A 144,179-nucleotide genomic window follows, 5' to 3' on the forward strand; every position below is an offset into this window, starting at 1 on the left:
ACAAATTACTTAACCTCTCTTTTTGTTGTTCAGTCATTGTGTCCAACTCTTCATGACCCTTTCTGGAGTTTTCTTGTCAAAGGTACTGGATTGGTTCACCATTTCCTTCTCTAGCTCATTTTATAGATGGGGAAACTAAAGTAAACAGGGTTGAGTAACTTTCCTAGGGTCATACAGCTAGTGTGTCCGAGGCTTGATTTGAAATCAGGTCTTCCTGACTCAAAGCCCAGTGCTCTACACAGTGCTCCACCTTTCTCACCTACTTTCTCTAAGACCCAGTATTCTTTTTTGTAAAATAAGGATAAAAATGTCTTTTGCATCCATTCCACAGTGCTGTCTTGGGAAACAAGTGAGATAATATTTGTGAAGCCCTTTTAAAAACTTTGAGTCCCACAGAAATGTCAACTAATTTTGATTTTCTCTTTGCCTATAGTCAGTTTGGAGTTTTCCATATGATCACCCGCTCCTAGAAGTCAGAAGAACATATTATACACAATAAAAACCACCTGAACCTAGGGGCGTCACTTCACCCCCTTTTATGCGCACTGAGATATAACTCAAGTGGCCCCAATGGATAGAGGACTGGGCCTGGAGTCAGCATGACCTGAGTTAAAATCTCTTTTCAGATATTTACTAGCTGTGTGACCTTGGGCAAGCCATTTAACTTCGGTTTGCCACAGTTTCCTCAATTATAAAATGGGGATAGTAATAACACCTACCTCCTAGGGATTTTGTGAGGATCAAGTGGGACAATATTTATAAAGTGCTTGGTATGGTACCTGGCACATAGTAGATACTATAAAAATGCCAGCTATTATTATTATTGTATAACTTGGGATCGTTAACATATCATAGAATCTTAAGTTGTGAGAGTCAAAATAGACCCTAGAAAAAAGAACCTACAATGGAATAGCTGGAAATGACCTTAGAGAGTATATATATATATATATATATATATATATATATATATATATATATATATATATATATATATGTTTTTTTATAAATAATTAAGTTTAGACTTGAAGGGCAGGTTCGTGGCACAGTGCATAGAGAGCAGGGCCTGGAGTCAGGAAGACTCACCTTTCTGAGTTCAAATCTGGCCTCAGATACTTGCTAGTTGTGTGAAACTGGGCAAGTCACTTAACCTTGTTTGCCTCAGTTTCCTCATCTGAAAAATGAGCTGGAGAAGGAAATGGTGAACTACTCCAGTATCTTTGCCAAGAAAATCCTGAATGGAGCCAAGAAAAATCAAACATGACTGAAACAACTTAACAGCAGCAAATTGAGACCTACACAAGTGGAGTAATTTAACCAATGCTGTTTAGTTAGGAGGTGGCAGATTTAGGAAAAGATGCAGATCTTCTGTCTCTAAGTCCAGTGTTCTGTTTCCCCACCAGTAACATTCGAAGAACTTTAAAGCTTTTGTATGTTAGTACTATTACTTCTGAGAGGCAATATAGTAGAGTGTCCTCAGAGTCAGGAAGACAGAAATTTGACTCTTTCTCCTGAGGCCTCATATTTGCATGAACCTGACTAAAGCACTTAACTTTTCAGTGTTGAAAAAGGGAGTTTCCTCACTATGAATTCCCTATACCAATGAAATTAGAGATCTCTTCCCTACTCCCTGGGAGGAGAAAACTCATCATTTATGTTGATCATTTCACATGTTACATTTAGGAAGAAATTTCTGAGTACTTTTAATGGGACCAAGCTGTTTACTTCAACAAAACTTCAATATTCTAGTGATGATAATTGATTGTTAATCATGTAATATGACAATTTCAGGAGACTAAAAATTGCAGATGATGGGAAAATTTAAAGAAATGTATAGAAACGACTAAAACTGAAGAATAGCTCTAATATGATTTTAGAAAAGAATATATTTTTCAAATGGAAGCAAAAATGCCTGAAAAAAAGCACATTAAAATGACATCAACCACAGGATAAGAAAAATGAAGGATTGTCTGATAACATAACAAAATATCTGATAAACATATTGAAAGGTTTGAAGAAAGAAATTGAATTAGTAAAAAATCACAGAAAGAAATAAGGGAGCTAGATGCTGCTAAAGAATTTCAAGGCAAGTTGGTAATGAAACTCAGCAGTTTGGTACTATGCATTGAAATAAATTCATTGTGTTTAAATGAAAAGTATTTTATTGGAACAAAAAATGGTAGAAAGAACAGTAGAAGCTCAAAAACAAACCCTAACCCAACATGAAAAATACTAGGAAATAATGCAACCAAAATTGATGAAAATGTTAATAGTTTATGGTAGAAAAATTTAAGAATCTTTAAGGTTTGGTAAAACTGTTAAGTAGAAAATAATCTTCCTACTATATTCCATGTAATTTTATAAATAAATTTCTTAAATGTATTGAAGACTAGGAGTGGACTGCAAATAACCAAAATTCATAGGATACCAACAAAGGAAAAGATGACATAGGCATATTATTTTTAAACTTTGAAACTACAATGACAAAGCAATGATCATACGAAAATATCCAGAGACAAAATATTATATATAAAAATACCTATTTGAATTTCATGAATGTTTTATACAAGAATGAGATACAAGAAAATAAATAAGGTTATTGTATGTGTGTGTATATATATAAATCTCCTTCTACATTTATGTATGGATATGGATATGTACCTATACACACACATATACATAGAGAGAGAGAGAGAAATGGGGGGGGGAGAGGGAGAGAGAGAGGGAGGGGTGGGAAATAGCAAACCACTTCAGTATCTTTGTCAAGAAAACCCCAAATGTGGTCATGAAGAGTCAGACATGACTGAAATGACTGATACAATATAAACAATATAAAAAGTTAAGAAACAAAGTACTCAACCCAGAAAGTTATTTTTCTCAGATATATTTCTCAAAAAAGTAAAAAATTATTTCCAACAAATAGTGAATATTTAAATAGCAAAATAATTTTAGACAATTCAATAAGGAAAAGATCCATTCTAAATGTAGCTTAAGACTTGAAAAACCACTAAGACTAGAGGTAATTTCTTTAAATGTCTGATAGGCTGGAGAGACCAAAGCCAAAGCCTGGTACTGACATCTAAATCTAAAAGATTTAAAGAATAGAAACTTTACATCTATAATTAACTAAGGGTTATCTTGAAGTAATCAACATGGGGTATGGAACAAACATAAAAAAGCATTTTTCAGGTATTGAACTTTAGAAATGTATTGTCTATAGCTATAAGCTTTCCAAAAATATACTTTTTTCTTTCTTGATCATAATATGAATTTGAGGACCTTGTAAAGATTTTGATTATTTAGTTTTTCAAAAGCATCTATCAAAATGTTGACAGATTCAATGAAGTTTGAGTGAGATGTTTTTATATAAAATGAATTTACTATGTTTTTTATTATTTTGGTGACTAAGTATCCATAGCTAAGATGTATTACCTCACTCAAAATTTAGAAATAATACTAATTTTTTGAAATTTAATTAATTTTTTAAAAACTTAAAATTTTTTATTTTTTAATTAAATTTTTAAAATCAGCAAATAATCCACCTTCTCTCCATCTTATTCCCCTCCCTCAATTAAGAATAAAAGAAAAACAAAATAACTAGGCTTCCAGTCAAAAATATCATACCCAGAGAAGCTAAACATAATTCTGAATGGAAAAAAAAATGGACAATTGATCAACCATCAGACTTCCAGGACTTCGTTAAAAAAAAGAGCAAAAAAAAACCCCAAAAACAAAACCCTGAGCTCAGTAGAAGATTTGACATACAAGAGGCAAGAGAAATATAAGGTACATATCAATGACCAGTTACAAGGGACTGAGTGAGAATAAACTGTTTATCTTTTATGTATGTAAAATGTAAAACCTATGTCTAATGTTGTTATTAGTAATTAGGTAGCTTATAAGAAAGATTGAGGTAGACCTGAGTATGATATGACTTCAAAAAGTAAAACCCTTCAAGAATAGCTAAAATAGTATCTTATCCAAATGAGATGCAAGAAGAAGAACCAATCCAGAGGAATTTGATGGGAGAGGGAGGTTGTTAGTTCTGGAAACCTACTTTCATTGGGAGTGGGTTTAAGAGGGGAATATATATATATATACATCTGGAAGAGTATAAAAGTCTTCTAATTTTAGAAAGAAATAAAACTCTAAGGGGATAGGGAGGAGGGAGAGGATAAAGGAGGGATCTTTAGAGGGAAGGGTAAGAGAATAGGTTAAAAGATGGATATAGAAGAGTGTTTAGATTTAGGGAAATGAGAAGATAAGGGAGGGAGCTTTAGAAGGGAGGGGGAGGGAATATGTCAAAGGGGTGTACAAAAGGATGTTTAGATTTAGGGGAATGGGAGGATAAGGGAGGGATTGCTGGAGTGGGGGTAGGTTAAGTAATAGGAGGACAAGGTAGCAGGTAGAAGTAAAGTAGAGGAGTTAGGAGAGATAGGACAAAAGAGATACGCAGAAACATAAAAACAAGAATAGGAGTAGAATCTTTTAGGGAAAGTATATGTTTATATATGTGCTTGTTTATACTTGTATGTATATACAATACATACAGATATGCATACACATACATATATGTGTGCATACACACACAAACACACACACACACACATATATATATATATGTGTGTGTGTGTATATATATATATATATATATATATATATATATATATATCCACCCTCAATTGTAGTCTTGGGGTGGCAGGTAGGAGGGCGGAAGGCGGAAAAAAGAACAAAATAAAAAATGTACAGCGGAGAACAAAAGAAAACCCACAAGGAAGTAAAGAAAAGGTGGACAGCTTTCAATATAATGTACAGTATTTCATATATAGGCTTTCTTGAAATAAAAAGTTATAGCTATATGTTCTGAATCCTCTCCTGTGTAGTGCTGTGCACATGTTTTTTATTTCTTAATTTATATTTAAGTTTAATATTTAAGTTTATAATATTTCTTTTTCTTATGTATTTAAGTTTTTGTATATTTCTATAAAATGAAAAAATAAGATTATACTGTTTTGCTGGGTAAGTTTTTCTTTGCAAGCCTATATCTTTTGAATTCTGTAGATTTTATTCAAAGCTTTCCAATTTGTTGTAATAGTGGCTGCTAAATCCTGGTTAATCCTGACTACGTTTCTTCAGTACCTGAATTCTTTTTTTCTGGCTGTTTGTAGTGTTTTTTTATTGATGTAGAAAGCTCTAGATTTTGGCTATCATGTTTCTAGGAGATCCTTTTAGGGTTTCTTTTTCAGGTAAATGGCAGATTCTTTCTATTTCTGCTTTTCCTTCTAGTCCTAAGAGATCTGGGCAGTTTTATTTTAAGATTTCTTAAAATATGATCCTTAGATTTTTTTTTTGGTCACGGCTTTCAGGTGGTCCAATGATTCTTAATTTTTTTCTCCTCTATCTGTTTTCCAGGGAAGTTGCTTTTTCTTTGAGCTACTTCACATTTTCTTCCTTTTTTATATCTTCTTCCTTTGAAATAATACTTATTGTTGCTTCATGGAGTTATTGGCTTCTATTTGGTCCAATTTTACCAGAGTTTTCAGATTGGTCAAGATATAGTGTTGCTTGTGCCTAGCTTGATAATTCCCTGGCTGTTTTTCTTCTACAATGGGGTAATCTTTGACTGCTCTGTCTTCCTTTGGAGACTTGGCATTCAGTTTCCAGCTTGGGTTGGTAAGGCTTCTCTCTGTGACTTTTTCTTTCTGATTACCCCATCACAATTCAGACTAGTGACTTTTCTAGATCTGTTGGAAGGAGTTTTGGGGAGAGCTTGTTGTACTTTTCTCTGCTACTCCAATAATAACAATTTTAAGATGTTTAAATTTAAAGGTCAACAATTTCAAGTGAATATAACTATTCTCAAGATTTCAATGTAAAAAGAAGCAATTTTTTTTTGGAAATCAGATTATATTATTGTTACAAAATGAAATATCAGGAAATATGACAAATAATGATGTTTTAAATTTGACTTTACAAATTTGCAGTCAAATACTACAAACATTGCTATGATATACATCATCTATTTCATGAATATATACTAACTGATGGTGAGAGTGGCAGACTGAATTGTTGAGGAATGACGTAAGATATTCCAGATTTGACTTCATTTGTGCATACCGTATTAAATCATTGATGTGCTATATTCAGTGGTAGATGGGAAAAAATTAAGCTGTTAGCTTTATATTTGTTGAATTGAATTTGGATAGTTGAACTTTGTATTGGAAAAAGTGAATATATTTATGTAGGAATTGTATTAAAAATAGACAGTAATTTTGGTCATTGCTTTTTACTACCTTCAGAAATGGTCTTACCACTCCCACCCCTGGGGTGGGGTGAGCCAGTATGGAAAATATTGCCTTTATATGATCAGAAGCATTATTTGTGATGAATAAGAATTAGAAGATTTCTCAATAAAATCAGTGACAAAGTAAGGCTACCCTTTAACTCCTCTATGACCTGAGGTAGTGTTATGTATTACAATAGGATATATAGAAAATACATTTTGGGAACAAGCAAAATCACTTCTCTTTACAGACAATAGTCTAGTTTATTAAGAGGGTCCCAAAGAATTAATTATAAATTAATTGAGACAGATCATAGTTTCAACAAAATAGCAGGGGACTGATGCAGAATGAAGTTAGCAGATATAGAACAATCTATACAATGACAACATTATAAAAAGGAACAACTTTAAAGACTTAGAACTCTGATCTATGTGATGACAAATTGCAATCTCAGACAACCAAAGGTGGAACATTGTACCTACCTTTTGCCAGAGAGATGATAGAATTAAAATACAGAATGAGACACATTTTTTTCAACATGGCCAGTGTGAGAATTTGTTTTACTTGACTGCTTATTTAATACAAGAGTTTTTTTCTTTTCCTTTTATGGTTCAATTTGGGGGAGGAAGGAAGTGAGAGGAAGCAAAAACATTTAATTGAAAAAAATGAAATTAAGTCTAAAATTAAAAAAGAAACAATAGTAGATGTGACCATCCCCTCCTACAATTTATGATAGGGAAAGAAACTAGGCATAGTCATTCTGATGTATACTCTGAATCTCAGGAGACAGATTTCAGAGTTCAGAGAAGTGATAGGTAGCATCTCATAGACTAAAATTGTACAAAAAGTCAGTGCATAGTGGATGGGAAGCTAAAGAGTTGCTGAAGCCACAGAAGGAAATAATTCTTATGAGGAGGAAAAATAAGAAAATAGAAATTGTCTAAAGAGATGATTGTAGATGCCCAGAAAACTCATCAACCACCTTTGATTTCAAAAAGATATTATTATATTAATGATAAATATATGTATATGTAGGTGTTTGTATTATATGTGTATATATGCAGCAAATGGAAGCAAGAGAAAGTAAAAGAGGATTGATAGAAAAGCATGGTGTAGCCCTGGAAGAATCACGTCAGGAGTGCTAAAGCTCAGAACTGGCTTAGATTAGAGTCAAAGAGAATCTAAGGATGACGTGGTTTTTGTTTGCTTGCTTAATCTATATTGGGGAAAGGGGAAAGAAGCAAAAGGAATGGGAACACTGCTCAAGGTGAATGGGATGATGATGATGATAATAATAGGGGCCATTTATATAGCACTTAAAGTCAGCAACATATTTTATCTCATTTGGTCCTCACACCCCGTGAAGTAGCTGCACAAAATGGAGTCAGAGTTGATCTCTTCCAATTTCATTTCTTTTTTTTTCCAGCAAAGAGAAAGACTTTTCCAGTGGAAAAGACAGAATAAGATGGTTTATATGGATTTGATAACGTCATACATAAATAAATAAAGATAAAGTAAAGATAAATAAAAGTATAGTAAGCAACAACTTGGAGGCAGCTAGGTGACAGTGGAAAAAGCACTGGGCTGGGAACCTATAAGACTCATCTTCTACATTCAAATCTGGCTTCAGATACGAGCTATGTGACCCTGTGCAAGTCACTTAATCTCTATTTCTCTCAGTTTCCTTATCTGTAAAATGAGTTGGAGAAATGACAAACTACTTTGGTATCTTTGCCAAGAAAACCCCAAATCAGGTCATGAAGTCTGTCACTATCAAAATAACTGAAGAACTACAAACAACAAACAAGAATTTGCCTGCCCTTGATGAAATCAAAACATCTGGCCTAAATGAACTATAGCTGTAGTTGCTAAAAGGTTATCTGCACATAGTTGCTGAAGCAATGTTGCTGCAATTTAAGAGATCACAGAAAATGGCTCTGTGGGAGTGTAGTGGATATAGCCCTGGCCTTGGAGTCAGAAAACCTGAATTTGAATCTGGCCTCAAATACTTACTAACTGTATTAGCCCAGGCAAGTCCTGTAAGCTTTCTCAGAATAGTTTCCTCATCTGTAAAATGGTTATAATAATAACACCTACCATACAGGGTTATTGCCAGGATAAAATTGAGAAGATTTGTAAATGCTTTGCAAACTTTAAGGTGCTACCAAAATGGTAGTTAGTATCTTATCATTATACAAGAATGTTGCAGAAGGGTAAATGTTGTCCTCACTTTCAAAAGAAAAGGAAGAGAATATTGTGTATAAAATATGGCTGAGTGAATTTGACTTCAGCTTCTGGAAGATTCCCTGACATACCATTAAAGGGATAGTTGGAGTAGTTAGATAGTACAGTGGAAGGTGGTGTAGTGGACAGAGTGCCAGGCCTGGAGGCAGGAACATTCATTTTCCTGAGTTCACATCTGTCCTTAGACACCGACTAGCTGTGTGATCCTGGGTAAGTCATTTATCCCTATTTACCTCAGTTTCCTCATTTGTAAAATGAGTTGGAGAAGGAAATGGCAAACCAGTATTTTTGCCAAGAAAACCCTATATAGGGTCATGAAGAGTTGGACACAACTGAAAACGACTGAACAACAGCAAACATCTCAAATAGGAAATAACAATCACAAATAGGCAGCATGACTTCGGCAAGCCCTCAAACAAGAATAGCTTTCTTTAGATAGATGAATTCATTGATCAGAGAATGCTACAGATTAGCTATCAATAAAACAATTGACAAGCATTTATTATGTGCTTCTCATATTCCTAGGCATTAGGACTAAAAGTAAAAAAGTTGGGATAGCCCCTTCCCTTTGGGGTCACATCAAACGATTTTAGAGGAGAATCAAAGGCTGTACTTTTGACAACATAATAAAGGGTAAAATCAACAGCCTAATACAGAATAGAGGACAAAATAGGTAATTTTGGTTATAAAAAATTAAAAATCATTTCCATTAACAAACTCAATATGAAGAGAAGCTGTTGAAGGGGAATCATTTTTTGCATCAAGAATCTCATCACATTTTGATATTTAATATATATGTATATGTGCGTATGCATGGAAATGACATAATTATATCAGATCAAGAGCCATTAACTAATAGATAAATGATCAAAATATATCAACAGCTCTCAAAAGAAGAAATGTAAAATACCAATGACCATGGGAAATTATCATACCATAAAAACAATAATATATATCAGAAATTTGGAGAAATATGGAAAGATTTGGACAGATGGGTGTAAATGATCAAGCTAAAAGGGACCTTAAAGGCTCTCTAGTCATTTTACAGAGGATGAAACTGAAACTGAGTTCAAAAAAGTCAGAGACCTGCCCAACGTCACATAGGTAATGACGATCAAAGGTAGGGTTTGAAAATGGTTTTTCTGACTCTAGAGTCACTGCACTTTTGTAGAAGTTGCAGAAAAAGTAGAGCCAGGAAAAGAATATGGAAAGTGACCACAATGATGCAAATTGAAAATAATGCTAAAAGACATTAGAACACAGATTAAATGAAATATCGGTTCCAGAGGAAGAATAATGACATATACTTTATTGTTCTTGGTAGACACCCTCACTGGGTGCTTTCTCTTAACATCTGGAAGTTCATTCTCTTTTCCTAGAGTCTTCATATAGCTTCCCTTGGGTGAAGCATCTCTGCAGGATGGGCTGCTCAGCTGGGTTTCTAGGACCTGATCCTTTCTTTATTTCATATCCAGCCTTCTTCCCTGTTCTGAAGGATCACACTCCTTGAAGTTGTTATCTCCTTCACAAGACTATCTCACTATATCCACATCTGTCTTTAGTGTATGTGTCTCTGCTACTAACTAGATGCAATGCATTTTTTTTCTACTGGTCCAGTACCTTTAATAACATTTCCAGTGGAGGTCATTGGGAGGGAAGAGAAAGTCCCCTTCACATCCATTGCTGGCTTCTCACAAAAGTGAAAGGCTTTGACTCCCCAATGTGCTCCAGAACCCAGAATTCACTACAGGAAGAATTGATTCTTTTATTTATGGGCCCAGATGGAACAACTGATGATTTCATGCAATTACAATGTATTTCTTGTGTTGTATTTGTTTGCATTCAACCAATGGGCAAGGCTGTATAATTCTCTCTAATCAAATACTTATTTGCCCTTTGCTGTAAGTCATAGGAAAATTCCTTAATATATAACTTTACATTTTGTGATTAGATTCTGTACAATGTGATCACATTTGAGATAAAGAGGGAAACCCTTTCCCACTGGCCATTACATTTTCTCAGCAGCCTGCTTACATTTTAAATGCTTAATTTGCATTCTTCACTTTGGTACAACGTAAAGAGAACTGGCTCTGAAATCAGAGGACCTGTTGTCAAATCCCATCTCTGATGAGTAGCTATGTGATTCAGCAGACATTGTGATCCTGAGGCAATGTCCCTGGGCCTCAGGGTTCTTATCTTTAAAAAGTGGGGTTTGGACTAAATGGCTTCCAAAATCCCTTCCAGCTATAGTATAATGCCATGAATTTTTAACATTCTATTCCCTAAATCATGCTAGCCATTTGTAAGGTTTGAAATTCTTCTCCCTCTTGTTGAATAAAAAAGAAAATAAAAACATGTTGTTTCCAGATCAACTGACTAGACTTAGGATTCAAAGAAGTTTAAAGCCAGAAGAAGAGGACTTAAATAATACATGATCCAACTTCCTCATTTGCAGCAGTGGAAACCAAAGGCCGCAGAACTGGAATTGCCTAAAGGGCAGCTACATGGAGCAGTGGTTGGAGGACTGGGCCTGGAGTCAGAAAGACTCATCTTTGTCAGTCAATACATCCTTTGACACCTACTAGCTGTGTGGCCCTGGGCAAGTCACTTAACCCAATTTCCTCATGTGTAAAATGAGGTGGAGAAGGAAATGGCAGATCACTCCAGTATCTCTGCCAAGAAAAGCTCAAATGGGGTCACAAAGAGTCAGACATGACTGAAATGAATGAACAATAATAACAACAAAAGTCATACAGCTGAGGCTAGATTTCAAATTCACTAACTCAATGGTCAGAAACTAGGTAGATACTATTGATTTTGTAAGTTGCCTAGTGACTAACAGCTGAATTATTCTAGCATGGACATATTTTAGGAATGAAATAAGGATTTATTTTCATTGTAAATTACAAATTCCAACTCCCAAGTTCCAACTGTAATGCGTATTTTGAATCACATTATCCCAAGTGGAGGGTAGGACGCCTATCTGGGGAGTAGTTGCATACACTAATTCAACATGCCCTGTACATATGTTGCTTAGAGGAGGGAACATTAAATATTATATAACACACCAAGTATAGTCTCCCTTTCAGGTTTAATCTTAACCAAAAAACAAAACAAAACAAAAACCTGATTTTGATGATCTTGTCAGGGATGCTTGATTTCTGCTGCTACTGCTTTTATTTTCTGCAATTAAAGAAGGAAAATGTAAAAAAAAAAAATGAAGGCTCCGAATCCTCATCATGGATTGTCTCCAAACAAAATGAACCCAAATTAGCTCATATGTAATTATAAAGGATGACTTATTTTTCATCCTTTATGATTATGCACAAGTTTTTTATGCTAATTTCAACTTGAAAATGAATTTTCTCCTTAAGGCTTTCTGAGCTGAACACAAGTTCCTCACTTGCAAAATGATTGGGTTAAGCTCAATGATCTTAAATGTTCCATCTAGCTTTGACCTATTCTGACTAAAACTGAAACAAGGATGCAAGCAACTGAAAGTCTTTCCACATCATACTCATATGCATTTCCATATCTACTTCATGTCCATGTGACTTCACTTACCTGAAATGGAGTTCTCTCTTCTCCCCCACCCTCATTTATGGAGGCCCAATTCCGCTTCCTGTATGCCATCCCCCCGACCTTCCATTGGCCTTTTTTTTGCAGCATGCCTTATATCCTACTTATTTATGTGGATATTGTAAACTCCAACTAGATCCAAGTTCACTGATGTCAGGGCTAGGTTATTTTTAGTTATACGTTTCCTGTGCATCACATTGTACTTCACATGTAGAAGGCATTTTAGAACAGCTTGTTGAATTCAATTGGATCGTTCACTTCTCGTTGTAATCTGCACATTGCCTTTAATAAGGGAAATGTACTAACAAAATAATAAACATTTGTTGAATGCATTTATTACTTTTCCCCCAATCTCTCCCCTTTTGAACTCTTCAGTCTCATAAAAATATCTAATCAGTTGCCAGATACTTTCATTTGTAACTCAATATCTCTTATTATTCTCCCTGTCTTCACCCATACAACCACAATTCTAGTTCAGGCCCTCATCACTTCTTGGATTTTGTCAACTGCATACACTTGTGCAAAGGTCTGGAGGTGGTGATGGAGTGCTATGTAGTCTAGAAGGCTTCAAAGCACTATTTTGATGCAACCTGAGGTTCAAAGTCCATTTCCTTGAGCATCTCCCTAATACTCCTTGTCTATGTGAAGGGTAGAGTTGGTGAGAGATTGGGAGAAAAGAGATCCTGGGCTTTTGGCTTCCAGCTTTGAAAGGGAAGACACCATGATTCTAGATTCTCTTAAGGTCCCTGAAGGGGGTGAATGACTGCAAAGAATCTGATATATAAAGTGGCTCTCTTCAACTCTGCCCTCCTGCATGTGGGGAACATTTAATAATCAATCTCCACCAATAAGGAGAGTCCTATGCAAATGGACTTTGAGATGAGGGTTTCATTAACATTTAAATAGAATTTGCAGTAGATGTTGGAATATAAGCCCAAAGTACATTTTTTATGCCCATGTTTTCAGGATCATGGAAACTTTGAATTTCACCATCTTGGGTCTAAGCAGACGTGGCAACAATACAAACAAAAACATTTTTCAGATAAATACAAGATCAGCTTCCCAGCTTGACACTGTGGAATACAAATTAGTGAAGTGTTTCTTAGAAAAGAGCTCAACCTGAAATGTAGTTTATTGGTTTCTATTTCCCTGTCATGGGAAAAAAGAAGCAAGAGCAAATGATATAAGAACCAATAGGACTTATTTTAAGGAATGATAAAACTTTGGAATATGTCTCATTATAACCCAGGCAAAAATATGGTTGTTCTTGGTCTATTCTCTTGGCAGTAGCAGAAACACAAACTATTAGAGCTAGAAAGGACCTCTGAGGCCTACCATTTCAGAAAAAGAAGTGGAAAAAGTCAGTTTTTATATGTTTTAGGACTGTTAAGAAAATATTTTAAAGGCTCATGACCCAGGATGCCTAGTTTGGGTCATATTAGGTGTCTGTAGAGTTAAATTAACTTGTCCATCATCACACAACTAAATAACAGAGTCACTATTCAATCCCATATCATCTGATTTCAGGCCCAACACTACATCATGCTACATTGATGCAAGATGCAGGGAGACATATGACATAGGTTCTTACTCTAAAAATGCTTAAATTTTTGTAGAGAAGAGTAAGATGTGTGCCCTACTGGAAATGTAGATCTGAATTCTATTGAAGTTCCAAGTCCAAGTTCCAACATCTAGTAGATAAATGACTGAGGGGTAGCTCTTGGAGCTCTCTCAGAATCTGTTTTCTCTTCTTTAAAATGGTGATGGTAATACTTTCATTATCTGTCTCACGTGGTTGTTGTGAAGAAAGTAATCTAACCCATAGAGTACAGTAAGTATGAGTTGTTATTATTATTAATACACGTCAGCTAGGTGGTGCAGGGGATAGACTGCTGAGCCTAGAATCCAAAAGACTCATCTTTGAGAGTTCAAATCTGGTTTCAGATACTTATTAGCTATGTGACCCTGGGCAAGTCACTTAACTATGTTTGCCTCAGTTTCCTCATTTATAAAATGAGCTGGAGAAGGAAATGGTGAACCACTTTAGTATCTTTGCCAAGAAAACTCCAAATGGGGTTACAAAGAGTTGGACATGACTGAAAATGACTGAAGGACAACAACAAAAATTATTGTTGTTATAGCATAAAAATACTACTTATGAGAGAAGTACATAGTACTATGAGACTTCAGTAAAAAAGAGATCTCTCATAGCAAAGGAGAGTTCTCAGCTGAGGGAAGAAGGGAAGATTGCAAGGAAGAATTGATAATTAATTTGGTTCTTGAAAGATTTTTTACCAGAAGAGATTGAGTGACAAGGCATTCCAGTAAAACATTCAAGGTGCCTGTGAAGGCACAAAAGCAGGGAAATCTGAGCTGTCTTTTTATCTGGAAAATAGGATACTTAGTTGGTAGCAGTATGAAATAAGATTGGAAATGTTGTGGAAGACCTTGAATGCCCTGAGACCAAATCTGGATTTTATTTGATAGAAAATGAATATCAGTTGAAAGTTTTTGGAATAGGTTGGTGATGTGTTCAGGTTTGTGTATTCTTGAGACTTAGTCAGAGGTATTTGATGCATTTAAACTAAATCCTCTTGGATGAAGATCAACAGAAGCTACTCAAAATGAATCTCTTTCTTTTCTATTGTAAGGTAAAGTACAAACAAGTAAAAATATATCATTATATTTTATGCTTCTTACTTGAATACCACATTACTTCAGTGAAATTATGATCTCACTGATATAGGCTTTTCTTCATCACTCATGCAGCTCATAACCAATCCATGCTTTCTCGTCTGTGCAATTCCCTCTGCTATTCTCTGGTTCTCTTAATATTTCTTGAATAATAGTGGAGCACTCACTGCTGTTGCTCCTTTGTAATCACTATATGACTAGCCCACCTCCTTTTGTGGTTATTCATATGCTTAATGATGTATTATGCATCACTCCTTGCACACTGTTCATTGTTAATATGCTTCAACCTACGCGTACCCACCATGCATCTTTTCATTACCTCCTGGGTCACTCAGAATTGTGATTCCTCACAGATTGTGATGCTTCATGAGCCACAGGCATATTCTACATCTGGCATAATATTGGTCTAGACATATGCCACTGAACTCTTGATTACCAGGTTAGAGAGAGGATATTTTGAATGATAAACATACTTCATTTGGAGTGAACCTAGCTCAACTAGGAACCTCTCAGGTCAGTTACAGTTAGCAAAAAAAATAGACAAAGACATTCAATTTAAAAGTATAACACTCAGTCATGTCTAAAATAATTACTAAAGGAAGAGGAAAAGACTTAAGATATACTCTCTGGAGATTAGACATGAGTTCATAGAGGAGAAAATGTTCTCCATTGAGATTCATGTAAAGGTTTGGTGAGGGCATGACAAGCGCTCTTTGTGTGATAGGACCCGAGGTTGAGAAGCCCCACAGATTCCATATCTGGATTTCTGCTCTTAGCATCTGTTGCTTGACATCATGTCAGGCAAAATCAAGGTTCTTTTCTCTCTAAACTCTCCTCACGCTCCCCACAAATGCTAATAGGCAGTCTTCCTCCCCTTTGCTTTGCTACCATGACCACTTCTTGAGTTTTCCCTTTCTTTTCACACAATTACCCGCCCCCCCCCCCCCCAGGCACAGTCTAAAAGGTATCAATATCTTGTTCATCTTACCATCATGCTCATTTCTTGGGGTCTATGCATTCATGAGAATTGTAATTACCAATCAACTGGACCAATCAACATGTGCTTTGGCATATCACACTGGGAAGCATAGATTTGTTCTCATGCTATCCCTGTTATCTTGGCATTGAAAAGATGAGTTTTTGCATCAGGGAGCATATTAGGATAATTGGAAATGCTGAACAATTCTGTACATGAGATTTAGCCTATTCTTTTTAACGTGTATTGTAAAATGTATTTTTACCATCATCCTTGTACTGCAACTGAGACTGCTGCTGAAAATGCATGCTACCTGAATATGTACATTGACCAACTAGATCGCAATCTCCTTGAAGGCAGGAGTCTACAAAGGAAGGTTTCAGCTTGCCTTTCATCTCCCAGATATCTAGTACAATTCTGAGCACACATTAAGCAGCCAATTAATATTTTTGATTGATAGATTGAAATTAAACAGCAATGGGAAGAAGTAGAATAAAATGAATCAGGCAAGGAAAGTCTTTCCAAATGGTTGTTGTGAAATAATGTAGTCTTTCTATTTGTCAGGCTACTTACTAACCTAGTATTAAACCCTGGGGGAAATAAAAATGTTAATTAAGGATTAGGCTTCAATGAAGGGACAAATGAGTGTTTTTGTATGATCTCAACACTTCTTTATAATTCTAAAATTTTGAGCTTAGCAAGAGTATTTAGATTGGCCAGCATTCACTTTTAAAAGCAAAAGCTAATTAAAACTGAACTAATGTCCGGGAAATTATTAATTTAGAAAGTGTTTTTAAAATGTGCTTTTACCCTTATGACTTCTTTTTCTTTCAATCTCTGTTTTGCTGGTATTTTCAGGAGCTAGAATGATAGAATTCCCTGAGTGAACATGAAAAACTGTGATGATTTTTAAAGATTTCAGATCATGTTTGTTTTATCTTCTTCTATGATTCAGATAATAGATAACAATGAAAAACCATGAAGAGGTAAAAAGTATGGAGCTTATTTATGTCTATAAGTCCTCAAAGTATCCTTCCATTGTTTACCATTCTATGAGGTGAAATGGAAAACAACAAATAAAACGTCCAACCTCAATGTTTAACCAGGCATCTGTTTGTATTTGTTAAGGTTCATGCTAATTTGGAAAACATCTGGCCTCTGGCAAAACCACCAGTTACAAGAAGATCCTACTGTAATATAATGCATATATCTCTGCAGAATTGTTTTGGCTTCTACGTGCAAACACTAACCACAATAACCTTTTACTCATCCAATTTTTAACATGAGAACTTGGCAAACAGAATAAATGGGACAGTGACTATAAATCTCACTTGGCCCACAAGAACTATCCAATTTCTAGTGTGTGGCAAACCCCACGTTTTAAAATTAATAACTATGGCAGTTGATAAGCTTTTTCCTAATTCAGTCCATCCAAAATCAAGCCATTTTATGGTCAAATGGTGGTGGGGGGGGGGGTGAAGACAAATAATTGTTTTGAAGATCAATTCACAACAAAGGTTTGAAAATTTTTTTGAAGGCCTGCTTAGGGATTGGTGTTTCATACATCTAGGATAAAATAAGCCAGAGAGGTAAGGTGTGTCTTTAAACTCTTAACTTTTATTCTTTGCCTTTCTTTCCTCCCTTCAGGAATCCAGGGACATCTTGACTAATTCCTCTCCTCATCAAAGATTGTTCTATAGGATTATGGATATACAAGATGAATAGCATTCTAAGGCCCAATACAGAGGCAGGGGAGCATGAGGAGGAACACTTTCCAATATAAATTATTTTATAACCATAGACATTTTTAATGCCAGAAAATCCCACTCCATGACCTTTAGTCATTTATTTTCTTATAAGTCAAATCACAGGTGTTAAAGATCTGAATCCCCTCTGGGTCACAGGACCAGAAATTTTCAAATCTTGCCTAAGGTAGAAAATGTCATGTCTTCTGCATTGCCCTCCTTAAAGCTTATTTATACTTCAATGTGAATTCAATTCTCTCTGTTAATCTATCTCTCTCATGACCTTGCATACAGGCATTCATTCATAAATTCAACTAATATGCTCATCACAACTATATGTAGACACTGCATATACTTATTTAAATATGTATATATTTAAATACCTATAAATGGATATATATACAACCCTTCCATATACAGATACACACATGCATCCATATACACATTTGCATGTACACATGTATATTATATGTATAGATACATACATGTGTACACATACATATATGTGTGTAGGCATTTATACATACATGTATATATGTGTGTATGTGTATATATATATGTGTGTGTGTATATATATATATGTATATATATATATATACACACATAATCATAGCTACCTGTTCTATCTCTTGTTTCCATTTCTCTCTGCCCACTCAATAATTTTCAACCTAATTCGGGTCCCATGTCCTCTCATTTGGACTTTTGCAAGAGCTTCCCAATTGACCTCCCCTTTTTTAGGATCTTCTCACCTTGATCCACCTTCACACAGTTACTGACTTTTGCAAGAGCTCCCCAATTGGCCTCCCCCTTTTTAGGATCTTCTCACCCTGATCCACCTTCACACAGTTACCGAAACCAAAAACTTGTAACTTTATAACGTCAGGGTAGCATCATACTGAATACTAGGGAAGCCCTTTCAGACTGATATTCCTTGATTAAAAGGATTAACACTATCAGGGCTGCAGCAATAACACTTTGCTCCACAGTCATTCATTCTTCTTAGCTCCCAAATCAGAGAGAAGATAGACAATTTGAGCTAGAGATTTGTAGTCATAAGGCTGAGAGTTGAGTGCCTTCTTAGCTATTTTCTACTTGTGTACACAAGTCATTTTCCATTTTGGGACCTCATTCTCCTCATTTCTATAAAGGAGTTTAGAAAAATAGCATGGTATAGTTTGGAGTCATGAAAACTGAGTCTGAATTCCAATTTCGTTACTTTTTAGCTATTTGACCTTATTCAAGTTACAATTGCCATGGACCTTGGTTTCCTTATTGGTAAAGTGAGGGGGTTGTACTAGATGGATTAGATGGTCTCTGAAGTCACTTCCAGCTCTAGACTTGTGATCTCTAAGGGCCTTGCAAAAGTGTGACACAAGATGATCCACTGGAGAAAGAAATGGCAATCCACTCCAGTATTTTTGCCAAGAAAACCCCATGGACAGTATTAAAATGCTAAAAGATAGGACATCAGAAGATAAGCCCCTCAAGTTGGAAGGTGTCTAACATGTTACTAAGGAATGAGGGGATGCAACTACAAATAGCTCCAGAAAGAGTGAGGCAGCTGGGCCAATACCAAAAGGATGCTCTGCTGTGGATGTGTCTGATGTTGAAAGGAAAGTCTGTTGCTGTAAAGATCAATATTGCATAGGAACCTGGGAAGTAAAATCTATGAACCAAGGTAAGCTGGACGTGGTCAAAGAGGAGGTGGAAAGATTAAACATTGATATCTTAGGTGTCAGTGATCTTATATGCATGGGAATGGGTGAATTTAATTCAGGTGATCATTACATATACTACCGTGGGCAAGAATCCCCTAGAAGAATAGCCCTCATAGTCAATAAAAGGGTGAAAAAAGCAGTAATGGAGTATAGTCTCAAAACTGACACAATGATATCTGTCTGAATCCAAGGCAAACTGTTCATTATCACAATAATAGCAGTCTGTGTTCCAACCAGTGATGCCAGAGATGAAAGTTGCTCAGTTCTATGAAAACCTACAACTTCTAGAAATAACTTTGAAAAAAGATGTCACATTCATCATAGGGGATTGAAATGCTAAAGTAGGTAACCAAAAGATAATTGGATGAACAGACAAGTTTGATCTTAGAGTGTAAAATGAAGGAGGGCAGAGAATAATAAAGTTTTGTCAAGATAACTCTCTGGTTATAGCAAACACTCTTTTTCAACAACCCAAAAGGTGACTCTACACATGGACATCACCAGATGGTCAATATAGAAATCAGATTGGTTTTGCACTTTTCAGCCAAAGGTGGAGAAACTCTATTGGTTGTTGTCAGAACAAAACCTGGAGCTGACTGTAGCTCAGATCACGAGCTTCTTATTGCAAAACTTAGACTTACATTGAGGCAGTTAGCGCCTGGAATGAATAACACCTGAGTTAAAATCTGACCTCAGATACTCACTAGGTGTTTCACCCTGGGCAATCAAACAAACTTAATGTCTGTTTGCCTTAATTCAGTGGAGAAGAAAATGGCAAATGACTCCAGTTCTTTGCCAAGAAAACTCTATAAAGGGTCACAAAGAGTCTAAATGACTGAACAAAAAAAATGACAAATTGAAGAAAATAGGGAAATTCATCAGACTGCATAGGTATGACCTAAATAACATCCCTTATGAATATGTAGTAGAAATGATGAAAAAAATTAAGGGATTATATCTGGCAGAAAGAGTGCTTGAAGAACTCTGGATGGAGGTTTGAAATATTGTATAGGAGGCTGCAAAAAAAATCCCAAAGAAAAAGGACAAGAAAGTAAAAATGGCTGAATTATGAAGCTTTACAAATAGGCACGGAAAAAAGGAACGTGAAAGGCAAAGGATAAAGGGAAGGATATGCCTAACTGACGGCAAATTTGAGAGCAATACAAAGAAAAGGAAAATGAGAGAATGGAAAAGACATCTCTTCAGGGAAATTGTGGATTTCAAGGGAACATTTCATGTAAAAACTGTCATGATAAAAGACAAAAAAGGGTAGAAGTAGAAGAGATTAAGAAGAGGTGGTGAGAATGTACAGAAGAACTACACAAGAAAGATCTTAACATCTTCAATAACTATGAAGTTGTGGTTACTGACCTAGAGCCATACATCCTGGAGAATGAAATCAAGTGGGCCTTAGGATACATTGATAACAATAAGGCTAGTGGAGGTAATTAAATTCCAGGTGAACTACTTAAAATCCTAAAAGATGATGCTGTCAAAGTGTTGCACATAATATGACGGCAAACTTGGAAAACTCAGCTGAAGCTACTGAACTGGAAAAGGTTATGTCTCAATCCTAAAGAAGGGCAATGCCAAAGAATGTTCAAACTTTGAACAATTGTGCTTATTTCATACCCCAGCAAGGTTGTGCTTGAGAGTCTGCAACCTAGGCTTTAGCCATATGTGAACCTAGAATTACCAGAAGAGCAGGCTGGTTTTCAAAGAAGCAGAAGAACCAAAGATCAAATTGCCAACATTTGCTGGATTTTGAAAAAAAGCAAGAGAGTTCCAGAGAAAAAATCTACTTCTGATTCATTGACTACACTAAAGCCTTTGATTTTTTTGGATCATAACAAATTGTAGCAAGTTCTCAAAGAGGCAGAAGTACTAGATCATCTTACTTGTTTCCTCTGAAGCCTGTATGCAAGTCAAGAAGCAACAATTAGAACTGGACATGGAAAAACTGATTGCTTCAAGATTGGGAAAGGACTATGACAAGGCCATGTGTTGTCACCTTATTTATTTAAATTATATGCAGAGTATGTCAGGCAAAATGTCAGGTTGGATGAATCAAAAGCTGGAGTTAAGGTTGCAGGGAGAAATATCAACAGTATCAGGTATGTAGAAAATACCACTCTAGTAGCAGAAAGTGAAGAGAATTTAAGAAGGCTCTTGATAAGGGTGAAAGACGACAGTGTAAAAGATGACTTGAAGATTAACATAAAAAAAAACTTAAGATTGTGACATCTTGTCCCATTGCTTCCTGGCAAATAGAGGGAGAAGAAATGGAAGCAGTGTCAGATTATATCTTTTTGGGCTCCAAGATCACTGCAGATGGCAACTACAGCCATGAAATTAAAAGATACTTGATCCTTGGAAGGAAAGCTACAGCAAATCTTGACAGCATACTAAAAAGCAGAGATATGACCTTGCTGATAAAGGTCTATATAGTCAAAGCTCTGGTTTTTCCAGTAGCAGTGCTGATCTTTGCATTACTTCTTCACTAATCTGTTATTCATTTATATGAGACATTCATTTGTTTTCATCAGTATTAAAGCCATTTCTCACTGAGCCCCTAAATCACCCTTTAAAGCAGAGCACATAGACCATTAATTTACAGTCTTTGTAAATGGAACACATTGGAAGGCCCAATGCATGCAACTCACTGGATTCTCAGGGGGCTGATTGATGACCATGTGCTCCATAAAGGTACCCTGTATTTATATCTAATGTGAAGATGCTGTAATGGTAGAGCTGATGTAATTAACTTAATTTTCAGAAGGAAATCCTTTGAGGTTATGGGTCTATACATTTCAACTGGCAGATCTGAATAACTGAAAAATCTCTAACAGAAATAATATCTCCTTCTTCACCCTGTACTTTAAAACAGCAGTGCTTTATTAATACTATGTGGTATTTTTTTCCTATTGTTGTCATGTCTCAATACTATGCTCACTCACCCTACACAAAGTTCACTAAATAGAACAAACTGTGGTATCAGTTGTGCCTGACAATGTGCTCCTTACTCCCCACCCAGTCTTCTACCTTTCCGTCAAGTGTCAAGTGGAGAGAGGTATGTTTTGTCCTCTTTGCCTTAGAATTAACAACTGTTGTTCCATTGTTATGAATTCTGCTCTTCTCTAGTGCTGTTTTCCCCTTATGTTCTTATGGTCATTGTATCTCTTATTCTCTTATTTCGGCTTACTTTCTCTGTCCCAGTTCAGACAGATCTTCCCAAACATCTTCTTTAGTGCCAGCTTCTAAGTTATAGGCCAAGAAAGCCCTGCCATGTGGAAGAAATGTCTAACATGTCAACTCTCAATGATCCAGACTAATGAAGGAGTGTTTGTCAGGCAGATAACCCCAGGCAGGGGTTAATGCAAGCATCATGTCTCTTTGGCTTTCAAATGCAGTCTGTGGTTTGGGAGGGCAGCTGATTTCCTTGCTTGATTACATTTGATTCAGACTAATAGGAAAATGAGTTCACATTCCCTCAGCACATCACCATTGACAACTCCAGGAAACCTAGAAGCATTTTCCTTAATGTAGAGAAGGCAGGCCAAGATTGTACATATTCCATTGATAGTCTACAAGGGGGATAATCTACTTGTGAAGTGAATAATTGAGAATTGACACCATGCCACATAATCTGGTCATCATTTGAGCAATATCCTTTTAAATTATGAAAACAGACTGAGGAGGAGGAGAATTTATGAGGCAAATATTTATAGAGCTTATTGTTTTTGGTTATAACACAATGAATGCATGAAAGAAGATCAGATTTTGGCTACCGTACAGATACAAGGTGGTTCAGTGGAGAGAGCAAGGCGTAGAGTCAGGAAGACCTGAGTTCAAATCTGGCCTTGCATGACCCTGGGCAATGCACTTAACACTTTTTGCCTCTGTTTCCTCATCTGTAAAAGGAGCTGGAGAAGGAAATGGAAAACTCCATTCCAGTGTCTTTACCAAGAAAACCTCAAATAGGGTCAGGAAGAGTCTGACATGACTGAAATGACTGAACAAAATATACAAATTTATGTAAATGGGTTCAAAGAGGGGAAAAATAGGGGAATATTAACTGCATGACTATAAAACAAATTGAGAAAAAAAATTTTCACTTTGAAACATTATTTTGTTGTTACGTTCATATGGGCAAATACAAATATCTATAATCCCCTCACACCTGAAAGGAAATTTCTGAAATTATGTTCTTACACAAGCAAGACAAACAATAAGCAAAAGGGTAAAATCAGACAAAATTATTTTTGTATTTCTTCTGATTTCTATCCCTTCCTTGTTTCCCTTCTCTCCCAATTTCATTACTATTCATTTGCCTCCAGGACCCAGTATCTTCATGTGTAGTTGCTCTATCTCATTCTCTGAAATTACAGTACATCATTCATTAGTCTTGCACAGTGGCCTAGGTACCAATCTTTGTCATGAGGGTTATAACTAGGATAGAGCAACTAAGATCATGGCCCAGATCAACAAAATTTAGAAGGTACTAATAGCAATGGATCTGTTTTAGCAGTGTCAAAACAACAGAGCTTAGCACCTAGTTTGAAAGAATAATTAATTAAAATAGGAACCCACCAGAAATATACTTCTTTTCTCTCAGTGGGTTGGCTTTAGTTGAATGACAGAATGACAGAATCAAAGAAGGTGAGAAAAGAATCCCCACCAAAACATTCTATTAAAATGGCCCTCCATCCTGAAGACCTCTTTGTGGGATCCACCCATCAATCTTTTGAGACAGTCCACTGAACTTTTTTAATAGCTCTAATTTTGACAAGTTTTGTGTAGCTGTGGTGATGGCTCAGGAAAGTACTACGGGTAGAGGGATGAAAAAAGGGTTAAAGGTCATAAGGCAAAGAGAGAGATGGAATGGATATGACCAGATAGAGGCATTTGAGAGTTAATAGGATCACAGATTTAGAGTTGGAAGAAACCTTAGAAGCCATTGTGTCTAGCCACCTCATTTTACATATGAGGAAACTGAGACAAAGGCAGGTTGAATTACTTATCCAGAGTCACAGAGGGAATAGCTGGCTGAAGATTTAAATCCAGATCTTGCTGACTTCAAGTCCAGTTCCCTATCCTCTATGGTATGCTGCCTCCTGCATATAAAAATGGAACAACCGTGGCTCATAGCAAGGTAGCAAAGTCAATGTTTTGACAGTCCCTGTGTGTAGTTGAGATAGGATGGAGCAGTAGATGATAAGAATTGAGTAGAATAAAGAACTGGGAAGTTAAGGCATTTGAGGAAATAACATCTATTTTTAGGTAGCTGGAATGATAGTAAGAGTTGGGGTGCAGAAGGAGACAGTGAGCCAGGCACTGAATTCATTGAGAAATGAGTTTAGTTCTAATCCTGCATTTAGTCCTAATTTCTCATTTTACACATAAAGAAATTGGAACTCAACAAGAGGTCAGATGATTAGCACAAGTTCATACATCTTAGCAGTGACAGGGCTGGGACTTTGGATTCAAACCTGAATTCAAACCTCAAGTCCTTTGAATCTATGTTCAGTACTTTGAAAAAAATTTTAATTGTATTGGGATTTTAACATAACTGAAATGGCTATTCCTGAAGATTTGTGTCTGGTAAGGCAAAGACTTCCTCTTGTGTTTTATCTTAGTGTGTAGTTGATCCTTGGTTCTCAAAGGCTAAAACAAGGTCTGGCAGGACCTTCCACATTGGGAAGGCTTTGAGTAAATGTCAAACAATAAACTATGAGTCTGTTTCTCAGGAACTAGCCTAGCTGAGTCCAGAAAAGCTCGTCATCAGATTAGGATACATATTTTGGGCATAACTCTCAAAGTACATCTACTAAGTAACAGAACTATTGTGGTTGACAGTAATAGAGTGTTCATCCTGATGAAATCACAGACCCTACAAAAGTGCCAAAAAAGTAGAGCCTTTGCCACGTGTCCAAAGAGACAGGCAGTTAATATAAGGAGAAAGAAACACAACTTTTCTAAGGCAAGATTGTAACTGAGTACAAGTCAAGCCCTCTAAGGAAAGAATAACTAGAAGCTGTTCATTTGACAGCTTCTTTTCTGCTTGTTAGATACACAGAACCTAAGCACAAGAGAAAGAGGAAACATATTAGTATTAAATGGGAAAGGACATAAGACCTTATTTACTGAGTCAGGGCACTGGTGAGAGCCATTTTTAATATACTATTTCATCCAGAAAGCAAATAAAAATAAGGATAGACTTATATACTTTTAAATTCATGCCATCCATTCTACAAGCAATAACGGGTATTAGTAACCAAACATTGATTTTCTTCTTTCTCCTTGGTGGGCTAAAGTGGCTCTCCTTTTAAAGAGGATTTATGTTTGGAAATGTGCGAGTGATATAAACTAATATTGATCTAGGTCCTTTGTAAGCTAATATTTAACAACCCATTTTTTTTCTTGAAAAACTTAAATCACAGTCAGCCTTGTATTGACAAAGCAAATCAAGCTTTCCTTCACTAAATGATGGTGACCACAGCAGTAGTTGATCTCAAAGTAATTGCATCCTGGTTTACTGTTTTAAATTAAATGCCAAAGACTGTATCACTGAATCATTAAGAGTGGGGATTTAATCACCCCCAAGTCTAGTAATTTTAAACTCCCTTAGATAATACATACCATGTCTCCTATGTGCAGAGAGATCCAGTTCAACTTCTTAATTTTGTAGAAAAGGAAATAAGGCCCAGAAAGCAGAAGTAGCTTCTCCTGCCAAAGTCACAAAGCAAATCAATGATAGAATCTGGGTCCTTGGACTTCTAACAACCTATTCTTAGTGAAAATAATTCACTCTTATATCCTGAATACTCACTGTTGTTGTAGTTCAGTTGTTCTTCAGTCATGTCTGACACTTTATGACCCCATTTGTGGTTTTCTTGGGAAGGTGTAACAACAGTGTTGCTTGCCACTACTGTGGCTATGTAGGACCAACAACACCAGCACACAAAAGGGCTACTAGCACAGGTTCTTTGATCTGCTTTTCTAAGGAAAGCAACTTTAAGGGGTTTACAGTCTCACTTTAATCAAACATACATATATCATTCACTTAGTTCAGGGGAAAAAGTCAGCACCTTGAACTTCAGGAAAAATAAAAACAGAAATTACAGGCAGAAATTATATAAACAGAGGAAATAAACACAAATCAACAGACAGGGCTTCTAGCTGTCTGACCAAGACATTTCATACATAGTTACCGGAGAGAGAAGCACCAAAATCTAGGTTTTTCAAAGCCATAGGGCTCTTTAATGGCTACCCAGAGTCTCCATACCAACACTCTTCCAATGAGTGAGATCCAAACAAAATGCTAACCTCAGAGTATTTATATACTTCTTCAGGGTCAAAGTGCTTCACACATCTTGTGACCTAACTAGCAAAAGGATGTGGGCCTTCCTACAAACGAGGGCAAGACTCAATCAAAGGCACTTGATTGCCTTAGTGCTGAGAAGCACTCCAAAATAAAAGACAATAAAAGTCCCACTTTGCTTGCCATTACAGAAGGATACTGGAGTGGTCTGCCATTTCCTTCTCCAGCTCATTTTACAGATGAGAAAACTGAGGCAAACAGGATTAAGCAACTTGCCCAGGGTCACATAGCTAGTAAGTGTCTGAGACCAGATTTCAATTGTATCACACTAGCTGCCCCTCCTGAATATGACTATTAAGGTGACAGAAGATCATATTAGTGTGTTTTATGGTTTTCCAACTGAACCATTACTTAGCCATACTTCTTCTATCTTATTATCACAGAATTTGAATTTTTGAACCAAATCAAGAATTTTACATTTACAACTATTTAATGAGAATAAGAATGGTGGACTGATTGACCTTATGGTCAAGAAGACCTGATTCAAGTCCTCTCTCTGACACATACTGACTCTGCAATTTGGGACAAATCATTTAACATCTCAAGTCCCTTAGGCAATTTTCTGAGACTAAAGATGTAAGGCAACCCATGTTCTACATTGGTAGTGAAATCACTTGACCAGGCCTGTTCAATATCATTTTGCTAAAACCAGTATGTCATTGTAGATTATTAAGATATTTTTTTGGATACTGATTTTTTTTCATCCAGTGCCATGTTAACTATCCCTCTAATCTTTATGTGATCAACAAATATATTCATTATGCCAACTCTGTCTTCATCCAAGTTGTTGATAAAAAGTGTAATAATCTAAGACCAAGGATTAATTCCTGATGTGCTTCAATAGAACTTGTCCTCTTAGTTGGTATTGGTGTGCTAATCAGCATCCTTTGTGTGTAGGCATTCAAGTATCCACCCAACATGACTCTATACCATGGGTGAAGAACCTAAAACTTCGATGTCACACGTGGCCTTCTAGGTCCTCAGGTGCAGCCTTTTGACTGAGTCCAAGTTTTATAGAACAAATCCTTTCATTAAGGGGATTTGTTTTGTGAAGTTTGGATTCAGTCAAAGGGCCTCACTTGAGGACCTAGAAGGTCACATGTGGCCTTGAGGCCACAGGTTCCCCACTCCTGCTCTCTACTGTCCACAAAGATTCATTTAATTTCTTAGGGCCTCAGTTTCTTCCTCCATAAAATAAGCTGGACTATTCAACTAAAAAAACACATTTGAGGACCCACTATGTTCAAAGCACTGCCAGAAGTTTTGGGGATACAAAGACAAAATTAAGGCAATCGTTTTTGGGGAGCTTTCATTCTACATGTACGCAGAGAAATTAATAAAAGGTGATTTGAGGAGAGAGAGAAGTCTTTGTGTAGGAAACTTACCTTAGGGAAGATAAAGATCCAAAGAATAGAATTCAGGGGATGTGGAATGGTCTGAGTGATTTAATGGAGGTAGAAGATTAAATGAAACTATAACCAGTAGTTTAATTTGGTTGGCATATGAAGTGCATGAAAATAATCATTCAAAATAAGGTTGGAAAATGGGGCAACTAGGTGGTGCAATGAGTAGAGCACAGGCCCTGGAGTCAGGAGGATCTGAGTTCAAAAGTGAGTCAAACACTTGACACACTTACTAGCTGTGTGACCTTGGGCAAGTCACTTAAGCCCAATTGCCCTGCCTTCCTCCCTCAAAAAAACAAACACAAAAAAATAAGGTTGGAAAAGCAGATTGGAGTCAGAATTGGGGAGGATCTTAAATTAAGGAGTTTATTTTTTCCCCAAAAGGCAATAGGGAATCACTAAAATCTTTTGAACAAGGTAATGGCATGATTAGAACTATGTTTTAGAAAGATTATTTTGGAAACCTTGTAGAGAAATGAATGATTGGAGAGGAGAAATACTGTAGGTGGAGCAACCAAATTATGAGACTTTTATGTATTTTGTGAAAGGAGGGGTTGATAAGTGGAATAATAAGTGGAGAGAAAGGGACAAATGCAAAAAAATTTTTGTGGAAAATCAACAGGGCTCAAAAACTGGTTTTAGATGGCAAAGGAGAAGGAAGAATAGTTAAGCTTGACTGATTACATAGTGAGAGACATAACCAAATGCATTTTTGAAACCTCAGTATGCTCTGTTGAAGATATTACCAGCATAATTCCCAAAGGTAAGCCCAAAAGACCTTTAAGAAACAAATGGCTATGACCAAGAGTCGCTTCATGTAACTATTTTCAGAACATCAGAAAATGAGATATACTGAATGGTATAGTTATACTGGAAATGGTTTCTTTTAAGATGGAAAAGCCATTTCTGGACTGTGTAAAATATCAGTTGTCATAATATGGCATGTGGGCTGAGACTGTTGCAAACTTCAAAAAAATGAGTGAAACAGATGGATGAGCGCCCCAAATTCTTTCACTGTCACCACAGAAAGTATGAAGAAGAAAAGAAAAGGCCAGTTTTGACAAGAGACTAAAACATTTTTATGTTATCTCTGTGTGTGTGTGTGTGTGTGTGTGTGCGCTCACATTAAAGGGGAAACAAAATCAGATCTGTTGAGAATAATGAAGTAGACAAAGATTTTATTCCCTTATTAATGTTGTTGATCTTATCCCTCTTTCTATTTCCTTTCTCTATCCTATATTGATTCTCTTCCCATCTAACAGCACCTTCTCCACCACTTAGAAACATTCTGACATCTGCCTTATACTTTGCTAGACATCTGTGGGATGTGGGTGTGTAATGCTAGGCTATAAACAGTCCTCTCAGGTACACCCAGGGACAAACACAGCCACCCTCAACTCCTCAGTTTTTTACTGCCTCAGTTTTCTACAGGATCATCTCCTTTTGATTTTTTCCCCTCACATGATATCTAGTAGGTATGCTCTGGGATAATTTCAAAATTGCCCAGCTTGAAAAACTCCCTAACAGGCTTAGCAAAACATCCAGAAAAAAATTCCTCTCAATGGTATAATTTCTACCCCTCAATCTGAAACCATGGATTTTAAGCTTAGATAAAAATCACTAAAAATAGCCATTTAATTTATTAGTGTGCCAAATACCAAAAAACATAAAAGTATAGAAGCTTCAATGGGGCTTGTAGCCATAGTCACCTCTGTGTTCTGGAAAACAGGGGAAAGAAAAAGTGCTGACTAGATTTTGCTTTGAGGTATGAATATCACATTTTTGGGTTACTAGCAATAGAGGGGGATGGGACAGTTCATTTAGCCTATTGGTCCAAACAGCTCATCTTGGGTCTTGATGGAAGACCAGGGCAACATCTTGTACCATACTAGTCATAAAGGGATAAGACCAAAATGCCCACTTTAACTTTCCTGTATCAAAAAGAATCTGAATTCAGTATCACTGGAGGGAAGAAATTATCAGTGTCCAAGACTAGCTTTGAGGATTGCAAACAGCCTGTCAGCCCCAAGTGAGAAGGTCCAGTATGAGATCAGGATGATTGTATCTCTATGATTGTAATCAATGAACAGGTAGGGATTGTTTTTTCACTCAGTAGTGACTTATTACTTGTTTGAAGCAATTTCAACTCTCTGGTCTTTACTTTCCTCTACTGTAAAAGGAGGATGTTGGAATAAATGATTTATGGTTCTTTCCAGCTCTAAAGCCACAATCCTAAGTGAGTACAATTAAAATGTAGAACCAAGTATGATAGAGAGTGCCTTGGAGGAGAAAGAAAAAGAATGGGAGGAATACCAGCAGCTATAGCTGAGGAGAGGGTGACAGCAAAAGTTCAGAAGCCAGAAGAGGATTTCTTGCATGGGATGTCCACATCTATATATCTACCTTTGACCTCTTTTCTGAACTTTGAATCCATGCTTTCAACTGCTTACTGGATATCTCCACCTGAGTATTCTGCCCAAACTGAAAATTACACTTCTAAGATTTGGGATCATACATCTAAAGCTGGAAGGGATCCCAGAGGCTATTTGGTCTAGTCCCCTCATTTTACAGATGAGGTACCTGAAACTCTTGAAAAGACTTGCTGAAAGTCACAAATATAGTAAGCATCAGAGCTGGGATTTGAACCTAGGTTCTACAACTCCAGAGGGAATAGTCATTTTCCATTTTACCATATTGATAGTTCATTCTAAACTGTCCTCCAGTTTGCCCTCTCTCTGTTGATTTTGTAATCATCCTCCAAATAATTAAGTCTCAAAAGCTCAGAGCTGTCTCACCTCCTCACTCTCCAGTCTTTTCCATCTCATTCTAATGATCTCCTTATGCTAGAGATGCCTCCTTCATCTTCTCCTCCTCTGATTGATGATTTCCTGCCTGAAAATTCCATTTGAGGAAGAACCAAAACCAGCCATGCTCACTTCTGACTTCTCAGAATCAGTTCCTGATTTTTCCATCCTGTCTACGTGTGGCTGCCTTTATATCTCCACCCTCTTTTCAGCCCTCTTTTGTTCCCCAATTCAGACATAAGCTCCTTGAAGTCAGACATTTTCTTTGCTTTATTTTGAATTCCCAGAATTTAGCACAGTGCCTGGCACATAAGTAAGAGCTTAATCAGTGCTTAATCTAATCTAATCTACTCTTCTTGCTTCCTCACCTCACATGTCATTGCATGTTTCTCTACATTTTTATGCAAGTTGTGGTTGTTGTTAGGTCATTTCAGTCATGTCTAATTATTCAAGACTCTATTTGGGGTTTTCTTGGCAAAGATACTGGGGTGGTTTGCCATTTCCTTCTCCAGCTCATTTTACAGGTGAGGAAACTGAGGCAAATGGGATTAAATGATTTTCACGGGGTCACACAGCTAATAAGTGTCTGAGGCTAGATTTGAACTAAAGAAAATGAATCTTCCTGACTCCAGGTCTAGCATTCTATCTCCTGTACCACCAAGCTACCCCAACTTATCACAGAGCTTTGTAGATATCAGGTATTTAATAAATATTTATTGAAATGAAATTAATAGAATTGTAGGGGGAGAAATGTGTTATTGAATGTAAAATGATTCACAAATTTCTTCTTAGCATTTACCTGACAAAATAAAGTTTCAATGGAGGCTCCAAAACTTCCTATAGATACTTGTCTGTATGGTCTACTACCTGGTCACTGCAGTTTTTTCTTGAACTTATTCTGCCAGGCCCAACAATGGCCATAGTTCAGATTTTATCTATTATTAATATATAATCCATCAAATGAACATTCTCCTTTTGTTAGGAAAACTGAGTCCAGCTACATTGTGAGGGTAGCAATTACATCCTGGACTCTAAGGACCTCTGATCATGGTTCCCTAGCTTTTAATCTTCCTTTGTTTTTGTTTTAAATATATGCTTAATATAGATTTCATTATAATCATAGTAACCAACAATTTACAAAGCCTAATAAACAAAATTAATAATAACATTACCCATCAAAGAAAGTTTTATGTATATGTGTATATATATATATATATATATATACACATATATGTATGTATAACTGGAACAAAAATAACAAAAATGTCTTCTATTCCTTTGTGTCTCTGGTACCATAGAATCATAGCTTTTAGAGTTGGAAGGGACCTTGAGATCATCTCTGTAATCTCTTGCATTTGACAGATGATGAAACAGGTGAAATGATTTCAAATGGCCAAGGACACGCAGTGGTAGAATCTTAAATTTGTCACCAGGGTCCAAATCCAGTGTCTTTCACTATTGTTCTTCATTATTATTACTGATAGCTTTTCACTCAGTTATGCTCTCTTTGGGATGTCTGTGCAATCTGTGTACTTACATTTTCAGGAATATAATTATAACTAGCATTTATATTGCACTTTGTTATTTGCAAAGCACTTTACATATATTATTTCATTTGATCCTTATGAGAGTTTTGTGCCTTAAGTGCTATTGTTATTATAGCAACTAGGTGGCTCAGTGGAAAGAGTCCTGGACTTGGAGTCAGGAAAAACCTTGGTTCAAATTCAGCCTTATATGTTTACTAGCTGTATGACCCTAGACAAGTCACACTTAATCTCTGTCCACCTCAGTTTCCTTGACTGTAAAATGGGGATAATCATAGCACTGCCCTCCCAGGATTTTTTGTGAGGGCAAAATGAGAAAATATTTGAATGATGCTTTGCAAAACCTTAAAGCACTCTATGTCATTTTACTATTATTATTATTGGCTATTATTATAGCCCCATTTTTCAAATGAGGAAACTAATGCTCAGTGAAGGGATTTGCCCAAGGTCATGCAGCTAGGAAAGGATCTGAGGCAGGATTTCAAGTCAGATTTGGCTGACTTCAGCACCAGTGCTCTGTCCATTTCTGTCAACTCACTTGTCCATTAAGTATCGTGAGAGTCGTTGTGTATGTTATGGTTCTGATTCTGCTCTGGTCACCTTGGATCACTTCACATGGATCTTTCCATTTTCTTTGTAGTTTTCAAATTTGTCATTTCTTATAGAGCAATCTCATTACTTTTGTTCAACTCTTCCCTGGTTGTTGGAATAAATGGACTGCTTCCAGTTTGTCATATTTGCTATAATTTTTTTTTGTATGCCAGCTTTACTTTTTAAAGTTTCTTTAGAAAAACTGCATTTTGCTGCCTTTCAACTTTGATGATACTCAGCATCTCTGCCTTTTAAAGTAATAAGCATTTTAAAGTGCCTACTATGGTCAGAGAACTGTGTTACATTATGTTAACTATGTTAGGCATGAAGAGGTCCCTATTCTCAGGGATCTTTGAGGAAGGCTGTAACTAGGAGACCATGTGCTTGGGGTTAATCTAGTTGTAGTATAGTGGGAATAGGAATTTGCCAACTAAACATAAGCTGAGTCCACTTTCTGGCAGAGGGAGTCATAATATGAGGCTGAACAGCATGCCATTTAATTCCCTAATCAAACATTGGTAAAATTACTATCAACACTAACATGGTTACATACAAAATATCCAGCTTATGGGAAGCACAAATATCAACATCTCAAACAAGTAAGATATCTATACATATCTTACTGGGGTGGGCATCCATCTGTATTGTTCCCTCTTTTCCTTCTCAACTCAATTGAATTTGTTTCTGGCAGAAGACAAAGAGAAAGAGGGCCCCAAGAGAGGTTGGGGAGAAGTAAAATGATCAAGCCAGGGAAAGCAGTGGTAGTGGCCTGCAGAAGCACATGCTAAGTTGTTGGTGCCTTGGTGCAAGGTCCTGGGTGCCCTCCCCTAGTCACATTTCTAGCATTTAGACCACAACAGAAACATCTCTAATGCACTTTGTAAACCTGAAAGTGCAATGGACATATGAATTAATTGATATTTATTCACTGCCTGAAGCAAGGATTAAGCTCCTTGAAAGGCTTTCTATCCAGCCTGGGTTCTTGTTAGATTTTCTGTGATCTCAACTTGGCCTATAGCCATATGACAGCGCAGCTGCTCTAAACTCTTAGAGAGCTACACAGACGGACAGTGTTCAATTTGCTACCCAAGGGGCTCAACATTATGGGCAGAGATGCATGATGTGATCTTTATTTTTTTTATCTGGCAGAGTGCAGAACAGGTCTCTTGGGCTGGGGCAAGAGTTGAGTCATTCCAGAGTCATATGCAGGTCTCAACTTTAAGTACCATAGTTAAAGAGAAAAATATTTACACACACTTGGCAAGCCCATTGAAAGTGAAAAACAGAGCCTGGAGAATGTTACCACCGGGATTTCTGCAGAAACCCGGGGACTTAAAGACTATAGGTAAAACAGGGACATATGTCAGTATAGCTGAGCATGTAGAATAAATCCAGCAGAGCTCTGCTTAAATGTTGTCCTTGGAGTTCATGCCATTGGGCTTCATTTGTCATGATGAGTTATAGGTGACAACATGGTTGGGTTTGTCAGGTGGGGAGGGAGAGGGGGACCTGGAACCAAGAAAAGGCTGGGCAGAAGTCCAGGTCTTGTACTGGCAAGTTGAGGGTTGCTGGCAGGTCAGAAATGAGCCAAAGATCTGGAATTCAGGAGGTCAAAGCAGAGGCTAGGGAGTTTGAAGTATCAGTTGTCAGGAATGAATCAAGTGTATGGGAACTGGCAGGTCACAGCAGAGACAGAAAATACTGGGTATTCATAGCCAAGGATAGTGCAAAGGACTAGGAACAGAAGGTCAAGCACAGGGAAGAAAGAGAGCAACCATGTCTTGGTGAAAACAAAGGTCTTGAATCCAAAAGACTAGGTATATCATTGCTGTTCTGAATGGAGGAATGAAACAGATTTTGAGCTGTAATTGACTTGTGAAAGGAGTTTTTTCTTGATATTATGTCTGGAAAGAAAATGTTTTCAAGAGATAAGTGGATTGAAGTTTATCCATACAAAAGAAATATGACTAAAATTGCCTAAGCAACAAGTACAGCAGGTAGGATTATAGTTGAAGTCTATTTGTCATAAGCACATTTTGAGCTTTGGTTACATAACTATGTCTCTTATATGGAGTTTAAAATAAACCATTCTTCTACTACATTCTGGACCTAGAATCAAGAAGACCTGAGTTCAAATGTGACCTTAGACACTTTCTAGCTGTGCTACTCTGGGCAAGTCACTTAACCTCAATCTGCCTCTGTTGTAAAATGAGAAGAGGAAGAATAATAGAAAATACCTCCCAGAGTTGTGAGTATCAAATGAGATAAGATTTGTGATGTACTTAGCACAGTGCCTGGCACATAGGAGGTGTTATATAAATTAAATGTTTATTCCCTCCCTCTATTCCCCTATTTTATCATGAGTATTGCTGTGATGGGGCCCCAGTGAAGTATATATCACTTGGTTTGAAACCTTTTTATTTCCAATAGCTTTTTAGGTATTTGGACCTTAGGCGCTTGGGTGTAAGGGACTGCTGTTATTGCTGCTGCCATTATCGCATTATTACCGCTACTTCACATTTATGTAGTAACTTAAGGTTTGTGAAACACTTTCCTCAAAACAGGCGTGTAAGGGATGCAGTGCATTATCGCTCCCATTCTACATCCGAGGAAAGTGAGACTTGGCAAAAGTGAGTGACTTGCCGGCAATTATAGAGCTAGTAAAGGCTTCTAGCTAGCATATCCCATGAGCTTTGATGGACCTTAGCTATGAGGACAATCTGATCACAGTGGAAAAGTTTCAGTTTAATTCAACCAAAAATTTTTAAGTCTTTCTATGTGCAAGACAACTTGAAAGTCCTTTCTAATTTTAGATTCTCTCAAGCAGAAGTAGGACAAGGTCAAAGGAGTAAAAATTTAGAACTAGGAAGGATCTTGGACTTCATAATTCAACCCTCTAATTTTACAGATGAGGAAAATGATGGTTAAAAAATTTGTCCAAAGTCATACAGCTAGTAAGTGGTAGAGCCAGGATTTGAATCCAGGTTGTAAGACTTGAATTTATTATATTAATTACTCTTACAGATGGATTGTTTTGTTTTTGTGTCTTGTATTTTTAGTACAAGAGAATCCAAGAACTTCTCTGTATAACAAACCCTCATGAGTCCATAGCCCAATATGTATGCAGGGATATTGATTCCAGGAGAGGTATGGTGAATCCTGCCCATTACCATGATGACACTTCAGATCTAGATAGGGCAGGAGACATGAGTGATTGAAATAACATTACCAAAACCTTGAGATATCATGTTGAGTCCCCCTTCAGCATTCCCTATATATTGGTTTTGTAGGCTAACACTGATCGCTCATCCTGAATTCCTCCTCCACTGATCTCTACTCCTTGGATCTTATGGTCTATAGATAACCTAGTTCCAATCTAGTCTGTCTTTTTAGTTTATGCTAACTTTCACGGTCAAGCATGGCACCTGGCCCTTCCCCACTTTTATTGGGTTTTCCCTAATCACTTTTATGTGTCAACCCTGACCTAGTGAAATGAAACAAAACCCTATTGTCTAAACATATCTATTGTATAAGGAAAAAGATAACCCAAAGAAGAAGAATTGGAAAAATTCCAAGAGAGAGATTGTATAAGGAAAAAGATAACCCAAAGAAGAAGAATTGGAAAAATTCCAAGAGAGAGATTTAAAATCTGCAATACAGGAGGATGCATGTAAACTAATGAATTCCATTTGCTGTGATAAATGCAATTTTCAAAATTTGGAGACATTCCATTTTTTATAAGTAACCACATCTAGACTGAGATTGTAATACAGTTCCTTGTTTGCTACTAATTGTTTTGTGAGACCCTTTTTGATAAGTTGTAGTGAAGGAAAATCCTGATGACTTATTGGTCAGGTTTGGGGGAAGAAATGCTCATAGTAGTTGTTATAAACTTTGGATAAGTGTAAAACAGACCTAAGCAATAATGCATTTGATTATTTCATGGACAAATTCTTAAACCTGGTATAAATGTGAATGTGTTTCTCTTTGTGTCCCTGTGAAGCCAGCATAGTTTCCTGAAAAGAACCCTGATTTTGGAATCAGAGGACCTAGATGCAAATCCTCTTGTACTGATTACCTTCTGTGTGACAACCTTTTGTGTCTCAGTTTCTAATCTGTAATAAATAATAATAATAATAAATGACATTTAAATAATGCTTTACAGCTTATACAGTATTTTAAATGCATTATCTCACTTGCTCCTGTGAGGTAGGTGATGATATAATTCCCATTTTAAAACTGAGAAAACTCAGGATCATAGAGATTAAGTGACTTTTCCAGGGACATACAACTATCAAGTGTCTGAAGAAGGATTGGAACCCAGAGTTTTCTGGCTCTGTCATATTTATGATATCATGTCACAAATTATCCCACAAATGGCAAGACTAAACCACATTCTCTAAGGTACCTCTCCTAGCTAAAAATCCTATGATTGTAAATCCAAAGATAAGTTATGAGGACATTTGGAAAGGTCAGAGATTTAGCCTACTGGTTTCTATGACTGAGGATTCTGTACTTTTTTCTGATTACTCCTTCTGTTGCTAAGCACAGGAAAGGCTTCAGAGCATAATCTCACCCAAATGTCTGTGGACTAAGCTGAGGATGACTATTGTCAGTGTCTGCCAACTACTGGTCAATTGATTGGCCAAAGGACTTTCTCATTATTCATCCATTCCTTACAAAGGCAGAAAGACAATGACAGACTTGTCAAGGAACTCTTCTCTGCTTTCCCCAGGGACATGGAAGACCAGACAATCTCTCCTAGGATAAAAACAAAGTGGTCCATCCAAGAAGAAACAGAGAGGTTTACAGTAAAACAAGACATGGGTCTAGCCATGAAACACTGTGTGGCAGAGGTCTGGGAAGAAGAGAAATCACTGTGAGCTTTTCCATTAGCTTTTCTCTCAGACATGACTTTGGGGCTGTCTTCAATAATGATCAATCAGAGCCCAGTGTTGATTCTCATAATTGCTGCTACATCATAGTTTTATCAGGGAATCAATCAATCTACACACATTTATTAATCACCATTAGGTGATTAATATGTCAGACAATGTGATAGGAAATGAAGATACAAAGACAAAGGATGAAGCTATCCCTACTTTCAAGTAGTTTACATTCTACAGTGAAGCTGCCCCATAGTGCCACATATGGCTTCTACATTGTACATAGAATGGTACATTCTTTTGCCATGTCTAAAACTAAATTCATTATATTTTCCCCACAACTTTTCATTATTCTTGACTTCTCTGTTACTCTTAATGGCACTGCCAAACTCTCACTAACCTAAATCCATAAGCTAAGTGTCATGCCTGACTCCTCACTCTATCTCACTCCCCCTCTATATCCACTGAATTGAAAATTTTATTAATTATACCTTCACAATATTTCAAATGTGGTTCATTTTCTCCTCTGACATTGCCACCGCACTGATGCAAATTCTCATCACTTCACCTCCAGACTATTTTAATAATCTTCTGGTTGTTCAGCCTGCTTCAAGTCTCTCCCCACTCCAGTCCATCCTTCACCCAGCTATGAAAGTGATCTTCTGTTTCAACAATCTGGCTAGCAGCTGTTGTGGGGACGAAAGACCAACACAAGCCCAACAACAAGAGTGCTGCCAAAGCCCAGGTTCTTTTGATCTGCTTTAGTAAGAAAAGCAATGTCAATTTAGTAAGGAAAGCTTACTTTAATTCAGCATACAAATAGCATTCACTTAGTTCAGGAGAAAAAACCAGCACTCTGAACTTCAGAGCAAAATACAAACAAATTATAGGCATTGACAGACAGACCAAATATAATTCATAGTTACCAACATCTAAGTGCAGCCTGGGAGCTCATAACAAGGGCTGGCCCAGAGTCACGCACGCCACTACTGCTGTGGGTAAGAGATCTGAAAAAAGGAATGCCAGTCCCTGGTTTTATATCTTTTTAAGGGTCAAGGGTGAGTCACACATTCGACTCACCCATGTGACTTAGAATCATCACAAAGAGGTGACTTAAACCCATGTGGTCTAAAAGCCTCTGATGTCCCAAATATGTCACTCAAACTCACGTGTAAAATAGGTCCTCCCCTGAGGCAAGGAGGTCACCAAGGACTGCCAAATCTAATCAAGGAAACAAAGGCCAAACTCTCCAAGAGCACTTGGTTGAACTGAGTGCTAAGAACCCATTTTGTTTACCAACACATCTTCCTAAAGCATAAGTCTGCTAAGATCATCCCTCTACTCAAGAAGCTCCAGGGGATTACTATTACTTCCTATAAGAAATATGACAATCTTCATAAATTCTTTTAAAGCCCTTTCAAAACATGGCCCTTTCCTAGCTTCTTAGTATTCCTCTAGCATACTATTTTCCATATACTCTATAATCCAGTTACACTGGCCTCCTTGCTCTTCCTTGAATAAGACATTATTTCCTGACTGTTCATTTTGATTGACAGCCTTCCATGCATGGAATGCCTTCCCTACTCATTTCAGTCTTCTGACTTCCCTGACTTCCTTCCTCTTTCAGCTAAAATCCCAACTTGTTTTATTAAATTTATCTTATTCTGAACTTAAGAAATAAAAGAAGCATTTCCACAGTATAGTAGAATATGAAAGGAGAGGGAAAGATGATTGCACATGAAACTGCAAATCCATTATTTACAACTTGCTATTCCTTTTAAATATGTAATAAAGTTAAGTGACTTTTTGATTTTTCCTTTGTTTCTTGCCTCCCCCCACCATACCCTAGAGAAGGCTACAATTAGATGCAAATATGTATATATAATATGTAAAATCATTCTATACATACTTGTATTTATCAGTTTTTTTCTCTAAATGCAGATAGTGTCTTCCTTCATATGTCCTTTGTAGTCAACTTGGGTATTTATAATGGTCAAAATGATTTAGTTGCTCAAAGTTGTTCTTAAAACAATATTGTTACTGTATACAATGTTCTCTTGGTCCTGCTCATTTCACTCTTCATTACTTCCCGCAAATCTATCCATGTATTTTTCTAAAATCTTGAGCTTATCATTTCTTGTAACACAGTAGTATTCCATCACAATCATATACCACAGCTTGTTTAGCCATTCCTCAATTGACAAGCAACCCCACAATTTCTGGTTCTTGGCAACCAAGCTTTGCCAAGAAAGTTGCAATAAATATTTTAGAACATACAGCTTCTTTTCCTTTTTCCTTCATCATCTTGGGAAACAAACTAGTAGTGGTATTTCTGGGTCAAAGATATAGGCAGTTTAATAACTTTTGGGGCATAATGAAAACTTTCTAATCCCCCAAATAAGTGTACCTTTCCTCTGTTGATCATTTCCAATTATATATATAATATACATATACACACATATGTATACATGCATATTATATATATGCATGTGTTTATGTATTATATTATATGCACACAGATAGACAGTGTTATTTCTCCCATTAGAATATGAGTGCCTTGTGAGCAGAGAGTGATTTGTGTCTTTTTGCCTTTCTTTGTATTCTTAGTGCTTAGCACAGTGTCTGGCACATAATGGGTACTTAAATTTTTTTTGTCTTCACTCTTCAGGAATTAGATCCATGATTTAAAATAATTTTAAAATGTAGAAATATAACATGTCACAGTGACTTAAAGTCAGGAACATCTGGACTCAAGTCCTCTTGCCTTTAACACATACTGGTTGTCTGACTTCAGATAGATTACTTAACTTCTTAGGGTCCTAGTCTACTACTCAAAACCATAAATTAAGGAAAAAGTGCTCATTGCTAGAGGAACTTTCCTCATTGGGAGCTCTTTACACTGATACAAGCCTGATTCCTCCTTTCCCAAATTCCAATTTAGAAGATTAATTCCAAAAAGCCTTGCTCTAATGTCTTATGTCATTGGGGTGATCCTCTGTTCTTATAGATTGTGCCAGTGGGGTATAAGAACTTGCAGTTTCTTCCACCCTAGGAAAGCTTCAAAAAGGGTCCTTGTAACAGACTGTGTAAACTTTCCAAGAGCCAATTTAACTAAGTGTGGAGAGACTTATCATCAGTAGGTCTTTTTAATCCAGCATCTGCATAAGTGCCAAAATAATCTTTCTGTGGCCCAGCAGTGATTAGTTTTTTGGCCATAGGTACCCATGAAAGAAATTTTAAAATACAAAATGATCCCTCCTCCCCCCATCAGGCTTGTACAGTCCTCTTATGGTTTTTTAGCTTATCTTTTAAAGTTAAATTAATTTTAATTGTTTTAGTTTTATTGATGCCTTCAGTTTTTATATTACATTTATTTCTTAAAATATCCCTCTCATATTCTCCTACCCAAAGAGCCTTCCCTTGTGCCAAAGATTTTTTCTTTTCTCTTCTCTTTTTTTCTTTTTTAAAAGTTTAGGGACATTAATTTTGACTGTATTTGGCAATATATACAATATTACATACCCATGTTTGAATGAAAAGAGGGAACTATATGTTTTTTTAACCCATTTCTGGGGTGATGCCTAGTCACTTACAATTACATATTATTCAGTTTCTTTTTGTTCTTTCTGATTAAATTGTTGTAGTTATGATGTGTGTTATTTCCCTGGTTCTGCTTACTTGATACTGCAACATTTCATTTAAGTCTTCTTATAGTTCTCTAAATCCACGTATTCATTATTTCCTACAGAGTGATTGATATGTCACTACATTTATACCTCATTAACTTCTGTGACAGTAACAGAATGATGAAAATGGGAGCAAAGGATGCTGACAATTTCTAGATTATTGACCAGCATTAACTTAGATGTTGGCATTCTGCATATAGATATCTGTCCAGTGAACAAACGTGCTTTTATAGGAACTGAATGGTACTAATTTCAATACTCTAACCATTAATGGGATGAGAAAAAGAACATGTAGTCACATAGAAGGATGGTTCATTGGTTCTCCTTAAAAAGACAAACAATAGTGGATAAAATAAGTTTTATCATGTGCCCAGAAGCAACAAGAAACATTATTTCATGGTAAATATTGTCATCTACTGCCATGCTCCTAACAATTACTTGCAAAAGGACTATCATGAAGAAAATTGCAAGCTATGTGCTAATGTTTCTAGCAGAGCAAAGAAGATAGAGGATTTCTACAAAGAACTCAACATCTTCCAAATTAAATCAGAACCTATATTTAATACTTGGTGATTTCAATGCAATGATGGGTTTACAAAGAAAGACAAGAGACAGTCTCTTCTCTCAGGGAGCTCACAGTCTAATAGGGGAGGCAACATAGAAGACAGAGAAGACATTTTCTCAAGTATAGTTATCTGTAAGAAGACAGGGATTGGTCTATCTATCTATCTACTATCTATGTATACACATAATATAACATATGTTATACATGTACAATATAACATTTATTTAAAAAGAAGAGTTAGACAGGCTGAGCACTGAACTCATGTGTTAGATTAGAGCAAAGATAAAAATTAACACCAGGTAGCATTTTGAATAGAGTGCAGGGCCTAGAGTCAGGAAAGATCTGAGTTCAAAGATAACCATAGATACTTAACAGCTGTGTGACCGTGGGCGAGTCATTTAACCCTGTTTGCTTCAGTTTCCTCATCTGTAAAATGAGCTGGAGAAGGAAATGGCAAACCACTCCAGTATTTTTGCCAAGAAATCCCCAAGTGGGGTCACAGAGTTGGACACCACTGAAATGACTGAACTACAACAAAAGTTTGATAAAAGAATTAAAATGAGAAGCTACAGTATGCAATTGTGGAAACTCCAATTTGATCTATTTTTAAAGCTGCCAAAGTAGAAAAATGAGAAAAAGATAAAACAACAGACATGACAAAGACTGACTAGCATTTTGTATGAATGTTTAACTGATTTAAATTAGTCTTCATAACAAGGACTCTAAAGCTTTGAGAAATTAGCTCAGTCAACCAGCACTTTTTCTCCTTGCCAAGCAAAGAGATTTGACAGCCATGGGAATACTAGCTTAGAATGTAAACTAGTTCATAAAATATTGCTGAAGAAGGGGCTAGAAGATTGTAAGTAGTATCACTTCATAAAATAACAAAGAATAGTCAAAGGAAAAAAACAGACTCAATTAAGGGAATAAACATTTATTAAGTGCTTACTATGTGTCAGGAATTGAGCTAAGTGCTTTACAAATATTATTTCATTTGATCCTCTCTATAACCCTATAAGATAGGTGCTATTATACTTTATATTTTACAGTTGAGGAAACTGAGGCCAAGAGAAGTTCAGTGACTTGCCCAGGGTTATACAGGTAGTGAGTGCCTAAGGGCAGATTTGAACTCAAGTCTCCCTAACTCCTGGCCTAGTATTCCATCCACTGTACTACCTGCCTGCCTTTGATAAGAGCTTTTAAAGAAGAAACCGGAAAGTGAAGAATAAAGAGGTTTTCAATTTTTTTAAATAGAAAAGTCTGTCAAGATTTCTATAACACTCTTTTCTCCATCAGTGACAATGGAGCTACCGTATTTGGACTCAGCATCATAGTCTTTATTGTTTAACATTAAGCAGTAGAGATTTCATTAAAGAAAATAAAGTTAGGAAGAGTGACTAGGGTAAACCAAGTAGCCACAGTGGAGGTGTCTGTTGAGGGCAACACTATTTTGAGGATGTTGAAGAATAAATTCTCAATATATAAAGATGGGACTTTCCAAATGCTAAGGGAAAAAATACTGAAAGATATCACTCCCTGAAAAGGAGATCAAGAAAATGTCCCATATGTTAACTTTTATGAGAATAATCTGTATGTTTTCAATGTCATTCTTGAAAGAGATAAGAGAAGGAAGCAGACTTTCATGAATGATATTTTGGTTTTTTTGGCAGGGCAATTGGGGTTAAGTGACTTGCCCAAGGTCGCACAGCTAGTCAAGTGCCTGAGGCCAGACTTGAACTCAGGTCCTCCTGACTCCAGGGCCAGTGCTCTACTCACTGAACCACCTAGCTGCCCGTATGAATGATATTTTGTAGTGGACTCCATCTTTCCAGTAAAAAATTTGGTAGACAGGTGGAAGGAATATAAGGTCTTATTTTGATCCTCATTAGTCATTTATTGTTCTTAAAAACTCCACTTAAATAAAGCAATATGTGACCTTAAAGGTTCTGATTCAATGAGGTATTTCCTATACATATGATAAAATTATACTAGATTCCTTGAAAAATGCAAAAAACACTCAAAACAAACCCAGAGGTAACTTTTTCAACAATTCTGATGACAGATATCAAAAACCTAAAACAGGAAGATGTATGCTTTCCAAAGTTGTTTGCTACCATTACAAAGGATATGCAATGAAGAGTCTACAGAAAAGAATTCTCTACCTTCATATCCTCATGATGCTCCCAATTACAGATCAAAGAATCACAGAATTTCACAATTATAAAGGACATCAGTAACCAAATAGTGCAACCCATATCCCCAAAGGCAACTCTATTACAATATATCAAAGAAGTGAAATTCCAGACCTCAAAGATTATCAATTCTACCTCCCACTTTGTCTTTTTGCAACTTCCATCCATTTCTCCTAATTCTGCCCTCTGAAGCCAAACATAATAAACATAATAACTCTTCCATGTGAAGTTCATAAAATTCATAAAGACTCTCATCATGTTGCCCTAGAATTTTCTCTCATCCAGGAAAACATCCCTACTTCTATCAATCAATCATAATAAGGATATGAACTCAAGAAAGATCCCTTCCAATTTCACTGATCTCCTCTAACCTACTGTCCAGCTTATCAATTTCTTTCCTAAAACATGGTTTCTTGAGCTGAATGCAATGCTTGAGATACAGTATAGAGTATCATTATACTATCTCCTCCTTATTCTGAAAGCTGTACCTCTCTTATTGCAGACCAGCATTGTTGTCGTTGCTGGCCACTGTAATACATTGTTAATTGAGTTTCTAGTCCACTAAAATGCCTAGATATTCTTCAGATACTCTACTGTATGGCCATGCCTTTTCCATTTTGAACTTAATGAATTTAATTTTTGAACCCAAGTGTAAGATCTTACATTTATCACTATTAAATTTCATTTTATTATATTCATTCCATCATTCAGGCCTGTAGAGATATTTTTCAGATCTTGACTTTGAGTCATCCACTGTATTAGTTTTACCATGCAGCTTTGTGTCATCAGCACATTTGTTAAAGGTATTTTCCAAGTTATGGATAAAAAGCAAAGATAGAACAGGACCAAGTGAGGTTCTCTGGAGCATTCCATTTGAGATCACTTTCCAAGCTGACATGCAAAATTTAATAACAGTTCTGATTTCAGCTATTCAACCAGCATTCAATCAACACAATTGTATTATCATCTAGCCCACATACATCTTTTTAACGAAAGTAGCATTAGATATTTTATTTTTAAAAATTTCTTTTTTAAATTAATTTCTTTTTAGTTTTCAACATTCACTTTCACAAGATTTTGAGTTTCAAATTTTCTCCCCATCTCTCTCCTCCCTCCATCCCAAGACACATGCATTCTGATTACCCTTTCCCCCAGTCTGCCCTCCCTTCTCTTATCCTGTTCCGTTCTATTTTCTTGTAGGGCAAGATAGATTTCTATATCCCATTGCCTATGTATCTTATTTTCCAGTTGTATGCAAAAATTTTTTTTAACATGAGTTTTTAGAACTTTGAGTTTCACATTCTCTCCCTTCCTCCCTCCCCACTCACCCTCATTGAGAAGACAAGTAATTTGATATAGATTATACATGTGTAGTCATACAAAACACTTCCATAATAGTCATGTTCTGAAAGACTAACTATATTTCCCTCCATCCTAACCCACTCCGTATTTATTCTATTCTCTCCTTTGACCCTGTCCCTGCTCAAAAGTGTTTGCTTCTGATTACCCCCTCCTCCCTTTTGCCTTTCCTTCTATCATCCTCCCCTCTCTTATCCCCTTGCCACCTACTTTTGTGCAGGATAAGATAGATTTCCAAATCCAATTGAGCATGTATGTTATTCTCTCCTTAAGCCAAATCTGATGAGAGCAAGGCTCAGTCATTCCCTCTCACCTCTCCCTTCTTCCCTTCCACTGTAAAAGCTTTTTCTTGCCTCTTTCATGTGAGATAATTTACCCCATTCTTCTTCTCCCTTTTTCCTTCCAGTACATTCCCCTCCCACCCCTTAATTTTATTTTTAGGTATCATCCCTTCATATTCAACTCACCCCATGTCCTCTGTATCTCTATCTATATATCTATCTATCTATCTATCTATCTATCTATTCCATACAACTACCCTAATACTGAGAAATGTCTCATGAGTTACAAATATCATCTTTCCATGTAAGAATGTAAATAGTTCAACTTTAATAAGTCCCTTATGATTTCTCTTTCCTGTTTGCCTTTTCATGCTCTTCTTGATTCTTGTATTTGAAAGTCATATTTTCTATTTACCTCTGGTCTTTTCATCAAGAAAGCTTGAAAGTCCTCTATTTTTTCCCTGAAGGATTATACTCAGTTTTTCTGAGTAGGTGATTGTTGGTTGTAATCCTAGCTCCTTTGACTTCCAGAATATCATATTCCAAGGCCTCTGATCCTTTAATATAGAAGTTACTATATCTTGTGTTATCCTGATTGTGTTTCCACAATACTTGAATTGTTTCTTTCTGGCTGCTTGCAATATTTTCTCTTTGACCTGGGAACTCTGGAATCTACAATATTCCTAAGAGTTTTCTTTTTGGGATCTCTTTCAGGAGGCAATCGATGGATTCTTTCAATTTCTATTTTACTCTCTGGTTCTAGAATATTAGGGCAGTTTTCCTTGATAATGTCTTGCAAGATTGACATCTGAGCTTCTTTTTTTTGATCATGGCTTTCAGGTAGTCCAATAATTTTTAAATTATCTCTCCTAGATCTATTTTCCAGGTCAGTTGTTTTTCCAATGAGATATTTCACATTGTCTTCTATTTTTTCATCCTTTTGGCTTTGTTTTATAATTTCTTGATTTCTCATAGAGTCATTAGCTTTCATTAACTCCATTCTAATTTTTAAGGAATTATTTTCTTTAATGAGCTTTTGGACCTCCTTTTCTATTTGGCAGATTCTGCTTTCTAAGGCATTCTTCTCCTCATTGGCTTTTTGGACCTCTTTTGCCACTGGGTTAATCTATTTTCTAAGGTGTTATTTTCTTCAGCACTTTTTTGGGTCTTCTTTAGTAAGCTGTTGACTTATTTTCATGATTTTCTTGCATCACTCTCATTTCTCTTCCCAATTTCCCTCTACTTCTTTTAATTGATTTTCAAACTCCTTTTTGAGCTCTTCCATGGTCTGTGACCAATTCATATTTTTCTTGGAGGCTTTGGATGTAGAAGCTTTGACTTTGTTGTCTTCTGGTTATATTTTTAGATCTTCCTTGTCACCAAAGTAAGATTCTATAGTCTGATTTTTTTTCCACTGTTTGCTCATTTTCCTAGCCAATTACTTGACTTTTTAGCTCTTTGTTAGGGTAGGACTCTGCTTCCAGTGCAGAGGAGGTACTGTCTCAAGCTTCAGGGGGTTTGTGCAGCTGTTTTCAGAGCTATTTCTAGGGACATGTAAATTTTCAGTTCTTCTAAGGTTGTATGATGAAAGAAGAGGTGTTTACTCCTCTCCTGGTCTGTGCTCTGGCCTGTGAGTAACTACAAGCACTCTTTTCTGCCTTGGAACTGTGAGGAGGATTCCCTCTTCACCACCACCACAAGCTCCACCAGGCCAGCATTTCTCCTCGCCCTGGGGCTGCCACTGAGGACTCCTAACCAGATTGAAGCACGGGCAAAGCAAGAGAATCTTGACTCAGTGCCAGCAAAGAGATCCTTGCAATCCCTCTCTGATCAGCTGCTTGATCCCCCCACCGTCTATGGGCCAAGAGTTTCAGAAGCAGCCACTGCCACTGCCACCACAGCTGCTCTAGGGCTGAGCTAGACCATTCTCCTCCCTCACCCAGGTCTGACAGACCTTTTCTACTGACCTTCTAAGTTGTCTTTGGCATTTATGGGTTTAGAAGTCTGGAAACCACCACAGCTGCCAGTGATTCACTGCCCTGAGGCCTGCTCCAGGTTTGCTGGGGGGTCCCATCTATGCTCTTCTCTCAGTCTGCTGCAACAGACCTTTCCTGTTGACCTTCCAGGTTGTCTTGGGCTGGAAATTTGTTTCATTCTGTCATTTTGTGGCTTCTTCTACTCTAGAATTTTCTTAAAGTCATTTTTTACAGGTATTTGGAAGGGTTTGGGGGAGAGCTCAAGCAAGTTGCTGCTTTTACTCTGCCATCTTGGCTCCACCCCTAAAAAATTTTCTATCTTCGACCTGAAACAAATCTCACTTTTATGTCAGCACTCTTCTATTGATACCATATGCTTGAAATTCATAGGATATATACTTACCAAGTTATTAAATTCATGACAGGGTAATATAGTGAAGCTTAGTGGACATGAATAGGTTTTGACTTTACCTTGGACTGCATAGGATAAGTGGTAGAAAGGACCTGTTCAGAGAGATGTAAGACCAGAATTAGCTAGTCACATAGTTAGAGCAAGGGAAAATGAAATAAATCTATTTGCTCTATTGTTTGTAATAGAGATATACACACAATGTCAAGGGCTCTAGAGGAGGGTCCTCATGACATTGGATAGACTCCCTTGTGGAGTATTTAAAAGGGTACGTGGAAAAGAATTAAATCAGGTGACAACTTGTAGATGTGTTACCAACACCATCAAAGGCAGTACCTAAATTTATACAATCGCAGATCTATTAAGATAGTCTCTTAAAATTATAAGGATTTAATAAAAAGCAATTATAATAAAATATAATAAATAATAATATTCCAATATTTTAAAACATCTAAGATTTCATAAATGTTGCTATGCCTTTCACCAATAGAGCACAACTCTAACATACCTTAGCAGATGGCTTTAAAGAGTTCATGTTGCTAAAATAATGATAATCTCATAGCAATCAACCTCTGTGATCATCACTGTTTCCCAACTAGGTTGGTCCCCAAATGACTGTCAATAGGTCCTGAAACTTTAAAACTTAAAAAAACTATGTGCCAACTTTCATGCAATGATGGGCTATCAGAAGAGTTTGTGAAGTAATAAATAATAATAAATATAATTAATTCTAAATAAAATTCTCATTTACAATAGCTGACATTTATCAGGATTCTAACCATGAAGAAAGATCAAATAGCCAGAATTTGTTTTTCATCTTGTAACTTTATGTGAAATAGACAAATGAAAAGTGAAAAAGCAAATAAAGGTGGGGTGTAGGGGAGGACAATATTTCTCAGATATGTCATGGGGTTAGGATAGATTCAACCTAATCTTCTGTGTATTTTATATGAAACCTAGCTAATCCTGAAATTCCTTTTTCATCATCTAATAAAAATGAAATTATACTTAGTAGTACTATAATACTGAGTGCCTTTTTCCATTCAATAAATTGTATATTGTATATTGTATATAACTGTTGCTACCCCTCCCTTCCCACCTTCCCTTGCCCAAGTGAACGGCTCCATTTCATCACAAATAAAGATGTTGTAACCATATTTCTAGTTTTGTTATGATGTTCCTATTATAAGATTGGATAACTACCAGTTTGAATTAGTTACTCTTATTCTATCCATAGAGGGAAGAAGCATTAATCATTTGAGGGCAGAAGTCTCTTTTGAAGGCCAAGTTATGAACTAAACCTTACTGGTGCCCATTAGTTTTCTGAGAATATTATGTTTATAATCAGTCAACCAACAAGCATGTATTGCATACCTACTATGCTCCCAGCAATGAAGTGAGAAAACACCTACCCTCCTCTGAAACAAATGTCCCCATTTGTTAGAGAATTAGAAAAGAACTTAGATCATCCTAAGTCAGCTGGTTCAGGGGGGAAAAACTCTCTATAGCATCCCCAGAAAAATGGTCATTCAATTTGACCTGACTCTAAATTTTCCTATGACTGTATGGCCATTCAATACTAATGCTGAATGTGTTTTAATTTGGAACATTAGTAATAAATTTCTCAACCAATTTCAATAAATTGGACACATCTCAGGTGACCTAGTTGCTTGGAACAATTAAAAAATGACCCCAGGAACCAAGAAGATTTCACACCATGAAGTCAAATCTTTACTAAGGTAAAAACCATGAGAGAACTTATTAGTAAGCTGAAGAGGTCAGTTTTACCTTAGGTAATGCATCAAAATGCCTTCCAGGCAGGCTGTTTATCTATGAACACAATCCACATTTTTATTTTACAAGTGACAAAGTACCATAGTTTCATGCTTCTGGGAAAGATATTTAATTGCATTATTAGGCATTCTTTTCAAGGGCTAAAAACATGTTGCAATCTTATTTGAGTTATGGAACCAGAAATTGAGCTTCTAAGGTGTCAATGATTTTTTTTTTCTTACATCCATGTCCAGGACAACTATTTATATTTTGGAAAGGGGGGAAACATTAACCATGAATAGGAATTGATCTGAAATGCATGGGAAATGGAAAACAATAGTTCTTCATCCTCTCTGGATGTTGCAACTGGTTGAAGATTCCTAAGGGAACTCTCTCTGAGGAAACACAGGTATTTCTAAACTTTCATTCCATCCATCATGTGCATAAAACAGTTTAATGTCCCTACCACAAATCAAATTTTGATTCACTTCCTTGATTATGTGGAGGCTAAAATAAATGTATTGCACAATACCACCATAAAAAACAGCTTCTCTCTACCCTGAAGTCCTATTTGTTTGAGGTTTGGAAAGTCAATAAGCCAAAAGATTGCGTAGAGAGCAGTACATTTATAGGTCAGAGCAGTTTCATTTGACTCAGGTTCTTATTCCATCTGTACAGGGCGGTAAATCATTTATTGTTGTTAGCTCTTCACCTTAAGCTTAGCTCTTTTGCCCTTGATTCCAGTTGTATTGTGTAGTTTGGAAAGTTCTGCTTTGCTTAAAGTTATCTCTGCATTAATGCATGAGGCTTAAGATGAGGAAAATTTTCCAAAGAATTAGAGCTGTCCAAGAGGGGATTGGGTTGTTCGGGAGGTTGTGGTTTAGTGAGTGCCTCCTAACCAGAGGGATTCAAGTAGAGGCTGCTTAGCCACATGTCAACAATGGTATAAGCAGAAGATTCTTTCCTTCTCCTTCTCCTTCTCCTTCTCCTTCTCCTTCTCCTTCTCCTTCTCCTTCTCCTTCTCCTTCTCCTTCTCCTTCTCCTTCTCCTACTTCTCCTTCTCCCTCTCCTCCTCCTCCTCTTCTTCCCCCTCCTCTTCTTCTCCTTCTTCTCATAGACCTCTTTGGCCACCTGGTGAAGTGTATTAACCCCTTCTCACAATTTTTTAAAAAATGCATTAACGTTAAATAAGATTACAAAGGAAATAGGTTATATTGAAATAGAGTCATAAAATTAAAAAAAAGCTCAATAGACCCCAGGTTAAGAACTTTTTGTTACAGAGGAGAGAGATGCTGCTGAGGTACTGATTGGACTAGATGACATCTAAGGTCCTTTCCATCCCAGAACTTCTGTGATTTGCAAGTGTTAAGAAATTTGAAAATTTAGTCTCAAAAATAAATTTTGGGAGAACAGTTTGAACATTGCCAATTGTCTGTGATCATGATAGTATCAAACAGCATTGAAGGAATAGAAAGGTAGTAAGTACAAAAGTGGCATTTGGTGACATGTTACCAAACACAGAAAATTGGCAGGCTTATTTAGAGGCCACTCTGTTCATCTTGGAGCACCTTGGAGAAACTAAAAACTACTTGAAGACTGTATGCTACTGAAAAGGAAGGACTGCAAATTTCCATCTTTGTCAATAACTTAAACAAAGATATGCGTTGTCGAATTGTAATGAATGATTCCTAAAGCATCTATCTCTTTCAAAGATGGAAGGATGACATTTATCTTTCTACCCTAATCTGTCAAGTAATCGGGGGAATTGCGTATTTTCTCAAAGGAATCATATGGATCAATGAGACAAAATAACAATAGAGAAAGCAATGGACCTTTCTTAAGATACACTTTAATTCATACAAGAACAGTTTAAGGCTGAAAGTGAAAAATGAAATGGTAGAAAAAGTGGGGATAGGAAATCAGTTAAGTGGACAGAAACCAATTTAAAGTCATATGACATGAGTTTGAATCTAAGCTCTGTTATTTACTACTTTTGTAGTCTGGCATAGTCACTTGATTCACCTAGCCTTCAGTTTGGTCATGTGTAAAAAAAAGATGATTGAATTAGATGACCTCTAAGATCTCTTTCAGTGCTGAATCTGTGATCCATTATTCTACTAAAGTGAAAGTCACAAGACTCTCTGGCACAATGGTTTTAACGTCATAGAAGAAAGAAGATGAATCAGTAATGGTTCTGAGAGAAGGCACCCCCAAACTTCACACACTCAGGTTCCACCAAACTTTATCTTTCATAGTTGACACATGAGATACATGCATCCTCATGCTCTCTTAACAACAGGGCAACTAATGAAGCCAGTCAAGACCCGAAGTTTTTGTTTGTTTGTTTTGGTTTTGGTTTTTTGTAGGAAGTATATTTGCTCAAGCTCATCTCTGACATTAGAGGCAAATAACCAACTGGTCTGACTATGTCTATAGAAGACATTAAAAAAGACAGAATGGGGGGGTTCTTTTGGCAGAAGGAGGGAACAAGTCCAGAACAGAACCAGTATGCTGAAAGTCTATAGAGGGTTAAAAAGAAAAAAAAAACTTGAATCAATCTAAAGTTGATAGGAACTGCTCAAAGAATCCATTTGTAAACATTTAGCTGAACTGATGGAGCTAGGCTTTCTTTATGAAGGACAAAGAGCATCAGACTTGTTTAACTTCCTTCTAGTAAAGGGTTTTGAGTCAAATTGAAGCTCTAAAATAGCAAAACTCCCAAAAAGCCAGCTTTTGAAACATATGAAGTATAAATTCACCTCAGTTTACTGAATTAGCTATGTTTATAACCTGTTGTATAGATTTGCTAAGTCAATGAACACACAGTGCTTGCAGATAGTCCTTTAACTAGAGTACTCTTCCACCTATATGCCATCTTGCCAGTGATGACGCTTTTCTGAAAGTCTTGCTTTGTAATGATATTTTGTTGGGTTTGTTTGATCAATTTCTCTGTTAAGTGAGGAGGCTGGACTAGATGAACTCTAACATTTTTTCTATCTCTTAATATTAGGATTCTTTTTTATTGCTGTTATACCATTATTACCTTCATTTTTTGACTGATCACCTTAGATGCTACCGGAAATCATGAGCAAGTGAGTTCTAGCCATTTGCAAAACAATGCATCTTGTGAGTAAAGTTTGGTTGTTGGCATAGAATCTATAAAGTCTAACCATTTGTAGATGAATAAATGAGATAGAGAAAAATATAAAGTATGTGTATGATACTAAGGTACTGCTGATAGATCTGTCAACTTGTGAAGCCATTTTGGAAAACAATGAAACATTATATGAGAAAAGTCACTTAATTGTTCCTATCAGTTGACCCAATAGAATTTTTGTAAGACCCTACAGAGCAGGGACTGTTTTATTATTGTCTTTTATCATCTGTATATGACATACTAGACACTTAATAAATACCTATTGATTCATTGACTCTGACTAGGTATATATGTGAAGAAAGTAAGTTATCAGAAGGAAGGCTTCATATATAGCAAAATATTTACAGGAATACTGTTTGTGGTAGCAGAAACCGGGAAATAAAATAGATGGCCATCAGTTGGGGAATGGTTGAACCAAGTGCGGTACATGAATATAATGGAAACATTCTTTCTGTGTAAGAAATGACATATATGAGGAGCTCAGAAAAATGTGGGAAGACTTGAGGAGTCTGAGAGCGGAGAGAGGAAAACCAAGACAATAACAGATACAATGGTGACAATTATGTAAATGAAAATTACACTAAAAGGCAATGAAGCAATCTTAGTTCTGGAAAATAGAAGGTAAGACACACTTCCCTCTTTCCAATAGAGAAGTAGAAGACTACTGATATAGAGTGTAGCATGTGTGGTAACATGTATAGGTGGGTTCACTGGTGGATATATATTAGTAAATGACATACAAACACAAAACTCTGATTAAAAAAGTTCAGGGTCAAGAAAAAAGTTCATGGTTCTCAAGGTAGAGGCTATCTCTATATATGAATAAAGTCAGAAGAACTGTTAGATCCGATTCATTTTGGCCAATCTATTCAACTTGTTAAGCTATTAGCACTATTCCATGCCATTGTCACCATGAGTTGTCACCATGACAGCCATGGCAAATGATTGCCATTGTATGCATCAATTTTGACCCTGTCATGGCACATGTAAAGCCAACCTGAACCTCTTGGCATTTGTGTAATATTGTGAGTGTGTTGCCCTAAAAATATTAAACCTCATCTTTAAGATTTGTTCAGACATATGTAAGAAGTAATAAATTATCTATTGTTGCCTCTTCAGTTAAGCCAAACTCTTTCACCCTGGATTCTACTTGTATTTTATAGTCTGGAAAGCTCTGCTTTGTTTAAGACATTAGATCTTGTCAAATACATCAGGTTTAATATAAGGAGACTTGGAACTACTCATAAAAGTTAAGAGTTTCCTCTGCTGGAACTACATAAAAATTTCTTCTCAAAGTTTCTATATGGCTCCTGGGATGAATTCAATTTTGATTCTTAGCAAACACAATAATACCAACTAACATGCATATAGCACTTTAAAGTTTGCAATGCATTTCACAAATATCTCATTTGAAAGTCTTAACAATCCTGCAAGGCAGGTGATGTTATCATCTCTATTTTACTAATGAGGAAAATGAGGCATACGGAGATCAAGTGGCTTATTCAGGGTCACACAGTGAGTGTCTGAAGCTGGATTTGAACTTGTCTTCCTTATTCCAGGTCCAGCACTTTACTATACCACCTCACTAAGTACTTAAATTTCATTAAATTCAATTCAACAAACATTTATTTTATTTTTTAAAGTGTTTTGTTGGTATCTTTACTTTTTTGCATAACAATCATTTTCTATTCCAACTCCTCTTGATTGGTCCTTTACATGTGACAAAGAAAAAAGAATTAAGCAAACCAAGTATGTCTAAAAATTTATACAACTTTCTGTCCTCATAGTCTCCAATATCTCTGCAGTGAGTTAGGAAATATGTTTCATTGTCTCATCCCTAGTGATGTCACTGAGTTTTCTATTACTCAGCATTCACCTTCCTTTCAGTGATATTTTCATTTATATTCTTGAAGTCATTTTGTATAATATTATCTTGGCTTGGCTTATGGTTTATTTTCTTCCATATCATTTCATACAAATGTTTGTTTCCCTGAATCCTTCATATTTGTCATTTCTTGCTGCCTAATAATGTCCTATAATATTCATATGCTGGAGTTTTTTTCACTCAACTGATGGGTTTCCTGTTCTTTACTATGAAGTGCTGCTACAAACATTCTGATATACCTTGAACCTTTATTCTCCAGCAGATTGTCCCCTCTATTGGGGGCAATACAGATTGCCTCCTCTCTCTTACTTATATTTAATTTTTCTCTATCTACTGGTTACTTTCTTAATGCCTACAAGCATATACATGCTTCTCTCATTTTTGAAAAACTTCACTTGATCTATCCAGCCTCACTACTTAGCGCTCCTCTCTTTTGTGTGGCTAACTTCCTCAAGAACATTGTCTACAATAGGTGCCTCCATTTCCTTTCCTCTCACTCTCTTTTTAACTCTACGGTCTTGTTTCTGACCTTATCATGCAACTGAAGCTGCTCTCACCAAAGTTACCAATGATCTCTTAATTGTCAAATCTAATTGCCTTCTCTCAATCTTCATTCTTCTTAATGTCTCTGTGACCTTAACAATGGCAATCCCTCTCTTCTTGATATTCTTTTATCTCTAGGTATTCATGACACTACTCTCTCCTGCTTCTCTTCTTACCTATCTTAGTGTTCCTTCTCAGTCAGCTTTGCTGGATCTTCATCTAGGTCATGCCGACTAACAGTAGGTATCCCACAGATCTCTGTCTTGGGTCCTCTCCCCTTTTCCCTCTACACTATTTCACTTGACAATTTCATCACTTCTCATGGATTCCATTATCATCTCTATGTGAATGATTTTCTAATCTCATCCAGTTTCTCCAGCTGCCTTTAAGACATCTCAAACTGGATGTCTTGTAGATATCTTAAAATAAAAATACCCAAAACTTAACTCATTATTTCCCCCAAGGTCTCCCCTCTTCCTAACTTCCCCGTTATTGTTAAGGGCATCACAATCTTCCCAGTCACCCAAGCTTTCAACCTAGGTATCATCATTGATTCCTTGCTTTCTGTCACCCATCATATACTATCTGTTACAAAGGCCTGCCAATTTTACCTTCATCACATCTCTCTCATATACCCACTTTCCTCCACTGACACAGTCACAAACACGGAGGAGTCCCTTACCACTGTACACCTGGATTATTGCAATATCCTACTGGTTGATCTGCCTTTTTCAAATCTCCACTCCAGTCCATTTGCTTAGTTGTCAAAGTGATAAAGGTCAGTTATGACTGGGCCACTTCTCCCTTATTCAATACACTCCATTGGCTCCCTGTCACCTTCAGGATCAAATATTAAATCCTTTGTTTTTGGTGCTCCAAACCTCTCATAACCTGCTACTCACTACCATTCCAAATTTCTTGTACCTTGCCCCTCTCCAGTACTCTTCAAGTCAGTGTCACTGGATTCTTTACTATTACTTAAACAAGATATTCCATCTCTTGACTCTAGGCAATTTCTCTGGCTGTCCCCAATTCAGGAAAGCTCTCTCTCCTCATCTCTATCTACTGGTTTCCTTGGCTCCTTCAAGTTCCAACTAAAATTCTATCTTCTACAGGAAGTCTTTCCCAATTCTCTTTAATTATAGTGCCATCTCTGTTGATTATTTTCAGTTTATCCTGGATATAATTTATTAGTTGTTTGTGTGTTAGACTTGTGAGCTTCTTGAGAGCAGGAGCTGTCTTTGGCCTTTTTTTTTGGTTTGTTTGCTTTTTTGCATTCTGGTAATACACAGATAATAGGAATTTAACAAATATTTATTGGCTGACTTTATTTTTTTAACTTTCTTAGGGCATATATTCAGTAGTGGGAGTGATAGGTGAAACATTATGAACTCAGTGCACTGTTCAACAATGCAACATGGCATAATGGATATGCTATATGCCATAATTTAAGTTTCTTTCTGAGAGAGGAATTAAATAAGTAAAAATGATAGTGGTGTGGCTTATCATTTTCTTCTCTAACTTATTTTACAGATAAGGAAACTGAAGCAAAAAGGGTTAAGTGACTTGTCCAGGGTCATACAGCTAGTATGTCTGAGGCAGAATTGAACTCATGTCTTTCTGACTCCAGGCTGGCACTCTAGCCACTGCACCACCTAACTGGTCTCCTGACAACAACAACAATGGTTAGCATTATATTGAACATTAAGGTCTGTAAAATGCTTTAGAAAATCTTTCTCCTTTTATCCATACAACAATCTTGAGTGTTCTTATCAACCCCATTGTACAGATGAGGGAACTGAAGAAAACAGAGGATAAACAAATAGCTCAGGGTCACACAATTAATAAGTGTCTTGGGCTAGATTTGAACAGACTTTTCCTGATTCCAGATCCAGCACTATATCCCCTCTGTCAACCAGCTGCTCACAGTATGCTACATACTAGACTAAGTTACTGTAGTCCCTACCCTCAAGGAGGTTCTATTCTAAAGAGTGATACAATACACATTGGAGAAGACTGGCCAGGGAGAAGTATTTTATTGGAAAAGTTGCAGTTTTAGAGAGAGAAGCTTTGGGGAGTAGACCAACAGCTCCTCTACCAACAACTTTACTAGTAATGGCAGTATTGATTTAATTATGGCTCCAGGGCAGGAGGAGGAGGTGGAGAACTTAAAGTAAAATAAAGAATGAAAGGAGCTGTCGTATAGTGGGCTATTGAATCCCTTATCAATCAGGAACACTTAGCTTCAAGTCACACCTCTGTCACATACAGGTTGTATGAGCTTGGGCAAGTCAACTGACCTCTCAATACTCCACGCTACTTTTTAAGACCGTAAGGAATAGCAGAATTGGTCTGTATGAAAAGAAAGAGTTCTTCACCAGGAAATCCCTACATTAATGAAATCATTTTTCAGATGCATAGAAAACACAAAAAATAAAATCAAGCAGTCCCAACTCTCAAGAAATGTACATAACCAGGAGGGTATGAAATAGACAGTACATGTAAAATAATTTCAGGAGAGAGCAACAGCAATGGCAGTAGACCAGAAATGCTTCCTGTAGAATATTGATTTATGCAAGAAGCTTTGTCAATGCTAATGCAATTTAAAAGGTAAAAAAAAGAATTCAAACGCAGGACATTTTTGACAGCATGATATTCAACTTAATGTATTTTTTTAACTGAAACTTACTAGATGTTCAAATTGATCAACATGAATAACTGTTCTGTCAGTATGTTAAAATGCTTTATTTTTACTATTGTTAAAAAAAACAGCATTTATATAGAGCTTTGAAGTTTGCAAAGCAGTTTACAAGTATTATGTCATTTGACCATTACATTAATCCTTACATTAAGCCCAGTTTTCAAATTAGAGAACTGAGGCAGACAAAGGTTAAGTGACTTGTCCAGGGTCACATAGCTAATAAGTCTCTGAGGTTGAATTTGAACTAAGGTCTTCCAAACTCCAGGCCCAGTGCTCTATCCACTGTACGATCTAGTTGCCTCCATTATTAGTAGTATTATTGTGGTTGTAGTAGTAGCAATAGTATTAGTGGAGTAGAAGTAGTAGTAGTAGTAAAGTAGCAGCAGCAGTAGTAGCAGTATTAGCAGCAGCAGTAGTTGTAGTAATTGCATTAATTTTATTTTTCATTCAAATAAATAACAAAGGGATAAGATAGATTTCTTCCAATTTTTTTAAACTGTGAAGAGGAATTTTTACCAAATGTGAAACATCTGTCCAAAAAAGAAAACAATGTTAATTCTTTTCTTTGAAAACATCTGGAATTTCAGAGAAATTACCTCTAAACCATGTTTCAGCTAGAACAACCACACTCTGGTCACACTTTGCAATTATAGGCTCACATCAGCAAAGAAAATTGTCAAAAAAATTCTCAGGAGATAGCATACTGGTGATATAAATGGAAAGAACATGTACAACAGAATGTTGATAAATGTTACATATGCTCCTAGAAGAGAGCCCCTGGTCATTTTCACTTAAAGAAAACCATCTATAAAATACATGTTGGTACAAAGAAGATTGAGCAGTTGGGAATGGGAGTCTCAGATCAGAATTTCCAGTGCTCTAAAGTCAATTTCCTCCTTTCTCCTATCCAACATGTTCTGCAGGGACAAAACTGTGAATAAAAAAGGAAGTTATTTTGGTTTTTATTCTCATAAAAAACTCACATGAATTATGGCAAAGAATGCTTGGCTCATTCTGTATAGAAAAATAAAAGTTGAAAGAAGGCAGTTACACAGTAGATTACATAAAAATTTTATTAGTCTTATTTTAAGAGACATATCTCTTTTGGAATTATCATAGCAAGAGTGATGTACACTAAGGCTGCATGATGCCAAAGTATCTGACCTTAGGCAGAGACCTTTAACAACATTATAAATGTAGTTTTCCATTTGCAAACTTCTATGAAGTCAGACAGTCAGTCAATTAGTCAATGAGCATTTATTAAGCACTTGTTTTATGCCAAGCACTGTGCTACATTCTGGGAATACAAATACAAAAAGGAAAATCAGTCCTTGATCTCAAGGACGTATATTCTAGTGGAAGAAGGTAACACATAAAAGGAAAACGGGAGGGCAAGAGAGAAAACAACGTACCCAGGATGGGGGCATGGCTGAAGAAATCAGGAATACATCCTGGAGAGGAATGAGGTGTGACTGGCCTGAACACTCTCAAATGGATGGTCTTGGAAGAACTATCAAATCAGAGGGAGAAGCCAGAGGGACAGAGTTTACTTTAATGTGTGAATTGGGGGTTAGAGTGAACAGAAATCAGGTGTATAAAGTTCTATTTTTGCTTTTTAATCTCCAGCACACAGTAGGCATTTAAAAATGCTTGCGGAGTTAAATTTAGTGGCTGAATAGGAATGACAGGATTTAGTACCTCACAGCTTCTGATGCTTGCTATAAGAATTGGAGTGGTTGAAACTGTACTCTTCACAATGAAATTATTTACCTAATGTTCCTGCATTTAAGCTTAAGAGTCAACTCTTCAATATCCCAAAATCTATTTTTTGCTCCTAAGTCTTTCACCTGGAGTGAACCAATGTAACCACCAGGTGAGCAGGAGTGCCCTGATTAAGATTTCATGGTCCGTACATCCAGACTTCAGACACAAAGGTGTTTAGCAAATGTGGCTACCTACTTTATAGCCCTCACATGTCTTAGTATTTGATAGTAACTGACATTTGAACTGGCTTTAAACCTAAAGTCAATTTGATCTTGAACTTACCCATGATTTGACTATTTTTTGTCTTTAAAAGCAATGTTTTTAAAAATTTTTCTTACTTTGTATTCCCAGAGCTTACCAAAGCACTTAGCACGTAACAGTTGCTTAATAAATGTTTGCTAAATTGAATTGAATTGAAGAGAGCTGGAAGGGACCTAAGAGACCATTTAGTCCAAGACTCTCATTTTATAGACGAGATAAATGAAGCTCAGAGAGGGTAAATGAAAAAATAAAAAATAATTATGACAATGAAGACTCTTGACCTTTATCTAGCCCTTTACAGTTTGTAAAGAATTTTTGTACATTGTATCATTTTATCCTCATGAGAGACCTGTGTAGCACATTATATTATTATTCCCATTTTTCAGATAAGGAAACTAGAGCTCAGAGGCTGTTACTTGCCTAATGTCATGCAATTAGTCTCTAAGGTAGGATTTGAACTTATGTTTTCCCATCTCTGAGTCTAACATTTTCTAAAGAGGAAGAGCCAAGTTGAACTTGCATTCTCTGATTCAATATCCAGTGCTCTTTCTGGTGCAATAGCTATAATTGTAATAAATTGTAATAAATATATTACCATGGCTCTCTATGGCTACAACCAACTCCTTTGCATATGCCATAGAGGATCTGGAATATGTACAGAAAACATCATCCGTGTAGAATACAATAGGGAGTTGCTTCTTGGAGAGTAGACAATTGGAACATGCCTGGATATTATAAACTACCACATGGCCAGGAGTAGCCTTTTCTCATTGTTTGGGTTGTTGGAACTGTCCATACCTTTAAAATGTTTCAGCACTTGACATGGCTTTTGCAATAATTATTTTTGATCTAGTAGGTAAGACTTCACCACATAGTAAGCAGGGTGGGGGCAGGGGAAGACTTTAAGTCTTATTCCACCCAATCCCCAGGTCTTTGGCCTTTTCATTTTTCCTTTTCCTTCTCATTCTTTTCAGTTCTAGGTGCTAGGAGTGAAGTCTCTGATCTGGTCAAGGAACTTGAGCCCTGGGGATCTGGGAATCCAGAAATCCAGGCTGGATGTCAAACATGACCCTAAGGATCAAGGGTCCTAGGTCTCTTGCTCAGCAGAAGCTGGCAATGATGGTAGTTTTGGACAAAACTTGGTGGGAGCAATTTATATAGGATTTGAGGTTAAGTTGTGAGCCTAACTCCTTCTCCCTCAAAATAAGGTGGTATAGGGGGTAGACTACATGCCTCTGAGGTGTTGGGGAAGACGTTTGTGTATTTATTCTTTCTATTTCTTTGAAATAATTTTTTTTTTTGTAAATTCTATCCAATGATAATTAGATAAATAGAATTGGGGCATTAGTCTTTATGTCCTTAGTATTAGGGGGATAAGTCCCCAGCAAATAGGTACCCTAACTGATGGTAAAGAAGAGAAACACCTTAACCCTTACAGGGTACCTGAGAACCCTGGGGGAAGGTAATGCCTGGCCCTGAGAGAGTGGTGCCATAGTCAACCATGCTACATAAACATTGTCTCATTTGAAGCTCACAAGAATGCTATGAAATAATAAGTGCATTTCCTTATTTCACAAATAAGGAAATGGAGGATGAGAGAATTGAGATGACTAGTTCAAGATCATTCAGCTAGGTAATTAGTAGGAAAATGAGGACTTGAACCCAGTCCAGTGTTCTGTCTACTAAACTATAAATAACCTGTGAAGTCAGAGAATTCTTGAATTCATCACAGACATGTAAAAAGTGTTCTCATAACTTCAGTTACACTCAGAAAATCCAACTTTAGCATGTCAATAGCAAGAAGTACTCAGAAGGGAATTTAAAAGTGACTAGGTAATTCTCTAAACCTGATAGAAGAAAATTTCAAAGACAGGGTCTTTAAGAAAATCCTAGGAAAATGGGAGTTGGAGGTACAAGGCTGAAAATGTGTTTTGAGTCATTGCTTCTTCCTTTGTTTTTCACTCCTTAATTCTATTATAAAAATCAAATGCAATCTAATTTTTATTATCCTTGACACTAAACTTCATTAAATACTATCCTTTTCTGGCCCAAAGGACAAAATCTGCTCCAAAGAGCTTATTCCATTGCTCAATGCTCTATTGCTTAGGGATACTACTGGAATCTCTAATCACTTAGCTCCCTGATGTATTTCAGCCCTGCTGAACAGCCTATGCCAAGTAGGATTGCATTGTATATTTTAGCAGGTGAAAGATTAATTGATTTTCTTTTTTTGACATTCATTTTTATTATGTTTTGAGTTCAAAACTTTTCTCCTTCCCACCCTCCCCTCACCCCTCACTAAGACAGCAAACAATCTGATATAGGTTACACATGTATAATCATGTCAAACATATTTCCACATTAGTCATGTTGTGAAAGAAGAATCAGAACAAAAGGGGAAAACAAGAAAAAAAAACAATGAAAATAGTATGCTTTGAGCTGCATTCAGACTCCACTGTTCTTTCTCTGGATGTGGATAGCATTTTCCATCATAAATCTTTTGGAATTGTCTTTGATCATTGCAGTGCTGAGAAGAGCTAAGTCTATCACAGTTAACGATTGCACCATGTTGCTGTTGCTATGTACAATATTCTTTTGGTTCTGCTCACTTCACTCAGCATCAGTTCATAGAAGTCTTTCCAGTTTTTTCTGAAATCCGCTTGCTCATCATTTCTTATAACACAAAAGTATTACATTGCATTAATATAGCACAACTTGTTTAGCCATTCCCTAATTGATGGGCATCCCCTCAATTTCCAATTCTTTGCCACCACATAAAGAGCTGCTATAAAAATTTTTGTACATGTGGGTCCTTTTCCCTTTCTTAGGATCTCTTTAGGATACAGACCTAGTATTGATATTGCTGGATCAAAGTACATGCACTGTTTGATTTCCCCTTGGGCGTAGTTCCAAATTGCTCTCCAGAATGGTTGGGTCAGTTTACAACTCCACTAGGCAATGCATTAGTGTTCCAATTTTCCCACATCTTCTCCAACATTTATTTCCTTTTCTGTCATATTAGACAATCTGATAGGCATGATGTGGTACCTCAGAGTTGTTCTGATTTCCATTTCTCTAATCAATAGGGACTAAAGCATTTTCCATATGAATAGATAGCTTCAATTTCTTCATTTGAAAAGTGCCTGTTCATATCCTTTGACCATTTATCAATCAGGGAATGATTCGTATTCTTGCAAATTTGACTCAGCTCTCTCTGTACTTTAGAAGTGAGGCCTTTATCAGAAACACTGGCTGTAAAACTGTTTTCCAGCTTTCTGCTTTCCTTCTAACCTTGGTTGCATCAGTTTTGTTTGTGTGAAAACTTTTTAATTTGATGTAATCAAAATTATCCATTTTGCATTTCATAATATTCTCTATCTCTTATTTGGTCATAAATCCTTCCCTTCTCCATAGATCTGGAAGGTAAACTATTCTCCTAATTTGTTTATGGTATAAATCATTTACCCATTTTGACCTTATCTTGGTAGATGATATGAGATGTTAGTCAATGCCTAGCTTCCGTCATACTATTTTCTATTTTCCCTAGCAGTTTTTGTCATATAGCGAGTTCTTATACCAAAAGCTGGAGTCTTTTGGTTTATCAAACAGTAGATTACTATGGTTATTGATAACTGTGTCTTACGTACCTAACCTATTTCACTGATCCACCGCTCTATTTCTTGGCCAGTACCAAATAGCTTTGGTGATTGACATATATAGTCAATATATAAACTATAATATAGTTTTAGATCTGGTACAGGTAGGGCACCTTCCCTCGCATTTTTTTTCATTGATTCCCTTGATATTCTTGACCTTTCGTTCTTCCGGATGAATTTTGATATAATTTTTTCTAGCTCTATAAAATACTTTTGATAGTTTAATTGGCATGGCACTAAATAAGTAGATTAATTTAGGCAGAATTGTCATTTTTATTATATTAGCTTGACCTACCCATGAGAAATTGATATCTTTCCAATTATTTAATCTGACTTTATTTGTGTGAAAATTATTTTGTAATTGTGTTCATATAGTTCCTGGGTTTGTCTTGTCAGGTAGAGTGCCAAATATTTTGTATTGTCTACAGTTACTTTAAATAGAATTTCTCTTTCTATCTCTTGCTGCTAGGCTTTGTTGGCAATATATATATATATATAAATGCCAATGATTTATGTGGGTTTATTTTATATCCTTCAACTTTGCATAAATTGTTAATTATTTCAAGTAGTTTTTTAGTTGATTCTCTAGGAATCTCTAAGTACACCATCATATCATTTGCAAAGAGTGATAGTTTTGTTTCCTTATTGCCTGTTCTAATTCTTTCAATTTCTTTTTTTTAATTGATAAAGCTAAAATTTCTAGCACAATATTAAATAATAACAGTGATAATAGGCATCCTTGCTTCACCCCTGATCTTCTTGGGAAAGCATCTAGCTTGTCTCCATTACATATAATGCTTGCTAATGGTTTTAGATAGATACTACTTATCATCTTAAGGAAAACTCCATTTATTCCTATGTTCTCTAGGGTTTTTAATAGGAATGGGTGTTGTATTTTGTCAAAAGCTTTTTCTGCATCTATTGAGATAATTATAAGATTTCCGTTGTTTTTATTAATATTATCAATTATGCTCATAGTATTGTTAATATTGAATGAGCCATACATTCCTGGTATAAATCCCACCTGGTCATAGTGTATTGTTCTCATGATAAATTGCTGTAATCTCTTCACTAATATTTTATTACTATTTTTGCATCAATATGCATTAGGGAAATTGGTCTATAATTTTTTTCTGTTTTGGCTCTTCCCAGTTTAAGTATTAGCACCACATCTGTGTTATAAAAGAAATATGCTTGCTTTGCCTATTTTTCCAAATAGTTTGTAAATTGTTGGAATTAATCATTCTTTAAATGTTTGATAGAATTCACTTGTAAATCCACCTGGTCCTGGAGATTTTCATTTAGGGAGTTCATTGATGGTTTGTTCAATTTCTTTTTCTAAAATGGGGTTAAGTATTTTATTTCCTCTTCTGTCAATCTGGGCAATTTATATTTTTGCAAATATTCATCCATTTCACCTACACTGTCAGATTCATTGGCATACCATTGGGCAAAATAGCTACTAATTGTTGCTTTAATTTCTTCTTTATTGGTGGTGAATTCACCTTTTTCGTTTTTGATACTGGTAATTTGACTTTCTTCTTTCTTGTTTTTAAAATTAAATTAACCAAAGGTTTATCTATTTTTATTTTTTTATAAAACCACCTCTTAGTTTTACTTATTAATTCAATAGTTTTCTTACTTTCAATTTTGTTATTTTCTTTTTTGATTTTCAGAATTTTTAATTTGATATTAAATTGGGGACTTTAATTTGTTCTTTTTCCAGCTTTTTTAGTCAGATGCCCAATTCATTGACCTGATCTTTATTTTATTCATGGAAGCATTCAGAGATGTAAAATTTCTACTAAGAACTGCTTTGGATACATGCCACAAATTTTGATATGCTGTCTCATTATTGTCATTCTCTTTGATGAAATTATTGATTTTTACTATGATTTGTTGCTTGACCCATTCATTCTTTAGGATTAGATAATTTAGTTTCTAATTAGTTGTTAGCCTATCTTTCTATGGCCTTTTATTACACAGAATTTTTATTGCATCATGATCTGAAAAGGATTCATTTAATATTTCTGCCTTTCTGCCTTTGATTGTGAGATTTTTATGTCCTAAAATACATGGTCAATTTTTGTGTAGGTGCCATTTACCACTGATAAAAAGGTATATTTCTTTCTATCCCATTCAATTTTCTCCAGAGGTCTATCATATCTAACTTTTCTAAATTTCTATTCATCTCCTTAACTTGCTTTCTTTTTTGTGATTTGATTTATCTAGTTCTGAGAGGGAGATGTTAAGGTTCCCCACTAGTACAATTTTGCTATTTCAGATTTTGGATGCTATACTACTTAGTGCATATGTTTAATATTGATATTACTTCATTGTCTATGGTACCTTTGAGCAAGATCTCTTTTAATCTAATTTAATAATTAGTTATCTCTTTTAATTATATCTCTTTTTGCTTTTGCTTCCTCTGAGATCAGGATTTCTATTCCTGCTTTTTTTAAATTTCACTTAAGTGTAATGTATTCTGTTCCAGCCTTTTACCTTTAATCTGTGTGTATCTTTCTGCTTCAAATGTATTTCTTGTAAACAATGTATTATAGGATTCTGTCTTTTAATTCCCTCTGCTATTTGCTTCTGTTTTATAGAAGAGCTCATCCCATTCACATTCACAGTTATGATTACTAACTGTGTATCCCCATCTTACTTTTCCCCCTGTTTATACTTCTCTCTCTCTTTTCACCCTATCCGTCCTCACCAGTGTTATGCTTCTGACACTGCCTCCTTCAATCTGCCCTCCCTTCTATCCACCCCTTCCCTTTTTTTTCCCCTTTCCCATACTACTTCCATATAGGGTAAGATAAGTTTCTATACCCAACTGAATGTCTTTGTTATTCCGTCTTTGAGCCAAAACCAATGAGAGTAAGGTTCAAACAATGGTCACCCCCTCCCTTCTTTCTTTCTACTGTAATAGGTCTTTTGCACCTCTTCATGTGATATGTGCACCTCCCCCTTTTGTTTTCTCCCTTTTTTCTCCCCTTAATATTTTTTATATCATCACATCAAAGTCAACTTATACCCATACCCTCTGTCTATGTATACTCCTTCTAATTGCCCTAATAGAGATACAGTTCTCAAGAGTTACAAGTATCATCTTCCCATGTAGGGTTTTGAACAGTTTACATGTTTTTTTTTTTTCCCTGTTTACATTTTTATACTTCTCTTGAGTCTTGTATTTGAAGATCAAATTTTCTGTTCAGCTCTGGTCTTTCCAACAGGAAAGTTTTAAAGTTCCCTATTTCATTGAATATCCATCTTTTCCCCTGAAAGATTATGCTCAGTTTTGCTGGGGAGTTGATTCTTGGTTATAATCCAAGTTCCTACCCACTTGCAGTATTTTCTCCTTGACCTGATAGTTCTGGAATTTGGCTACAATACTCCTTGAGTTTTCATTTTGGTATCTCTTTCAGAAGGTAATCAATAGATTTTTTTCAATGACTATTTTACCTTCTGGTTCTAGGACATCAGGGCAGTTTTCCTCGATTTCTTAAAATATATTGTTCAGACTCTTTTTTCATCATGGCTTTCAGGTAGTCCAATAATTCTTAATGATCTCTCCTGTATCTATTTTCCAGGTCAGTTATTTTTCTATTGAGGTATTTTACATTTTCTTCTATTTTTTTCACTCTTTTGATTTTGTTTGACTGATTCTTGATGTCTCATAGAATCATTAGCTTCCACTTGCCTAATTCTAATTTTTGAGGAATTATTTTCTTCAGTTAACTTTTGTACCTTTTCCCTTTGGCCAATTCTACTTTTTAAGGGGTTGTTTTCTTTGGTGAATTTTTTTCCATTTAGCTATTTTTTGAGGAATTGTTTTCTTTAGTCAATTTTTGTCCTTCCTTTTGTAAGCTCTCTTACATAACTCTCATTTCTTTACCCAATTTTTCTTCTACCTCTTTTTATTAATTTATTTATTTTTACTTTTCAACACTCATTTCTGCAAGATTTTGAGTTACAAATTTTCTCCCCATCTCTCCCCTCCCCCACCCCAAGATGTTATGGATCCTGATTGCCCCTTTCCCCAGTCTGCCCTCCCTTCTATCACCTCACTCCTCCCCCACCCCCACCATCCCCTTTCCTCTTATTTTCTTGTAAGGCAGGATAGATTTCTATACCCCATTGCCTATATATCTTATTTCTCAGTTGCATGTAAAAACAGCTTTTGAAATTTGTTTTTAGAACTTTGAGTTCCAAATTCTCTCCCTTCTTCCCTCCCCACTCTTCTACCTATTTTATTTGATTTTTAAGATCCTTTTTCAGCTCTTCCAAGAAGGCTTTTTGGTCTTGAGACCAATTCATCTTCTGCTTTGAGGCTTCACATGTGAACATTTTGACTTTGTTGTCCTCTTTGGAGCTTTTTTTTAAAATCTTCTCTGTAGCCATAGTAGCTTTCTCTGGGTAGGGCTCTTTTCTGTTTCGTTATTTTTACACATCTTTAGCTTATTTTATGACTTTTAAATTTGAGCTCTGCTCCTAGGGCATAGGGGCCACTGTTCCAAGCTTCTTGTGCTAGAAGTCAGGGGCCTGGTCACTGGCTTTCTGCACCAGGGCCTCTGGTGCTGGCAGCTTGCCCAATGTACTAGGGTGGCCCAGTCGATTCTCACCTGTTGTGCCAGGGGTTCTTGGGTTGGCAGTTTGCCTTCTGCATTAAAGCTGGAGGCCTCACAGCTGGCCTGTTGTGCCACTGGCCTGCTGAGCCAGGACTGAAGAGCCTCAATTGATCTGTGCTAAGAGCCTCCTACTGGCTTGCTCAGTCACCATCTGTGCTGAGCTGCACTCCCCTTTTACCCATGTGAAGTCTTTCTAAGTTATCTTAAGCTGAAGAATTGTTTCATTTCATCTTTTTGTAGGTTCTGTCACTCCAGAATCTGTTTAGAGGCTCAATTTAACATTGTTTCTGAGGGAAACTGGGGAGAGCTCAGGCAACTTCCTGGCTTTTCTCCACCATCTTGGCTCTGCAAGATTAGTTTATTTTCATGCCTGTTCCTGATACAAACTGAAGCTGGAATGATTTTACTTTCCATTTTTGGTTTCATACAGTAACTGGGAGAGGTCTCCATAATTAATAGAGCATCCATTTTTATTTGGCTCTTCAGTTATCTTTCACCTGGAAGCTTTAGTTAGACAAGATATTGGAGTAAGTGGAATGATGTTTTGAGGAGAGACTCTTGGGGATGATTTGTAAATGCAGCACTTCCATGAATCTGTATCAATGTGGCCTCTTATCAAGTATACACCTTCTCCCATTCCTTGGGTACTTTAGTGAAATCCCTTCATCATCAGCCCCCCAAAATATTTTCTATTAACCTAAGTCAAATACCTGAACACATGTGGGCAGGTCTAGGGTTCCTACAAAGGGTCTACAACTACCCTACTATGACTTACTACTTTCAAGGTCCTAGGTGAGAATATAATCTTACTATTGACCACTGTAGTTCCTGAGCCCCCACCAATGTGCCTCCCATTTACATGCAATCACTGACCATGACCCATTAACTCTTAAATATAAAATATTTACTGGTAAGGCAAGAGCAGAAATAACCAAAATCTTATAGTCTACCCCATAAACATGGGTCACGCTCTCTTCCCAATGCATATAATATGTGTGGAGGAGAGTGGGGACAAACATATAGAAACCCAGCAAGGATGTACATGAGTAGGTAGACATGAGTGGGGAAAATTCCTGTGGCTGGAAAAACTCACACCCCTGGAATATAGATCTTGATGTTCTTGGTCGCTTAAGGAACACAAAGCCACTTCTCTAGATCTTTATTACTATCATCCTGGGCAAAACTATTTCTCTCTTACTTTTAAGTTGATGAAGCAGTAATAAGCTCTTCTTATTCACAGCCATCCTTATCAGAATGCTGAAAAAAATGTTATGTCCTTTAAGTGACAAGTATTTCCCTTAAACCAGAGAACCACCAGACTCCTAAGATCTCCAGTGACAAGGGATTCTGTTTTTCCCAATTTTTGCAAGCCTCTTTTAACAGTAAAGCACAACAAAACATATGTAAAGCTTGTCCTCCCAGTACAATTATCCAAAGAGCAATTCTCTGTCTTGTCTTCAGAATAGTTTGTCTCTGTTCACATTTTATCAGAGAGACCATTGACAAATGGATTTTTATCACTTTTTTTAAACATAAATGGTCTTTTAAAAATATTTTACTTGTTTTAATCAGCCAAGATCTACCTTCCCACTTTTGCAGCTCAACCCCACCCCCATCCTACACCCCCCAATTGAGAACACAAGAAAAACAACACACATTACAAATTTGTAAATTAAATCAAAAGGAATTTCCACATTGGCCATGTTAAAAACAGTCTCATTCAATATTCTGAATCTACCTGTCTGTCAGGAGGTGTGTGGCATATTTCATCTTTAGCCCTCTGGAACCATAGTTGATCATTATGCTAATAAAAGTTCAGCATGATAGTATTTCATCACATTTATATATATTTCCCACTTGATAGTGCTTTGCCATTTCAGGAAGAGTTACAGTATTTTGTATATCCTTAGAGTTTGTTTTGCTTAGGACTGATGTTGTTCAGTTATTTTTCAGTTGTGTCTGACTCTTTGTGACCCCATTTGGAGTTTTCTTGGCAAAGATAGTGATTTACCTTTCCTTCTCCAGCTCCTTTTACACATGAGGAACTGAGGCAAATAGGGGTAAATGACTAGCTCAGGGTCACACAGCTAGTGAGGGTCTGAGGCCAAATTTGAACTCAGAAAGATGAGCCTTCCTGATTCCAAATCCAGCGCTCTATCTACTGTATCACCTAGCTGCCCCCTTAATCTACCTTCCATTTAATTCTTTTCTCTCTTCTCTCTTTTCCTTCCTATTTTCCTGTTAAATAAAATATATTTCAATACCCAGCTCTGAGTGTATGTATTCTTTCTTCATTTCACCACTTTACATGAGAGTGAGGTTCAAGTGTCAGCTGCCTCCTCCCATTCTCCTCCTTGTTTGTATAGATAGATGTCTACTTGAGTACCCTGATTATGTAAGATAATTTTCCCCAGTCTTCCTTTCCCTCCTCCCTATCCTGAGGCTGTGAGGTTAAATGATTTACATGAGGAAAAGCATTTGACAAGACAGAATGATGGACAATAACCTGCTCATGCTTCTGCTTTTGAAAACAGAGAGAGCAGTAGGAATCAAGCACACCTGAGAGGCTCCTCCTTTTTCAGACTTTAAATCATACAGCGGAGCAATAAGTTCAATAGCTTTTAATACAGTAGTAAGATTTAGGTCTTGGCCAATGAGCTTCTAGCTACTGCTCTAATTTTGCTCTAGTCAAATGGAAAAGCAATCCTTCTCTTCTAATCAGCAAGTTCCCAGCAAAGCAGGACCTGAAGCCTTCAATGGCTTCTGTCCTGTAGTTTCTTCTCAAAGATACTTCTTATACTGGCTACCTAACCACTCTCCCAGTGACTCCTTAACCCTTATCTTGCTGACTTCTAACCCCTTTAATTCTTCAAATCAGGGCCTCCTGGTGACCAATGACTCATCTTTCCCTTAAGGGATATAATCTCAAATTGGTTAAGGGCTTGTTTACATCTGATTTATACTTTTGATTGATTAATCCATTTGAGGTGTCTAGGCCTTTTATAATTATATTTATTGGGATGGGGGTGGAACCCTACCCTTATACATAAACTAAAATAATACTACTGTAGACAGCTCATGAGGGATGAAATACTTTCTAGACTAAAATTCTAAAGAAACAAATAGAAACAATTTTGATGAGGAGAGAGAAAAAGCTGACAAAAGAGATTGTTAAGGCAACAGAGCAACTTAGATTTTAAAACAATATGTACAAAAGATGGAAGAAAAGAAAGGCATAGATACAGGAGGGTCTTGTAAAAGGAGAATTAAAGATCAGAATAAGGTTAGTCCAACAAAGGATGCTAAGGACAACAGAAAGGGTCAGGTTTTTCTTTGTTTCTTTTTATTTCCTTTACTTTTTGCCATATGAAGGAAAAGAATCAAAGAATAGCTAGGACCATTTCTCAGGGTGGATGGAAGGATTATAATGGACTAGAGATAATATAGAGGAGGTAAAATACTCTTATTGAAATTTTTTTTTCTTTTTTATGCTGAAGAAATAGTCTTTGAACTGGAAAGGAGAGAGCAAACATAGCTAATGGGGAATTGAAAGCCAATATAAGTAAGGAGGTAATAAGAGACCGTTCAGATGCCCTTGATGAATTTTCATCATTAGTCCTAGACAAACTCTCTTTTCAGGCTCCTGAAAGAATGGGGAGATGTAGTTGCTGAGCCACTGTCAGTGATCTTTAAAAGAACATAGAAAATGGAAGAGGTGCCATGAAACTGGAGAAAGGCAAATGGTGTCACACTTTTCAGAAAAGAGATGTGAGTCTTCTGACTATGGGCTAATGAGCTTGAGTTTGATTTCTGGGAAATATTGAGACTGTATCATCAAAGGGATAGTTTTGGGGGGCATCAAGGAAGGGAAGTTAGGGTCAGTAAGACCCAATACAGTTTAATCAAGAAAAGACTGTTTTAGAACAGCCTTACTTTTTTTTAAAACTCAATCAGGGAAATATTATACTCATGGTACTTCTACATTATGACAAAAAATTGCTGAAGTGTCTCATCTTACACTTGTGAACAACATGGAGAGATAATTGGAAACTGGACTACGGTATAATTGGTGAATTCTGAATGTAGAGAAGGAAATAAACATTTCTATAGGGCCTAATATGTGCTGAGCATTGTGCTAAGTGTTTTACAAATAGCCTCCCATTTAATTCTCACAATAACCCTGCAATGTAGATGCTATCATCCCCATTTTACAGTTGAGGAAACTGAGGCAAACAGGAATTAAGTGAACTATCCAGGGTCACATAGCTAATAAGTGTTGGAGGCCAGATTTGAACTCAGGTCTTCCTGATTCCAGACCCAGCACTCTATCCATTGCACCATCTGGGTTAAATGCCTGGGTTAAATGGCCAAATCCAAAGAACAGTAATGTTTTGGTACTGACTTGAAATGTCTCTAGTGAAGTGATGCCAGGGATCTGTCCCTGGACCCATGCTGTATTGTTAATTTTTTAAAAAATATAATTTGGATTAAGGCATAGTTATTATATTTAAAGTTTATAAAATCAGCATAGTGTAACTAAAATTTTGGACTCCAAATAAGCTCAGCAAACTTGAATGTTGTGCCAAATCTAATAAAATGGAATTGAATAGGGATAATCAAGAAGACCTACATTTGGAATCAAAACTCAGAAATAAGCGTTTGTACAGGTATGAAATAATAGAGATGTGGCTAGACAATGGTTATTCTGAAAAAAGATCAGGAGGTTGCAGTGGATTTCAGGATCTAAAATTTAACCTTAGGCTTCATTGAGTAATAGAAGGTCTACAATGAGGGAGGTGATATACCATTTCACTATACTCTGATCTATTTGGTCAGATTGCTTCTGGCACATTAAGTTCAGTTCTGGGTGCTGCAGTTTCTAGGTAGGATAATGATAAGGATATGGTGAATGACTTCAAGATCATAATATGTATACAGTAATCAGTTAAAGGAACTGGGTCTGTTTTGTCTAGAGAACAGGAGACTTAGGAGGGAAACAATCAGGTAAGCATTAGACTGGATCACTTTTCAGTCAATCGACATTTATTAACACGCTTATATTTATCAGACATTGCTCCTAAGGAATGGGGATATAAAGAAAGGCAAAAATGTGGTCTTTGTTCTCAAGGATATGACATTAAAATGTGAGAAACAATATGAAAACAAGAAGCACATTAAGATATATATTGTATAAATGGGAAGCTCCAGATCTCAGACTCCATGAATCTGAAATTCCCTTTTTAAAACATGTAAAAAGTTTCATTATAGAGAAGAACACGTAAAGGAAACATGTGGATAAAGAAAACTTATTGCCCTGGTTAGGACATGCATTTGGATATATAGTCCATTGAGTTACCCCATTATGTACTTTGAGTGGGCATTAAAGTTGGGTAATAAATAGGGTTTTGAACTGAATAACATAAGGACAGTGGGCCAGAATATATTTGGGACATTGCGCATCATTTTAAATATTTCCAAGTTACTCTTTGTCACAAAAGTCCATTTTTTAAAGCACCGATATTCTCCCAGTGATGTTAAAGTACATAACTAAGAGAGAAGGAACACTAATCCCAGTAGAGTTTAAATGACAAATTCCACTACGACCCCACCCCTGCCCCATTGGCCCAGCAAAACCAATGGAAAGATAGAGTGAGCCTAAGTGGACTGTATAGCATGTTATCACGACTTATGTATACAGAATAGTGTAAATGACTTAGAACCTAGGATCACAGAATCATAGATGTAGAGTTTGGAGAAATCTCAGAGGCCATCTAGTCTAACACTCATTTTAGAGATGAGAAAACTTGGGTCCAAGGATATTAAGTGAATAGCCAAGGGTCGTAAACTTAGTGTCAGAGGGAGCATTTGATTCCAGATTCATTGAGTCTACAGCCCAGAGCTCTTTTCACTGCATCGTGCTCTCTACTGACTTTCTTCAACTTTATTTGGCAAAAGAGGAGAAATAAGCAGGAAATAAAGTGATCATAGAATGATCTAGTCCACCATCCTCATTTTTCAGATAGGGAAACTGAAGCCACGAGAGATTAAGTGACTTGTCCAAGATGACACATACAGGAGATTTCTCCTGACAACTGAAGCTGTTTATAAGTTGAATGAATTGCTTTGGGAGGTAGTGGTTTCCTTGTCACTGTAGGCATCAAGCAGAGGCAAGCTAGCAGAAATCATAGATAGTAGATAAGGATGGACTTGTGATTTCATTGGCATATGAAACTCCCAAGTAAGGTAACTCTTTCTGCCAGTGCAGGTTGGCATCTTCTTCACAATTTATAGGCTTAAACCTTTGCTTAGAGTGTTGAGAGATCAAGTGGTATGTATCAGTAAGAGGGCTTGATTCCAGACCTTTGTGACTTTAGGCCAACTTTCTGTCCACTACTCCATGCTTCTTATTTAATTCAGATAAAATTACAAGGTTTAGAATAAGAAGGAACCTAAGATATCATCATATCAAAACCTATCATTTTATAGATGAGAAAACTGGTCACAGAGAGGTTGTGCATAGTTACGCAGGTCACTAGACAGAAAAGCTTGGACCTCAAGCCTGAGCCTTAGATACCACATCCTATTCTTTTTTACAAGTAGTCTACCACAGTATTTATCTCAGCTAATGATAAAGGGAACACAGAGTGGGGGGGGGGGGGGGCGGGGCTGGAGGGGGGTAGACATGAAGCTGTGTCTTCGTAACAGCAAATTTCAAGTTAAATATAAAAAACACAGGTTACGTCTATAAAAAGACCCAAACATCTAATCAATTCAATAAAAAATTATATCAATCCAGATATATTAGTATGGTATGGGCAAAACATTCAGATACTCAACTATTTTTTCTGATTTCTTTCAAGATGGTCATGTGAAATGTTAATAAAGCTACAGAAATGCAGCTTTAGTGCATTAATCATATAAAGAAATAATTTTGAAAATAACTTGACAATAGATGGAATATTTTATAAAATCAATTGTATCATCCAGTATCTGATGTATGTTTTAAATAATTTCCTCTTTCTATCATTGTTAGCTATTCAAAACTGGAGGGTAAATTGGCAAAATCATTTTATAGAATTTTGTGCTCTTTTATCAAAGAGCTCCTGATGTCAATTCAGGAATATCCCAGGATGTTAAAAAACACTGATTGTTTTTCCCCATGAATATCTCTTATTTCCTGACAGGCTCATTATAAGCAATCTGAGTAAAGTATCCTCGTTTTACAGATGAGGAGATTGAGGCTCAGAGAATTAAATGGGGGGTCGGAAATGGAGGGGTTGCTATATATAGCTGGGAGATGGACACAGAATAACCTGGCTCTCTCTCTCTCTTTCTCTCTCTCTCTCTCTCTCTCTCTCATTTGCCTCTAGTCAGTACAATAAATCTCAGGAAAAAGTGGTTCTCAAGAGGTCACAGATTTAGGGGGCAGCTTTCTATTGTGGGTAGGACAGAACCGCTTTAAGTTGTGACCCATATGGTATATTATGCGGAGGCAACTTCCTCTATTAATGAAGCAGGACTCAGTTAAAAACTGACTCTTTCCCTGGTAAAAGGACCTTCAAAATTGACCTTCAAAGCTGGCAGAACTAAGAATACAGAAGAAAATACATTGCCTCACCCTCAAACCTGGGGAGTAAACTTAGATCCTAGCAAGAAGGAAAATGACTTCGAAGATGTGACCTGATGTGACAAGAACAGGTAAGGCATTAACATATAACACATGGGCATTTGGAGTGTTCTCTTTTGACCTTGCTGTTTCCCATCCAATGATTTGGGGCAAAGCATTTAATCACTGTCCTTTTTTTCATCTTTAAAATTAGGGAGTTGGACAAGATGGTCTCTAACTTCTTTAAAGTTTCAATGTCCTGTGATTCTACATCTGTGATTATATGGGTTTGGAGTACAGTGGGGGTGCTAATCTTTTGTGTATGTCATGGATCCCTTTCAGTGTCTGCTGAAGCCTACGGACTCCTCAATATTTTCAATACATAAAATAAAAGGCATTATAAAGGCAAACAATTATAAAGCTATATGTATATATATATGTATATACATGTTTATATATCTATGTACATAGAAATATAACTATATAAATATATATACATACATACTGACCTGGAGTTGGTAAATATCTTATAAATAAATGTAGACATATATATATAATATGAATATATTACACATATTTATATAACTATATAACACCTCTATACATATATGTATAAAATGTATAAACATACTACATATTTATTTAGCTATATATAGTACCTCTATGCATGTATGATGCATATGACATTATGCATATTTATTTAGTTATATATAGAACCTCTATACATATATGTATAATATGTTTACTGACCTCAGATTAAGAACTTTTAGACTAAATGATCTCCAAACTCTCTTTAAGCTCTATCACTCTCTGAGTATATGGTACAATAGAAAGCAATCTAGACTAAGCATTGAGAACTTACCTGTGAAGTCTAGGGTTTGTTTTGTGGTCATACACTAAAATGAGAGTAAATTATAAGGCAATGTTAGTCCTGAAGAACTTCTTTGCTAAAGAGAAAATAAAACTGTTTAGTGACTTGACTTGAGACTGTTCACCTTTGTTCTTGAAAACAATTTGTGGAATTGGGAAATTATTCAGAGAAGTTGGGCAACAATAATCTCACAATATCAGTACAAAGCTTTTTCACCTCATTGCTACACCGTGAGACATAGTGTCAGAAGAAGATAATGGTCATTTATCAAAAACAAGGACCAGATGGAACATTCTATTCCATTAATAGTTGGCAGAAGGATTGCACTTTGGAGTTACTTGGGTCCAGGTGTCTATTTCTTAATTTTAATGCTTCTACTTGGCTCTCTATCTTAGATCCTGGTCTTTTGTGCTAAAAAATCCTTCTAGATGAGGGGAGGCACAGGATTCCTAATTGAGTTTCTACCATGATAACCTACCACTCACAGGTTATTGAGTAGAATGTGGTTTTGAAAAATACTTCTACACAAATCTAGCAGAATTTTTTAATACCTCCCTTGCGTCCTATCTTCACCAGGCTGATTTCAAAGGGTTGCAAGTGACCCCTAAGGACTTAAGGGTATGGCCATTCTGGAGGCCATGGGAAAAATACAACCTCCTCCAATGTGATTTGAAAAATCCCAGGGAGTTACTGGGGAGAGTGAATTTTGGAAAATAGTTAAGATGATGCTGGGGACCTTTCTGAGATTACCAAAGTACCTATCAATAGAAAACTCAGGCTGTCAACTTATCATTTCTCATCTTCATTGCTCAATCAGCTGATCTTTTCTCCTTATCATATACCTCCCCGATGACATCCTTTAGTCTTAATATTGCTCAAAGTTCATTATATACTGCAGTGTGCTCATACCCATCATAAACCTCTCTAATATTTTCTGTATAATATTCACTTTTAATTCTTCAGATGTATTCCACATCTCACTGCCATACAGTTACATCAGTAATGTAACTTACTTTCCTTTAACTACACTATAACCTCCATGAGAATAGGATCTGTCTCTGTCTTATCAAAACTTCATACCTTTCTAGTTCGACAGTTCAACATGAGGTTACCACATAATAAATATTTGGTGAGTGAATGAATGAAATAATATGAATAGCCAAAAAGTGAAACATTTGAATGAACTGTAGTGTGGGAGGTTTTTTGTTTTGCTTTGTTTTTTTAATGTGCTTGTGTTAATGGAACACAAAATTACTGGTGTGATTACTTTTCCCTGAATTTGAGTTGTAGTCTTGGCACTATGTTGATTGTCTCACTCTGAGGATCACTGGACAATTAACATTTGGAACCACATTGTAGCTGATTTGGCCTGGGATGCAAGGGGCTGTGATGTTATACTTCAGCAAAGCTTGGCACTGTCTTTATCAGGTCAGAAGTGCTTCCTCTACTGTGAATCCAGTACAATTTGGCAATGCCTACAAATGACTCCATATTTCTATCCATGCATAATAAGGCTGAAAAGTTCAGCATGATTTACTCATCAAGCAGAAATAATTCTAATATTCCAATAGTAGCTTCTGAATTATGGGACTTCACTGACTCCTCATGAATTCCGCTTTCCCCTTGCAGACGAGAGGTCTCATAACTTTGCACTAACAATTATGCTAAATCAAAATGAATACATTCCTTGTACCTACCTCGTTCAGCAGCTCACCTCACAGTGTTATTGTGAAGAAAGATCTGTGAAAAATATGAAGAGCCATATAAATGTGGATTCATAAGGTCACTGGATCATAGCTTTAAAGCTAGAAGAGAAATTAGAGATCATCTAGTCTGAACCCCTCATTTTATAAAGGAAACTGACACCTAAAGAGGAGATCTTGCCAAAAGTCACACGGCTAGAAAGTAACAAAGCTGTGTTTGGAAGGTAAGTCAAGCAACTCCAAATTCAATGCCTTTTCCAGTAAACTAGCTATCTCTCATTATTATTCAGTATTTTGACAGAGATATTTTACCCATTTGGGTGTTTCCTTTGTCCATGTAGAACTCAATCTATGCCTTTGCATCCTACACAATTCTGCTGCATAGTCTTTCACATATCTTCTTTCTATAACCTACCCAATCTAATGGAGGTCTTATTGTCCTTTAACATTTCAGAGGAGCTAGTACAATACTAGGGCTCTCCACTGGCTGGTATTCCTTTCTTTCAGCACATGATAGGCTCATCTCCTTTTCTGGGTCACTTATGTCCAAGTCAGGAAGACCTGAGAGCAAATCATGCTTTTGACATTTCCTGGCTATATGACCCTGGGCAACCTACTTACTGACTCAGAGCCCTAGGCAACTCTAGCTTTGTGGTTCAGTTGCATACAACTCTTTGTGACCCCATTTGGGTTTTTGTTGTTTTTTCTTTTGGCAAAGATACTGGAGTGGTTTGCCATTTACTTCTCCAGATCATTTTACAGATGAAGAAACTGAGGCAAAAAGGGTCAAGTGATTTGCCTAGAGTCACAAAGCTAATAAGTATTTGAGGCCAGATTTGAACTCAGGAAATGAGTTCTCCTGACTCTGGGCTGGCACTCTATCCACTGCACCATCTTAGCTGTCCCATCCCACCAGGTACAGGTGAGTTTTCTATCAAATTTAAGAGCTTTAGGAAAGAAAAGCAGACCTGGGAAAGGAAGAGCTGAAGGTTCCACACTGGGAATTTCTTATCTTGATACATACACACACACACACACACACACACACACACACACACGTCCAGAGTAATAACAATAACAGGAAAAAAATAAATCTATTTCTATGCAAAGCTTCCCCACTTTCCTGGAATTCTCTCCCTCTTCAAGTCCCCCACTTTGAACGTTTAGCCTCTTTGAGGGTTCAAACCGAATTTCACCTTCTTTTGAAGTAATTTCCTGATTCCCTCAATGATAAATGACCTCTTCACTTTTGCTATTATTTTTCAAAGTTCCTTATTATGCTTTGCAGTGTGCTCACAGCCATCACAAGCCTCTCTGTTGCCCTCTGTGTAATGTTCACTTTTAATTCTTCAGAGACTTGTATTCCATGTCTCGTTGCTGTTGTCATTGTCGTCGTTTTTGTTGTCCTTCACTCTCAAAGAGGACCATGATATCAGGAAAGTGATGCCGTGTCTTGCAAGTAAATTGGATTTAAGTGAGAGAGGGCTATGCAAAGTCACCATCCTCGCTTTCTCCCCAGGAGCCATCTGGGTCCAGTGGCAAGATATAGATTATAGACTGGTGATGGCCCTGAATACAGCAGGAGGCCTTGGCCTTTTCAAGCTAAGTTCTTTCCCAGGTTTCAGTTTCTCTTTAGGCAATGCCCATTCAGTGATTAAGCCTATGTTAAAAAAATGAAGCCAAAATGGCCTCTTTTACCTAGTCAAAACAAAAATCAATCTGGGAGAGGAAGACCCTCAAGATTTCTGGCCAAAACAGAAACAATTTCTATTTACCCTCACTCTGAGCCATCAGAATTCAAACAATGACCAAGTGAGGTTTGTGTTGGGATCTATTGTTGGCCAATCAATGAGAAGCAGAGGGATTGGGCTTGAGGCATTGTCCGTAAAAAAGAAATCTAGCCTGTAAACCCCAAGATATCTTGCTGTTTAAGCAATTAAAATTATATTCCTTTGGGCAGAGTATCCACAGGTAAGGGTATGATTTCCTCCGTGGACAGAGAGAGAGGAAGGGGAAGGGAAGGAAGAGGGAAGGAAGGAAGCAAGGAAGGGAGGGGCTGTGTTGCCTAACTGGAACTGGCCAGTTGGGTCCCCAGTGGGATAGCTACTACTACTCACAGGTTATTGTTTGTCCTTCTCTCCAAGAGGACCATGACATCAGGAAGGAAATATGAAGATTGCAAGGGAATTGGATTTAAGTGAAGCAGGGCTGTGCAAAGTCACTAACCTCACTCTTTCCTCCAGGATCAACTGAGTCCAATGGCAAGATATATATCAGAATGACTGGGGATGGCCCCCATTACTGTACAGTAAATCAGTAATGCACTTGGCTTCTTCTAACTAGATTGAAACCTCTATGAGAGAGGGATTCATATCTATTTTTTTAATTTTTAGTTTACAACATTCGGTTCCACATAATTTTGAGTTCCAGATTTTCCTCCCTCCCTCCTACCCTCCCTCTCCAGAGGGACTCATATCTTATCAAAACTTCATACTTTGGGGATAGGTAGGTGGTACAGTGGATAGAGCACCTGCCCTATAGTCAGGAGGACCTGAATTCAAATCTGGCCTCAGACACTTGACCCTGAGCAAGTCACGTAATCCCAATTGCTTCAACAAAACAAAAAAAATATTTCATACTTTGCCAGTGAGTGTCACAGTTCAACATAAGGTAGCTACTTGAAATTACTTGGAAAGTATTTTGTAGAAATCCTATACTTGTATCTGTGAACAACTTTTATGACCCAGCAGAATATGAGTTTCCTGAGGAAAAGACTGTCACTCTTTTATATTTGTATCTCCAGTCACTAACACAGTGCTACATGTGTATTTTTAGTTTGAACCTGTGACTTTATTAGCATAGGGAAGTCCTAGTTAGGATATTCCCTCTGCCAATACAAAGTGGCAAGTGCTCTATAACTTATAACTTTGGAGAGTTGCCTGGGGCACTGAAAGCTTAAATGACTTGCCCTGAGTCACAAGATCAGTATTTCTTGTAGGCAGGACTTGAACCCAGGTCTTCCTGTTGCCAAAACTAGCCCTCATCCAAAACCACATTCTGTTTGCCACGTAGTAAGTCCATATTCATTTACCTATTTGTTAACAGATCTTAAACTAAAAATCACAAATCACTTATTCTCAAATGATCTTCACTATTTCTCTTTCTTTATGGGAACAAGAGAACACACAAGTTTTCAAAATGAAGCATCCCTCATGGGATTTTCACAAAATGTTTTTGCTTTTTTTCTTCCCCCTTTTCCAAACAATAATTAGCCTCCCAGCACAGTAAAAATCTGCATCAAAGAATTCTGAAAATATGACCTCTGGTTTTTTTTCTTCATTATATAAGCATGTCAGAGAGGAAAAGAAAGTGGCAGTGTCAACAGATATCCACTAGATGTAGTTACAGAATAAGACTGTCACAGTGGTTGGGTAAAACTATTTCTGTCTTCAGGAATGATCTAACCTTGGAGAGGGGTAGAGCCCCTATTACAGAGCTTGATCCTAAAAAAATGTCCAGGGATCCTTAAAATGAATGCAAAATAACTTTAATAATGTGTATAAGAAATACAAAAATGTTTGCAATTCTGATTACTTTTAAGTCTAAATGTTATCATTGAATCCTATTTTCTTCATCCTTTCTCAGGGAGGAAGGAGCTTTATTTATAAAACATCTGAAATAAGAACATGAAAGTAAAGAAGGGTCAGTGGAAACTGTGAGGTATCTGGCTCCCCAAGCATAAAATGCATGGTCCTGATTGAGCATATAGGAAAAGCCATTGTTTTGAGACTAAAACTTGAATTTCTTGTACTTCTTCCTTCCCCTCCAGGCCATCTTGGGGCTGAGTTTTCCATTTTTAATTCTACTTGGCAATGTGTTCTACTGCAATGTCACCGAAGGCCACCACTTACCTTTATTCTTCCCACACATGCTTCTCACATCTCTGTGTTATACTCAGTCAGTTAGTCAATAATCACTAATGAAGCCCTTGCTATGTGCCAGGCATTGCACTAAGTGCTGGAGATACAAAGAAATGCAAAAGACAGTTTCTGCCCTTAAGAAGCCCACAATCTAATGATATTCATGACATCTAGCTCCATTACCTCCAGCGTCAAAACCCCTTCCTCCTCTTGAAACTCAGGGGTTCATAATCATAGACATTCATAAACATGGGTGGACCCCATCATGGCTCCTCCAACAATGACAAAACAACTATGGTATCTCTCTGCCATCCATAGCCTCTTCATCTTTCTTAGTTCAATCAGTTCAGGAGTCTTCAATTCCAGCTGGCACTGATAAACAGCCTCCAGCATTTTGATATGGCAGCCACACACACAAAAAGCTAATGTGATGTTGGGCTGCATTAAGAGGGCTATGGTTTCCAAGGATAGGAAGTTGAGAGCCTCATGTACACTTTCCTCTTCAGTACTCATTTAGTTGTGGGCTCCACAGTGAGTGTTGATGGGAAGGATAGTAGGATGATGAAGGGCCTCAGGCCTAGAACATACAAGGATTGTTTGGAGGAAGTAGGTATGCTTAGCCTAAAAAAGTAATTATTTGGGGGACATGATAACTGTCTTCAAGTATTTGAAGGGAAGTTGTATGGATGAGTGATCAGACTTGTTCTGTCTGGCTCCATGGGCAGACCAATGAAGAATAACATAATGCTGCTGTGGAAAGAACATTGGCTCTGAAGTCAGAAGACCAATATTAAAATCTCACTTCCTACTTGTGTAATATTGGGTAAATCATGTCATCTTCTGGGCCTCAGTTTCCTCACTTCAAAAATGAGGGGTATAACTGGATGGCTTCCAAGACCCTTTGTAGTTTTAAATCTATAACCTTGTATTCTGAAGTTATAAAGAAGTAAATTTAGGTTTTTATGTCAGGTAAAACTTCCTAACAATTAAAGATGTTCTGAAGTGAAATGGGCTGCATCTGAAGGTAAAGGGGTTCCCTCCCTGGAGGTCTTTAAGCAGAATCTGACCAACTATTTGTCTGGTATAATACAATATGGATTCCTTTTGTCTATATTTAGACTATGTGGCTACTGAAGGCTGTTCCAACTCTCAAATTAATTCTGTGATATTGTGATTGCCCAATCATGGAGAACCCTAATACTATCTGGAAAATCATAGTATGCTTCCTGGGCCCACTTAAAGAAAAAGAGTCAGACTCAGCTGGCACATGGTGATTCATTCCTGTCTCTGGTCTAAATAAGGGAGTTGAAAGAGATGCCAAGACTCATCTTAGTGACTGATGAGATTTTATTTTCCATTCATGACCTTCTGCATATTGCTCAATATGTACATGGAAGATGAGGGAGGCTCCCCTACAAAGGCTCATTCCAACATACTTTGCTTCTAGACAAAGTTTGGATAGTCACAAAAGAACTAACTTGTGCAAAGTGCATTATTTTGTTTTGTTAGGGATGGTCTTTAAAACACACTCACTTCTTCCCCAGTTTGAGGCCTTGGTCTTGTGCTATTTGGGGACCATAATTGCTTTCACTTAGCTGGGTTTTGATCATGATGTTGCCTAATGCATGTCCCGTGGACCTGATGGCTTTCTTTGAGGCACTTTCTTCATTAAGCCAGTCTCTTTGGAGGCTTTAGAGTTCTGTACCACCTGCAGGCAACCTGCATCCCTTGTAGTCAAAACTATCTTCAAATGGAGCTTACAGTGATTGTCGTCCCATTTATTGACTTTTTGCAGGAGTTAAAGCATCTGAAACTAAAGGCAGAAACCTTGATTTCTATTACTTTTGTTCTTAAGGGGATATACATACATATATGTATGTGTGTATGTATGTATTGTGTATGTATGTATATGTATATATATGTGTTTGTATGTGTGGATATTCTGCTTGTTCCTCAGAATTGTTATTTTTTCCTACTTATGCTCAGGTTCCACAAAAATGTTGCTGGTGGGATCTCGGTGTAACAGAATTTTCATTACTGATCATTATGTGAACATTATGTAGAGATGTGGTAAATTCTAAGAATCTGGTCATTTGGCCTATTAAAATTGACTGCCTGAAACTTACTTTATGATCATTTTAGAGTTTAATTAACACTCACAAACTCCCATATTGTGATAGATCAAGTGGATATAGCATGCAAGAGGAAACTGTGCTAAGGGAGGTAGCTCGATATAGTTGGAAGAGTACTGCCTCAGGAGTCAAGTGACGTGGGTTCAAATTCCATCTAGTATGCTCCCTATCTGTGTGGATTTGGGCAAGTAACGAACTCCCTGAACCTCAGTTTCCTCATCTGTTAGTCAAAGGAGAGGGGTAGTTTAGGTAGCTTCTGATGTCCCTTCTAACTCTACATCTATGATCATATGATTATTTCCTACTTTAAGGCAAGGGTCAAAATCATTTCTTATCTAATGACATTGTTTCCTAGTGGATAGAGCATTAGCCTGGACACCAAGAAGATGATCTGTCCCTGAGACATACTAGCTCTGGGACCCTGGACAAATGACTTATCTAGGCAACTTTCTGAAAATATAAATTGCAGAGAGTCTACCAACCTGTAAACTCTAAATTCACCTTGGAGTTCCCTAAACCAATGAAATCATAGGTTCGGTACTTATTTTTAATACAATTTATATATGCCTATATAGTACATTTCCTTCCTCTGTAGAATGTAAGATCCTTGAAGGCAGGCAGCCTTCTGGCTTCACTTCTGTCTTTGTACTCCTATCACCTTGCACATTTCTTGACTCATAAAATAGATAACAGATGCTTCTTAACCAATTGATTCACTTGACTATTTTTTCCAACTATTTAGTCTCTTACTAGTCTTTGGGATTGCTTTTGTTATTTTGACATTACTATTACTTCCCAAGTAGGCCCCATCCCCAGAACTCTTTCTTGCAACCAAAGAGTACAGTTAAGCAGAACAAACCAGTACAATAATCATGTCTAACAGCATATGCTTAAATCAAAGTCCTTCACCTCTCAACCAAGAGAAGGAAAGCATGTTTCATTATTAGTCTCCTTTAGCTGAAATCAGTCATGCCCATAGTGATTTAGATTTGGATATATTTCATTGTCATTTTCCTTTATGTAATTGCACATATTACTCTCTCCATCCTGCTTACTTCACTCTATACCAATTTACACAAGTCAGAAAAATTTCTCCACATTATCCATAGTCATTTGTTAAGACACAATAACATTCCATTATATTAGTATACCACAATTTGCCCAGTCATTCCTCAATTAATATATATATATACATATATATATGTACATATATGTACATATATATATATATATATATATATATATATATATATATATATATATATCAATTTTTGTACCTGCTTTTCTTGTAGCAACAGAATTGCTACTATGAATATTTTGGAATACATGGGACCTTTACTTCTGTCTTAACATTCTTGGGGCATATGTCCAGCACTACAATCATTGAGTCAGAGTAGAAAAAAATATATAATCATTTATCTAGCAGTTCCAGATTGTTCCTTAAAATAATAGTAATAATAATAAAAAGAATGAGCAAACCTCTTCATTATGGCTCATTGAGTTGATAAACAATTCAGAGAAATAAATGAACATAAATTAATATTGTTGGCAAATCACATACACTAAGCTGTTGATGAGAGACTAATTCAGGTAGATGATTTGTCTGTCTTGCTTCTTGAGCTAATCTCATTTTGCCCTCACCAATGACTTGAATAGCCATTAATAGTAAAAGTGGTAACAATGTCACAAACATTTTTAATAATACAAGTCTTTAAAATGATTTTCAGAATCTAGACCTAGAAAAACACAGAGATGGAGGTGATCTAAAGGCTTGTGTATGTTTTATGGAAAAGGGTAGGGAAAGAAGGAAGGTAAATTCTGCCTCCCCCTTAACAGAAGCAAGGTAATTCTCTATTCTTTTGTGTTGTAGATATTTGCTTTCCTAGAATCACAATGCGTATCTAATCCAACCTGATCTCTTTTGATGGAATCACAATGTCAAAAATTTTGCTAAGTACATCAGCTCCCATCTTGTCTAATTCTCAGCTTCAGTGAAAATGTTATACAGAAGAAGCTCCTCTCTCATTCAGGCAACAGGCCTTCCCAAGGATGGTAGGCAAAGTTTGGCCCTAGTCCAACTCTTTATCTATAGGCCTTGAAAAGGAACTTCTTGGTTAGACTTATTCTGGTGGGCCCTAGAGGACAGAAGGAGAATTGTAGAAGTTTGGCAGATTTTTTTGTTTTGAAATAAGAAAAAAACTTTACAACAATTAGGGTGATATGAAAGGGCAATGGACTCCCTCAGAAGCTATCAGGTTCTTTATCAGGTTCTTCCTTACCCAAAGTCATCAGTTAAAGGCTGGATGACCACTTATCAAAGACTGTATTGAGAATTCATGTTTCAGGAGAGGTGAGACTAGATACTATATGCAGTCCCTTCTGACTGCAAGACTACAAGTCTATTGAATACGGCAACTGCCATTCTAACAGGAATGACTAATGTCATTGTGGAACAGTCTGAGAATATGGATGACTTCTTAGTTTAATTAGGTCAGCTCATGGTGATGAATGTTTTATAAGGTTTACAAGACCTTTATTATTAATTATTAGCCTCTTGATTTTATAGACAATGGAACTGTGACTGAAATAAGGCCAAATAACTTCTCTCTAACAGTGAATCATTTAGTGAACTAGAATTTTAAATCAAATAACTAATTTAGTTTCTACTACTTTAATCATCCCATCAGGATTCCAGCTCATATGCTATGCCATCCACTCTATGTAAATTTGCTATTGGGAATTAAAAAAAGGTGAAGTAAAAGCACCTTTTATAGAAATTCAGAATCACAGAGTCTCAGTGTTTGATAGGGTCCCATGGGTCATCTAGTCTAATCCTATACATGAGCAAGATTCACCTCCATAATATCCCTGATAAGTGAACACTCAGTCTTTACTTGAAGACCTACAATGAGGAAGACAAAATTTCCTTAAAAATGCTACAAGGAGGTATCATTAATGGCTCTTTACCAATGATAAGTATCACTTTAAATAGATTTTTGTTGATATCTTCTGTTTTTTAATACACCTTAGGTTTATCCCTGTATCCTTCCCCCTTCTCAAAACTAGAGAGCCAAGCATAATTAAAAGAATGTTTTAAACAAAAGGAAAAACAAACAGGAAGAGAAAACATAGCAAAATCATCAATGCATTGAAAAAATCCACATTATATGAAACATTCCATACCCATGCCACCGCCCCCCAAAAAAGAAACTCTGCAAAGGAGAGAGGAGAGGTGTCTCCTCATGTATCTTCTTTGGGGTCAAGCATGTTCTTTATAGTTTCACAACATTTATTTTCTTTTGGGTGTGCATGTGGAGGGAAGTGGGCTGTTCTTTTTATTTTCTACTGTTATAGTCATTATGCATGTTTTCCTAGTTCTATTTATTTTACTTTGTATCAGTTCTTGTCTTTCCATGTTTCCCTGTATTCATCATGTCTGTTGTTTCTTATAGCACCAATTACTTACATGTGCCTCAACTGTTTTGGCTATTCTCCAACACATAGATTGTGTTTTCAGGTCTTTTCTACCACAAAAATATACTGCTAAAATATTTTGGTTTATATGGAACCTCTCTTCTTGTCAATGAACTTCTTAGGATATATGCATAACTCTGAAATCTCTGAGTCACAGTACATGGACATTTTAGCCATGTTTAACACTTATTTCAATTAAAAGCATTTAAAAGTATTGGTATAAATGGATTTTTCCTTAAACTGATAAAAAGCATTTACCTAAAACTTTCAGCAAGCAATATTTGTAATGGGGATAAACGAGAAGCCTTCCCAGTAAGATCAGGTATGAAATAAGGATGCCCACTGTCATCAATATTATTCGATATTGTATTAGAAATCCTAGCAATAGCAACAAGAGAAGAAAAAGAAATTGAAGGAATCAGAATAGGGAATGAAGTGATAAAGCTATCTCTCTTTTGCAGATGATATGATGATATATTTGGAAAATCCCAAAGACATAATTCCAAGATGCTTTCCAGAACGGGTGTATTATCTCATAGTTCCACCAAAAATACATTATTGTGCCTCTTTCCAAAACCCTTTCTGCATTGAATATTCCAATCTTTTGATATCTTTGACCTTTTCTGGGCAAATATGCCCAGCTCCTATCACCTAAAACCTTGTGGCTTTGATTTTCATTTCTCTTATTATTAGTTATTTGAAGCATGTCTTCATTTATTTATTAATAGTCTGCAATATTCTTTTGAAAATTGTTTAGAAAAAGACCAATATGTATACAAATGTATATAGTAATTATTTTTGTAATGGCAAAGAATTGGAAATTGAGAGGATGCTCACCAATTGGGGAGTGACTGAACAAGCTATGGTACACTATTGTGCTGTAAGAAATGATGAAGGAAATGATTTTAGAAAAATCTGAGAAGACATATATGGATTGATGCAAAGTAAAGTTAGCAGAACCGGGGAATTTTGTACATAGTAACAGCAACATTGGAATGATAATCAGTTATGAAAGACTCAGTTACTCTGATCAATGAAGTAATCCATGACAATCTCAGAGGAATCATGATGAAAAAAGGTGTCCACCTCCAAAAAGAGAACTGATTAATTCTGTGTACAGAATGAAACATATTTTTTTACTTTACTTTTCTTGCTTTTTGGGGCAATATGGTTAATATGGAAATATGTTTTTTATGACTTCACATGTATAATGGGTATCATATTGCTTGCCTTCTCAATGAGTGGGGAGGGACTGGAGGAAGAGAAAGAATTTGGAACTCAAAAAATGAAAGTTAATTTTTTTAAAAAGCATTAGGAAAACTTAAAAAAACCCATATTCATAGAGCATTATAATTACCTTTTATTAGTGAGTTATTCAAGAGACTTAGAGAATAGTAGCAAACTCTATTCTCTAGGCATAGACATAATAATAATATTTATGTCATGTTTTTTAAAGTTTGTAAAACACTACACATGTTATCTTAAATGAGCCCATAGGAAACCTATGAAGTAGGCACTTCAGTTATCTTCTTCCTTGTTTTACAGATGAAGAAATTGGGGCACAAGTAGGTTAAGAGCCCATGGTGATAGAGGTGATAAGTGTCAGAGGCAGGTTTGGGCCCAGGTCTTCTTGACTCTAATCTAACACTAATTGTGTATAATATGAAGATTACATAGCAATAAAGAAACATTAAGTACACCAGGAGTCAGGAGACTGTATCAGTAAGGCAAGATTCATGACCTCAACGATGACCATGAATATGCCTGTATGGTTCAGAATCACAAAATATGAAAAACTCTTCAGGTAGAAGGCAGAGGGAATATAACATTTATTTAGACACCAGAGGATCAAATTCTAAGACCAATAACCCCAATTCAATATCACAGTAATGATATTCCAAAACTAGTTAGCCCACCTCAATGTAACAACAAGGGAATTTTAACACAGTATCATAGCAAGGAACCAAGTCATCCTGTAACCTTTCTCCCTGCTGGGGCCTTGCCAGAAACACTCATGAATCCTGTCTGCTTGCCTGCATTCTCTCTCCCCTCAGTTCTCTGGTCTCTGAAGCTCCCTGGTTTTCACTTCACTCTCTGCTCTGAACTCTTTCTGCAGCTCTGTCTTCTCGCTTCTGACTTCTGAATTTTCAGTTCTCAGTGGCTACCTTCTGGGTGTATATACTCTTTTTAGGACCCTAGGGCTTCAAGCCCAATCAGCAAAATGGTGTGGGCCTGAGGCTTAGTGCCTAGAGAGTAAAGGGAGTAGGCCTGGCTACAAACAAACCTCTAATCAAGCTTCCCTTAATTGGCCCCACCTGAGGTCTATTGAGGGAGTGAGGAAGGTCTTTAAACACTGATTGGCTTCACAAAGGTGTGGGCCTGCCTCTAATCAAGCCTCTCTTTTGACCCCACCTGAGGCTTATTGAATGAGTGGGGAAAGATCTTTAATCACTGCTGGCATCACAGAGACTTATGTCTTTATCTCTCTCAACTACCTCTCTCTGTTGATTGTCCCCAGTTTATCCTGTATATAGCTTGTTTGTACATACTTGTTTGCCTGTTCTCTCCTCCATTAAACTATGAGTTCCTACATATCAGTAACTATCTTTTACCTTTCTTTGTATCCTCAATGCTTGGCACATAGTAGGTGCTTAATAAATTCTTGTCGGTTGACTGACTCACTGATTGACCTTGGAGGTGGTAATGGAATGTGTTCACTTCTGAAGATGAAATGGATCTAGATCCAAAATCACAGGTGTCAAAAATAACTCAAAATTATTTCCAACACCCTGTCTTTAGATATCATCTGCTTTAAAGCTTGCAATTTCCTTTTCAGATTTGGATTACTTTTCACTGCACTATCTTTTAGAGACAAAGTTACCCCCACAGAAAATGAACAAGGCAGAAAAGAAAAGGAAAACTTTAAAGTAGCAAAGATTTCACCTAACAAATGTTATTAGGAAATATGAAAATCCCTTATATTATCATTTTATCATGTCCTTTCATATGAATACTTTGATACATCTAAGTACGATCCAATTATGATACAGTGTAATGGATAGATGATACAAGAAGTTCCCATGTTTCTAGATAATAGTGGTTAGTTCTATTCCTTTGCCTTGCCATGAATAATGATTGGCAGCATACTATTCTCATAAGGTTTAGAGAGAGTTAATAAACTTTCCTAAGGGTCTAGAGTCCTATACACAAGGAGTAAACACATTGGATGAAAGAATATTAAAGCTTTATGAAACCTAGAACACATTTAGTTAAATACATGGAAGTTTGAATAGGCTGTCCACTTCAGCACTCTTGTGGATCCATTTGTCTCATCAACATGGGTATTCCCACACAAAAAATGAAGATTCCAAACCACCCTATTTTGTGTGATTTCTGTGATAATTCCTGTATTCTCTTTCCTGCTCAGACCACATCTGGAGTTCTTTGTTCAGATATCCTGAGTGCCATATTCCATGAATGGCAATGAAAAACTCAAGCATAGTTAGAAGAATGTAACCAATATGATGGTGGGACCAGCGACCAAGACAAATGAGGATTTGTTGAAGGAACTGGGGGTGCTTAGCCTGGAGGAAAAAAAACAATAACTTGAGAAGGAAGGAAGTGAAGGAGGCATGATAGCTGCCTCTATATGTTTTAAGGGTTGTTATACAGAAGAGTGATTTGATTTCTTCTGCTTGGTGTAAATGGTTAGACTAGGACAAGTGAATGGAGGTGCAGATAGGAAAATTTAAGTTTGAAAAAGGAGTATGAGCCAATCATGTGGCAAGAGGTCAAGGGCTACGCTAATAGACACAGAAAGTTAAAAGATATTGAGGAAGGCCAACATATTGAATGGATCCTTGGCGAAGGATTTATGGGAAGAATTTCACTTGGGAGGGACCACCAAGAACATCTGACCCAAGCCATAGCTAACCAAGAATTTCTCAAACAAAACTGACAAGCGATTGTTATCTTCTTGAAGATCTCTTGACAAGAGATTATTTACTAAAGTTCCCCGCATCAATTTTAGAAAGATTTTCTTTTCCTTGAACTTAATTTAAGAAATTGCTGCAGCCACCCCAACCTTCAGCCACCATCACTCTGATCAGTCAGCAGCCACCAACATTGAGGCAAGATCCTCTACCCGCATAAAGATTACAACTCATGATGGCTCAGATGATGGTAAGCATTTTTTAGTATTTTAATAATATTTTAATGAACATATGTACATAGCTTTTTATATAATATTGTTGAATACTTAATAGACTACAGCACAGTGTAGATATAGTTTTATATGCAATGGAAAGCCAAAAAATTCATGTGACTCACTTTATTGCTGTATTCGCTTTATCATGGCGGTCTAGAACTGAATTCACAATATCTCCAATATATGCCTGTAGATGCATTTTTATCCATTCACCTGCAACTCTAATCCTTCAAGTATTATAGAATTCTATGATTCAATATCATACAGCATCATGAGAGAACCCCAAAAGATTATTTTTTAGAGAGTAGATTAGAATTCTTGAAAGCACCACAAATAATCCCAAAAGTAATCCAGCCTACCATTTTCCTCCTCTTCTTTTTTTGGGTACAGCTCCCTGTCTCACTATCTCACTGTCCAAACTACATGTACTTATAGTCTAACTCAATGAGATGCTCATCCAGTTGTGTGTAATGATCTGATGAGTAGGCATTCATCATCCATTTTTCTTGTGTTAATTATTAGACTGGTCTCTCTCTTCTTGTCACAGACCTTATCAAAGAGGATTCATAATGTTCTGGGCTTGATGTAATCAACACAATGTTATTTGCAAACAAGAACATCTAAAGAACTTCTTTCTCTATGTGAAATATCTCTTGCATTTGATGTCTGCTTAGGACATCTTTCATGATAGTAATTCCTAACACCAGCAATAAGAATAACATTAGGGGATTTCCGATGGAAAGCACATGTACTCCATTACAATCATCACAATGTCAAAAGAAATAAAGGAACGGCCTCAAAATTTTGGGTGGACTTCTTGAGATGAATTTATGGGAGGATACAGACAAGGCAGCCATGGATGGGTTGGGATCTGTATCACCATAACATCCATATATGTTGGTAAGCAAAATGGGCTCTTAGCACTCGGTTAAACCAAGTGCCCTTGAAGAGTTTGGCTTTTGTTTCCTTTGAGTAATGTGGTGTATTTCATTGAATCTTACTAGGTGCTAAGCGCCAGGCCCAAACCCCTATTAGGTGCTAAGCCTATGTGGGTGTGAAGCTCCCAGGGTACTAAGGGGAGGTGCTAACTCAAGAGCCAATCATAGGAGCCTAAGTTCTGGTCATTCAGATGACGTTTGATGACATCTGAAATGGTATAAGAAGAGAAGACAGAGCCATTTGCTCAGGGCTCTCACTCTTGGTGGCACTTGCTGATGCGGAGACTCTGGGCAGCTGTAGCTAAGAGCCTTCTGGCTCATAACCCAGATGTTGGGACTTTGTTAAACTCTGGTAATTATGTCTTGGGATTTGAATAGTATTTGGTCTGTCTGTCGATGTTTGTAATTCGTTTGTATTTGCTCCAAAGTTCAGGCTGCTGGTTTTTTCCCCTGAACTAAGTGAATGGTATTTGTATGCTGAATTAAAGTAAGCTTGTCAACCCCTTAACATTGCTTTCCTTACTAAAGCAGATCAAAAGAACCTGGGCTTTTGCAGTGTGCTGGTAGCATGCTTATTGTTGGGCTTGTGTTGGTCTTTCACCCCCACAACAGCTGCTAGCCAGATTGTTGAAACACCATATTGAAAAAATCTTGAATTCATTTGAGTATTTTTTGTATATATAACTGTCAATTATTGCTATTTATCTAAAAGTGCCCTTTTCCATCTTTTAGTATTTGCACAAGCTATGTCTCCCTGAGTGGTACTTATTCTCTCCTCATCTTTGCTTGTTGAAATTATTCTCCTTCTTCAAAGATCTACTCTCATTCCATATACTCCATGAAGCCTTCTCTGTCTCATCCTCATCCTCTTCCCTAACCAAAAGTGATACCCTCCCTCACAAATTTTCATATAATACAGTTTCCTTTACCCATATCACATTCTATCTTATATTATACTTAAAATTGTTTGTATACATGCCACATGCTATCATTATATTGGAAGTTTGGTGAGTTTAAGGTCTAGGCTATTTTGTCTATGTATCCTCAGCCCCTAGTAGATCCTCAAAAATATTCATTCATCATTTTTCTGTGCAAGGCAGTATATTATATACAGTGAAAAATGGAGAGCAATTATTAGACTCAGCATTTGTATTGTGCTTAGCATTTATAAAGTGCTTTATATTCAATATTAAGCTCATTTGACCTTCACAACAACTCTGAAAATAACCAGTAGAGGCATTTTTGTTCCCATTTTTTAGATGAGGAAATTTAAACTGAGAGAAGTGAAGTAACTTACCCAGGATAGCACAGTTAGTAACTGTCAGAGGAAGGATTTGAAACTAGGGCTTCACCGAGTCTAAGTAAAGTGATTTCTACCATTCCAGCGGCTTCACAATAAGAAACAACTTCTTTCCTCGTGGGGTTTACAATCTAGGTAGAAGGGAAAAAACATACATTTGGAAGTCTTAAAAGTAATTTCTACCTCACTCATTTTCATATTTAGCCCTTTTTAACCATTCAAAGGGTTAAATCAGTCAGTGAGTCAATCAATGGTCATTTATTAAGCATTAAGTCAATTATTAAGTATTATTAACTACTATGTTTTAGGCACTATATTAACTCCTGGGGATACAAAGAATGGCGAAAGATAGTTCTTGTGGATAGAGTGCTAGACCTGGAGCCAATAAGATCTGACTTTAAATCTGGCCTAATACATGTAGTAGCTGTGTGACCCTGGGCAAGTCTTTTAACTACCGTCTGCCTCCATTTCCTCACCTGTAAAGTGAGGATAATAATAGCACTATCTCAGGTTGTAAGTACTAAATGAAACATTTGTAAAGCACATCAGAAATCATAAAGTACCTAATAAATGTCTACTATTAGTGTGGGAGATAATATACAAACTACAAACAGAATAAAAAGATAAATTATAGATATAACATAGAGAGGGCATTAATATTAAAGGTGATCAGGAAAGGCTTCTTGTAGAAGGTATGATTTTAGCTGGGTCTTGAATGAAGCCAGAGAGGCCAGGAGGCAGGATAAAAAGGGAATGAATTCTGGGCACGGGAGATAGCCAGTGAAAATTCTCATTGACTCTATCTTTTCCTCCCTGCTCATTTCAAAAATGAGAAAATGGAGGTCCATGGAAATTAAATGGCTAATAGATGTCATACTAGTAGTAAATGGCAGAATTGGAATTTAAGCCTAGGTCTAGAAAGTACATTGCTCTGCTGGAGGATATCCAGAAAAAGGCAACCAGGATGAAGATGGGATTCAAGTTCAAGTCATATGAGGATCTTTTTAAGGAAATAGGAAAGTTTGGTTTGGAGCTGTTATGTGAAAAAAGAGTTAGACTTGACTTGTTGGCCCCAGAGGGCAGAACCAGGAGGAATGGGTATGGACAAAGGGGATTAGGCTTAATGTCAAGAAAAAACAAATAACTTCTTCCCAATTTTTGTTCTTATTCTCTCTTTTCGTTCATGTCCGATTCTTCATGATTCCATTTGGGGTTTTCTTGGCAAAGATACTGGACTGGTTTGCCATTTCCTCTTCCAGCTCATTTTACACGTGAGGAAACTGAGGCAAAGAGAGTTAAATGACTTTCCCAGGGTCACATAGCTAATAAGTGTCTGGGGCCAGATTTGAACTCAGGAAGATAAGTCTTCCTGACTCTAGACCTGGCACTCTACCCATTGTACCACCAAAGTTGCCCCTTCTTCCTAATCAGAGCTATTCAAAAGTGCAATGGACTGCTTCAGGAAGTAGATTTCCCCTCAATTAAGACTTTTAAACAAAGTCTAATGACAACTTTTTGGGGATGTTATATTGTAAAGCTGAGTCTTGTCCAGGCACAGGTTTGATTAGCTGCCTGCTAGAGTCCTTTCCAATTCTGAGAGATTTTGTCCTAAGAGGACTTGAATCAAGTGTTTTTCCTCACTACATATTATCTATAGGACTCTTGAATCTGAGAGAAGGCATTCCATTCTCAGGAAGCCAAAGGTAAAGAAGGGGCACACCCAGGTGGATTTCAGGAATCCTGGTTGCATTACTGATTATCTCTACTTTCAGATCCACATGGCTTTGCTTTAGTACTGACTTCATTACAAGGCTGACTAGAAACCATGTTTCTGCATGTTGACTGATCAATAGATTCCCTTAAAAGAAAATGACAATTTAGAACACTTATTTTCAAAGGAAATTATACCTTCTGATTTCAATAAATGCAAATATCTCAAATAATAGGTCTCATGGTTGCAAATTGTAGGTCTTATAAGTCTTCACAGGAAAAAAAATCCCCTAAGGAGAGAGAATTTTACAAGCTGATTGTAAAAGATGTTGGCAGCTGACATATAATTTCAAAACAATTTTAATCATAGTTTAATAACAAAATATATAGTGACAAATTGGTAGAGAAGGTTGAAGTGCATTAATCACATCAGAATAGAGGATTGACCACTGAGATTTCAGCTGACAAATTGTAGGGGCTAAGGCCTCTGAGGGTGGACTATGTAATAGAGCCAGTCCCTATACCAGGGAGAAATGGCTACTTTGATAAGAAGTTTTGTGGAACTGTCCTCAAGGCAAGGGACATAAGTAAAACTTTCTTCTATGATCATACTTTCGCCATAAGTTGTCGTTAGGCTTCATTATCTTTAAGCTGTTGGTGCAGTGGATAGAGCTCTAGACCTGGAGTCAGAAAGACCTGAGTTCAAATTTGCCCTCAGACATTTGCTAGCTGTGCATGTGACCCTGGACAAGTCATGTAACTTTGTTTACCTCAGTTTCTTCATCCATAAAATGAACTAAAGAAGGAGATGGCAAACCACTCCGGTATCTTTTCCAAGAAAACCTCAAATGGGGTCAGGAAGAATTGGACACAATTGAAAAATGACTGAACAACAATACTTAAAATAAATGTTAATTGATTGATTTGGTTTTCTCATTTCTATAACAAAAAAAAGTTGGAATGGTTGAACTTTGAGTTCCCTTCCAGTTCTAGATCTTTGATCTGTAACTGAGACCCTGGTCTAGAATTCTTCCTGTTGTACATTATATTGCTGTTGTTTGTCTTTCATTCTCAAAGAGGACCATGACATCAGGGAGGTGATGCTATTACTTGCAAGAGAATTGGATTTAAGTGACAGAGGGATGTGCAAAGTTGCCAGCCTCACTTTCTCCTCCACAGCCATTTGGGCTCAGTGGCAAGATATTGATCAGGATGACTAGAGATGGCCTCAGATAATTATAAAGAGCAGCCCTTGCCTCCCCTGTGGGTCACCAAGGGTCCTGCAGCAATAGCCTGTGAAGAGACTACCCCGGTACATGGATCAGACAAATAAAGTGCCTTTGTGGGAAGGAAAGCTTAGGGGAATTTATCTCATTTCATACTTTTGCTAGCATGCCAACTGCATGCCCTGTCCCTTGCTTTTATACTCTGCTTGTGTCCATCAGTCAGATTTCTTATTTGGCAGTGGGCTGAATGCCATTTGGTGCAATATAGCCTCAGTACCTTCCTACATGCCAGCACTGATTTGCACTAACAAGCAAGAGTGCCTTATAAGCACGTACATATGTATTTCTCTATTTCTCCAGAACTATAAAATAATCCCCTACTTTGCTCCAATGTACACATTATTCACAGCAATTGCTTTTAGCTCATAGAGCACATTGTGCCACCACTGAAGCAAATACTTAAGGGCCTGACTCTAATTTCCGACACCGTAGGTAGTAAACAGCCCTGTTCCCACACGTCTGGAGCCATATATTTTGATTACAAGAATAACCTTGTCAGGAACCATTTCAGATAACTTTAAGCTCCTGAATGATCACTAGCTCCTGTTAATGGGGAGTTGACTATGTATAACCCCACAATTCTCAAACTTTATTCATAGCACAATATTATCTCTTGCTGTGAGGGATGGGGCATACCATGAAAGGGGCAGGAGACTTGCTCATTCATACAAGATTGTAAATGTCAAGTTCCATACAATTTTAGAAATACCCAGTGAAACTTTTGGTATGCCCTAGCACATGCAAGAAAAACATTGCTATAATTCCATTGGGGTGGAGGTGGGGGGAAATTAATCATAGAATCACAAAATGTCATAAGGACTTCAGTGGTATAACTCTGTCCTCTGTTGCATGTTTTTCAACTAATTAATATCCTTCCTAAAATGTGGTGCTTAAAATTGAACACAGCATTGTAGATAGGATCTGATGCAGGTAGAGTATAATGGAATTATTACTTAATCATGGGTCTTATGCCTCTCAATGCAACTCGAGATCCCATTCATATCTGTGGCTGCCATTATCATACTATTCACACATATTGAGTTTGCTGTCCACTGAAATCCCCAGATCCTTTCCAGGTGAATTGCTGTTAAACATGTGTCTCCCATCTTGCATTTGTGAAGGTAAGTTTTGGGACACAAGCATAACATTTTATGTTTTTGTTTCCTTGTTAAATTTAATCTTTTATCTGTCCCAAAGTTATAGTTTGTCAATAGCTTTCTTTTAATCTCATGTCAGTGTGCTAGTTCTTTCTCCAAACTTTGCGCTATCTGAAAATTTAATAATTGTATCATTTCTTGATCGAAGTCATTAACAAGAACATTAAACAGCAAAGGACCAAGGTCAATCATATGCAGAATAGCAGAGACTTGACATGACCCATTTAATAATCAAATGAGACAATAATTACAAAGTGTGTAGCACAGTGCCTGGTACATAGTAAGTTTTATATAAATGTTGGCTGTTATTATTATTAATAGTAATAATAGTTTGGATTTTATAGGGCTTTAAAAGATGACAGAGTGCTTTATATACTCTTAGTTTTATATACAAGTATTAGTGACTCCTTGTGGCCTAAAAGACCCTCCACGATCTGGATCCACATACCTTTGCAGCACTATTTTGTCCTGTTCCCCTTCACACATTCTATGTTCTAGCCAAATTGTGCTATTGACTGTCAATTGACTTTGTCTTATCCTTTCCCATTTCCACGTATCAACACAAATTGTAGCCAATACTTGGAATACATTCACTTTTACATCTTTGAAGCTAAAATCCTTCTCTTTCTTCAAAGTCAGTCTAATCTATCAAGTCTTTTCTCTCACTAAATTGTGTTATAATATAGTATTGCCTGGGGTTCTTCTTTGCCCCTATTATATTCTTTCTTATATCATAGCTATTTGTACATATGCCCTCTTCTTTAGAGTGAGAACGTGTGTTATATCTAGTTGTTTCCCCATTATCTGACAGAGTGCCTCACATGTAGTACACATGTCCTTAAGGGTGTGTGTGTGTGTGTGTGTGTGTGGGTGTGTGTGTGTGGGTGTGTGTGTGTGTGTGCGCGAGCATGTGTGTGATAGGCCCCTTTGGCAGTCTGGTGAAGCCTATGGATCCCTTCTCAGAATCATGTTTTTAAATACATAAAAACCTCACAGTATTATAAAGGAAACCAATTATAATGAAATATAGTTATCAAAAGGTCACATTCCAACATGTAGTAAGCATTCAATGATATTTGTGAAATTAATACATTTTGTGTTGTTATGGCACCTGCCTACCTGTTAAACTTCTAAACCAGTGCCTTTTCTACATTTAAGTGAATGTGTGTATAGATTAATAGATAGATATAAATGTAGATATAGACATAGACACAGATATAGATATACATGTGTGTGTGTATCTGAAGTTGTTTACTCTGACCTTTAACTTCTATATGTATTATAGCTTTGATCACTGGAATGATTTCTCACTATGCTCGCTTAGACTCCTGATCCCAGCATTTTCCTCTTTCTCTTGGTTCCAGTGCTCCATCCTATACCTGTGATCTATATGTAGCCTTCTATGATCCTGGTGGTAATAGAGACTTTTTCTTCCTCTTCATATCCTCAACTCAGACTCTACTCAGCTATTTAAAATCTTCACTTCTATCTTTAATGCCTCAAGCCTTCTTCATTTATACTTGGTGGCCTTGGATCATATTTCACACAGAAGACTGGGATCAAGCCAGAGCTTTTGCATCTTGCCTAATACTTTCTCTCCATCATGAAATACTTCTTGTTCAACATCCATTTTTTGCTTCTGTTTCTCAAATACTATAGGAAATGGAAGTCTTCAATTCTCTAAAGCAAAGCTTTCTCTGCTTTGTACACTGATACCCATCACTTCTAACACTCATCTATCATAAAAAATCTAAACTCTCTCATCTAAAAGAAAAATTCTTGAGAGCCTGAACAGAAAAAAATGTTCTGTTGGATGTGATAATCTTAACAAATATGACAATTTTCAAACTTCAGCGAGATATTCTACTCCAATGTAGTATGTAGCTGTTGCTTAATATGGGACTGCTAATTTAAACATAAGGATACATTTTTGGCTTATTTGTAATGTTCCTTGATGTCTCATAAAAACTCATTCCAACATATCTTGAAGTCTTCATTTGTCATACAAAACACATAATGAAGACTTTATTAGCCCTTCTTACCTTCCCAGTTGTTGGCTTTTCTTTAGAGACACAAAGAAATTTAAAGCATTTAATGATATAAATATTTGGTATGATTTCATTTCACCACATTACCTATCTCATTAGTGAAATGGCCCAATGTGTGTCCTGGAACCAGCTACATCTCACTAACCCATGTCGGGATCTATGTAACATTAAATGTCACTTCCATGGACCTACTTTCCTTCAGCTACATAAGTTATTATGCCAAGTAATTTCTCTTTAACATATGCATTGAAAAAGGCATAAAATTTCCCCACAATTAAAAGTTCCTTTGACCTCCTCCTTCTCCCTTATTGCATCTCTGTTTTTCCCTTCATGTTATTCCTTTTTCTCAGTTGGCACTTATCAAAGTTCAGTTCTTCTCAAAGTGTTCCTAAGATTAGTCTTCCCCACAAGCATATAATTCTTAGCCAATTTCTGTATACAATTTGTCTTATTGCACTGTATATTTCCTACTTAAAGACCTTTGTGTGCCTGGCAAGCCACCATGCAATCCCAGCAGACTATGATGCCAGTAGGAATAAAATGTGTTTGGCTAGCAGACTCAGAATGCGTGAAAAATATTCTAGCTGGGTATTACATATAGCAAGGTACTGTTATATTGATGATGATATACTATGATGGTTTTTCCTTAAGATGTATTTTGTCATCATCTGTGGTAGGAAGCTCGTTGGAAAAAATAAAAGCTAAATTTTGAAAACCAATTCTAGTACAGTACTAAACCAAACAACAAATCTTTTCCTTATAACTTATAATCTCATATATTTCTTGTTAGATTAAAAAAAAAGTTCTTCACTGTGTTCAGGTCACAGGTTTTCATTTTTCACTGCCTTATGGCTCCTTTTTATCTTTTCTCTGAACCCATAAAGATTATTACTGAAAAAGCTACAAAATTCTCATATACTCTCTCTCTCTCTCTCTCTCTCTCTCTCTCTCTCTCTTTCTCTCTCTCTCTCTCTCTCTCTCTCTCCCCACCCCCAACCCCTCCGAGCTTATCCTTAAATGATATTGCTTGCCACATCTGGTTATCTTGACTAGTTATCAGCAATCTAGTTTATAACATGTAGGTGTAGGGACTATAGCCAAACTAGAACCCAAAGGAAAGTATTCATAGTGTCATGTTTTTCAAGTTAATGGCCTCTTCCATTTACAGCCTCTTGAAATTCCCAATGGTTTTCTGAGTCTCAAAGTGTTGCTCTTGGACTAATGTACAGTTACTATCTTTTCAACACTTCAACACTTTTTCATCAGTTTTCAGGTAACTGAAAAAATAATTATCAAAACGATAAATTACCCAAAATGTTAGGTGTGCTGTATGTTCCTTATCATAAATTTTTACTCATTCTTGAATAATTAACATAGTCACAAGAATTCAAATTACTTACAAGTTCAATGACTAATAGGGTGTGGAGCTGAGATGTAGCTAAGTGAATATTTCATGACTTCCTTTCCTATAAATTCCATGAAATGGCACCTCAGAATCTTCACTCTTTATCAAGTTGGAAGAAAGCCAAGAAGAATGCTGCAAGTTTATTCATTTTCATATTTATAACAAGAGAATTTATGCCTTGTTTTTTTTTAAAGAGGAAGTTGCCTTTCCAGATTCCAAATAATAAGACACCAGACTTCAGTTGTAATTAACTGAATTTCAACTACAAATTAAAGGAAATTTTCCATGATTTCAATATAATTAGTTAAGGTTTAAAAAAAATCAGTAACTAAAGGGATATTCAAAAAATAGCTTAAGGGAAAAGTAAGAAGCCTGGCTAGAGAAAAATTTATTAACATATATTTTCTTCCTTTCTGTTCTCAGAAAACTAGGTCTACTAAACTATGAGGGGGAAATTAACCAACCAATAAACCCATTCTGCCTTCATAGATGTCCAAACATTTCTCACTGTGAATAACCCCCAGTCCATTTCATAGAAATAAGTGACTGGCTTAGGAAAAATATTCAGGAAAGGTGAATATAGAGAAGCACATGCCAATTTCATAACAGAACACACCTCAGAGTTCCAGATGGAATAAATACATCCATATTCACATTTCTGGGGCCAGAAAATCTAATAAAAAGGGCATAGTGCTTCAAGTCAGAAAACTTCTGTTTCTATCCTTCTCTTCTAACTATATAAAATTGGGAGGAAACTCCCATCAGTCTTTGTACCTTACTTCATCATTTCCCTCTGCACGTCTGATTGGAGAGTGAGTCATGAACTCCCAACCTCCATTCAAAAAGAGCCTCAGCTCAGACATCTCATTTCTCACCTGGCTGCACTACTTTGAGACTTCTTTTACTTCTTCAATATTCCCCCCTCACAGTGTAGTCATAGAGAGTTCCCATTACTACCCTATTTTCAGCTTCCTTTTGTGTGTTGACTTTCCCTATTAGATTGTATGCTCCTTGAGGGCAAGAACCATCTTTCTTTTTTGTATTTGCATTTCCAGCAATTAGCACAGTGCCCAATACATAGTAAGCTCTTAATCAATGTTTATTACTATTGATATAGGGAAATCACTTACTTTCTTTGTGCTTCAGTTTCCCTAAGTGTGAAATGATAATAAGGGTGTCCCACCTGTTCTACTTCACCATTGTTATTAGAGTAAAATAATAGAATTTATAGAAAATGTGCTTGCACTAAAAGTGCTAAGTATTCTAAAATCATGATTCTCCTCATTGTAGGATCGATGCTACCGCTAATAGTCTGGTATAACAGAAGGAACAATGGCTTTAGAAGTCTGAAAACCTAGGTTTCTATCCTCCTGTCTCTGATGATTACTGCCTGCTGGACTGTCGGCAAGTCTAGTTATTTCCCTCACATTCAGCTTCCTCATTTATAAAGTGAGAAAGGTTTGTCTAGATGGCCCCTGAGATTGCTTCTAGTTTTAACTCTATGATTTCTTTTGCCCAAGTATCAATGCTACCTAATTGAATTAGGTTCTGAATTCACATAGTGATATTTGGATGTAATTTAGTTTGAAAAATCCTTTACTAGGGGCTTTCAAATACCATGAAATAAACTGGTTCCCCACTTTATTGATACCATTAGTTTGGGATTCCATAGATTAAGTATGAAAGTTATCTAAGCATCTGCTTTTCAAAGCTGTTTTTGGCATTAAAGGCTAGTTCTAGCTGAAAGAAAGATGACTTGAAAAGGAAGTGTGATCTTGAGTAAATAATTTAGCCTCAAGATGGCAGCTGGAAAGCATGACCTCCCCTCCAGGTCCCTCCAAAAACCTATAAAAAATGGCTCTGAACAAATTCTAGAACTGTAGAACCCACAAAATAGCAGAGGGAAGCAGGAATCCAGCCCAGGACAGCTTGGATGGTTGCTAGATGAGGTCTATCACACACGGAGCGAAGGGGAGCAGAGCCCAGTGTGGGCAGCGGCAGGACCAACCAGACCAGGAGCCGGGCGGAACAGGCCCTAGCACCCTGAATCAGTGAGCTGTGGCAGTTACCAGACTGCTCAACCCACAAACACCAAAAACAACAGAGAACATTAGTGGGAAAAGCTGCGGGGGACAGAGTAAAAAGAGTTCACAGTTTGGCCACCACCCCGGGGACAGCGGGGGAGGTGCAGCTACAGAAATAGAGCTGCAGTTACTTCTGGCCCCAGGCCCACCTGGTGGGAGGAATTAAGTGGCAGATCAGAGCAGGAGTGCAGAGCCTGCTGAAGATTTGCATCAGGTCTGGGTTGGTGGTTCTTGGGGGAGGAGGAGTGCTGGTGTGGCAGAGCTGGCTGTATAGAAATAGCTCTGAAATCGACAGCGCATCCCCACAAGCTTGGAACAAAGTACTCTTTGCTCTACAAGCAGTCATAACCAACAAGAAACACAAGTGTCAAGTAAGTTGGCTGGGAACATGGCCAGGCAGTGAAAATGCACTCAGATTCAGTCTCAGACTTTGGAATCTTTCTTTGGTGACAAAGAAAACCAAAACATACAGCCAGAAGAAGCCAACAAAGTGAAAGAGCCTACATCAAAAGCCTCCAAGAAAAACAGGAACTGGTCTCAGGCTATGGAAGAGCTCAAAAAGGATTTGGAAAAGCAAGTTAGAGAAGTAGAGGAAAAATTGGGATGAGAAATGAGAATGATGCTAGAAAACCATGAAAAACAACTCAATGAATTGCTAAAGGAGGTCCAAAAAATACCGAAAAAAATATTGAAGAAAACAACATTTTAAAAAATAGACTAACTCAAATGGCAAAAGAGTTCCAAAAAGCCAATGAGGAGAAGAATGCCTTGAAAGGCAGAATTACCCAAATGGAAAAGGAGGCCCAAAAGACTACTGAAGAAAATACTACCTTAAAAATTAGATTGGAGCAAGTGGAAGCTAGTGACTTTATAAGAAATCAAGATATTATAAAACAGAACCAAAGGAATGAAAAAGTGGAAGACAATGTGAACTATCTCAATGGAAAAACCACTGACCTGGAAAATAGATCCAGGAGAGATAATTTAAAAATTATTGGACTACCTGAAATCCATGATCAAAAAGAGAGCCTAGATATCATCTTTCAGGAAATTATCAAGGAGAACTTCCCTGATATTCTAGAGCCACAGGGCAAAATAGAAATTGAAAGAATCCACAGATCACCTCCTCAAAAAGATCCCAAAAAGAAAACTCCTAGGAATATTGTTGCCAAATTCCAGAGCTCCCAGATCAAGGAGAAAATCCCGCAAGCAGCCAGAAAGAAACAATTTGAGTATTGTGGAAACACAATCAGAATAATCCAAGATCTGGCAGCTTCTACATTAAGAGATTGAAGGGCTTGGAATATGATATTCTGGAGGTCAATGGAGCTAGGATGAAAACCAAGAATCACCTACCCAGCAAAACTGAGTATCATGCTCCAAGGCAAAATATGGATTTTCAACAAAATAGAGGACTTTCAAGCTTTCTCAGTGGAAAGACCAGAGCTGAATAGAAAATTTGACTTTCAAACACAAGAATCAAAAGAAGCATGAAAAGGTAAACAAGAAAGAGAAATCATAAGTGACTTACTAAAGTTGAACTGTTTTGTTTACATTCCTACATGGAAAGATGATGTGTATGATTCATGAGACCTCAGTATCATAGTAGCTGAAAGGAATATGCATGTATATATATATACATGTGTGTGTGTGTGTGTGTGTGTGTGTGTATGTATATATATACACATAGATGTGTGTCAATGTATGTATATATAGGTGTGTATATATACAGACAGAGGGCACAGGGTGAGTTGAATATGAAGGGATGATATCTAAAAAAATAAAATCAAATTAAGGGATATGGGATAAGAGAGGAATATATTGAGAGAGGGAGAAAGGGAGAGATAGAATGGGGTAAATCATCTTGCATAAAAGTGGCAAGAAAAAGCAGTTCTGTAGGAAGGGAAGAGGTGGTAGGTGAGGAAGAATGAGTAAATCTTGCTCTCATTGGATTTGACCTGAGGAGGGAATACCATACACGCTCAATTGTGTATCTTACCCCACAAGAAAGAAGGAGGAAGAAGATAAAAAAGGGGGGACAATAGAAGGGGGGGCAGACAGGGGGAGGAGGTAATCAAAAACACTTTCAAAAATGGACAGGGTCAAGGGAGAAAATTCAATAAAGGGGGATAGGTTAGGAAGGAGCAAAACATAGTTAATCTTTCACAACATGAGTATTATGGAAGGGTTTTACATAATGATACACATGTGGCCTATGTTGAATTGCTTACCTTCTTAGGGAGGCTGGGTGAGGAGGGAAGAGGGGAGAGAATTTGGAACTCAAAGTTTTAAAAACAGACATTCAAAAACAAAAAAAAAGTAAAAAAAAATAATTTAGCCTCCATGGCCTCAGTTTCTTCATTTGTAAAATTTATTTAAAAAATCAGGCTAGAAGACTTATGAGGTCCTTCCCAGTTCTAGAGCTATGATCTTGTGATTTTCTGAAATTACTTCTCATTCTCAAGAGGATACATAAAAATAAGGCCCTCTTGGGGCATGATGACCCAAGTTTCCTGTTTCATTTTGTAGCTCACATTTATATACCATGTTTGAGTTTGCAAAGTACATTCCACATATTGGCTCCATGATTTCTACCAATAACTTTATGAAATATGTGCTGTAGGTTTTATTAAAAATACTCATTTTACAAATGAGGAATTGGAGGCTGAAAAAGGTTAAGTGACTTATTGATGATTACAAAGCTATTAAATCTTGGAAGCAAGATTTGAACCTGGTTCTTTCTAACTCTAGGTCCAACAAACCAACCAGTACACCGTACTGCCTCAGTTATTGTTTGTCCTTCACCCTTGAAGAGGACCAATGACATCACAGGTGATGCCTTGACCTATGAGTGAATCAGATCCAAGTGAGGCAGAGCTGTGCAAAGTCATCAGACTCACTCTCTCTTGCAGAGTCATCAAAGTCCAGTGGCAGGACAAACGTCAGGATGACTGATAATGGCGCAGGATGCAGTGGATGACCTGGGCATCTTCAATGTCTGATCTTTAACCTCCAAGCACTCCAAAGAGGCTGCTTCAGCCTCCTTCACAGCCATTGGAACAAATTGTTCTCATCTGCCCATTCCACTGGGGGAGGACTTCACGTGCTTGGGGTAAACATCTCCCTAACTCACTGATAGGCTTGACTTCTGACAGTTTTCCTCAATCTGTTTTAGCCCATATGCTGAGACAGCATATTAGGGTGCAGGTGCTGCACATGCTACAGTTTCTTGAAACAAGAGGTGATAGCTGGGTGAAAGTGGACACCAAAGGTAGAAGAGCAACCCTGAAAAGGGCTCAGCAAGCCCTCACACCAGAGGTGCTAGGCCTCCCTGAACACCCATAGAGCTCAAATACACAGTTTCTCCACACAGGAATGAGAAGATTCTCTCATTATTTCTGCCTAAAAAGAAGTTACTGATCTACAGACCCTGTATTACATTTGAAAATAATTCAGTTTGATGCAAAGCTTAATTTAACATTAAGAGCTCCTGAAAACAAAAAATTCCTTCTCAATAAAGAAAGGTCTGCAGACTTCCTTTAAACACTTATCTCTGGCTATTTATCCTTTCCCCTTTTTTATGGTGCATCTACTTCATTGTGCTTAGAATGATCATCGGATTATCTGCAATAGACTAGCACAACATTTCTGAGATTCTGTCTAACGCTACATATCACCTTTTAAAAATGAATTCTCCCATTGTTTCAAGTTCTATGACAAGGCATCCTTCAAAAGAGTGGCCTTGTTCAAAGGGAAAGCTGGTGAACGGTGATGGGAATTGGTGACAAGGCAGAATAGGCCCTCATTCTTCTTCAGGAAGTTTTCATAGGACCATAGGGCCTCTAGCTGGAAGTATCTTCTAGGTCCTCTAATTCAGTTCTATCATTTTGGAGGTGAGGGGAAAGAAACCCAGAGAGGTCAAATTACAGTAAGTAGTAAAGGGTAAATTTGAACCCACCTCCAATTCCGATGTTCTTCCCATCATACCTTTATGCCTCCCTTGTTTCCCCAAAGTCTGAAAAAACTTAACTGTTTCTGAGCATGGCTCTTGCTTCATCTTTGTGTTCTGCTCTAAGCTGTTTCTCTTCTACATTGTCCTTTTCTCTTCCTCTACCTTTCCTTTCCTCCTTCTCCTAAGCTTCAAAATAGTGTTAATGAGGTGAAAGCAGTGAATAAACACATTTGTTGTTCAGTCATTTTTCAGTCATTTCTTACTCTTTGTGACCCCATTTGGAGTGGGTTTTTTTTGGCAAAGATGTTGGAGTGGTTTACCATGTCCTTCTCCAGTTTGTATTATAGATGAGGAAAGTAAGGCAAACAGAGTTAAGTGACTTGCTTGGGGGGTCACACAGCTAGTAAGTGTCTGAGGCAAGATTCAAACTCAGATCTTCCTGACTCCAGGCCTGACACTTTATCCACTGCACCACCTAGCTGCCCCAAAATTATACTTACTATGCACTATTTTGCTTGTTCTTCATAACAATTTTGTGAGGTAAGTGTACAAGTGTAATTATTCCCTTCTCATCAATGAAGAAGCTGAGAGTGAGAGGGATACATTTATTATTAAGTTCCTATTATGTGCTTGTGCTAAATTCAGGGCATACAAATACAGTAAAAAAATATTCTCTCCCCACAAGAAGCTTACAATCTAATGAAGGAAGATAACACACACAAAAGCTGCTAAGGTTTGGGGGAGGGGAGAGGGAAGAGATTTGGTATGGGTTGAAAGTGAGGGCATGGTGAAGTCCAGAGGAATACAACCAGATGGGAAGTGATGAGATGGTTGTCCTAGGTACCCTCTCAAATGAAGGCTCTGGGAGGAGCTCCCTCATGTCCACCATCCACCCTTTCTAATCAGAGGGAAATAGGTTTCCAGAGGCAGAAAGTACTAAGGAAGAATGAGTTTCAGAGTTGATGAGTTTCTGGAGACCATGATGAAGTCTAGGGTATAATAAAGGCTGAAGTGATAGGGACCTGGCAAGAAAGTAGATTGTGGTCAGGGTTCAACATTCTGGATCTTTTCTGCTTTTTTGCCCACCTTAAGCTTTGCCTATCTTCATTTCTATTGGAATTCAGGCACCTTCTATGTCATTACAGTGTTACTACCCCTCCCCCTTCCAATTTCCTCCCCTGTTCTTCATTTATACATCTAGTCTTATCAAAAGTATGGACCAAAGAGAGTAAATAACATAAGTGTCAAAGAATTTAGATTATCCTTCAGAATGACAACCATAGGATAGCTCAGGAAAGATGACACTAATCTTTTCGTTAATCATGGATATCAAACCTTAAGAAGACTGAGTCTTCTCTCTTTTTTTTCTTTATTTTTTTTTTGGCAGCGCAATTGGAGTTAAGTGACTTGCCCAAGGTCACACAGCTAGTACATGTGTCAAGTGTCTGAGGCCAGATTTGAACTCAGGTCCTCCTGACTCCAGGACTGGTGCTCTACTCACTGAGCCACCTAGCTGCCCCAAGAAGACTGAGTCTTTAGATTCTTCCTAATGGTAATATTTTTCCATGATTTTGGAGGTTTAGATCTACAAAGGTGACATCTTGGAACCTATACATTTTCTCCTATATCTCTACTTAAGACATTCTGTCACTATCAGGAACGACTTGCTTAGAGTCTTATGATATATGCTGAGAACCAATGTGGTACAGTAGATACACTGCTAGGTTTAGAGCTGATGACCCTTGTTAAAAGCTCCCCTCAGATGTTTACCACCTTGGTGACTTCAGGTAAGCTATTTGGCCATTCCCCACCCCACCCCCCCAACCCCCACTCCTTCCTGAATCTTCTCTGCTTCTTTTTATGTTATCTTCCTCACTTATATTATAAGCTCCTGCAGTGCAGAGACTGTCTTTTTTTTCTTTGTGTACTGAGTACTTAACATAGATAGTAGGGACTTCACAATAAATGAGTCACTCTAAGTCTGCTTCTTCTTTGTTGAGATGATAATAATTCCTCTTGTAGCACTTACCTCACTGGATTGTTGTGAAGATTAAACAAACTAGTCTATAGTAAGTACTTTTAAAGCCTTAAACAAACATTATATGTTATTACTAATAGGCATTCTATAGCCATGGTTAATAAAGGGAGGAGAAAATTATTTTTCACTCAAACATAACCATAATCCTTCCACACCCATCTAAATGATCTTTGACTTTGCTAGTGTGGGAACTATTTTCATAGACACTGAAATTTATCCTAAAGTCTTACAGTTGATCAAGTCACAGAAAGTTTAGGTAACTCATCTTGTCCACAATTGGACAGCTAGTACTATGTCAGAAGTGGTTGATGGTTCAGTGGATAAAGTATTTGACCTAGAGTCAAGAAGACCTGGTTGCAAATTCAGCCTCACACAGTTATTAGCCTTGTGTCCTTGGGCAAGTCATGGAATCATGGTCTGCCTCAGTTTCCTCAACTGTAAATTGAGGATAATAATAGTAGGGTTGTTGTGAGGATTAGACAAGACATTTATAAAGCACTTAACACAGTGCCTTATACATAGAAATCATTGGAAGTGACAGCTTTATTGTTAAAAGCAATATTTGAACGCATCTCAACTCCACCACTCTGTCTCTTTTTCTCTATCTTATACATTTGCATGCTCTTTTTTTGCCATCCTTTCTCCCTTCTCCTTATATTAAATATATAGATGATAGTTAGATAAACAACTTTTCCTTAAAGCAAGCACACTAACATTCCCAAGTTGGATAGAGAGGAAATAATTTCTCAATATGCTTATCTTACCAGTATTTTGTACTTTCATCCTCACCAAAAGGAATAACTGGCAGGGGTCCACCTTGTTCCGGTTGAATGACAGGGACTAGACAAATGTGTTCAATAAACTTTCAAAGCATTAGTCGTATTGAACATTGATATTATCTTGGTGCAAACATACTTCCAGTAACACAAAATGTATAATGATTCCAGCAGTCTTTCATTCAAATCTCAGCTCTGATACTTTCTCACTGCATGACTTCGGGCCAATCACTTCTCTTCTCTGGTTTCCTCTTTTATAAAATAAAGAGACTATACTATATAATCTAAATTGCCCTTCCCTTCTAGATTGTTAAAATGTATGATCCTAGACTTCGGGCACACCAACCTTGCCCTGAACATTTCAGCACCTTCCCCATGACAGGGAATCAAAAACATTTCAAAAGTTACACAAGAAAGAAGGCGGAATGTTTATCTTGTTCTTTAAGTGGCAGAAACAAGGAGAACCAAATCTAAATAAACCAGAAACATAAATCACTTTCCTCTGGAAATCCAACCATCAGTCACCAGCACAACTAGACCTGGGAAAGGAGAAGGTAGGGTCTTATAATCAGCAAATACAAACTATATAAATATGTCTGTCTGAACTAGATGATAAAGGACAGCTATCCTAGCCTGAATATAAACAGTACAAGGTCACATCAGACTGATTAAAAAGGAGCCAAAAACGTGGTGCTCCTGCTGCACTTCTAGTCTACCGTTTTTATCCTCAGTAGAGAAAGGAGGAAGGAAGGGAGGAAGGAAGGAAAGAAGGAAAGAAGGGAGGGATGAAAGGAGAGAGGGAAGAAGGGAGAAAGAAAGGAAATCCTCTACTCAGTGGCTTTATAGGATTTAGAGCTGGAGAGTATTGTGGAGATTATCCAGGGGTTCTTAAACTGGGGTCCATGAAATGTTTTCAAAAATATTTTGATAATTGTATTTCAATATAATTGCTTTCTTTTGTAAAATCATGTATTTTATTTTATGTATTTAAAAACATTATTATGCCAAAAGGCCTACAACCTTTGCCAAACTGGCAAAGGAGTCCATGATGCAAAAAGGGTTTAGAACCCTTATCTAGTCCAACCTTCTTATTCTGTAGATGAGAGTGAAGTCCGTTGAGGGGAAGGGACTTGCTCCAAATCACTCAGCTATTAAGTGATGGAGTTGTGATTTGAACCTAGGTCCTCTGATTCCAAATCTCTTTTATACTATGCTATGTTAGTCCTCTCTCACTAAAAAGTGTTACAATTTCAGAATTAGTATTAGGGTCACAAAGCTAGATGGTACCTTAGATATTATCTAGTTCTAGTCCAACAACCTAATCTGGCAAAATGACTTTCCCGAGGTCATCTAACTAGGTGGTGGATCATAAATAATAGGCAATGGGGAAGTAGTTTAAATCAGACAAATTCTCTCTCTCAAAATGCTGCTCTCAAGAAACATTCAGAAATTCATTTACTTGAATGTATAAATGACTGATATGAATAAATTTTAAAGAATTAACACTATATGCCTGGCACTGTGCTAAGCTCTGAAGTTACAAATAACAAAATACATGTGCAATGGTAGACAGATAGCAAGCTGGACTGGGTGGATCTCTGGGAGGAATGTGAAGGTAAAAAATGGTCTGAGTCTGGCATCTGAGACCAGCTAGATAGAGTAGACTAGATAAATTTGCTCTCTTCAATCAAGATGACTGGGCCCTAGGCTGGGATTTCCAAAGATGAGTGGATTAGCTGCCCCAGGAACTAGGACATGAATTCTGGGAGTCAGTTTAAGTAGGACTTTGGTGGTAGGGGGATCAAAGCTTATAATGAAGGGATAAATCTCCTCAGTAAAATTTCAGGCACCAGTCAAGGCCCATCTCAGTGTCCTTGAAATCATTTCACAGAGAGGTAAATAGCCTTATCCTTATTCCTATCCCTAACTTTATCCTTAAACTTTACTTCTTACCTAGTGCTTCCTTTTTCTATAACATTTCCCTCAGTTAAGAGATTAAAATTTGTGGACAAGTCCTGTGGAACTTTAATGATTCCCATATACTCCATCTTGACCTCTGGTGGCTACAAATGGGTCGTAAGCATGCCGCTCTTCATCGAGATAATGTAGGCATGAGTGCAAGAATTTAGAAGCACCATTGAAGGACACGGATAAGGCAATTTACTACGGGAGCTGGCCACAAGAGCAACCAAAAAGAATTAAAGAGGTCTAAGGACAGAAACAGGAAGATTTTATTCCAGTATAAGGACCAAAGTTATTTTTGAATAGAATGGATCCACAATTACATGCTTCTCATTATTCTCCTCGACAGAAATAATTCTTCCAGAAGGAACCTAGAAAGCATTGTTCAGAATTATGACATCTTGACCAAAGAATCAAGGCTCTCTTTAGGGGCATGGGTTGTTTTGTCCTCAACGTTTTGAAGAAGTGAGATGCAAATTTGAGGAGTAAAAAGCTATTTACAAAGGTGGTTTTATGGGCCCCAAAATGTCCAGTCTGCAAAAAAAAAAAAACCACTGAAGCAGATCTCTGAGCCAATACCTATTTGTGAAAGGGACCTGGCCCCTTTAATGATCAGATCTCCCTCATCGTCTGAGATGCTCCCTTTCTCCAGGGCATTGTTTTCATAGTGCTTGATATCCAGATGATACAGATGATGCAGAGCAAAATACAGAATCTCATTGGCAGTCCTATACCATGACACTCCAAGAAGGCCAAAGAAGGCTGGTAGACAGGCCAGTAGGCAGCCCTGTGAACAGGGTCATATGTTGGCCAAGTACTCATGGTCATTTCCCCATGGTGGATCTTTCATATCATTAAGTCATCTCTTCTACTCTGGGTTTGGTCACTTACTCAACAGGCTAAAAGGGTGGAGGTCCTCTAGTTAGTTTCCTGTGGTTAAGCAAGTGAACTTTTAACTTACAGTTTAAAGTTCTAGGGCCCAATATATGAAAGAATCTATCTAACCTTATATAATTATCCCTAAATATAAGATATGTAAAATATGTACTAATATTAATGAATACACTGACTATAATCTAAATGCATATTAACAGACAGGTATGACAGAAATAATCACTATCCCTATGGAATCACACTAAACTAAATACTGATTGGAATAAAATAGTGGTTAAATTAATCAGTAGACAGCTTCAGTTAAGAGATTAAAATTTGTGTTTCTTAAAATTTAGATTTCAAGACTGTGACTTAAAATATAGAAAGAAGGGTTTGAGTGTGCTGCTAGCAAGCAGTGAAAACAAATATTGACTAAAGTCTTGATAATCTAATTGTTAAAAAGCTTCAAACTGAAAAGGGAGAAGTCTAGAAAGAAATGGAGGAGGAAGAGAGGGAGGAAGAAGGAGAAGAAAAAAAGGAAAAGAAAATGGAGAAGAAAAGAAGAAAAAGGAGAAGAAAAGAAGGAAAAGAAAAAGGAGAAGAAAAGAAGGAGGAGAAGAATGGCTATAAAAGCGAGAGAAGCAACAGAGCAAACTGGTATTATATAAGAAGATAAATTTATGTAAGGAAATTCAGGAACCAGAGTGGAGAGCACGGTGGAAAACTTTTCAGTGAAGACCGGCAGAGAGGAAAAGGCAAGCAAAATTATTAATGAAGTATTTTACCTTCTAGCTTCTTAGTTTGTCTCCATGCCTCTGGTCTGTCCCTGCTTTAATCCATTTGCCAGATAGACACCAAAGTCATTTTCTTAAAATGTGAACATAACCATAATACCTTCCTACTCAAACTTTAGTGGCTCCTCTTCAGATTTCCCTTCAATGGATTTCCTTTAGAATCAAATATAAACCTCTTTTGTCCAACATAAGAAATTTATTGCAAAAGCAGGGCTGAGATACCATATAGAATTTCCATAATTCTTCTATGGAGGCTTTGTTGTACCCAATAAAGTGCAAAGAAGCAACAACAAAATGTTCCATGTGTGCCTATGTCATGGTGTGGAAGATGACTGATTTACAGTGAGGAGCCCTAGAATGATGTGCTGCCTCTGTCATTTCCTGTGTGATTTTAGGCAAACCACTTAACATCTATGAGCTTTGGTATCTACATCTATAAAATCAGGCCATTGAACTACAACTCTAAGACACTCCCCACTCTAGCTCTGACATTCTGTGTACAAATATCTTCATTTTAAAATATCTAGTAGTGATATTGAGAGAAAAGATAGATGCATACAAGAAGAAGTGTGATTGGAAAATTGATGGTCACTAAGTAGGGATAAAAAAAAATCTAGCTAGACAGACTGAATTCCTAAAGAACCAGTGAGGAAGAGTTCAAATTGTGAAATATCATTTATTCCAATGCCAAAATTATTTTGCCCAGAGTTCGGCTATAAAGTAATGTGATTGATTTTTTTTCAAAACACATGTAAGAATTTGCACACACAAATGACAAATTACTTCAGGGAGTCACCTTCAACATCCTCACTGGGTGAGGACAATAGCAGCATTACTCCAAACATTGCTGGAGCTCCTTATTGGGAATCTTCTTAAGGATCTGCCTCGCATTCCTTGGAGTATATTTAATGGTGACAAATCAAGCTTATTATTTGATTTTTTTTTTGACAGAACCATGTCTGGTGAATAAGGTAGTTGATCAATCTGAGTTATACACTCACAGTACAGAAAGAAGGGTGAGTATAAATCAGTTGAGACTGAGTTTCTTGTGTGGCTCATAAAATGGCTCTGAAGAACTTGCAATGAAGATATGAAGCACAAGAAATATATAAAATAATCAAATTTGCAGAATGAAGAGACAGCTGCAGGGCCAGAAAGTGCTGCAGAAATCACAGATTCATCATCCACCATAGATCATGGATCAAAAGCCAAAAAAAAAATTCAAAAAAATGAGTCAGTGATAAAAACTCATGTCCTTAGATATATATGTAAAAAGGATGCTTTTAAATCAAGAAGAACCAAAAGTCCTAATGCATCCAGAACATAATAGCCACATTGTATTCTTCCTTGTTTTGGCAGCTTTTAGAATATTGTTTTTATTTCTGAGTATCATCTTTTAAGAGGGACAATGATAAACTGGAGAATATCCCAAGGAGGGCAACAAGGATACTAGAGTTTCAAAATATGCCATATGAAGATCAGCTGAAAGAAGTAGAGATGATTGCACTGAAGAAGAAAATACTTAAGGGGTTATGATAATTGTCTTCAAGTATTTGAAGGGTTGTTACATGGAAGAAGCATTAAGCATATCTGTTTATCCCCAGAGGGCACAACTGACAGCAATTGATAGACATTGTGAAGAGGTAGATTTAAGATTGATGTCATGAAAGTCTTCCTAGTAATTAGAGCTACTCAAAATCAGGTTGGCTCAGGTATTAGGTGTTCTTCCTCACTGTAGGTCTTCAAACGAAGGTTGTGTGACCACTTCTTTGGAAGGTTGTCAAGGGGATTCTCAACATATAGGTTGAACTCAATGATCTTGGAAGCCCCTTTGATCTCTGAGACTCTCTGAACATGATTTTATGTCTAGAAGGGACATTAGAAATCATTTGATCCAACTCACCCTATTTAGCAGGTGAGAAAACTAAAGTACTTACATCTTTTCCCAAAGTCATGAAGAAAGTTAGACACTCATTTATTGAATGTTTTACCTACCTTACAGAGCTGATTTAGAGGAAGCTTCACAAACCATTAAACACCACACAAATTTGACTTCTTTTCTCTCCTTTCTTCTTTGTTCTTCTGATGATGATAAACCCAGAGTAGGTCCTGCAAGACTGCTTAACCTTCCCCCTTCCTTCCCAAAGGTAATATATAAAAATTTAGGTTTGGGAATGAAAAGGAAGTGAGAATCGGAGGATAAAGCAAATCATTTAAAGAAGAGTCAGAGACTTCCCTCACTTGAAATGTATTGCTGATTTCATATGGGCCCTTACCTCTAGGATCAAATGAAATAACATGTCAAGTTCTTTGCAAATCATAATGCACTATATGAATGCAAACTATTACTGTTATTAGTAGAGCCATGATTTTTAAAATTTGTTGTGTCAAGGAAAACTAACCTTGGTTTAGCATTTACTAAATATTTATTAAATTGAATTGAAAGAGAATATATAGTAGGAAGACTTATGGTGGGGGGTGGGGAGAAGGACATGAACTATTTCACAGAGAAACATCACTTTAAGCATTTAGTCAGACATTAGACAATTATGTATTTTAAGTGTTTTTGATTTTTCTGAAAACTGGTTGCCAGTAAGGTGTATTTTAGAGTAAGGTGGATTTTAGTGTGTGCAAGGTGGATTTTTGTTATTATTTCTTAGAGTTCAGTTTCCCAGGATCCATGGCCATAACAATCTCTTTTTCCCAGGCTCATGGTTAAAACATCTCCACCACACTTGCGCAGCATTATATAATGCTAAATAATATAAACATGTGCTTAAATTGTAAACATCCACTGAGACTGCACAGTGAGATACAGGAATGAGGTGATGTAAACTTGTGAGGTTATTGCTGGCAATGTGCCTTCTTTGTCTGTTGCCCTATAAAACAGGTGGGTATTGGTCAGTGAGTTAGGGAACCTTTATGGTTAAATGCATGAGCTGGGATGCTGTGTATGCCTTGATCAGCCCCCATCAAGGCTTGGGAGGGGAGAATCTGTGTGTGCCTCAATCAGCACCCATTGAGGCGATTTATGGGAACCCTCTAGGGTTTAATTCACAAGTTGTGCCTGTCTCAATTGACCCTATTGAGACATAGAGGTAGTTGCCCCCCCCTTCTTGCCAGCCCTGCAAGAAGGGTGATTAGGGAATTCTGTAACTGTGTTGTGCTTTATTATCAGCAACCTTGTGAGAAGACTAGACTAGAATAAAGTTTATTATTAACCCCTTTGAAGCTGTTTTCTTGTCTGACCAGATCAAGAGTGAACCTGTGCTAGCAGCTATCCTGTGTTCCAGTGTTATCTGTCTAGCACTGTTATTAATACTGTCTTTTGAGAACATAATCTTCTCTTTGAAATTCCAATTAGCACATTGAAATCAAATAAATAAGTTATGAATGCATATGAAAGCCCAGCAATGGTGGTATAAAAGAGGACCCTTCTGGTGCTATAAAAGAGTAACATAAAATATAGTCTAATCACTCCTTATTCATGGTGACAAGATTAAATTTCAGTCAGTTTAGGAAAACGGTAAAATAAGAAATTAGTAAGTGGTTGAGATAAAAAAGATTTAACTTTTTTGTTAAGATAAGCATTTCACAATAGTTTTCCAGCTTGATAGTATGCTGCCCATCTTCATAACATCAACCTTTCTGAACAACAAGCTAAGCACAGACTGATATCATCAGGTTGGCTGCAAGTTCATGAATTGCTCACTGAAGATATCACAAATCAGAGAAAGCAAGTGATCTGCATCATTGGAATTAATGTCCACATTGAGATGATCATGAGTCCTTGAAAGATTGAAAATCTATACCACAAACACAACTGGCAATACTTCTACTCTCTGGAAACCATTCCCAAAGGCCTGGGCATCTCTTTTTAAAAAGAGATATTCCAGTAAGAGGTCAGAACATTGAACTTCTAAATTGTGATTCACAAGTCTTTGGTGAGCCTAACAATGTAGTTAAAAACAAATGTATAAAATAATAAGGCATGACTTTTATATAATATTGTATTTCTGTCCTTTTAAGGTTATGGTATTTAAACATTGATTGTTCTTCACCTATTACAATGTACATTCTTTGAGGACAGGGACTATCTTATTTTTGTCTTTGTATTTCCAGCGCTTAGTGCAGTGTCTGAGAGTAATAAATTCTAGTGGTCGATTGATTAATAGATTGTTGAGATAGTTGAATGAAAGATGTTTTATAAGGACAAAATAGTACATATGTTTATGATGCTTCGGTTGCAATCCACATCAGTGAAGGAGTCGTTCATATCGATGAGATCCCAGAATCATTGGTATATTAGCTTGTAGTCTATGATAGTTACACTATTATAAAATGAATGTAAAGTAACTTAAAGTCACTTGTGGTTAAAAATTCTAATGACTATCTTTATGGTTAAAGATTGATATATTTCTTTTATCATCAGCAAACACCAAGATTTTTTTTTTACAGTAGACTGGGAACATGAGGACATTTGCCCAAATTTAATTTAGTCTATTTAACCAATCATATGCACAGCACTATGGGAGAGAATACAAGAAAAATACATATCTAACCCCACTTCTCCAATTAAATGGCCACTGCCCTGGTTTGAACCGTTATCACTTTTTATCTGGATTACTGAGATGGTCTCGTAATTTATCTCCCTGTCTCTAGTCTCTCCCTTCCCCAGTACATCATTCACATAACTACAAAATAGATATTTATAAAAATATGGTCTGACCATATCTCTCCCCTGCTCAAAAAACTTATATGGCTTTCTACTGACTATGACATCTGTTTGCCATTTAAAAGTTACCTTTAATCTCTCTTTCTAGTTGCTGTTCACTTGTTTGTCAGTCTGACTTTTTGTGACCCCATTTGTGGTTTTGTTGGTGAAGATACTGGAGCAGTTTCTTCTCCAGCTCGTTTTACAGTTGAGGAAACTGAGGCAAACAGGATTAAGTGACTTGCGCAGGGTCACACAGCTATTAAGTATCTGAGGCCAGATTAGAGCTCAGGAAGATGAGTCTTTCTGACTCCAGGCCTAGTACTCTATCCACTGTACCACCTAGCTATGCTGTCTTTCAAGATATTCCATATTATTCCCTCTCTTGAACTCTATATTCCAGAAAAACCAGACTTCTTGCTGTTCACCCACCACAATATTCCATTTCCCACCTCTCTATCTTTGTATAAACTATGCCCATGCTTTGAATGCTCTCATATATCATATCTGCCATTTAGAATCCACAGCTCCATTGGAGGAAGGAATAGACATGTTACAGCGATGTGGTATCAGAGAACCTAGGTTAAAATCCTGGTTCTCCTACTAAACAACTAGGACACCTTGAATAAATCAATAAACTTCTCTGTGCCTCAGTTTCCTCATCTGTAGAATGAGGAGATTGGAATCTCTAAGGTCCCTTCAAGCTCTTAGATTATGGTCCTAAGGGGCAGCTCAAGTGACTTCTATGTGAGGCCTTTCCTAATCCCTCCAATTATTTGCACTTAACCCAACTCTGAAATTATTTCATATTTTAAATAAATATATTTTATGTTTGTCTGTTTACATGTTGCTTCCCCTTGGTAAAAGTAAGTCTCTTGATGGCAGAAGAGAGTTTTCATTTTTATCATTACATCCTTAGCAGCCTGCAAAATGACCAGTATTTTTTTAGTGGTCCTTCAGATCTGTGGTTTCATTGGAAACTCTCAGTGAGGAAACTCCTACTAATACAGATCTGCAATTTTTCTTTATCATTACTTTGAAAGGGTTGTCTAGAGAGCCAAAGGTTATAGGACTTGCCCAGGAGTTTTATAGCCCCCTCCCTCTTAGGAAGTGAATCAAGAGATGACCCCTTTGGTTAGAAAAAGAAAAAAAAATCAAGCTGAGAGGGGAAGATCCTCAGGGTTACTGTTCCAAAGAGAAACAGTTACCTTTGACATTCACTCTAAGCCAGGAGGGCCCAAAATACAGCCATTAGGTGGAGCACGGGCAGGGACCTATTGTGGTCCAAGATACGAACTTCAGAGTGAACTTGGAGAAAGAAAGAAAAAAAAAGGAATGGAGGAAGGAAAGGAGGAAGGAAGGAAGGGAGGAAAGAAGGAAGTGAAGAAGGAAAGAAGGAAGGAAGAAAAAGAGAGAGAGAGAGATCTAGCTAGTAAACCGCAAGTCAAGTGGGCAGCTTCTGGCCATCAAAATTTACCTTCCTTTGGAGAAAAGGAGAAGGAGAAGGAGAGGATGAGCTGAGTTATCCAACTAGCTGGGTCTCCATTCAGGCAGCTCCATGCACTCATAGGTTGTTTGTCCTTTGTTTTTGAAGAGGAACATGGCATCAGGGAAATGATGATATGACTTGCAGTTGACTTTGATTACAGGTACTAAATGAGTACCTGAAAAGGCCTTAGCCTAAAAGAGTCAGAGTCTCCCATTGCACCCTGGGCCATCTCCAGTTATCCTAATGAATATCTGGTCACTGGACCTAGATGGCTCTGGAGGAGAAAGTGAGGCTGGTGACCTTACACAGCCTTCCCTCATTCAAATCAAAGTCAGCTGCAAGTCATGTCATCATTTCCCTGATGCCATGGTCCTCTTCAAAACAAAGGACAAACACAACAGCAACAACATAGCCCACCTATGTCAGAAGGGAAATTAACCTTGGTGTTCATAACTGTGAAATCCACTTGATATCTGCTATTCTAGCTACTCTGCTTCTGGTGCACAGATTGTTGCTTGCCCTTCATTCTCAAAAGAAGATTAATGACATCACAAGGGTGATGTCCTGACTTGCACATGAATTGGATTTAAGTGAGCTAGAGCTTTGCAAAGTCATCAGGCTCACTGTCCTCCCAGGTTATCAGAGCCCAGTGGCAACACAAAAGTGAAGATTACTAGTGATGGCTCCAATGTATAGTAAATGCTGAGTAGGTGTTGAATTTCATTTTGAAAACAGTCTTGGGTGTCAGATTCAAAATTCAGGAAGTTGTTTTTACAAAATCCCAGAACTCTAGAATTAGAAGGGACCTCTGTGGCCATCCAGTCAAACTGTTGCCTGAAAGGAAGTGCTATTCTATAACATACCTGACAGTTTCATTCTCTGCTTGACTATCTCCAACAAAGAGAAGACTATAGTCCTACCTCCCAAGGCAATCTATTCCAATTTTGGATATTTTTAGAGCTTAGAAAACTTTCCTGATTGCTAGCCTAAATTTTGTTTTTTTCATCTGCTAACCTCTACTCTTGGTTCTGCTTTCTGGGACCAAACAAAACAAGTCTGATCCTTCTTGAGAGTCCTTTAAATATTTGAACGTAACTATCATATCACACCTGAATCTTCTCTTCCTCAGACTAAACTTCCCCAGTTTCTTGAAATTATTTTCATGTGTCAGGTATTGAGGTCCTTTATCATCTTGGTTCCCTCCTCTGGATACTTGCCATTGTCTCTCCTCACAAAATTGTGGTGCCTCAAAGTGAACACGCTATTCCAAATATGGTCTGTACAAGGTATAGCACAGAATAAAATCTGTAAGTCAATTACCAAGCATATATTAAAAGCCTACTCTGTGCCAAGCACTGTGCTAGGTGGTGGGAATAAAAAGACAAAAATGAAGCAGTTTCTGCCCTCTAAGACCATACATCCTACAAGGGGAGACAGCATATATGTAAATAAATATGGAAAAAATTAACATAATGTAATTGTTTTTTCAGGAAGTAGGCATGACAAGCTAGAAGGAATCAGGAAAGACCATATAGAAAATATATCATGAGCAGAGTTTTGAGGGAATTTAGAGATCCAAATATGTCACCTCCAATTGGAAGTGAACAGGAGGGACATCCTAAGCATGAGTTACAGTCATGGAGATGGAGTGTCATATGTGAAACATAGCAGAAGATCAATTTGGCTTTACCATCAAGTATAAGAAGGGGAGTGATATGTATAAAGATAATGTGAAAAGACTGGAAAGGTAGGTTGGAATCAGGTTGTGAAAGGCTTTAACTGTCAGAGTAACCTACATTTTGATCCTAGAGGCAATACAGAACCATCTAAGTTTGTGTAGGATTAACACAGTTAGATCTTCACTCTGGGAAAATCATTGGCAGCTCTATGGAAGAGACATTAGAGAGGAGAGAGAATCAAGGAAAAGAGATCAATTAGGAAGCTATTTCAATAGTCTAGGTAGAATTACTCCTTATTCCTCAAATTCTGGGAATGTCTTTGTTATTTCTGTAAGCAATATTTCTCTTAAGAAAGCCTAGGATCATATTAACCTCAGTGGCTGCCACAACAAACTGAGCTTATAATCCACTAAAACTCTGAGATCTTTTTTAGGCAAATTGCTGCCTAACCCTACTTGTCTCACCTTCACTTGCCTACTGGTGAAGGTGGTATTTTGAACCCACATCTCTTTATGAATGTCAGGCTTCATATAGTTCCCCAATGAGACATTAAAGAAGTTTGTATTATAACATGCCATGAACTCAGTGGATTTTCATTATATCTTATGGTGAGGCTAGTGTTCCAATTGTGTTTCCAGACATCATTTCTGCTTGCCAGTTCTTTGAGGAAGAGAAATTTCACCACATAGCAGTCACTGCTCAAGAAGCCATTAGTATAAAGAAGGAATTAAAATAGCTAAGTGGGAGGAATTTGGAGAGCCTGGAATTTTCTGACCTATTCTACCATTTAGAAAGTGTTCAAAAAAAAAGTAGGTGGGGCAGTAGGTTAAAGTACTGGACTCAGAGTTGGGAAGACCTGAATTCAAATCCTACCCCAGACACTTAATTAGCTATATGGCCCTAGGCAAATCACTTTACCTCTCTTGGCCTCTATTACTGGTTTGTGTAAAAAAAAAATTGGCAATAATTATAGTACCAACCTACCTTACAGAGTTGTTGATCAAAGAAAACAACATCTGTACAGCACTCTGTTAACCTTAAAGCTCTCCATAAATGCTAGCTCACTATTATTAATTGGTAGTACTGTTTGGTCATGGTAACCAAAAAGAGCCAGAAACAACCTTTGCCTCCCCTATTAAACTAGGCAAAACACACAGCCCCTTGTCATTTTTTATTATTCTGTGTTACTTTCATCTCCCCTCCATGAAGCATGAAAACCAAGGACTGGAATGAGCTGCAGACTGAGTTGTGCATTTTCTTCTTCCATCTCAGGAATCGACATGCCTCCAGGACCTTGGCAGTGTATGTTCTCATGAATAATAATTTTGTGCCGGCATGCTATTTCTCAGCCTTCATGTTCAAGGCTGGCACAGAGGTATTCACGATGTGCCCTTAACAAATAGCTGTCTTCTTTAGTTCTCACTACAGTAACTTCATCAAACATTTTTTCCCCTGCAGTGCCTATGACCCTGAGGGGCATCACCAGTTTCTGCCGAGTGGATGGTTTTACTTTCCTGACTGCTCACAGTCATCCTTAGGAAGATTTTCCCCCACCAGACCCTTGGAATATTGCACATCATAGGCCCTCGAAAAAAGGCCTATTCTTGTTGACTCAACCTAACAAACAATCAAACTTTCATCACCATGAAAGTCCCCAGAAAAGGTCCCATTCTTCTTCCCCAGAGGGTTGACTAAAGAGTTAAATTTCAAAGTCCAGAATACAAACTAATGAGTCCTTTGGAGGCAGAGGCAAGGTAGGTGGGGATTAGCTATATACTCTCCACTGAAAAATAGAAGGGGTCTTATGTCCTTTCTATGTTGCTCCATTCTATAATCTTCCTCTTTTTAGTCATAGGTTTTCTGCAGATCATCTCAGATTCAGTACTGGCTAGTGTAATTGATTTGAAGGAAACAGCTGGGGGAAGTACAAAGTCTTATCATCCCAGAGTTGAAAACAGCCCTACTTTTTTCCATTCTCTAGTAACCTAGAAATCAGAGGAAATAGCATAGATATAAATCTCCAGCATGAGGAATGCTAAATATCTTTTCATGATATACAGAACCTTTTCACAATTTCCCATATGAAGCAAGTTAATATTTGCCTATATCTAACATAGATAATGTGACTTATGAAATTCTGCTGTGACTATCATAATTATGTAGTATCTATCTTCTAGAGAATTGACTTTATCCTCCCTAGTTATATGATTCCCTATACAGGTCAAGCTTTTGTATTGATTATTCTTCCCCATAATCTTGTTAAATAGGTCAGTGTCTGTAGGGCAGATTAAACTACTCTAGGGAAAAGGACCTTGCTCACCTTCCCAGAGCCAATAAAGTGCTGACCCAGCAACAGAGCCACACTACTCTCCAAATAATGACTGTGTAATTATCTAATCCCCGAATTCAGGTAGGGAAAGGAAAGCTTCGAGTTCTTTCCTCTCTTTTACATGTGGGAATATGATTCTTAATCTAGCTGTGGTTGGGGATAGAACATCGACTCTTGGTATTAGAGGACTTGGATTCAAATCCTGTCTCTGATGCTTTCTACCTAAGTGAAGTTGAGCAGGCCTCTTAATATCCCCATGCCTCAGTTTGGAATAGGTTGCCTTTGCAGTCTCTTCTGGCTGTACATCTATGCTCCAATGCTTTTCCTCAATGTAAGAGTAAGTCAGTAGCCAAACCCACTGGGTTTAGATTTCTGTTTTCCAGTTTCCACAGGACATAGATCATCACTTACTGGTAAAAGTGACCTTGGAAGTTGTGGAGTCCAACCTCTCCATTACACTGAGGCCCAGAAAAATGGCTTAGCCAAGGTCATGCAGCTCAGAAGTAAATAAAAACATCAAAAATTTAGAGCTGGAAGGGATCTGAAAGACCTTGTAATCCAACTTTATCATTTTATAGATGAGGAAACTGAGGCCCAGGGAGGTTAAATGATTTAGTAAAGGATGAAGAGTTAGCAGGTGTCAGAGGCAGTATCAGAATCTAGGACCTCTGGTATGAGTCAATGTTCTTTCAGTTTACTCTACCACACAGCCTCTAGGTTTTCCCATACCAGTCACAAGTTATTGGTCCTCATCTTTATATTTCTGTTGCACTTACCACATTAGTGTATATTATCTTTAATTCTATACCCTTTTCCCACTGTAAACTCCTTGAAAGTAAAAACTCAATCTCATCTATCTTTGCAAAAGGGCACAGCAAAATGGCAAAAGTTTTACACTTGGAGTTCACATCCAATCTCAGTAATGAAGCTCAGGGCAAGTCCCTTAACCACTTAGAGGTTCAGTCTCCTCAGTTATAAAATGGGCACAATTTTTTTTTTGGTTTTGTTTTTTGAAGGGGAATTGGGGTTAAGTGACTTGCCCAAGGTCACACAGCTGGTAAGTATGTCAAGAGTCTGAGGCCATATTTGAACTCAGGTCCTCCCGACTCCAGGGCTGGTGTTCTACTCACTGTGCCACCTAGCTGCCCCCATAATATTTTTTGCAGAAATTACCTTGTATACTTGTTGCGAAGAAAATGCTTTGAAAACTTTAAAGAGAGTTATTATTTTTTTTTGTATTTCCCTGAGCACCTAATACAGCACCTTGAACATATTAGGTTCTTAATAAATGTTTGTGTTGTGAATGAATGAATACAGTTTTCTCTGATTGCTTTGAATGGGTGGTATCCCTTAGTTCAATCTTGGAATAAAAGGTATTATATTTTCTTAGGTGCCTAATTTTCAAAAGTTACAGTTGAAAGCCTTTTCAAACAATAGCAAATTGTTTTACATTATAATGCTCTGTGCCTCAGTGAATTCTAGTTGCTTTAATGTCAAGATACAAAGCAGAACAAAGCAATCTTGCAATCTGAGGATCAGGGAAAGAACAGAGTGGCACCATGGTGCTAATTCCAAAGTATTATAAATGGGTTGCAATGGGTTGAACCAGGGAATTCTGCAGAAGAGGAATGACCTTGTCAGATGTCTTTCTGTAGCTAAGAAAATGGAGTCAACAAAGGGGAAATCAGATAAACAGAATTCATTTTTACAAGATCCTTACCAATGAATTACAGGGTTGATAAGACAGGAGACAGAAAACAGACCCGAAACATTATTTTCCGTGTCTACTTTACCCAAATGATTTAAAATAAAATGGGAATCAAAAGGACTGTCGCTTCTAAACTCCTAGGGGTGTTTCTTATTTTTTTTTTTTGAGATAATATGAACTTGCCTTCAACTCTTGATATTCCCTTGACTGGAGAACAGAGGAAAATTAGAAAATCAGTGAGTATGTGTGGAATATTGTCAGTGTTGTCAACAATTCCAAGGCCTTCTGAATGACAGAGCAAATTTGGGATTGGAGAATTATTTAACATGACAATCATTTATTAAGTACCTACTATGTGCAAAGCATAAGTTTAAAACAAATGAATGAGCTCTGCTGAGAATTGTAGGAGGGAGAATTTTAAATCAGTAAATGTTCTATTACAAAGGTTACCATTCTACATAAATACATATGTAGAGGGAAAAGATTTTGACTGAATGTCTACTTCTTTTCCACATCTCAGAAGCTTTGACAGTATTAACACATTGTAAATTCTAGTTTTCCTTTTTAATTACTTGTCCTCTCCTCTGCTTTCTCTCCTTCAAGTTAACATGACACCAAGCTTCTGATAAGCTGAAAATAAATTTTATTTTCTTAATGCATTAGCCAGTAGAAAGGTAATAACCATCCAATTATTTTAAGGCAACTTCCTGATCAAGAGGAAGACTGCCCATGTGATTATGGTTATGACTAGCCCACAAAGGTTAACAATGAATCACATTTTAAATCACCACATGGGTCACTGGTTCCAATAACAGGTTGCAGAACACAAATAATTAAAGATTCCAATCCCAGGAGCCTGTGATAATGATTCAAAGCTGGGAGGGAGTGGGATGGAGTGGAGAGAGCATCAAATTGGGAAGCAAGAGGCCTGGTTTTAAGCCCAGCTCTGCCATCAACAAGCCATGTGATCCTGGACAAGTCATTTACCTCTGTGGTGGTCCTTGGTTTTCTCCCTAGTAAAGCAGGAGGGTTGAACAAGGTGACAACCATAATGAGGCTGATGATGGAAGATGGTCATGATAAGCAGCACAAGAATACTTTGAGAGGCAGTGTGGCCAAGGGAATGTAGAACTGTTGGGTTTTAGGAAGAGCTAGGGTCAGATTTGCCCTCTGACATATAATGACTTTTGACTCTGGGCAAGTAACTTTCAGTGTCCCCAAGCAAACCTCTAAATTGCAGAAGGATGGCAGACCTACAATACTAAAAGGGAATTTCCCTACCCAGAGGTCCCTTCGCCAATGAAATCATAGATATTGAAAACCGGAAATCAAAAATAGTGCTTTAAGATTTACAAAACCTCATCCTTACAGCAGCTTTATGAATATAATTGGGAAATAACTAATGAGGGGTCAGTGCTCTGGAGCAGCCTACTCTGCCTGCCAATTCTTCCACATGGATGCTCGATTAGCCTGCTCTGAGGTGTTCACAATGCTTTTTCCCTCAGAGCATGCACATGCATTCTATAACGGTTTTCTTCCCATTTTTGCTGTTTTAGTCATTTTCAATGATGTCCGACTCTTTGTGACACCTTTTAGGATTTTCTTGGCAAAGATTCTGGAGTAGTTTGCCATTTCCTTCTCTACCTCATTTTACAGACAAGGAAACTGAGGCAGAGTTAGGTGATTTGTCCAGGGTCAAACAGCTAGTAAGTATCTGAAGCCAAATTTGAACCTAGGTCTTCCTGACTCCAGGCCCAGCTCTCTATCCATTGGGCCACCTGATTGCTCCCCTTCCTTTCTATTTACTGTGTAGCAAAGAGAATCTATCTGATTAGCTGTTGAGTCAGAACTGTGTGCTTTAAAAAGGCACCAATTTGATATACATAGTGGCAATATAAATGGAACAAATACCTACACACCAAAAATAACCAAAAGTAAATGTGATAAAATTATAAAGATCAAGCAGGACTTGAATGAAGAGAGATCAGAAGACCCATCGTACATGTTTTGGGGCTTTTCAATGTATTCCTCTACAAAAAATATTATTTGTCTCCCTAGGCACTCACCACTGCTACCTTCCCTGTTATAGAAGGCAACACCATCCTTCCAGTCCCTCAGGCTTGCATCCTGGAAGTCATTCTGGATTCCTCACAATCTCTCACCCCTACGTCCAAGCTGTTACCAAGGTCTTTGCAACATCTCCTGAATCTGCCCCCTTCTCTCCTCTGACACTGCCACCACTCTAGTGCAGGCCCTCATCACTTCATATCTTGATGACTGCAATATCCTGCTGTTGCCTGCCTCAAGTCTCCCCACTCCACTCTATTTTTCCTTCAGTCACTAAAATGATTTTCCGAAAATGAAGGTCTGGTCATCTCTCTCTCTTCTCTCTCTCTCTCTCTCTCTCTCTCTCTCTCTCTCTCTCTCACACACACACACACACACACACACACACACACACACACACCCCTACTCAATAAACTCCAGTGGCTTCCTATTGCTTCTCTGATTAAATACAAAATGCTCTGTTCAGCATTCAAAGCCCTTCATAACCTAGCCCTGTCCTAACTTTACTCTTTGATCCAGTGACACTGACCTCCTGGCTGTTCCATGAACAAGATACACCATCTCTCAGCTCCAGGTACTTTCTCTAGCTCTATTCCTCTACTCCAACTACTGACCCCCTTGGTTTCCTTTAAGCTCCAACTAAAATCCCACCCCAGCCCTGCCTAATTCCAATGCTTTCCTCCTTTTAATCATTTATTTATCCTGAGCATCTCTTGCTTTGTATACATATTTGTTTGCATGTTGTCTCCACCATTAGATCGTAAGCTCCTTAAGGGCAGGGACTCTCTTTTGCCTCTTTTTGAATCCCCAGAACTTAGCTTAGTGTCTGCCATTAATAAATATTAATATTTAATAAATATAACTAATACAACAAATTAATGTTTGTTGCATCAATGAATGGATATGGGAAAGTTTCTGGGAGGGGGACAGGGAGAGATACTTAAGATAATTATGGTGATGTAAATGTTGTACCAGAAGCCAGCGAGACACACCACAGAGTATAAGTTTTAAGTGGAGAATTTATTAGCCGGCGGCCATCGGGGTACGGCACCACAAATCAATGGCAAATGTGTTGGGGTGATGGCTTGGCTTATATAGGATATGGGGGTACAGAGTAGGGGGGAAGAGGAACAAAGGTCCTGGCTGATCAAAAGATTCAGTCAGGTTATCGTACTAGTGGGATAATCTCATTTACATTCCTTGGTGGAGTCACAGAGCCCCAGGGATATCTCCCAGGAAGGGTCTATCAAGTTATCTCTCAGTGGGATAGTCCTATCTATTGACATTCCAGGAAGGAACCAAGGAGTCTCAGGGATATCTGCTAGACAGGATCTGCCAGGTTATCTCTCAGTGGGATGGTCCTATCTATTGACATTTCAGGAAGGAGCCGTGGAGTCCCAGGGGTTTGCTAAATACCAAAGATATCTGAATCCATTCTTTCTGGGGGGGGGCTTGTCAGTAGCTAGGGGTTACTCAGGGGTTCCTAATTTTCCTTGTATTACAAAAAAACAAAAAGCATCAATAAAAACCATTTCTTAAAAAAATAAAAAGACACTAATTAGCCCAATATATCCTCTTCTTTCCTAGAATTAGGTGAGTCAAGGATTGTAAAGCCTCTATGTGGTAGAGAGAGGTAACACCAGTTGCCTACTCTTCCTATGTAGTTTGACATGAAGCCATAGGCCCACGGTCCTTCTATTGCTTCCGTTCCTATTGTGTCTATTTTCTTTCTATCTTAGCTAAATGGGTATTAGACCCAGAGCAATCTAGGTTATTTGTGAGCCTGAAACATTGGAGGAGTACCAAGTCCAAGAATTATAGTCCACACCAGAATTCGGGGGTGAAGCCAGCCCTGAAGCTGAGCTAATTTAGGGTCCCATTTCTTACAGCAAGAGATCAACGCATCCATCAGTTGTGATACATTCATAAGTGAATATAATGGTTTGAATACTTTGTAGCAACCTCTTTAAATCTGAGCTGTTCTCCCCAGGGACTGAGGTAGTAAAGGGAGCAATTAGCCTGTGGTATTGGTAAAAATGTTTTTGTACTGAAAGAAATGATTGTTAGTAGCCAAATGACTTGGGGAGATCCCGAATTTCCCCTTTTTCTATAGTTCTCATTTGAAAGTTCAGTCTCTTGAAGGACATTACTGACAATGATATTGAATTAACTCTTCACAATCTTAGGCCGACCACATCCAACCTTACAAGGGATCTCTAATCTAAGGCAAATCCCTGTCCATTGTGTTCCGCACAAATAAGTTTGGGTAGAGGTAGATCCTTTGTCTAGATTGCCCAAGGCTGGGGGTAGAGTGTAGAGATAGTCTCTTTGTCCAAGACTTGATGTCACTCTCTCAGCCCCTCATTGGAGGGAGCCCACTTCTTGTTGGAATATTCATTCTCTCATGAATTGTTAATCAATCAGAGCTGATTGTCACCCTCTGGGACACTCATTCTTCCAAGGGCATGTAAACTGTGAGTCCACTGCCTTGAGGGGTCTTTGGCATTTGGGAGTGCCATTAACCTCGTTTACTAATAAATTAATTATTAATAAAATGACTAACTGCACAGAAACTATGTCTCTCAAACTTTTGAAACATGATAGCACTTCTATCTTTTCACTGAATATCCCTTTGTAAAAGCCAATTGTGATCATCTGGTAAAATTTGTATTGTGGTGCTAACACCTGGATTACTCAATGGTATAGCAGAGATATTAATTGTTACTGGGTGATTAATACTGAGGAGAACATGCTGTAATGAAAGTTCAAGCTTATAGAATTAGAAGAACTCACTACCACTAGAATCTGACCCTGGGGAGGGCTGTAGCCAGCACTCTGTAGATTCAATTAGATACTGAGAACGAGAGTTGGTGCAAAAACACTGAGTGTATGAAGGCTACATGAATTAGGCAGATGACAGCATTTTATACCTGAAAAGTACCTTGAAGATTATTCACTCTGATCCCTTTCATCTTCCAGATGAGACACTTGAAGCCCATAAATAAGAAGTTGATGGGTGCTAGTGATGGACCCCTAAAAGGAAAAGACCATGTCTTTGAGATCTGGACCCCAAAGCCCCTGAACCCAGATCTCTGGTGTTTGCCTGAGGCACCAGCCCATCCCAGTCAATAATCCTTTTAACTGCCCTTTTACTGGGGAACTTAACTCCTTCTATTGTCTGCACCTGGCCCCACCCCAGGCTACTTGCCACTTCTTAATTCTATTCAGATCTTCCCACAGTCTTTCTCCATAAAATATCAATCTTACCCTCATCAAATGCTCAGATTCTTAAAATCTGGCCCTCTTGTATTAGCATGACAGATAGTGTAGACTTACTGGGAGTCTGGTCGGCTTCTGTTGGTGTTAAAATAAACTCCCTACTTGGACTGAAAGAAGACTTCAGTGGTCAAATTCTTTCTAGGCAAATTCCCACCCTGTACCCTTGGATTTCAGGGTTCTTAGCCCCTAGATCACAACAAAGTGACTTGCCAAAAGTCACATAAGAAGTAAGTAATGAGCAGAGCCAGGATTTGCACCAAGGTCCTCTAACTCCAAATTTAGAGTATTTTTCATAGGCCCATGATGTCTTAGCTACTTCTTTTTTCAGAACTCTTATTGTGAATAATAGTAATATTTTCAAATAGAGAAGAAGCAGCACCAGGCAGAAACATATCAGCATCTATTAACTGAATTTATTTGTCCTTGTTTCTTTGAGGAAAATAAGATTTAGTGAAAACAATTTAAATCAATTGAACTCTTCCCTTTCTTTTCAATATCTGTTTGTAGCTTCCTCTCTCTTCCATGAAGTATTCTACACTGAATCCTTTCAAATAGGTGTCATTCCCAATATAATGACTATATCTACTTTGCACTAGGCACACAAATGAAAAGTGAAAAATTAAGCAACTGCTTGGTCTACATTGTCATATGAAGTGGCATTTGCAACAGTTTGGTGCAGGAGAAAGTGCCCTGGATTTGGAGTCAGTAAATCTGAGTTTAAATCCTGCATATATTACTTACTTCCTGTGTGATCTTGGACCTGTCATATTACCTTTGCAGGTCTCAGGTTCCTCATCTGTAAAAATGAGAGAGTTGGACTAACTAGCTGACTTCTCAAGTTCCATCCAGCACTAGGACTATGTTCCTTTAAGCTACATTATGTAAGGAAGTGAATTATTAAAGATCCAGTTTCCATCAGGGCATTTGGGATTGTGTAGGCCTTGCTAATGATGAAGATAAGCAAGAAACATTTAAAAGTCACCTGCACCAACCAAACTGATGGATGCTGGTTTCATTGCACATAGGAATTGTTTCCAGGGAATGATAGAAATTTTGACAATAGTTTGTTTTTGTTTTGTTTTGTGTTGTGTTCTTGCTGGATTTATGATTTCAATAGTATGGGGAACTTCCAGCTAATCACAACCTTCTCTGAAACTTACCAACTTGGGTAATTGTCTGGGGAGAATGAGAGGATGAGTGACTTATTCAGGATCATACAGACTGAGTCCAGGACTTCCAGACCCTGAGGCCAGTTCTCTAACACTGCACTATGCTATCAGTCCCCAAAGAAGCTTAAAAGTCAAATATTTGGAATGAGCTGATTACAGAGCATTTGTATGCCATTGTCTAAAAGTGCACCCCAATTACATATGCATATAACCAACTCTTCAAACCAACACATTCACTACCCTTTATCCTAATTGTGAAGATTCCTGTTGGTGGTAGATCTTTTCTCTACTAGCGATAGTCTCTGTCAGTTCCTCACTAACCTTTACCATGAAAAGTTTATACTATTCCTCTGTGGATGCTATCTTATCAAAAGAAAACAAAACAAAACTTCTTAAAATGTCATATGGCCAATTAAACCTCCACAGAAACAGCTTACCATTGGTTTCCCAAGGAATTATAGACAGGTGGTCCAAGATACTAACTTTAAATGAGACCATTAAAATGTCAGCATTATGCAAATTCTCTGCAAAGGAAGTTGAAAAACATACAATTTATGGTAAGTTCACAGATTTCCAACTTGTTAGGACACTAAGAGTGTCAAGTCAGGATAAAACAACATAAGGTATGGAAATGTATTTTACAGGGGAATGAAGACTTCTAGGGAATTGTGTTTCAGATCTCATTGCCTCTTTGTCAGCCACCGCCTCCTTTAGGGCTTGACTACATACTATTTATTATTGGTTCTATTTATCAGGTAGGACATTTAGCATTGGGCCACCCACACACTGGGCTATAGGTTCAATGATATCATATTCATCAAGTTGTTCCTCAAGATTGAAAATATAACCCCTATGATGAGGGGGTTGAATGAAATGACCTCAAAGGTCCCTTGCTGCTTAAACTTTTGATGAGCTATGTGATTCCAGGTACCAGCCTGGTATTTCTTGTTAGTGAAACATATTGCCATGAGCTGCCCCATCACCAACTGAGATGTGAGGGAAAGAGCAAATGGATGTGTTTCCTAGAGCTATCAGGGATCTTAGACATTATAAGATAATAAGATCATAGATCTAGAACTGGAAGAGACCTCAGACGCCATTTAGTCCAGCCTTCTCTCCTGCCCATTTGACTCAGATAAGGAAAATGAGACCCAGGGAGGTTAAGCAATTTGCCCAAGGTCAGGTACCACAATAAAGATTCAAACCCAGTAGTTCTTCTCAGTCCAAAGGCAATGTTCATTTCTCTTGTGCCAAATTGGGAGAAATGTTCATAGAATGTTAGATCTGGAAAAATGATGGGATCATAGATCATAATCTATAGGGGTTCTGAGATTTGGAGCTGAAAGTGACATTGGAGGTCATCTAGAGCAATCCCCTCAAATTACAAATAAGGAAAGTCAGGTAAAGAGAGATTACAATTTGTCCAAGTTCATACAAACATGAAGTATTCAATCAATCAATTATATTAAGCTCCAACTATTGTTCTAGGCATTGGAGATACAAGTATAAGGACTGGATGGGATGATTGGAATGGTTATGATGGGGTACAGGCCCAGAGACCTTTTCTTCCTAACCCCCCAAAAAAGCCAATTTGTCTTTAGCAACTCTCCTTGACTCTTCCCTGCTTGATTCGGTTTTAGCCATTCTTATTAGGCCCAAATCTCTCCCTCTATTGTAACTTTAGACATGCATGCCTTCAGTTACTTCCCAACCTTGATATTCCTTCAGGAACTTCCTGCCCTTGATCCCATTCTCTTGGATCCTGGACTCTGGCTCCACCTTATCTTCCTTAGACTTCCCCTCAGGACCATCCCAAAAGCCCCCCACCAGTCACCCCAGACAACCCCTCAATCTTTCCCACAATCTTTTATGTATTTAAATCCCATCCTGCCTTCACAAGGCGCTCAGATTCTTTAGGAGTCTAGCCTATGGCGGGGCTGCTGGAGGATCTGGCCAGTGTAGCTGGTCCCTAATAAACTTTGTCTTTTTCTTTGGCTAAGAAGGCTTGAGTCGAATTCTTTCGGCAGGACCCAGTGCGTCAGTATTTTGGGGTGTCGAGCACCTCCTCAACCTTTCACCTCTTCAATTAGAAGACTAGAGGCAGGGAGACTTCCATTTAGGAGGCTGTTGCAATGATCTAGCTGAAAGGTGATGAGGATCTGAAGTCAAGTGGTAGCTGTGTGAGTAGAGAGGGGTCTAAGATGAGAGATGCCATGAATGTAGACAAGGCAACATTCAGCAACTGGATAGAAAGGTGAGTTGAGGGAGAGTAAGCAGCCCAGGATAATGCTGAGATTTAGAGACTGAGGCATTCAAAGAATGGTGGTATCTTTGACAGAAATAGGGAAGTTTGGAAGATGGGTATGTGGAAAAGGAAGACTAATGAATTCAGTATTAGGCATATTGAATTTGAGATATCTACGGTCCCTTCAATTTGAAATGTCCAATAGTGTCCCTTTTAGCTACAATATTCCATAGTTCTAGGAAAATGATTTCATTATCTTCATGTGTGGGATGCCGTTTCTCTCCCCAGACCGTTATTGACTTTAAGTCAATGAATTGGGCAATTATGGTAACTGCTTTAGAACTGAGGGTTTGCAGTGTCAGCTCTTAGATGGGCTTTCTCTTATATTTGTATACAAATAGAATTAAGCCAAGCCAGCCCTTACCACAGGACATAAAAATAATCAAGATAAAGGAAGTTAGCCTTCTTTTACCGTCTTCTACTTACCAAGGGTGAGTGCTTTGTACAGGAGTTATGGGCTCACTTCATTTGAGCTCACTGATTGAGCCAAATGACAACGAAATGCTTGCAGAAAATGAGAGGTACAGAAGCTGCCTCCTTCACTGAGGTTCACAAGCAGTTTTAATTGTTTCTTAAGAAACAAGTATGAGCAGGCTCAAACAGAGAAGGAAAGATCTACCATGACATTGTATGGGCTAAGAGTTTAGAGTCCAGTCATAGGGACCTATTAAACCAAATTATTGATAGTGTCCTGATAGAGGACCAGATCTGGGGCCAGAAACATCTGAGTTTGAGTTTTGCCTCCTTCTGACATTTCCTGGCTGGGTGATCCTAGCATGTCATTTAGACTCTTAGTACCTCAGGTAACTCTTTAAGACCAGAAAATGCAGACAGGTCTGGACCTGTGTTATTAGAGAGAGTTTTCTCACTAAAAGTTCCCTACATGCATGAAATCACAAATGGGGGTTGGAGGGAGAGTATATTTAGACCATCTCTAATTTTCCCCTTCATTTTCTAAGCCGAGCCAGTCATAGACAAAATGCTAAATTTAGAAAGTTTATCTTTCACAATTAGTCTCAACTAAGTCACCATTAACTTCTCATTTTTTTCCATCACCTTCACAACCCCCACCCGTTCTTCTTAGAACTCAGATACTTCATTTATACGGAGGTATAAGTGAGTGATAACAACTCCAAGTATTATCCCTCTAGAAGAGTTTAAATTCAAACATGAATCAAAGCCTGAAGAGCAAGAGAAGAATCTCTAAGGCAAAAAGAATAGGGAGTAACTTGGGGACTTCAAGCAATTGCTTACAATATGTAAGTATCCCTACTTATCTTACTAGTCACCTGTCTCTCTAGCTTTGGAGGAACACTAGTATGATGAAAAGAGCATTTGACACAGTAAGAAAATCTGGGTTCACAGCACAACTCTGAAGCTTAGTAGCTATGTAATGCTAGGCAAGTCATTTTATCTTCCAAAGTCTCAATTTCCTCATTAGAAAAAATGGGACTTAAACTATGTTGAAATATTTGTGCTTACATTCAATTTCAGGCTGTGTTCCTGACTTCCTGGACTTTCTCTATCATGCCACAGAAACCTTCACTCTGGAAGTCACTACATTTCTTAACTTCTCACACTGGAAGTACTTTCTGTCCCTGAAGCCTCTACCTCTGATTGTATGATGCCTCCTACAATCTCCATTTTAAGGAAAATTCTCAGGGTAACCATATTTTCATTCCTTTCTAGGCTGTACTGATTTCCCCTGACATGGCTCTGAGTTATGCACCTTTGTTCTTTCCCCTTCACTTTTTCAGCTTCCCTCGATCAACAGATCATTAGAATGGAAGCTCTTTGAGAGCAGGGATGATTTTTTGGCTTTTATTTGTACTCCCAGCACTTAGCACAGTGCCTGGCATATAGGGAGCATTTAATGCTTGTTGAGTTGATGCTATCTATCTCATACCGTTGCTGTGAATATCAAATAATATATGGAAAGTAATTTGTAAACCTTAAAACCTATATAGATAGAAGACAGCTCCTATTTATAAACAAAAATCAAAGATTTTCAGAGATGGAAGGAATATCACATGCCACTGAGTCCAAACTATGCCTGTACAAGATTCTTCTCTACAATACCTCAACAAGTGGTCACTGAATCTTTACTTGAAGATCTCTTGAAATTTTAAGGTAGACAAGGAAGGGAAGGGAATGTACATTTATATAGCATCTACTATATATAGCAACCACTGTCCTAAGCCTTACAACAACCTTGCAAAACAGGTAGCTTTTATCCTTATTTTACAAATGAGAAAACTGAACCAAACAGAGCTTAAGTGGCTTGCCCAGGTCACACAGCTGCTAAAGCTGATTTGAACTCAGGTCTTCCTGACTTCAGCCTTAGTGTTTTATCTACTGTGCCACTAGCTGCCTCTGGTGGGTAAAACCCACCACTATCCAAGTTAGGCCATTCCAATTTTTTAAAGATCAATTTCATTGTTAGACAGTTTACTAATATCAAACTGCAATGATGATCTCGGAAAAACATGAATAGACTTGTATGAAATATTGAAGAGCGAAATGAGCAGAACCAAGAGAACATTATACACAATAACAGCAATATAGTTTTAAGAATAATTTTGAGTGACTAAGTCATTTTGATTCTTATAAATACTCAAATTAACTACAAAGGACATATGAAGAAAGATACTATCTGCATGCAGAGAAAGAACTGATAAAGAGAAGTACGTATAGAATGATTTTACATATTGTAACAACAATGTGGCTTGTTGCTACTGTGGCTGTGTAAGACCAACAACACCAGCACACAGAAGAGCTGCCAGCACAGGTTCTTTGATCTGCTTTTCTAAGGAAAGCAACCTTAAGGGGTTAACAATCTCACTTTAATTAAGCATGCATATATCATTCACTTAGTTCAGGGGGAAAAGCCAGCACCCTGAACTTCAGAGCAAACACACACGGTTATCAACAGACAGGCCTCCAGCTGCCTGACCAAAGAATTACATCATTACCAGAGAGAGAGGCACCAGCATCTTGGTGTTCAAAGCCAGGGGGCTCCAGCATCTACCCAGAGTCTGATCTGGTCAAATCACATGACACTCTTCCAATGAGTGAGAGCCCCAAACAAAACGCTGATCTCTGAGTTTATATACCCTGTTCAGGGTCAAAGGGTGCCACAACCATGAGACTCAAACCTATGTGAACTAGGCTTTTTTGTTTCTTAAGCAGGTCAAAAGCTTTAGCTTCAATCAAAGAAACAAAGGCCAGACTTATCAAAGGCACTTGATTACCTCAGTGCTCCAAAAGAGAAAACAGTAAAAAAGTCCCACCTTAATTACCAATACACACATATATACATATATGTATATATATGTATATGTATACATTTATGTACATAAGTATGCATATAAGTATGCATATAAACACATATTTGCATCTAATAGTAGCCATCTCTGGGTGAGGGAAGGAAAAAGAGGAAAGTTACATGATAACTTTACTATATATTTAAAAGGAATAGCAAGTTGTATATAACAGACTTGTAGTTTCATGTACAATCATTTTTAAAATTATATTATGTTATGGAAATGCTTGTTTTATTCCATAAATTAAAAGTAAAATAAAAACCCTGCAATATGCTTCCTTGCAGCTTTGCCCGTAACACTGCTCTCTGAGGCCAAGAAGAACAATTCTAAAGCCTCTTCCACAAAGCAGCGGAACTTCTCAAATACTTGAGAAAGCTTTAATTTCCCCATTAAGTCTCTTCTCAAAGCTAACTACCCTAGTTCCTCGGGCCAATTATAATATAATATGTTCTTGAGACTCTTGGCAATCCTATTTACCTTTATTTGTGTACTCTCCAGTTTAATGATTCCAGTTCAGAATTGAACATAGTTCTCTAGACCAGGTTAGAACAGATCAAAAGGACAGAGGGAAGGAAGGAGGGAGAAAAAGATGGAAGGAGAAAAAGAGCACTATCCTTTTGTAATGATTTAGGTGTGTTTGGTTTTTTTTTTTCTAACCTACCTACAGAATTATAGTTTTTTATTGAGCTATTCAGCAACTTATTTTAATTATTCTAAGAAATATTAGAGCCTGTAAGTCCCTAAAGTGTTACAGGAAAGTGTGGGTAAGAAGAGATTGTAAATGAGATCCAAATAAGTGTAAAGTCAGCTTTAAACGAACTGGGATCACTATGGTCTGTGGTCACCTTGGTATTTCACCCAATTCCAATGCAACAAAGGCATTCTGATGCAGTGGAAAGAGAGATGATCAAATTGGGAGCCATAGCTTCCAATTCTGGCTCTGACACTATGTGATCATGAGCAACACATGTCTTTCTGATCCTCAGTTTCCTGGTCTGTAAAATGCAAAAACCTAGCATACTAGATCACATAAGCATAGGCTGTTAAAATTAGAAAAGATCTCAAATGCCATCTGGTCCTAACCACACCTCATAAAAAGCCCCTTAACAGTATCCCTGATAAGAAGTTTACCCATGTAACCTTGAAGAGCTCAAGAAGAGGGAACCCACTATGTCCTCAGGCAGTCTGTGTGACTTTTGGACTGCTCTAGGTCATAAAATCATAAATCTAGTGATCAAAAAGACTTAAGAGTCCATCTAGTCCAAACCTTTCATTTTACAGATAAAGAAACTGAGGCCCAGAGAGGTTAAGTGACTTTCCCAAGTTCACACAAAGGGTAAGAGTGAGAGAAGAGATTTGAATCCAGATCCTCTGACTCAAAAGGCGATGTTCTTTTTTTCCCTCTTCATGTCAATCCAAAACTGGCCTTTTTTTTAACCACTTCCTCACATTCCCTGTTCTGTTCTCTGGCTAAGTGGAACAAATCTAAGGTCGCTTCCCCATAACGGAACTTCAAATATGTGAAGGGAAAGGAAAGGAACAAGCATACATTACACCCCTACTATGTGCTGAGTACTTTATAAATATTATCTTATTTGATCCTGACACTAACTCCATGAGATAGGTCCTATTATCATCTCCATTTTACATCTTAGAAAACTGAGGCAGACAAAATTTAAGTGATTTACTTTTGGTAACACAGCTAGGAAGCCACTAGATTTGAACTCAGGTCTTCTTCACTCTAGGCTTAGTACTCTATCAATTGAGTGCCTTTGATGGCTTTAAGGCAACTATTAAGCTGTTGACTCCACCCTCATTTCTTATTTAAGCTAATCACTCTCATTTTCTTCAGTTTATCCCCCTAAAGCATAGCTTCTGGAAAGATCCTCTCAATTCAATTCAACAAACACCTTCTTCTGAAACAAACTTCAGCTGGCAACATCCATCCTAAAACGTGATACTGAGAGCTCCATAACAATATGATAGATGTGATACAATGGAGAACAGATACAATAGAAAAGTGTATTAGGGAAGAGGCAGCCAAAAGATCTTCATTTGGAGTCAATAACCCTAGGCTGGAATGCTGGCTTTGAGACTTCCTTATGTGATCCGAGGTAAGGTACTTCTCAACTCTGGGAACTTTATTTCCACCAGTGTAAAAGTAGACAGTTGGACTAGGTGACTTTAAAGCCTTTTCAGAGCCTTGATGAGCCTAGGATTTTATGGCTATAACCTCCCTCATTCTGGTCTTAATTCATTTTGTTAGAAATAATCATCTTACTAAGAATTCCATCTGGCCACGAGTGAATTTAGAAAAAAAAAAGATTTTTTATTTCACATCATTATCTGGCGGGTGACTTGGCCTTTTTGCCCTTGTGATGAGGGGTCCCTTCCTAGGTCCAAGCACATCTTAAGGTGGTTACAACAGCCCTTTATAAGCCTCCTGATTTGAATTTTCCACTTTGCCTCCCATTGGCTAGGTACTTCAATGTCCACAATGGGAAAAAAAAAACCTAAGCCCACCCCCACATGGGTCTCCACTCCAGAAAGGAATTCCCTTAATTGATTAGAGGCTGAACCAGCATGTTAGCTTCCTTCACCATTAGCATAAGAGTAATGAAATTCTTCTCTGGCCTTCGAAGTTTGAGGATTTTATCTAAAGTGCAAGAAAGGAGTTGTTCACCGACAGATTTATGAATAAGAAGGCACCCACATCCTTGTGGAGTGAAATGTTAATCAACATTTCCAAGACTTTCTAATTCATTTCCTTTTCTTGTCTTCCCCAACAAATATAAGATTTCCTGGCACATGACATTTTCTATGGAAACAAAAGCTTGGTTCATTTCTTACAATTTAATGCAGTTTAAAGTTGCATTAACCTTTGAGGTTTATTAAAAGCCTTCAAAAACTATTCCTGACCTATCTTTACGGGCTGATTTCACATTGTTCCTTCTCATGTACTCTATACCCTATAAATTAGTCAACTTGCATCTCCTCAAACATAACATTCAACCTCCTCTTGTCTTGGAATAGATTGCCTCATGCCTGGAAAGCTTTCTATCCTCACCTTCATTTCTTGAAATTCTTGGCAACCTTCATGGTTCAACACCTTCTCCTTGAGATTACCTTCTATTTATAAAATATGTATTTTGTTTCTAAGTAGTTATTTGCACATCTCTATTAGAATGTGAGTTCCTTGAGGGTAGGGACTGTCATATTGCATCCCCAGAGCTTACCACAATGCCTATATATAGTAGGCACATAATAAATGTTTATTGGCTCTGACTGACTCTCATCTTGATTCTGTAGTCTGGGACCAACTAGAACAAGTTTAATCACTTCTCCACATGAGAGTCCTTCAAAATATCTGAACACTGCTCTCATGCCCTTTTAAGCATTCTATCCAAGCTAAATATCACTAATTCCTTTAAATGAAAAAGATCTGACTTGACTGAGGCAGCCTATCCTGGCCTAGGCAGCATCATAGCATCATGGGAGTTACAGCCAGGAAGAATCTTCAAGATCATATAATCCAATCCCATTTTCTAGGTCCAGATCATGAAAACAATGTATCTGATACAACTATTAAATGGGAGAGCTAGTGCCTTCCCTCTGAGATTATGCTCCATTTACTTAATCCATATATAGTTGTTCGCATGCTGTCTCTTGCAGTAAAATATAAGCTCTTTGAGGGCAGGGACTATTTTTTTTTTCATTTTGGGGGGGTTTTGGTATCTTGTGGGGGTTTTTTTTGTATCCTCAGTCCTTACCACAACGTAGGGCATATCTGTTCAGTCATTCAGTCATATCTGATTCCTGGTGACTCTGTATGGGGTTTTCTTGACAAAGACACCGAAGTGGTTTGTCATTTCCTTCTCCAGTGGATTAAGGCAAACAGAATTTAAGTGGCTTGCCCAGCATCACACAGCTAGTGAGTGTCTGAGGCCAGATTTAAACTCAGGTCTTCCTGACTCTATCTAGGACATCAGGGAAGTTTTCCTTGATGATTTCATGAAAGATATTGTCTGGTGCTGTATCCACTGAGCCACCTAGCTATCTCTACTGGGCATATGAGCAGGTGCTTAGTTCTTTATTCTCTACCATACAACTCTAAAGCAAAACAAACAAATAACTAAATAGAAAAGATGGCAAAATTATGAAATAGACTTAATTGATCTTCCATTCCCTTCTGCTTTCCCAGCCTTTAGCTAGATGCCCAATGATCTTGCTCCCTTCTGGTCACCTAGGACCTCTTTCTCTGATGCTAGATCCTATATGCCTGACCTTCTCTGGTCTCCTCACCTATGTTGTACATACTCTTTTACAGCACTTATTGGCCACTGATAATAATGTAATTAAGTTAGAGGAAGGAAGTTGATACTGAACCAACTTGTTTCTAATGATGAGGAAACCTGGAAGAGTTAAAGAAGCACCAGGATCGAAAGACTCAGAAGCCTAGGTAAGGGCAGTTAGGTGGTGCATTGTACAGAACACCAGGCCTGGAGTCAGGAAGACCTGAGTTCAAATCTAACCTCAAACACTTACTTCCTAGCTGTGTGACACTGAGCAAATCACTTAACCTGGTTTGCCTCAGTTTTCTCATCGGTAAAATGAGCTCAAGAAAACTCCAAATGAGGTCATGGAGAGTGGGACATTTCTAAAATGACTCATCAGCAAAACCTGGGGCAAATATTTTTTCTTCTCTGGACCTCAGTTTTCCCGTGAAAAGGGAGGAGCTAGATCAAATCCAAAGTGATATGAGTACAGTAAATATGAGTCTATAAAGGCAATGTCAGCGAATCAGAGTTGACTGCATTTATAGTATGGCCTTAAAAGAGATGGGACATATCCTTCAAAAGAACTGAAGCATTCTATCATTTTCTCCTAACAAAAGAAGGAAATTTGTCTTCGATTTTTATGTTGTTGATAACTATAGCAAGGACTATCAAATCTCTACATTTACAAAGACATGTCAAATAATTGGAAGGCATATGAGTGCATAGCATGCTTCTTCACGAGTTGTAGAGCAGTGGAAACATTTGCATGCTATAAGAGTCCCCTCAAGCTACAAACTGTCCCTGCCAACAAAAGCTGACTAGGAAAAACAACTTACGGTACACCATCTTAGAGCAGATGGGTATCTAGAGATCTAAACAGAGTCTCATTACTGAGAAATAAGCTTTCTAATCCTACATC

This window comes from Trichosurus vulpecula, chromosome 3, assembly GCF_011100635.1.
Source record: "Trichosurus vulpecula isolate mTriVul1 chromosome 3, mTriVul1.pri, whole genome shotgun sequence".
In the NCBI taxonomy this organism is placed as follows: Eukaryota; Metazoa; Chordata; class Mammalia; order Diprotodontia; family Phalangeridae; genus Trichosurus; species Trichosurus vulpecula.